General features: G+C 33.4%; 11 protein-coding genes across 21 annotated transcripts; 6 read left to right on the top strand and 5 right to left on the bottom strand.

The window, feature by feature from the left end:
* Positions 1 to 31,705: 31,705 nt before the first annotated feature.
* On the top strand, positions 31,706 to 34,369 carry LOC120262317 (probable trehalose-phosphate phosphatase 6). The gene is made up of 11 exons (XM_039270405.1): positions 31,706 to 32,112; positions 32,216 to 32,356; positions 32,457 to 32,528; positions 32,606 to 32,704; positions 32,828 to 32,881; positions 32,978 to 33,079; positions 33,164 to 33,241; positions 33,366 to 33,435; positions 33,549 to 33,619; positions 33,726 to 33,818; positions 33,994 to 34,369. Exons 1-11 carry the CDS (start codon positions 31,837 to 31,839, stop codon positions 34,087 to 34,089), a joined length of 1,152 nt encoding a protein of 383 aa, XP_039126339.1. The 5' UTR covers positions 31,706 to 31,836; the 3' UTR covers positions 34,090 to 34,369.
* Positions 34,370 to 47,705: 13,336 nt separating this feature from the next.
* On the top strand, positions 47,706 to 48,661 carry LOC120261698 (PLAT domain-containing protein 3-like). Its single transcript, XM_039269680.1, has 2 exons — positions 47,706 to 47,815; positions 47,971 to 48,661. The coding sequence occupies exons 1-2, from the start codon at positions 47,756 to 47,758 to the stop codon at positions 48,457 to 48,459; spliced, it is 549 nt and encodes a 182-aa protein (XP_039125614.1). The 5' UTR covers positions 47,706 to 47,755; the 3' UTR covers positions 48,460 to 48,661.
* Positions 48,662 to 56,708: 8,047 nt separating this feature from the next.
* LOC120261606 (PLAT domain-containing protein 2-like) lies at positions 56,709 to 57,521 on the top strand. Its single transcript, XM_039269554.1, has 2 exons — positions 56,709 to 56,828; positions 56,907 to 57,521. Exons 1-2 carry the CDS (start codon positions 56,769 to 56,771, stop codon positions 57,414 to 57,416), a joined length of 570 nt encoding a protein of 189 aa, XP_039125488.1. The 5' UTR covers positions 56,709 to 56,768; the 3' UTR covers positions 57,417 to 57,521.
* Positions 57,522 to 60,846: 3,325 nt separating this feature from the next.
* On the top strand, positions 60,847 to 61,783 carry LOC120261152 (PLAT domain-containing protein 3-like). Its single transcript, XM_039268897.1, has 2 exons — positions 60,847 to 61,020; positions 61,140 to 61,783. The coding sequence occupies exons 1-2, from the start codon at positions 60,937 to 60,939 to the stop codon at positions 61,662 to 61,664; spliced, it is 609 nt and encodes a 202-aa protein (XP_039124831.1). The 5' UTR covers positions 60,847 to 60,936; the 3' UTR covers positions 61,665 to 61,783.
* A 2,794-nt stretch (positions 61,784 to 64,577) lies between these two features.
* Positions 64,578 to 66,384, bottom strand: LOC120261151 (ethylene-responsive transcription factor RAP2-4-like). The gene has a single exon (XM_039268896.1). It carries the CDS (start codon positions 65,838 to 65,840, stop codon positions 64,896 to 64,898), a length of 945 nt encoding a protein of 314 aa, XP_039124830.1. The 5' UTR covers positions 65,841 to 66,384; the 3' UTR covers positions 64,578 to 64,895.
* A 6,093-nt stretch (positions 66,385 to 72,477) lies between these two features.
* LOC120262462 lies at positions 72,478 to 76,698 on the top strand. 3 transcript variants are annotated; one of them, XM_039270578.1, is made up of 6 exons: positions 72,478 to 72,582; positions 73,257 to 74,172; positions 74,328 to 74,381; positions 74,548 to 74,732; positions 76,294 to 76,317; positions 76,439 to 76,698. In XM_039270578.1, the coding sequence occupies exons 2-6, from the start codon at positions 73,299 to 73,301 to the stop codon at positions 76,472 to 76,474; spliced, it is 1,173 nt and encodes a 390-aa protein (XP_039126512.1). In that variant the 5' UTR covers positions 72,478 to 72,582; positions 73,257 to 73,298; the 3' UTR covers positions 76,475 to 76,698. The 3 variants fall into 3 exon arrangements, with proteins under 3 accessions (XP_039126512.1, XP_039126510.1, XP_039126511.1); XM_039270576.1 differs by having other exon boundaries at positions 76,395 to 76,698; XM_039270577.1 differs by lacking the exon at positions 76,294 to 76,317 and having other exon boundaries at positions 76,395 to 76,698.
* Positions 76,699 to 78,877: 2,179 nt separating this feature from the next.
* On the bottom strand, positions 78,878 to 82,665 carry LOC120261468 (protein ALTERED PHOSPHATE STARVATION RESPONSE 1). 8 transcript variants are annotated; one of them, XM_039269377.1, is made up of 7 exons: positions 82,603 to 82,660; positions 82,356 to 82,442; positions 80,884 to 81,983; positions 80,683 to 80,757; positions 80,365 to 80,579; positions 79,954 to 80,177; positions 78,878 to 79,838 (listed from the first exon to the last, which is right to left on the bottom strand). In XM_039269377.1, exons 3-7 carry the CDS (start codon positions 81,848 to 81,850, stop codon positions 79,166 to 79,168), a joined length of 2,154 nt encoding a protein of 717 aa, XP_039125311.1. In that variant the 5' UTR covers positions 81,851 to 81,983; positions 82,356 to 82,442; positions 82,603 to 82,660; the 3' UTR covers positions 78,878 to 79,165. The 8 variants fall into 8 exon arrangements, with proteins under 8 accessions (XP_039125311.1, XP_039125313.1, XP_039125308.1 ...); XM_039269379.1 differs by having other exon boundaries at positions 80,884 to 81,974; XM_039269374.1 differs by having other exon boundaries at positions 82,111 to 82,665.
* Positions 82,666 to 83,999: 1,334 nt separating this feature from the next.
* On the bottom strand, positions 84,000 to 86,390 carry LOC120260256 (type I inositol polyphosphate 5-phosphatase 5-like). The gene is made up of 9 exons (XM_039267700.1): positions 86,337 to 86,390; positions 86,127 to 86,220; positions 85,951 to 86,022; positions 85,777 to 85,864; positions 85,579 to 85,683; positions 84,955 to 85,477; positions 84,678 to 84,871; positions 84,468 to 84,576; positions 84,000 to 84,374 (listed from the first exon to the last, which is right to left on the bottom strand). Exons 1-9 carry the CDS (start codon positions 86,388 to 86,390, stop codon positions 84,000 to 84,002), a joined length of 1,614 nt encoding a protein of 537 aa, XP_039123634.1.
* Positions 86,391 to 87,051: 661 nt separating this feature from the next.
* Positions 87,052 to 90,884, bottom strand: LOC120262372 (2,3-bisphosphoglycerate-dependent phosphoglycerate mutase 2). The gene is made up of 8 exons (XM_039270468.1): positions 90,684 to 90,884; positions 89,701 to 89,972; positions 89,218 to 89,441; positions 88,990 to 89,108; positions 88,726 to 88,882; positions 87,798 to 87,899; positions 87,568 to 87,687; positions 87,052 to 87,367 (listed from the first exon to the last, which is right to left on the bottom strand). Exons 2-8 carry the CDS (start codon positions 89,969 to 89,971, stop codon positions 87,323 to 87,325), a joined length of 1,038 nt encoding a protein of 345 aa, XP_039126402.1. The 5' UTR covers position 89,972; positions 90,684 to 90,884; the 3' UTR covers positions 87,052 to 87,322.
* A 1,322-nt stretch (positions 90,885 to 92,206) lies between these two features.
* Positions 92,207 to 102,627, bottom strand: LOC120261080 (cyclin-T1-3-like). 2 transcript variants are annotated; one of them, XM_039268757.1, is made up of 7 exons: positions 102,506 to 102,627; positions 97,109 to 97,337; positions 96,456 to 96,537; positions 94,571 to 94,705; positions 94,181 to 94,356; positions 93,926 to 94,077; positions 92,207 to 93,835 (listed from the first exon to the last, which is right to left on the bottom strand). In XM_039268757.1, exons 2-7 carry the CDS (start codon positions 97,303 to 97,305, stop codon positions 92,730 to 92,732), a joined length of 1,848 nt encoding a protein of 615 aa, XP_039124691.1. In that variant the 5' UTR covers positions 97,306 to 97,337; positions 102,506 to 102,627; the 3' UTR covers positions 92,207 to 92,729. The 2 variants fall into 2 exon arrangements, with proteins under 2 accessions (XP_039124691.1, XP_039124692.1); XM_039268758.1 differs by lacking the exon at positions 102,506 to 102,627 and adding an exon at positions 100,932 to 100,976.
* Positions 102,628 to 108,015: 5,388 nt separating this feature from the next.
* LOC120262484 (FCS-Like Zinc finger 5-like) lies at positions 108,016 to 109,803 on the top strand. Its single transcript, XM_039270610.1, has 2 exons — positions 108,016 to 108,450; positions 109,406 to 109,803. Exons 1-2 carry the CDS (start codon positions 108,149 to 108,151, stop codon positions 109,563 to 109,565), a joined length of 462 nt encoding a protein of 153 aa, XP_039126544.1. The 5' UTR covers positions 108,016 to 108,148; the 3' UTR covers positions 109,566 to 109,803.
* Positions 109,804 to 110,039: the final 236 nt, after the last annotated feature.

Below are 110,039 nucleotides of genomic sequence, written 5' to 3'. Positions count from 1 at the left end.
CACTCTCTTAATCCTTATGGTTTGAAGGAGACAGAACCAAAGATTTGAGACCTTGTATTGTTTGTGTGGAGAGATGTACATAGAAATTTAGCAAGGAAGCTAGTGAAAGAGTGATTTATAATTACTAATATACCTTTGTAAAATAGAAATTAGTCTCATTAATATATACATTAATGAATTGTACGTCCAAACATTAAGAAATAACTTTGTTTTTGGACATGTAAGATGTTTACAGTGCTTATATCCTCTAAGCAAAAATTTGAAGATGGTGGGATCTCACATATATATACCATACTTAGAATATATTTTATTATACCATATCCTGCATCATCATTTATAATCATGACAAGCATATATAGATGATTTTTCTGTTAGTGTTCATATGGATTTGATTAATCATAGAAGACCGAGATTTTATCATACCATATTCTCCATTACAATTAATTATATTCATGACAGTTAAATTTAGATGATTTTTTGGTGTAAATGAATTTGAATAATAAATAAAGACTGAGATTTTATTAGATAATATTATCCTACATCCCCATTATAATCATGGCAAATCTAGATGATTTTTTTGTTAGTGTTGGTGGATTTTATTAATAAATAAATTATATATATCTGATAAAATTAACAAATTATTACTTTAACTAATGTTGTGAGAATAAATTAATCATTTAGCCACTCACTTGGCGTGAGAAAAGTTGTCATCTAATTTGTCTAATTAGAAAATGGCAGAAACAAAGATTTTATTATGAATATCCCACATCAAAATTTATAATCATGACAATTAAAATTAGATGGTTTTTTTTTTAAAGTGTAAGTGGATTTGAATGTTATAAATGTTAATGAAATATTAATATGCCTGAAATAAGTGATGTGTCTAGGCATTTATTCATCTTATCATTAATGATACTGATGATAATCTAACATTTTCATCTTTTACATCCAAATATTAAAATAATTACAATGCATTGTCATACCCCTTTACTTTTGCTCCCACTTAAACCCACGTCCACTTATGCGTTAGATTTTTATTTTTTTAATGGGTTAATGTTGTCGTGAATGCTTCATGAGAAACACTAGAAGTGCATTGTTTTTTTTTCTTGGACAAAAGGACCAATAAGATGAAATATATATAGGAATGAAATTTTGCTTTAATTTTATTCAAAAAGAAAAAATTGCTTTAATTAAAAAAACATATTATTTCATAAAGATTTTCCAAAATATCGCTTCATTATTTTAATAAAGAATCTTCATTGCCTGTCTGTCTTATTATGGGTGTTAAAATCCTCATAAAACTCTTTGTGGCACTCATACAAACAACATAGGAATAAAGTAGGAATAAACATACATTAGAACACACACACAGACACAGATTGCTCTAATTACTTAAAGTGGAACAAATATTATGCGTAAGGTTGGAAAGCAAATGAACCTAAAACATTCTATATATGTTGTAGCATAACTTATGAGAAACTAATTTATAAGAATTTCTAAATTTAATATGCCAATCCATTAATTAAACCAATCACTATAAAAGCGCGTCGTGTTCAAAAATAAAAATAATATATTAAAATTAAGCTAATTAACTGGCTGAACAAATTGTTAAATTGATAAAACACTTAGTTTCAAAATAATACACGCTAAATTATAAGAGAAGGAAAGTAAAGTTTAAAAAAAAAATGATGTTTATATATATATATATATATATATGGCAATCTCAATGAGCCTGCGCCATCACCTTTCACAAAGACTCGAGTTAAAAGATCCAGTGCAAATAGGTCAAGAGACTTTTGGCAAAAATGATGTACAGATGAAAATATATGTTTTTGATAACCATGAATAATTTTATTGTGAATAATTAAAATTAGTGACCATAATTGTTTAGCAAGTCACGGAATCAGGCAACTATTTTCTCCGTAAAAATACCTTTGATCACTAATATGAAATATTAATTCCTACTTTAGTCGTAGACACAACAAGATAGAGAGTTTTTGTGGACATGAGCAAATATTGATTATTTTGATTAATTAGGTTATTAAGAAATTATATTAATGTTTATCCATATACAATTTTATTCTATATCAACTTTTTTGTTCTTAATTATTATTGTCTTTCCATATATACTTTTAATAGATGAGATTCCTAAATGGATTTAATAGATTAACATATTTAAATTTTGAGCCCAATAAATATATGTAATAAGTCAGGTTATTTAATATCCATTAATAGCACATATATACAGGAAGAACATAATAATTGCACATTTAAAAACCATCAATAGAAGGAAAACAAAATAATAATTACATATTTAAGATGTTATTTAAGAACTTCTATGTAAAAATAATATATAAGTATGTCTCAATGCCATAAAATTTTATGAAGCCATGGGATCATCATGATGAAGTTTTTGTTGCAATCTATTTTAGTATTTGTCTTCTATTTAGTACCGAATATGGGACGTGGGAGCCAATTTGATTCTTCGAGGAAAATTCCTTTCAAAACTATTAAAGTAAATATATATATTTAAATTACCCAAACAAAAACCATGAAGGTAAATACATTCCCCAATTTGTTGTTTTTATATAATATAATTTTTTTAGTGCAAATTTTCTTTCTAATTCATTTTAACTAATTGCAATATAAAAATCCATCAATAAAAAAAACAAAGACAAAAAATAAAACAAAACAGAGTTCTGCAATGTTTTAAGGTTACTTTGGTAATATTAGTTATTTCTTCAATATTTTAGAAATTGAAAGAACATACACTACTATGGTTTTTATTATTATTTCTTGATTTTATTTATATTTTAATTAATATTAATTTATATTTGATTTATGTTACTATAATTTGTTTGATATTAGATTGACAAATATGATCATTTTATTTCTCAGGACAAGTATGAAGAGATATTTCACTGTACTAATATGTATGAACAACCTGCTTTAATTTTGATCATCCTCTTCTTAAAAACATACCATTCAGGTTAAAGTATATGCATCTTTTTTTAATATTAATATATTTATATATAATCTTTCAAAAGTTAATTAGGTTATTGATATGATGGAAGGATTTTCTCGCATTGAAGACATTGATATTAATAGTTCATGTTTTTTTAATTGAATATAATACGTTTATGTTATTTTTAGGGAAAATTACTGTTCAACCCTCGTAATTTTCAAAACTTCCCAAAAACCCCCTCCAACTTTTGCACACCCCGGACAGCCCTCCGTTATATTTTACATTCCTTTTAACCCCCCGCCGGTAAGTTGAAGTGGGTCCACGATATGAAATTTCTTTTTTGCCCTTGCAAAAGGTGGGAAAAATGGCGCCCAATCATAACTTTCTTTATGCATAGTTTTTCAATTTTTTTTTTTTTGCCTCCTGCTTGCTTTTTCTCAAACAAAGTTTAGAAGGCTCATATCTTGTTCTTCTTGTTCTTGTTGTTCTTCTTCTTCTTCTTCTTTTTCTTCTTCTCATTTGGTGTATTCAATTTTAGCTCTTCCGATTAAATTATGGAGAGTTTTTGTGCTATTGCTAGATACAACGGGGAGGGACGAGTGCTAATGTTTGTGTTCTACGTTGTACAGGTCCAAGTTGATGCGCATATTATGCAACGGCCGTGAGCATTCGAAGGTAGAGATACTTGTTGAGGAACGGACGAAATCGCAGACGAGAAGGCAACCTGGGCGTCCTAGACGAAAGAGGATCGAGTCGTAAACGTCCGGGGTCCGCGAGGTGCGTTGTAGCCATTGCCACGCCTCTAGTCACAATCGTAGATCGTGCAATGAATATGTTGTCGAGTAGGCATTGTGTATTGTGTATATAGTTCTGTTTATTATGTAACTATGGAACTTAATGTTTAACTTTATATATTACCGTTTAACTATATTAGTCTCTGCTTTAACTTTTTTATGTTTCCGCTTTAAACTACATTAGAATCCGTTTAACATATACACCGCGACTGTGGCAGCGGTTCCCCAAGCGTAATTAATACACACTCGGATCCCCAAGCGTTTCTCTGTTTAACTTTCTATGTTTCCGTTTAAACTACATTAGTATCTGTTTAACATATACACAATATCATCCAACAAGAACAGAACCTCAAAACGAAACAGAATGAATTTAATTGAATTTAGATACATGTACATTTACATTGACAAAATTTGTCATGTTCTTCGGAAAAAATGAATTGAATTTAAACTGGTTTACATTTGAAACTATTACACCTATACAATGACTATGACCCCGCTTGCGTACACTCCCCTCTGGTTCGTTTTACACAGTAAAACGGAGTTTAAACAATTACATTGATATTTACACAATGAACTATATACTTAAACAATGAAAGTGTATGTTAAACAATGAATCTGGATTATTAAAGAAAGAATCGTGTATACAAATATAGAAAGAATGACTAAGAACCCGCTATGAGACTCCTCCGGGCTCGTGATGCCTGCCGCCTCCCTCCCTAAGTATGCGGGAAACATACCTTAATCGCAGATAAGGGACGTCAGTCTGCGGTACCCGTAGCTTCTCACCGGCGAGTAACTGCTCGATAAACCGCATGACATAGACGCTGCAGTCGACACTTCCTTTTTTCTGTCGTGGGGCTTCAGTGTCGTGAACAAGCGGGTACTTTGTGGTCGCCGACTCGCCCAACTCCATGTCGATACAGAGGTCGAATAGGTTCCGCTGTCGAGATATACAAGTTCATATTGGAATGCCGATTATTTACCGAACACTATTACACAAACACAAATTATTAAAGCACTTACCATTTCTAGCGCGTTTTTATCGTATTCTTCGCTTTGGCATGAAGAATAATGCTTGTATTCTTGTTTTTCATTGTCAAGGACGACGACATGGAAGTGGCCACTCATAATTATCGGGAGGATGACGATGTCCACTTCATGCAAGTTGCGCGCGGCATCTCCAATCATAGCCATCGTGGATTCATGTGCGTCGTCGCCCTGCTTTGACATGAACAAGGCCAGTGGCCGTGTGATGGAGGCGCGCCTCTTATAACGATATGGCACTACGCTCATCGTCTTTTGCAAGATACATACGAATGCGTCCATCACATCGTCTGTGACCATCTCCTTCCCCTCGAGCAGGTCGAATAGATTGGCCCGTGTGGTGTCGACGAGTCATTCTTCCACACGACAGTCGTTTGTGGTTGAGCGGAACAAAGACATGTAAACAATGTTGTAAGTATAAAATTAAAGCGTTAAAGTATAAACTTTAAATTCTATATTGAATGTTTTAAAGCGATAACGGTAATATTTAAAGGGTATCACTTATAAGTTAAATGTTATCGTCAGAATTTTTAAAGCGTTAACGCTCCTACTTAAATGGTAACTAAAAGCAGTTTAAACAATATCATAAAAAAACTTCAAACTTACTTGTCCATAGGGCGGTTGAGGAAGATCCTTATCAACTCCTCGCTCAGTACTTATTGAGGCGCGATTGGCAACGTATTTTTTTCTTCGAATGAAGACTTTCCGAAGTTCTTCTACTTTTTATTGAGCTTCCCTTTAATGGGGGCACGACGGCAGCATCAACGGGAGACACTTCCTTACATGCTTCTTGTTCTTGTGGGATTGTGTCCGCCTCGATGCGGCAGCGGTCACCGTTGGTTCCACCGTGAATTCCACGCAGCGAGCATCAATGCGAGACACAACGTTGTCTGGTTGTTCTTCTTCATGGATTGTGTCCATCTTTGATGCCAAGATCGTCAGCGCCCGGTTCCCACCAGTATGCATGATGTCGTCAACAACAGAGTCGACGATCTTTTTCCACCGCTGCAAACTCGGGCGCCATCTTCAATCTCCTCCACCGTGATGGGCATGTCATCAACGTTAACAACATCGACCGCCCGATGGTGCTGCTGCCGATGGTGCTTTCGCTATTATTTCATCGTCGACCCGCAGCGGGTGGAGACGGAGGCATTATTGTTTTCCTCTTTTTGCAAGCTTCTTGAATGAGGCCGTCTTGAAGGGTCACCCCGATGATGTCCTCGTCGTCGAACTCCGACGCGTATCCGTCCCGGGTGCTTCATTTGTTTGAAGGGAAGGCGCAGTCGATTGTGACTGTGACCGGCCTTCCAATGCCTCCACCCGAGCGACAAGCCGAGGGAACTCGGTCATCAAAAATGCAGAGCCTCGCATGAGAGTTGCGATGACATCCTCGCCCTAGTGCCGGCGGGAGCCGCCACGTTCGGGGGGGCCGACACGGTCGGGGGAAGCCACGGTCGGGCGGGGTGGGGGAGGGCTTCTCCGGCCTCGACGAATGCGTTTTGGCCTGGAAGCAGGAGAACGGCGTCCAGCGCGCAAGGAAGAGGTTGCCCTTTCATCTTGCCTTTGAGCAAGCGGTTCCGGAGCAATAGCATCCGACCGAGCGGTTGGCCGAACAAATACTTCTTCATCGACGATTCACGGAACCATCTCAGGAAACTAGCATGTGTAAAGCAAACAATCTTAGCGAAATTATTTAGTTTAAACAATTAAAACTATATTTACACATGTAACTCAGTATATTTAAACGTTATAACCTATTGTGTTAAAGCAGATGAAACAAACAAATTAAACATTAAACTAAAAAGTTTTAAGCGGTAGTTGAACAAAGTTAAGCGGTAAGTTATAATGTTAAAGCGATAGATGAATAAAGTTAAGCGGTAAATGATATGGTTAAAGCGTTAACGCTCTGAGTTAAACAAAAATATTTTTTTGAATTATTACCTCTTTTCCTTCGAGAGATGACAAACTCGTCTCTATCGTCAGCTTGCTTCCGTAAGTATTTTTCACCGTAGTACGAGCATCCTTGGGATCTTCGAAACGGACTTTTCTTTCCGGTTCCGGTCGACTCATAAAACCGAGATGTTAAGCGCTCACTGCAACCCTTAACATACCCGGTGTTGGTCTTCTTCCCCAGCGCATCTAGATTGCACTCGGGTAGCGGCTTGTGGTATGTCCTCCATAAGCCACTTGTGCGTCGCTTGCGCCCATGCGTAGCGCCCCATTCCAGGTAGATCATCGACATAATCAACGATCCGGTTAGGAACCGGCAGGGAGGTATTTGGGAAGAGGATTGTACCCGGGGAGGTACACCATCGATGGTTTGGCAAAATTCTCCTTTTCTCCCCTCCGTCCCAACGAGTTCGTTTGAAGAGTGCTCCCGATGGAGTCTCGTCGTCTCTCGATCGTCTTCGATAAATACCTCTCTTGAAAGTCGACCGTGTTTTCTTCTTCGAAACACGATCGCCTCCCCATCGCAACGCAGCCAAGAACGATTGCCCACATCTTCGAGGGCTCGAAAGTCGGCATGCTTTCCCGATCCTCGAATTTATTGAGTGCGGTTATCGTATCTCCGCAACGAGAGTCAAGAAGGGCCCGCTCTTGGTATACTGACTTCCAACTCGATGAAATGCTCGTGAACGGTGTCCTTCGGATGATCTCCCGATGTCGAGGATCATGTGAACTTTCAATTCGACCCACGGTCTCCACTACGGGTGTCAAGTAGCATCGCCCATTAACTAGATTGACCGCCATAATCACAAGCTCGCGACAATAACAGACACATTGTTAGCGGAAATGTAATTTGTTAAACGGTTAACACTCGGGTTCTTAAACACTAATATCATTTTTTTAAGCGATGACGTACACTATTAGCAGAGATACAAATAATTAAACGGAGACGAACTAACTTAAGCGGTAAAAGCTCATTGTTTTAAAGCGGAGACCTCATTTTTACAATCGCAACCATATCAATCGAAAGGGTAAACGTAGATTATAAACATTACACAAAAGCACAACAATCGGAAAAACCATTTCGATCGTATACATGCAGACGAAAATGTAAAAACAAAACAAAAAAACCCTAGCCGAGACATCTCCCTGCAGACTAACAAAAACCCCGACCCGATTAATCCCCTCGAAAGCTTCAATGTCTTCCAACAAAAAAACAAAATCACAAACCAAAACCGAAAAAAATGTCTCTTCAGAATCGTTGTACCCAGATTCAAATTTGGATCTAGGATTTTTTCTCTTATTTTTACGTGAATGCATTAGGGTAAAATGGTCATTTTGCATTAATAGATTTTTCTTTGGATTGCACGAGTTGGTTATGTGCGAAAAATTCACGCCAAAAACAGGGGGCAATTCGGTCATTTGGATTTTGTTTCCATTCTTGAGTTAGAGGGGCAATAGAGTAATTTAGAAAATGATAAAAAAACATTGTAATGACCCATTACTATAGTTAAACTAGCCTCGTTCTCGTAGTTTTTTTGCGACCCGAGACTATTGATTACGATCGGCATCGTAGCACCCGATCTTTATAGCTGACCCAGATCTTGTTGAAGTGTACTGTAGAAACCCGACACTGTAGCAACCCGAGAATTAATATCCAAATCTTTTCTCTTCCTTCTTCTTTCCTTCTCCTTCTTTGTTTCTCCATGCCGGCCGAACCCTTAAAAAAAAAATCCCTAACTATTTCCGGCGACCAATTCCGGCGAACCAACACCAAAAATTTATTCCCCACATCCTCTTGAGTAAGGTAAGAGCCTTTATCCAAGTTTTTACCATGTATTTCTTCCGTATTTTCATTGTATTCTTTGTTTAGAAACCTAGACCAAAACCTTAGATTTTTCAAGATTTGTGGGAGTTTTTGAGCTTAAAATGAAGCCCTTGATGTTGTCAATTGTTATTCATGAGAATTGTGGCAAAATTTCATCGTTTGATGTTGTAAAATGAGAGAAAACCATTTGTAAGGTTCGGGTTTTACTGTAGCATTCCCGACGTTACTGTAGCACCGAAAAACTTTGGCCTTTTATTGTATTTCTTTGATCCAAATTGAAGCTTTTCATTCATTGAACTTATTGGAACTAGGTTTACTCCATTCACGAGGTCGTTTGAGTCCAAAATGACAATGTTTTTGCCCTAAAACCCTAAGGTTTCAGTATTAGATATGTATAAATATATTTGCATGCATTTTCTTTTAGCTATCATTCTTGTGTTCATTAGTATTTGGATTCCACTGCTTGTATCTAGGTGGCGAAGCACCTCCAAAGGGAAGGAAACCGCTAATCGATGTCATGGCGTCTCCATACGAGGCAACATGTCTTGTGAGTGGGTTATGTTGAATGCACAATTCTAATTGAATATCGAAAATATTTTTAATTGTTTTTCTGAAATGATTTTTCATGGCTTTTATCATGTTTTTAAATCACTATTTCATGGATGAGAAGAAAGCATAGATGACCGCTAGAAACTATGTTTTATTTGGAATGACTTGTGGTTTACTCTACGAAAAAAATCATGAGAACGCTTACTAAGGACATACATGTTTGGTGGATGAATGGAAATTGTTGATTATTACAATGAGTTCATTAAGCTTATGTGTTATAAGTGAAATTGATTATGTATGTTCAAAGGATGATTTAATCTCCCTAATGATGCATAATTTCGAAGTTTTTGAGGCATGATGTGATAAACATGGTACATGGAACTCGATGAAGTCTTGAATGCTAAGGTATATGACTACACTAGTATATTGGAATTGGAATAACTTGTGGAACCTTATATATGATTTTTGGCTAGTCGGTGAAATTTATACTAATATATTCTTTGTAATATCTGAGAACCATGGGTGACATAATTACACTTATGTAGTAGGATTCTCACAAATTGATGAGGTTTGTTCTTGTGAGCATAGTGTAGGGTGCTTAATTGTAGTTTGATCATATCGGGATATATATATATATATATATATATATATATATATATATATCGGGTGGATGCCAATGATTATGATTATTATTCTAAATGGAATTTATTTAGAAGGTTGATGATGAATAGCTTGAGCTATATATGTGACAAGTGTTGAATTGCGAAGACTGAATATTCCTGTGAATTTTTAATAATAGTTTGATTTAATACATCCTTAGAGGAGATAGTCAACTTGTGAGTATTTTGACAATGAAATTATTATAGATGAAGTAAATATTAATGTTGAGGTAGTGGCACTATGATAAGGATTTAAGACATTGTTGAGTATAAGAGAGGCTCGAATAGTAAAGGCTTGTGAAAGTAAATACCTAATGATGTGTAAAGTAGGATTTAATCAATGTATATTGGTAGGTGTAAATATATGTGATGAGATGAACATATTTTTCATGACTTGTAAAAGTATTTAGAGGTTGTGATAGACTAGACCTTGGGGATTAATCTTGTATTTGGAGGAAAACTTAGTGAGTGAAGAAAGAGAAAGCTAGAATGATCCTAAGTAACTTGAGGTTTAACTAGAACAAAAAGCTATGCTTGTTTTGATGCCTTTTATTGTATTTCAAAACTTAATGTTTCTTTTTCTACATCTGTTGGCATCAACTTTTTAGAAATGGTTTGTAAAACCTTTCACTTGTATAAAGCATGCTTTTTGATAATTATGGTTATGAAAAACAAAAAGGGTTTTTATTTACGAATGACATGTTCTTCTAGATTGTGGATATTATAATGCGTTTAATATTGATGGTTTTTATTGTCTAAAAGCAATGCTTAGAGCTTCGCATATTATTGGGTTATTCTTGGCATTTGGACGGAAATGTTTTTGAATGTATTGGCACATCGGGATTGGAATACTTTTTTTGAAAGTTTACATGCATTGCTATGTTTTGGCTTTTGGATTTGTGGAAATAATGTTTATTCCCGATATGTGAATGCTTGTCTCGGATAAGGACCACGTGGCATGAGTGATTCGATTGTATTATTGCTACTGACTATATGTTGGTTTGGATGGTGACGGGCTGAGGCCCGACTATCTGCGATAGTGGGTCCCAACGGGCCAGCCTTTAGAGGTGGCGTTGTGGACACGGGTATTGATTTGTCGGATCGGTGGGAGCGTAGAGCCCACGATTGGATGATACATCGGGATCCCGGGGTCACCACACGGGACGGTGGGCCAACGTCAAAGGTGCGAAGACCTTGACGGCTCTCAACTTAGTCGCGACGGCGGCTAATGTTGGAGAGAGTGTTTTTAGGCCATTGCTTATTGATCGAGAATTTTTATTTGTTTAAGTTGGTATTTCTACTCATTTTGGGAACTTATATCCAAGTATTTGTTTTATACATGTTAAGGTTTTTGTCGATGCTCGTGAGAACCTATGTTTTTGGTTTTAAATACCAAGGTTTCTTATATTACACTTTCATTGTGTGGAAATTGTGAAGCGTTCGATCTACTTATGTTATTGTAAAAATGTGTTTATTGTATTTCATCGATTTGTTTTGATATTACATTAGATTTGTGCTAACCCATTCACTGAGTGACTATGGTTACTCACCCCCCTCCTCTCTTCCAGGTTTTAGTGGTTTTTGGTCGTCATAGCGAGGCGAAGTGCTTGGCAATTTGTATCCCGAGTCGGGTTGTTTGTTTACTCTTAATCGGGGTTGCATTGTATGAGTGCGAGTGGATCCACTAGTGTTATTAACTACGTAAATGTGATTTGTATATCTTTCACTTTACTATTGATTCTTCGAGTGAAAGTTTTTGTTTTTGGTACCTTTATTATTGCGGTGTTGTTTAGCGGGGAGTTTGTGAGCCTTGCGATGACTCGAGGGTTGAGTGATGTGTGTCCCTCCTCGGGATCGTCAGCGCGGTTGTCACGTGGCGGGCCCGCGGGTCGGGGACGTGACAATTTTATTAGTATCGAGTCATTGGTTATCTCGATAATCATATTTTTATTCTTGTCTTTGATTGTCTCTTGTAATCGCTAGTGGATCCAGTTAGAGTCAAGCATATAGCATAGACGCATGTTGAAACTTGGTTTAAGTATTGTTTGGGTGATCTATTCAGTTGATGTTGCCAGCACAATGCCTGGTTATGCGTCTTTGGGCAGTTGCTCCTGCTTATCTAGAGTCGAGGTCAAGTGGAAATTTCGAGGACGAAATTTCTTTAAGGAGGGTAGAGTGTTGTACCCAGTCCAAATTTGGATCTAGGATTTTTTTCTCTTATTTTTACGTGAATGCATTAGGGTAAAATGGTCATTTTGCATTAATAGATTTTTCTTTGGATTGCACGAGTTGGTTATGTGCGAAAAATTCGCCAAAAAGCAGGGGCAATTCGGTCATTTTGGATTTTGTTTCCATTCTTGAGTTAGAGGGCAATAGAGTAATTTAGAAAATGATAAAAAAACATTGTAACGACCCATTACTATAGTTAAACTAGCACTGTTCCCTGTAGTTTTTTTGCACTCGAGCACTATTGATTACATGCGCTGCATGTAGCACCCCGATCATCGTAGCGACCCAGATCTTGTTGAAGTGTACTGTAGAAACCCGACACTGTAGCAACCCGAGAATTAATATCCAAATCTTTTTCTCTTCCTTCTTCTTTCCTTCTCCTTCTTTGTTTCTCCATGCCGGCCGAACCCTTAAAAAATCTATAACTATTTCCGGCGACCAATTCCGGCGAACCAACACCAAAAATTTATTCCCCACATCCTCTTGAGTAAGGTAAGAGCCTTTATCCAAGTTTTTTTACCATGTATTTCTTCCGTATTTTTCATTGTATTCTTTGTTTAGAAACCTAGACCAAAACCTTAGATTTTTCAAGATTTGTGGGAGTTTTTGAGCTTAAAATGAAGCCCTTGATGTTGTCAATTGTTATTCATGAGAATTGTGGCAAAAATTTCATCGTTTGATGTTGTAAAATGAGGAAAACCATTTGTAAGGTTCGGGTTTCTTTCGTAGCATTCCAGCGTTCTTGTAGCACCGAAAAAAACTTTGGCCTTTTTATTGTATTTCTTTGATCCAAATTGAAGCTTTTCATTCATTGAACTTATTGGAACTAGGTTTACTCCATTCTGAGGTCGTTTGAGTCCAAAATGACAATGTTTTGCCCTAAAACCCTAAGGTTTCGTATTAGATATGTATAAATATATTTGCATGCATTTTCTTTTAGCTATCATTCTTGTGTTCATTAGTATTTGGATTCCCTGCTTGTATCTAGGTGGCGAAGCACCTCGAAAGGGAAGGAAACCGCCAATCGATGTCGTGGCGTCTCCATACGAGGCAACATGTCTTGTGAGTGGGTTATGTTGAATGCACAATTCTAATTGAATATCGAAAATATTTTAATTGTTTTTCTGAAAATGATTTTTCATGGCTTTATCATGTTTTTAAATCACTATTTCATGGATGAGAAGAAAGCATAGATGACCGCTAGAAACTATGTTTTATTTGGAATGACTTGTGGTTTACTCTCTGAAAAAAATCATGAGAACGCTTACTAAGGACATACATGTTTGGTGGATGAATGGAAATTGTTGATTATTACAATGAGTTCATTAAGCTTATGTGTTATAAGTGAAATTGATTATGTATGTTCAAAGGATGATTTAATCTCCCTAATGATGCATAATTTCTGAAGTTTTGAGGCATGATGTGATAAACATGGTACATGGAACCTGATGAAGTCTTGAATGCTAAGGTATATGACTACACTAGTATATTGGAATTGGAATAACTTGTGGAACCTTATATATGATTTTGGCTAGTCAGTGAAATTTATACTAATATATTCTTTGTAATATCTGAGAACCATGGGTGACATAATTACACTTATGTAGTAGGATTCTCACAAATTGATGAGGTTTGTTCTTGTGAGCATAGTGTAGGGTGCTTAATTGTAGTTTGATCATATCGGGATATATATATATATATATATATATATATATATATATATATCGGGTGGATGCCAATGATTATGATTATTATTCTAAATGGAATTTATTTAGAAGGTTGATGATGAATAGCTTGAGCTATATATGTGACAAGTGTTGAATTGCGAAGACTGAATATTCCCCGTGAATTTTTTTAATAATAGTTTGATTTAATACATCCTTAGAGGAGATAGTCAACTTGTGAGTATTTTGACAATGAAATTATTATAGATGAAGTAAATATTAATGTTGAGGTAGTGGCACTATGATAAGGATTTAAGACATTGTTGAGTATAAGAGAGGCTCGAATAGTAAAGGCTTGTGAAAGTAAATACCTAATGATGTGTAAAGTAGGATTTAATCAATGTATATTGGTAGGTGTAAATATATGTGATGAGATGAACATATTTTCATGACTTGTAAAGTATTTAGAGGTTGTGATAGACTAGACCTTGGGGATTAATCTTGTATTTGGAGGAAAACTTAGTGAGCTGAAGAAAGAGAAAGCTAGAATGATCCTAAGTAACTTGAGGTTTAACTAGAACAAAAGCTATGCTTGTTTTGATGCCTTTTATTGTATTTCAAAACTTAATGTTTCTTTTCTACACTGTTGGCATCAACTTTTAGAAATGGTTTGTAAAACCTTTCACTTGTATAAGCATGCTTTTGATAATTATGGTTATGAAAACAAAAGGGTTTTTATTTCTGAATGACATGTTCTTCTAGATTGTGGATATTATAATGCGTTTAATATTGACTGGTTTTATTGTCTAAAGCAATGCTTCAGAGCTTCGCATATTATTGGGTTATTCTTGGCATTTGGACAGAAATGTTTTTGAATGTATTGGCACATCGGGATTGGAATACTTTTTGAAAGTTTACATGCATTGCTATGTTTTGGCTTTGGATTTGTGGAAATAATGTTTATTCCCGATATGTGAATGCTTGTCCTGGATAAGGACCCTGTGGCATGAGTGATTCAGATTGTATTATTGCTACAGCTATATGTTGGTTTGGATGGTGACGGCGGGCTAAGGCCCGACTACTGCAGTAGTGGGTCCCAACGGGCCAGCCTTTAGAGGTGGCGTTGTGGACCTGGGTATTGATTTGTCCAGATCAGGTGGGAGCGTAGAGCCCTGATTGGATGATACATCGGGATCCCGGGGTCACCACACGGGACCGGTGGGCCAACGTCAAAGGTGCGAAGACCTTGACGGCTCTCAACTTAGTCGCGACGGCGGCTAATGTTGGAGAGAGTGTTTTTAGGCCATTGCTTATTGATCGAGAATTTTATTTGTTTAAGTTGGTATTTCTACTCATTTTGGGAACTTATATCCAAGTATTTGTTTTATACATGTTAAGGTTTTGTCGATGCTCGTGAGAACCTATGTTTTGGTTTTAAATACCAAGGTTTCTTATATTACACTTTCATTGTGTGGAAATTGTGAAGCGTTTCAGTCTACTTATGTTATTGTAAAATGTGTTTATTGTATTTCATCGATTTGTTTTGATATTCTGTTAGATTTGTGCTAACCCATTCACTGAGTGACTATGGTTACTCACCCCCTCCTCTCTTCCAGGTTTTAGTGGTTTTGGTCGTCATAGCGAGGCGAAGTGCTTGGCAATTTGTATCCCGAGTCAGGTTGTTTGTTTACTCTTAATCAGGTTGCATTGTATGAGTGCAGTGGATCCACTAGTGTTATTAACTCTGTAAATGTGATTTGTATATCTTTCACTTTACTATTGATTCTTCGAGTGAAAGTTTTGTTTTTGGTACCTTTATTATTGCGGTGTTGTTTAGCAGGAGTTTGTGAGCCTTGCGATGACTCGAGGGTTGAGTGATGTGTGTCCCTCCTCGGGATCGTCGCGGCGGTTGTCACGTGGCGGGCCCGCGGGTCGGGACGTGACAGTAACAGAATAGTTAACAAAAAACCATAATGAATACCTTAGACTGCAAAGTGACGAAATGCCGAATACTTGCACGGGACTTCTTCTTCGAGACGCCGGTGGAAAGGGAAGAGTGCCGGTGGGAAGAGAAGAGCTGGAGACGCGAGTTGAGCTGGAGTCGCGAGTTGAGAGAAGACAAGCAGCTGTAATGCCTAAGAAAAACCCACCCACTTCCTCTCACACCGCCGAAATGGGTGCAGCCACGACTTCCCGTGCAAGGGCATTTTCGTCCATAAAATTTTAAATACACTCCGTTTAATGCCGTTACGTACTTTGGGGGTTTCAAAATCATGGAGTTGAAAAGGAAGGGGTTTTTGGGCATTCCGAAACTATGGGGGTTTGTTTGGCAATTTGGCAAAGTTGTAGGGTTTTTTTGACAATTTCCACTTATTTTTATTATTTGTTATTATTTATATTGAGCTATAAACATATAAGTTAATGACACTTAAAAGCTTATCGTAATGATGACCATGATCATTATTTTTATTTATAGTTTTTTTATTCATGAGTTTTCAAGATTATAACATTTTGTGTGGTTTATTTTTTTTTATTTTTTTTTTTTGAATAAAGTGGATAAATCACAGATTTATTAAAAAAAGAGAGACGAGCCCTACATTTTGTGTGGTTTACTCATATTTAGATATCTTATTTAAATCCATATTTCTTGCCATTCATATGCAGACGAGCCCTATATTTCCAAAAGAAATTGTTAATGAAGTTCCAAAGAATAGGAGATTGTTCAAAATTGGTATAAATACAACATGCCCAAATAGAACAGTTCTCATATAACATCATCCACAAAGAGGTTCTCATATAACATCATCCACAAAGAGGTTCTCAAATTAGGGCTTCAATTGCTTTAATTTCGAAAGCTCCACATACAGATTCACCAGAAACCCATGTAAGTAATTAAATCTAGTTTTTTAAGAGTGATTCTCTACATGTAACAATTCTAAGAAATAATATATATTAAGATCAAATACCATTGAGATATTTATTTAAAAAACAAACTTCTAATTTAATTTTTAAAAAAATCAAATCATGGAATTAGTATATGTTTTCTACTCGAAGAATTATCCTTAAACCACATTAATAATAATAATAATAATAATAATAATAATAATAATAATAATAGAAGAGTTGAAATTAATGATGGTTTTGAATTTTTGATATTTTAGAAGTTGTAACTATTTTCATTTAGGTTAATTTTTGGGATATGAACTAGTACTTATATTCTTAATTTTTCTTATGGATCGATACCCTGCTTTCACACATACTTTACTACTTGATTGCCCATACGGTTGCGTACCTTATTATCCATGAAAACTATATATATCCATTTTAGTTCATTATGTTCAATATTTGCTAATGATTGTGAAATATAATATAAACCCAATTTTTGTACTTTTCTAACTAGCGGTGGTCAAAAACAAGTTGCTATAAGTTACTTTCCCTGATTTTATCTAAGCAAAGAGTGTGATTCTTTCATTTCTTTGTATGATATTCCACAGGGGAAAATATGTTTTGAAACTCACTGTTATAGGTAGGCATAACTCAAACCAAAATTTTTGTTAAATTTATTCATATTTAGCTATTATTTTTTTAAAAAAAATATAGATAATTCACGTGTTAAGTGGACATATATAGGGAGCGTAACCACAAATTCAATAACACATGTGCCCTACGCAAGGTGAGGTTTAAATTAACTTCGTCAATGAGACACAACTTTACTATATAAAAAAAAACTCAATATTAATAAAGCAAATAGTAATAAATAATTTATCAATTTGATAAAATGATATTGATACCACAAGAGATTTATGAATTTTATATAATTTTAACGATTAACTCAAATAGATTTTGTACATTTGACATGATTAATTTTTAAAATTAAGTATTTTTATATTATCTAATATTGTGATATGAAATTAAAATTGTTAATTTTATGCTAAATACTAAAAAAATTGTATATAAATATTAAAAAATAACTTTTAAAAAAATTTTATGCTAAATACAAGAGATAGATAAAAACTGTTTAAATTATAAAATATTTAAGTTAAAAAATGATCAACTTTAAATAGGATGTTTTTTCTCTCCACAACCACTGCGCTACGCAGTATATTGTCACACATGTGGCAATATTGTTACTCATTGTTTTCAGGATGCAGGTGTTGTTCATATATTATTTAAATACTATTTGGTGAATATTTGATAAAATAGTTATATTCCTCCTCTCCAAAATTATATAATAAAAAAAAATTATTAGCTTAGTATAATTTTTGTAAATCTTCTATGTATGCATGCGGTGAATTTCATTGCCTCATGTGACATTTGATCGAGTTAATAAGTTCTTAAATGGTCGATAAACCATTGTAACCAATAGACTTCCATACCTATCTATCTCTCAACAAATTTTTAAATATGGATCGGAGCATTTCTCGCCTATCATTAACTTAATTACTCTCTACAAACCTCAAACTAAAAGGATTCATTAATGCTTTTAAATTACGATAACAAATATTAAATTTTTAGCCACATAAGTATTCATTTTAGATAAAAAATGATGAAACACAAATTGTTGAGGGGGATCATTTACATAAGTTATAATTTCCTAAAAAATGGGACAAATAGCTTGCAAGATTTTTTTTTCCTCCCAATTTCTTTTTAATTCTACACTGCCCTGTTACATGGCAATGTTAATATTGCTAATCATGCATGTATTGTAGGTGGTGTAAAATCCTAATTGCTGCCAAGGGAATCATGTTAATTACTGTGCCACAGGATCGATGACACGCTAGATCTTAGCGGAACGTGATCTGAGTGAGCATATATGCTCCTATAAAGTGAAAGTGTATTAATTAAATATGTTTCATTAGCTCATAATTAGCTAGTTTCTATTAAGGAATAGATCTGCTTAAACAGGGTCTTTTTTTTGTGTCTCCTTAACTCAACTGGAAAGCATACAAGCCAAGAAGAATCATTGTTTGATTTTTATTTTATTAAATGTTCTCTTGTCCTCCTTCAATCATTTTTATTTATTCATTTAACTAAACTATATTTATTTATAAATTAAATAGTTAAAATTAGTTAGTAATCTAGGATTTATAAAAATTATATTAAATTTTCTAAAACTATCTTTATATAAAATATATTAAAAAAATATGTAGTTGAATATATATAATTTATTAGATATTGTATGTAGAAGTATATTAAATATAAAAAGTAAATTTTGAAAAATAAAATTTAATGCTTCATAAATTTTCTAAATGGATAAATAAAAAAGACGAAAAAAAACTCTAAAATGAAATAAACAAAAAACCGAAGAGAGTATTTAACAGTAATGCCATTTTAATTAATTTGGAACTTAATCATATTTTGGGCGCTTGGATTTTGAGTTTTATCTATTGTTTGTTGTTTTCTTCTATAAACCCCTTCACTTTAAACTTGTTAGTTAATTGCGACCTTCACATCAGAGTTAATCGTGTTTTTAATTTGCGAAAGCGCAGAGTAAATTTCTCATAGAACCATTGATGCTCAACTTAGAGTTCTTTGGCTATAAATAAACTTTAGTCAAAATCTATAATAAGATTAAAAAGAAAGTTAAGTAGTTAAATGAGAGCAAGTTATCCTCATAATAATTTATGAGGATAACTTAGGCCCATTTAATTAATACCATTTTATTTGTTGGATATTGTGCAGCATGAACATAAGGAAAAATAAAATCTTAGTCATGTAGTATTAAATAGAAGGTGAAAATAAATAAAATATAATATAATATAATTTCCATTTAATAAAATGAAAATGAGCCAAATTCAATTTGAAAGACAAAATTACTTATAAACCCATAATCGGGGCATAACCTAGTGATCATGCCTACCATGTCTTGCATTGAGAGGTCTTAAGTTCAAGTCCCTCAACTAGTAATGCCTAAAATTTAGAATTTCTAGTAAAATTTCTGGTATGTCTATAGCCAGTATAATTGGCGCACCTCACCTCTGTATATATTTGTCCCTTGACTAATAGCGCTTATTGCCTTTGTCAATATATATATATATACAAACCAATTAATGCATTTATCCTTTAATGCAACTGCAAAATCAGGAAGAATAGGGTTGTATTTAAAATAATTTTTATAATTTTAAAAACCAGGTTTGTTAGTTTGTCTCACACCCAAGGTTTGGGCAACTTTTTAAATTTATATAAAAATATATAAAAATCCCCTGATTAGTCCTAACACACAAATATTAATCTCAAGCATCACTAAATAAAATAAATAAATATATATATATATATAAATTACGGGGAAGTACCCAAAAATGCCTGGAAAGTTTGTATAATCCCATTTAATCCCCCAAAGTATTGAGTTTCCTCATAGGTCCCTCATTTTTCTTTTATTTACTTTTCAGCCCATTAGCAGCTGACGGAGTAAACGGAGGTGTTAAAATTCTTGTGAAATTACGCTAATACCCTTGAGAGAAATCGTTTGAGAAATTGCCCATCATTTCGAAATGACATCAATTTTTTCCTTGGGAACAGCTGGCAAGGACAGTTGGCGTGTGGAGTCATTGGGATATGGATTGAAACCAAGTTTGGATATTATTATTATTATTATTATTATTATTATCTTGTTAAAAATTGAATTTGAAACATTGATTTTTTATTTATTTTGAAGATAATAAATTTAAATATTTTTTTTTTCTAAATTTATAGTATTTTAATTTTGTTTAAAGATTAAGGTAGTTTTAAATAATATTTAATTATTATTTTATAAGTAATTAATGGAATTGTTTTTAAGTTGGTTAATAAAACTTATTTTATTTTATAAGAATACAAATCCCTTTTAATAATCTATTCCAATTTCTTTACTTCTGTCTTGTTATGCTGCCTTGTTATTTTTTTTTGTTATAATTTTTTATTAATGAAATTATGATTTATTCAACTTCATAAAAAAAATTCATTGCATATCTAATTATACCTTATTAAAAAAAATACAAAAAATATATTAAGTTTTTTTACAATTTTGAAGAATTATTGAATTTGTAAATTTGGTTTTAGTTTTTTATAATTTTGAAAAATTGGTCCATGCAATATATATATACATATTTACTAATTGTTTAAATTAAACTTTTCTTAATTTTACTAGTGTGTTATATACATGATGGAAGAGACAATGGTAGACTTAAACGCCGAACCTAAGATAAATCTATAGGGTTCTGACATCAGTACGTAATGTAAACATTAACATTACAAGAACTTCAGTATCTATATTATTTGTCATTTTTTTTGTTGTTTATAAGTGACTAATATTGTTGTTTGTAATTACAAAATCAGTCGTAAATTTGAAATGCACTCAACAAATGATGCACATCAAATGGAATGTCAAACAGAAAAATATGGAGAATACACATGAAACATAAATAATACACACCAAATAAAAATAATATATACACAGGAAACAAAACTACTACACACTCAATAGAAATAATACACACGAAATGAAATTACTACACAAGATGAAAACAATACACAGGAAAGAAAATTAAAACACAAGTACACAATCAACTACATAACAACATCAAAACATACACAGTTCGTGACATTTTAAGTGTGCACGTGAAAGGGTGCGCCATTACCCTAATCATCTCGTTCTATGAGATGTCGAACAGTGTGAAAAAACTATGATTCGGATAGTCACCTTATATAATGTGTTACGGGGAGACCAGTTTCATAAAGGCGGCGTCTATATGCTCGCTATTGAAATCACTCAAAGGAAAACAAGGAAGTGTGTCATCTTTCTAATTTTGTGTAATGAGTTGTTTCATGTGTATTGCAATAGTTTAATGTGTATAATACCCAATATCTGTTTAATATATAAGCTTCATGTGTAGATTCCTTGCTTCCTGTGTATATTTCTAGCATCCTGTGTAGAATCCTTGCTTCTTGTGTATAAAATGTAATTAACGTGTATATTATAGATTAATTGTGTATGATATGCTGACGACATTATATTTGTTGTGTGTTTGCTTGCTTTGTAGTTCTTCGAACTTGTGTCACAAAGAGAATTGTTGACAGTTAGGCTTGTGACTCTATTCGCTTCCTTCTAGGACGTCCTGGCCGTTTCTTTGATATTGGTGGCCGAAGTCATAGTTGACGGTTGTCGTCAGATGGTTTGTCACTGTCAGGAACAGGGGATGTTGGATTTGCATACGTACACCCGACGATACCATTCCACTGTGAAGTAATCATCAACATAAGAATGGACATTCTTGTCTATTTGCATAATCATCAACATAAGAATCAACATAAGATGAAGAAGAACAACAACAAGAAAAGGAAGAAGAAGATGCCGAAGATGAAGAAGAAGAAGAACAACAACAACAACAACAGGAGTAACAGCAGCTTACGTATAAATACCTTCACTCCAACCTGCTAACTAAACAATGTGGGAGACGAAGTTGAAGCTTCGGCAACCAGATCAAGATAAACAAGCACAACTTCAAAAACAATGGCAACGTTGAGAATGAGTGAAATATCATCTTTTCTCTGACAAGGAAGCTTCATTGGAATATTTGGTCATACTTTACATTAAATGTGATGTGACTTGGAGGGAAACTTTTTGTTTTATTTTATTTTTTCATCTCACATGGTTATATAGGCATTTGAGTCATTTTACCTCCACTTAACTGATGGAACTAACAGCAAGGGCTGAAGAGAACATGGCTAAAAAAAAGAGGGATCTAATGGGAAACGAAATTGTGAGAGGAACTGCAGTGGAAGTTTGAAACAATACAGGGACTTTTAGGTAATTTTCCCTATATATTATCTATACAAGTCTTTAAAAAAAACTATTAAAATAAGGGGCCAAATAAAGACTAGTGGAAAAGTATAGTTTTTTTTATCCAAATGAATGTGCATGTGGAAATACAAAACTTTGATTTTAATTAAAGAAAAATTATAATGGAGAATCCAAACCAGGAACCCTAATCTTATGGCAAGTTGGACAAATATCTTCTCCACGAAAATAATTCCTTCATCGTAACATCTTTGACCAACAACTTGCATGGAAAAAGAACATCTTTTCCCCCACATGGATTTCATATATACTTAATTTGGGTTTGAGACTCCTTCCATTTGATTACTTACAAGTCATATACAACCATCTTGCAAAGTTCCACTACCTTTGCATGTGAAAGTCTATGTATAAGTTCAAAGAGGTAAATAAAGTAATACTAATTATGATCACCATTAAACAATTATATATGTAAGCATGCGTGATATGATATTCTAAAGGAAGATGGAAGTTTCGTGGTTGGTCTAGCTCCATGCCTATGGAAATCTCTACCAAATGCTTTGCATGCCAAAGATCTCTGGTCATACAAGGAACAATCTTCCTTTCCGACATGGAATATATATAAGAATAAAGCAGCAGTGCATGTAGCCGACCATAGATCCCTTGTTTGAAATTTCTTATTGGAGTTAATTAATTTTCTACTTGTAAACCGCCAAGAGAGAAAGAGGAACAAATTAAGAGAGCATGAGAATAACGTATAACATTCTTCTTATGAGATTTGATGTCTGAATAGACTATGTATAGTAAGAGGAAGCTTGCATGCTTGCCAATTGTGAGGTTTGAATTCAATGTGTAGAACTAAAGTTGAAGAAATATTCACAAGTAATCATAATGTCATGAGAGTTTTTAAGATCACTGATTTTGAGGGGATTCTTTTTGGAGGAATGTCACACAGAGAAAGAGCATATTTAAAATAAATGCTATTCTTTGAGAAAATCTAGTGGTTCTTGATTTCTCTGCCTTAGCTTTTTTTTGTTTTTTTCAACTTCTTTGTTTTTGTGGATATTCTTAAGGGTGAATAATGTTTAAAGATTCCCATGATCCTTACATAAGAACACAATCTTTTCTTTTGAAGAAAAATAAAACTAGAATATATCCTTGAATTGATTGATAATTTCAGCACATTGTTTCTCAACCTTTGGTTATATGTATACATATTTTAGTAATCATATGATTAATTTATTTCCTTCGAATATGTAGTTAGTTATTACTTGAATATGAGAAACTCTTCAACTAATTACTTGTAGCGTCACTAGTTTCTTTTCTTCAAATTCAAAACTAGTTTTTTTATAGAGAAATTTAAACTTGCAAGAAAGTAATTTAGCTGCTGTATTAGTTAAATAAAAGACATTATAAACTTAATTATTCTTTAGAAGAAGAATAAGCAAATCTTAATTAATTACAATTGCATGTTTCTTGCCAACCTTCCTACCAGTCCTCTCTTAAGTTGTCTTATTCTCGGCCTTCTAGCATGAAATTAATATTACGTCCCTATTATCAGCTTGAAAATTAAATATAACAAGTGATTAGGAAACAATGACTGAAATTTGATTACATGTAACTCATATTCCGGGTGCTATATTACATGCTAATCATTATACATAAGACATGAAGTTTGTCTTTTCATGCAAATCTAAAAAGGAAAATAAGATTTTTGGTGCATCCTTATATATTATAAAATACAGCACGCCGACCTTTATAGCTAAAAGCCAAAGCTAAAAATGAGCCGCAAACAATAATAAAGAGCTACATAACAACTCAGCAACAGCTGTTCGTTGCACACATGTTCTCATGAAAATCTTTCTTTTCTATCACATCACATAATACATATGTATGTATGCAACATGTATACAAGTATTTGTATGGTAAAGAGTTTATATGCAAAACCCTCAAAGTAAACTGAATGTATTCTTTGCTACCTAGAAACTATATCTGATTTTGTTCGGTTAAATAGTCAGCTTCTTTTTGGATCAAATCATTCACCAAGTTGAGCACGATAAAGTTAATTTGCTTGTTCTTGTTTCTTGTTCTTCTTCATCTTATAGTACTAAAGAGATTAAAAATGGTGCATGGTGGATGATATTGGATCCAAATCAATTGATGGGTGACAAGATGGAACCTCCTGACAAGTTGCCGAGTGGAACTCCACTAAAAATACTAACTGTTTTCAGTTGAGAGATGGTTGATAAAAAGATTCATCAATGATAAAAAGAGAGAACACAAGATAACGATAATGGAGAGCTAGCTAAGAGAAAGAAAAGATTACACATGGGATGTGGATTGATGCTTTAAAGAGTACCCACGCATGCCATGAGAGAACTCTGATTTCATTCATTGGATTTGATATAATATTTTGCAAGATAAGGCATAGGTTAATTGTTTGGTGCATGCTAAGGATATCTTTTTGTCTTTACTTTTTTTATTATTTATTTATTTATAAGAGAGAGAGAGAGAGAGAGAGAGAGAGAGAGAGAGAGAGAGACCCAAAGCTAAAGAAGCCTTGATGCATTCATAGTGTTACATTGCAGAGAAGAAGTTAAAAGTGGCTTATTTAGGATGAGGTAGGCTCCACTAATTACTTAACTAATTAAGCAAAGAGACATTCTATCTGATTCATTTCCACATAAGGTGACTGTCCCACATCCTCTCACTAGCTTACCTTTGTAATCCATTTTAATTTGTTGATCTCTCTTACTTTCCTCAATCTCACTTACACCTTAATTTCTCTCATATTCTTTAATCACACCTTTAACTAACTAAATGCTACATTGCTTATAATGATCAATAATTGTTATTTTGATCACAACTTGCCATTTAAAGATGATGTACATATATATATATATATATATAAAACTTAGAAGTTTCTTACTTGTTAGAATAAATCAACATTAATTACCCATTAATGTTTCATTAGGGTTTAGTAAGTGATTCCATTGGGGAGGAACTCTTAAATAAAATCTAAGAAAGAGATGTTGTTGATCTTATTCCAAGTCGCCATCTACTTTTAAATAGAGTGTGAGAGAGTTTGTTCTGCCTTTTGATATCTTTAATGGAGGTGGGGCTTATATGGGAGGTGTAATGCACTTACAGAGAGATATGTTAAGGGAGGAAGAGAAGAAAGGTGACCAGAAGGGACCAAGTCAAGTCAGCTATCCATTGCTACAGTATACCACGTGGCATAAAAACAAAACTGTGTGGGTCCCCGCTAAGCCGGTTAGATTCCAAACTCTAGGCCCACATCAAGTTAATAATCAACCCAAAAAAAAAAGTTGACTGAATCTTTGTGTATACATTTATATACACTTGGAATTGGTACAGCAATTTAATAATATATATATATATATAAGTGAGAAGGTTGTAATATATATTTATGAATTATACAATGATCTTGTTGTGGAAAAAAAAATTAAATATATTTGTAGTTATGATAATTTTATGTGTTATTGTGCAAAGCACTCACATATAAGTGATCATAAGTTGTATTTTAAAAAAAAAATACTTTTTTATTTTTGAAAATTATTAAGTGAATTTAAAAAATTTAGATGGTTTTTTTATAAAAAAAACTTGATGATATATTTATACATAAAATGTTATTTAAATTATAAAACCGAAGGCAAAGACAGTAGGACACTTCCACCATAAATATGGGAAAATTTGCTTATTGCATATGATGAACAATAAATTTTCCAAAAAAAAAACCATATAATTTAATTAAATTTAATAACATGTTGTTTGCTTAAGTTTAATTTTATTCAAAATTTAGGCTTATTTTTACTATTTTAATAATTAAATATCATAATCTAGTGTCAAACATAAAGTTGGAAAATAGAGAAAAAAGTAAAAGTGTCGGCAATAACGCGGGTCTTTAACACTACCTCTTAATTAAAGCTTTGTCGGCAAATTTTATATATATATATATATATTCATGCACTTCAAAGAGAATTATTTGTTTACTTTCATGTTCATTATAGAGACTAAAATAATCTTCAAGCAATATTTCTCACTTTGATATGGAACATGTGAATAATATGCATAATTCATTGGATCCACAATCATTGATTTGCTACCATAAATTTATCTTTAGAAAAGCATCATTTCGTTTACTCTAATATCAAATCAACTGGATGCTACTGAAGGAGGAATACTTAAGTTCAAATCCAAACAAAAGAAATAGGATATTAGGGCTTCAAAATTTGAGTTCTAATTGGTATTAAAGAGTTGATTAAAATTAAAAACAAAATTAAATGTACTCTCCAATGCTTTTCAAGGGACTTGTCTCATCTTAGAATAAAATTCTTTAATCTAAATTCAATTAAATTAATCAAACAAATATTTGCCTCTTATTTTCAAATTTATAAATCACCACATTGCTTGAACTACTTCTCCAAAGTTCTAATCATAGTTACCAATAAGTTAAATTTGCGTATTAATCCCTATGTAATAAGATTTTTAAAAATAAAAAATAGAATTGAAAAAAATCAAGGGGACCAAGTCCTAATGTCATCCAATAGACATGAAAGAGATTTTTCAAAATAAGGGCTAGTTAAATATATCAAATTAAATGATGGTTACTTCGGGTCGATGTCTGTCAAGTTTTTGGGGCCTCCAGAACATTTATTAATCTCTTTTCATTTGTCACATTCTGTGAGCTATACCCATGTTTGTACATTTTTTAATAAATAAAAAGTATCCCTTTTTTCAATAAACAGTTTACAAGTAATTCATTATCAAAGACAAATTATTATTGTACAAAACCCTAACACAGGGAATCTCCAAACAATAAAGGGTTGTGTGGTTCATAAACCACATCTTAGAGTAATAAAATAAAATAAATAAAAAAAGAGTTTTGAATCTCCATTTCCAAGCACAAGATAGCTGAAGAAAACACATCAGAAAAGGATCTTGATTCTAAAATGAAAGAGAAGTGCAACCACACAAGTTCCATCTAGCTAGGGTTTTGATGTGATATGGGATACTATCTCACATGAATGGTTACAAGTTCAAATGAAAGTACCATGCCTTTTTCTTTCTCTACTTCTTAGATTCTTAATTATGTGTTACTAGTCAAGCCTAACTTTCTCCAGAACTTTTCATTAGTAAACCCTAAACAACATCATTAATAAATAAATATATAGAAGATTTCCCAGTCAAACATAGCAATGCAACTAGTCACTTATGAACTTTCTAATGAATTCACAATTTCTTAAAATCAACTTTTATGACTCTGAATAAAATAATTTATATACAAATATAATACGACTATTTTAATTGACAAGTAAAATTTGGACATGTCATTAATTATATTAAAGATGGGAATTTAATAAAAAAAGAAAGAAAGAAATAGAAGGTGGTGGGAGAGGGAGGACCAATCAAAATTGAATGAAAGTGGTAGTTAATTCAGTTGAGATGGACTGGATTGTGACCCATTTGAATGTAATCCGTGTCCCACTATTATTGGACCAGGAAAATATGGTCCCGTTTGCCTTGAGATGGACATCATGATCCAACGGATGATAATGCCATTAAACATCATGATAAAGATTGAGCCATCAGTGCTAAGCTTATTCCGGACACTCCACGCACGCAGCTCTCCATCTGTTTTCAAGAATCCAGTCGGCCACTCACGTGTGACTACCCACAACCCACGCATGTGAGAGCTCAAACAAAATATAGATCTATATATGTTTTTTTTTTTTAATACAATATGTGTACTTCTAAAACCCAAATTTCCTAGTCTACTCTTGTGAAGTTTCTCATTAATTATATATATATATATATTATTAACATAATTTTTATATTTTGAATCATAACTTGTTGAGAAAAAAATTGTATTTATATTTAACAACCTAGGTCAACTCTAGGTGTGTACGTCTAAGAATGTAGAGTAATTTTTTAATTTAATGAAAGTATTTATGTAAAAAATGCATTTTATTTTAATTTTCATAGGTAACTAAAAATGAAATTCTTAGTTTGAGCTAGTGATCTCTAAAAACCATGGGGTCTTAACTTATGTCCAAATCAAACATGTCGAATCCAATGTTTTTTAACGAATATATTATTGTAGATAGAGATGTGATCTGAAGAGGCATGATTAATGCGCAACTCTTGGTATCAGAAGAAGATTTCTAAACAAATTAAACAAGTAATTAAGTATTATGATATGATGCAAATGTGCCTGATTTGGAAGGAACTAAATAATTAATTAAGTTGTATTCTTATTATATGTATTACTCAACTCCGATGATGGCAAGGTAAGGGGATTAGATTAATTAATTTTCCAAGATTCTCATGATCCTGTTTCTAGAAAGGCTCATAAGATGCATATCATATAAATTGAATTCATTCTTACATAAAGGCCTAAAAGTCAGGGAAGCAGGTAATTTATATATATATGTATATGTTTTGAATATTTGTTTAAACCAAATAAAATGAATATGCATGTCCCTTTTGCTTCTTGGGTAGGTCTTATTCACGGTCAAACATTTTGTTTTCATGAAAGTCTTTTTCAACTTTTTTATTTGATTCTCCAAATTGTATATAAAATTGTAAATGCATTGCTTTATATTTCAATTTTTTTTTTTAATTTCAACTTTATCCTTTAAGATTAGTTTTTTTGTTTAAAGAGATACATGCAAAAATGGAATAAGGTGTTATAGTTAATGCTATAATCATGAAACTCAAATATATATATATATATATATAGGGAATCGATGATATCTAAAGGAATTGCACTTTAAGAGCTGTATAGAATGATATTATTAAGGAAGGCTATAACCCTAACTACAAAAAGTATTAGAAAGGCACTTCAGAGATTGCTAGATTGCCTATCACCACTATGAACCAAAAAGCAAATGTGGAGATTAATATTATTCCAAGTACACTCGCACTATAAGCACACTAAAAAGCAAAATGTTTTCATTGAGTAAATATATACATATATACAACTATATGGAAGTCCACGTGAACGGTTCCACAAATTATTTCTTCTGTAGGATCATTGCAAGCAAGTTATTCTTCTAACCTTTCAGGTGATGGAAAGGCAATCATCAACGCATGGTATTTCAAAGACTACTTTTAGTGCTATATTGTGACTATATATCAATATATAAATGTTGTATCTTACTGAAGACATATTGTTTTAATTGATTATTTCAGTGAAAATGTCTCATTGTATTTTGTTTTATGTAATGTTGCATGTAAAAGTTAGCCTAGCCTATCTATTAAAGTTGGTTTATGAATGAATGAGTTTAATAAGATTTGTTAGTTTTTAAAGGTTTATATAGTCCTCTCTTCATTATCTCATCTAATATATCATAACCTTAATTATGCATTTATATATAGCAGACAAGTGAAGAATGATTCATCAGCCTTCTGTTCTAATAAAAAAAAAAATATATGATGTGGTATGAAAGGTTGTCTATATATATAAATAAATAAATAACTATAAGAAATATATATATATATATTAATAAAAATAAGAAGATATTTCTGTTCATCTTCAACTAAATTGGCAATTAATTAGACGCAACTCTTATTGAAGTTCATATATATCACACACACAAAAACAAGCTTTGAATATGTTTAGAAAAATCAGTTATAAAGTCAAAATACAACAACTAAGTCACAGTGTATCTCCACCAACCTCCAACTACAAGAAAAAGAAATCCAGAAGGTGCCACAGGAAAAAAAGCAAGAAAGAAAGGTGGAAGCCCTTGTCTTTCCCCATGTGTCCTATAGACTTTGCAAAGGAGCAGCCCCTCCCTTAAGTCCCATCTCTTCACATTTCAACTGTCTTTCATTTCATCAAGACATCTCTCACAAGTCACAGTAACAACAGAAGAAGATGATACCTCTACAGTGCAATTAAAAGAAATAAAAAAGACACATGCATGTACCCATTCAGAGCCAAAGCATGGGAGAACAGATGGCTGCATGCAAGTACTTTGAGTTCAGATGAAAGACCAGTTCTCAGGTGTCCTGTTTCTTTGAACCAATTACCCTAAAGAGAATTAACTTAAATAATAAAAAAATAACAATTATAGACTTCATGCACTGAAGGCTGAGGTAAATGAAGAAAAAGTACTAGTAGTTTATAACTTTTTAATATACAATCAAACAAACACTAACGTACAACAGTGTTGGTAGGAATCTGCTAATTAAAAGGGGTTTGAAACTTTGAAGTCCTCCATGAGAACACAAGAAACCCTAACCAAAGGTAAGTTTCTCCACAAGTTCCCTTTGGGTGTCGTGTACCTGCATGCACCAGTCCTAGTCATCCTGGTTTGTTTGATTAACTAGGAAACTCATCACTTTCCAACAAAAAAAAAAAAACACATCACTCTTTAATTAAACTAATTAATCACCAGAAGCTTGTTTAATTAAGTCTTCCCGGGCAGTTTCTAACCACTTGTTTGATTAAAGGGTATCCCATTCCAAGAGGCGTTATTAATTCCTTATATAAAAGTATAACACCTTTCAAAACTTATTTTTAATAATTTAAACCCCACGAAAAAGACATTAGAAAGAAAACATTTGATATGAAATTTCTCTACAACAAATAATTGTTTCGGTTACTTAGTTTATCATTGGAGACTTATTTTTTTGGTCATATATCTAATATTCAACAATTGACTTGTTTGGTATGTTATTTTGATTATTTTTTAAATATAAAATTATATATTATTAATAATTATTAATAATAATGTATGATAAAATAGGGAGAGAAAAAAAAAACATTTAATTGGTAAGAAAAATTGAAGAAATAAAAGAAAAATTAAAATTTTAACAAAAAGAAAGGGGGAAACGGATTCCCCTTCCTGAAGGGAATCACCGAATCAGTCAGTCACGGCCTCACGGGCCTCACTCGTCTCCAACGAAACCGGTTTTAATTTTCTTTAAGAATCCAAGCGACGAATCCGTGGGTGGCCTTTTACGTGGAGACACGTGTAAAGGGCCCACGTGGTTCGGCCCATCTAATGACACATGGGAATCATCCGAGCTGGCAAAGGTTGCTGATGCTCCAAACGTTGAAAACGGCGGCACGTGTCCTCCACTGGTGGGCCTCGTTTCCCTTTAGAGCCCAGGCCCACTGGGCCCCACGCGTTTCCCCTCCGTTTCACGCACTTGCCTTCCAACGACCCAGACTCTATTTAAGTCCCCCGCGTTGTTTCATTCCTCATCGACTCCATCGCAAACCAAAACAGAGTGCTTCTCTGTTTCGCGTTTACTTCTTCTTCTTCTTCTTCTTCTTCTTCTGCTGTTTGGCATCCATTCCTCTTCTTTTCTACTTGCTCTTCTTCGTGTTTGGATTGTGGAGGAGTGGAGATGACGAAGAAGAATGTGGTGGTGCCGGAGGCGGTGGCCATAGCGGTGGCAGCGCCGCATGGTTCAGCACCGCTTTTCCCTTACCCACCGCCAAGAGCCAGTGGAGGCGGAGCCGCTGGAGGCTTTGGCATAGGCAGGATGCTGCTGACACAACTGGAGCTTGGGGGAAGGATCAACGCTTGGGTTGAGTCCATGAAGGCATCTTCTCCTACCCATGCCAAGGCTGCGGCCACACTCGCCGCCTTTCCTTCCACTGAGAGCTCTAGTTCTTGGATTGTGAGTATTTTTTTTTTTTTTAATTTTTTAATTAAAAAGTTGGGATTTTTAGAGCTTGTGTGGTTGGAAATAATGAGATGAGTCTTGGGTGTTGCTTGATTAGGTGAAACATCCTTCCGCCCTTGAGGTTTTTGATGAAATCATTAGTCAATCTAAGGGGAAACAGATAGTGATGTTCTTGGACTATGATGGGACTCTTTCCCCCATCGTTGATGATCCTGACCGTGCTTTCATGTCTGACGCTGTGTGTTCTCTGAACTTTGTGTTAGCTTTTAGTTTTTGCTTTTCCATGGCTTTGATTGTATGAGTGCTAAAGATCAGTGCTTTGTGTGTTTATGTTGCAGATGAGAGCAGCAGTGAGGAACGTTGCTAGGTACTTCCCTACAGCGATTGTGAGTGGACGGTGCCGTGACAAGGTACATTAGCATTTGCTTGCTGTTCTTATGCTGTGAAAATGGGATGTTTTCTTATAGTTTGTTTGATCTTTACTTAGGTGTATGACTTTGTGAGATTAGCTGAGTTATACTATGCCGGAAGCCATGGCATGGACATCAAAGGTCCTGTCAAAGGACCACGCTATACCAAAGCTAAGGTTGGTTTTCTTCTCAGAACATCAACCTCACTTCATTCAATTTATTTTTATTTTTTTAATATATATATATATATATCTGTTTTTTCATCTACTTATCCTTCTATTCCTTCTTGTGGTCGCTAGGCCAAAGCAGTTCTCTTTCAACCAGCTAGTGAGTTCCTCCCAATGATAGATGAGGTTTGTTTGGTCTCCTTCAATCTTAGCTTTGGCTTATTTTGAGACTCTTCCTTTACGGAATTAATATTAAAGTTTTGATCTTTATCCGGGTTATAGATTTATAAAGCATTGCTGGAGAAAACCAAATCTATACCTGGAGCCAAAGTGGAAAACAATAAGTTTTGTGTCTCTGTTCACTACCGTTGTGTGGAGGAGCAGGTAAAGAAACAGAGATCTTTTGAAACCCTGTAATCTATTCTGTTAAGTATCACCAATCCTTATTCTTTGTTAACTGCTCCTCAGAAATGGGTGCCATTGGCTGAACAAGTGAAGGCAGTGATCAAAGAGTACCCCAAGTTGCGGATAACTCAAGGAAGAAAGGTGAGACAGTGGCCAAGTTCATTGTCTTCAATGAATTTTCTTCAGTTCATTGTCTTTAATGAATTTTCTTCTCTTTCTTGTATATGAGTTTTTTGAGTGAGGATCTCTGCTTCTTGACCAACAGGTGTTGGAAATCCGCCCTACTATTAAATGGGACAAGGGGAAGGCCCTGGAGTTCTTGCTAGAGTCTCTAGGTGAGCAGAGTCATTGCATGATCAGCTTATTAGACTATATATTAATTAATTTACGTTGCACAAGTGAATTTTCGATTTGATACTTATTTGTTTATCGATATATATTTGTGTAGGATTTGCCAACTGCAACAACGTATTGCCAGTCTATATAGGCGATGATCGCACAGATGAAGATGCATTCAAGGTATAATAACTATCTAGTTTCTTCGTAGTTTCACAGAGAAAGTATAATGATGTATAAAACCCCCCCTCTAATTTTATCCATCATATCGTATTTTGTGTTGTTTTAGGTGTTAAGAGAAAGAGGACAAGGTTTTGGTATTCTTGTCTCAAAGATCCCAAAGGAGACAAATGCCTCCTATTCTCTCGAAGAGCCCTCTGAGGCAAGTCTTGATAACAACTGCTCTGCCATTTGGTTCAATTGCTTTTGTGATATTATTATCATCAACTTCATTGCAAAAGGACCACATGATAATACCACCTTCTATGTAACTATCACTAATATTGTTAGCAAGTGCCAAGTTGCTAAAATTTTGATTCCTTGATTTGTTTGTTTAGGTGATGGACTTTTTGCATCGCCTTGTCGATTGGAAGCGCGCCTCACTTAAAGCTCGGTCGAGGAGTGTAGGAAGTATCCGAACCTCCAATCCTTGATATCTGATGAAGTTTGTGAGGGGGAATGGATCATTATATGGCTATCTATTCTCTCTTGATTAGGAAGGAAATCCCACAAAGATGGAGCCTTTTGTACTTTGCTCTAATCTTTGTTTTTCTTCTACCCTTTTTTGGGGGTCCTCTCATGAGCTTTGGATGCTTTCAAAAACACTAGCTTCCTTGCTCCTTTAGAACTTGCTCACTCTTGTAATTAATCACCTTCTATGTAAAATCAAAAAAGAAGAATAACAATTTTTTGTTATGTTTTTTTTCTATCCAATCAAGTGTATTTACTTGCTCCAATTCACTCTGTGATTGAATATTACATTGTTTCTGTTTTGCCACACAAATTTCTGAAACAAAAGTCACTTTATAAATTTATTTATTTGTTTATTCCCGCTTTTGTAAAAGTTATTTACTTCCTCTAATTGACTCTTGATTGAATGATACAATGTTTCAACTTATATCTGCAGAAATTTTTCTCAGACAAAGTAACTTTCTGAATTTCTGCAGAAAAAAATGAAAGAAAAGATAAGAAAACATCTGTAGTGGCACTTTAAAACCCTTTTGCTGGAAGGATTAGTAGTTTATCTAATCATATGATTGATGATTGAGCTTTTCCTTTCACCAACTTCACCAAGAAACACTATCAGATAGAGATATTTATCTCTTAATTAAAAACATTGATGAAATATTAAACTCAGATATTAATTAATGATCACAATCAAGTCACACTCACATCCACCAATGACCAACCTGATTCCATTTCTATTTTCTACACAAAAGTTAAGAGCTTCACCCTCTTTGCTCCCCCCATCCCCACAGACCTCACTGTCCTTAGATTAATAGCAATGTTCTTGAGATCTCAACTCAATTGTTCAACTAAAACCAAACCACCAGAACTATTATTTATTTATTTGTTTATTTATTCATGTATGTATTACTGTTGTTATTATTGTTATTATTTTAATGAAAACTTAGAACATAATTGTGTAGTTCCTTGGATCTCAATCAGCTCCACAAGAAAAGAGAACTGGAATCTCACCATTAGCAAAGCCTTTATTTATTTATTGATGGCCATTGGGGGATATCCTTTTAGGTAGGCCAATGGAAGGGAACACCCACTAGGTGTAAAGGAATCTCCATTGGTTGGGAATGGAGTTGGATTCCACTTCAGTGTCCACTCCATTTCATTCCATCATTGGCCTGCCTAAACTTGTGATAAATTTTCCACACAAAGAAAAAAAAAAAAAGAAAGAAACCTTCAAACTTTGAAACTTAATATTCAAAGCATAAGCATTCTAGATTTGCTGCATTGTATATACATGTTTGAAAGAGAATCTTGGGTAATAAAAAAAAATATACATACATAAGAGTCTTGCCTTGATAGTTCATACATGTCGTCGATAAAGAGTACAAGAGACTCACATGCTGGTTTGAGATTGAGATGGGTGGCAATGGAGCAAATATTTAAGAAAGCTGTCATAGAATGGTCCTGCATTGCTACGTGTTGTTAATAGATTTTCCGGCCGGGGTCCTCGGCAGAAGAACAGGAAGGAAAGATAGAAAGTATTGTATAAGAAATTGGTGTTTGAAGGTGAATCATATGTTGTTCCATCTTCTTTTCACATGGCACTACATGTGCCCCTGTGTTGCATGCCCACCAACCTTCCATTACATTATATATGGCACACATTTGAAAAATGATCCTGCCACCAATGGAAATGGAGTTCATGTCTTCTTTGATTCTCTTCTTGTTCTTCTTCTTCTTCTTCTTTTACTGCTTTTACACTCATTCATGCATGAAACTGAATGGTCTTCAATCAAACATGGTGAGCTTTGAATTAGGCATAAATGCTACTCATGATATTTCATTCAACATAGCAATAATTTTGTGCTCCAATTTAAACCAATAGAAAATTTCAACAAGTAACTACAATAATAATACTAATGTTTTAAAAATATGATGATTAGGTTTGGCAGAAAGGCTTATTCCGGACTAGGCCTCTGTCTTGTGATTTATTTTAGAATAATCAGTAATGCTGCATATATATATTCAAACTGAAATAAATTTTGTGAGAAGGATCTTGGTCAAACAAAAATCATATTCCAAATTAAATTATGCCCTGAAGAAGCAAAAGTGATTTAAATAACTCCTATATTTGTCTAAATCATATTTTATCCTCATACCAAAGTGGACCAAGTATACCATTGATTTAAGTTTGTGGTTTATAAACTTTTTCTCCAAAAAAAATAAAAATAAAAAAACACCTAAGTATACTATTGGACTAAAATTACAAATTTGTTAGGTTAGAATACTGTATATTATCTTATTAAAAGTTTCATAGTTTGTTATCACTACCTAGATTTTATGTAAGAGAGATTTATTACAAATAATAATTTAGTTTTTCCATCCAACTATGTATGCACATATGTACATAAATAGGTAGGTAGGTATCTGTGCATGTATGTGTCTGTGTATTGCGATAAAGTTTTGAGAAAATGATCTGACCTAGTCTGATAAATTGGGCCCAATGTTATCATATTATCAATGGGCCGCTGGCTGACAAATTGGGCCCAATGTGGGTTTGGAGTTCGAGAGAGTTAGAAGTGGGAACTTTGTTGTCTTTCTTAATCTTATTCAAAAACTAAAAAGTTGTCACATATACCTTTATAAATTTTTAAACTGTTTTGAGTAATTTAAAACGTGATCCTATATGAAAATATTAATTGTGGAAATATAAAAACTTTTTTTATCAACCATTTCCATTCATATGGAATGCTTGTTAGAGCTCATTAGAGATAAAATTGATACAGATTACTCAATTTCACATCATAATTACTTTATTAATTAATTAGAACATTTATGTTTATTATGTCTCAATTTTTCCTTCACCGGGTTTGTGATCATTCCTAATTATTTTATCACACACATTCATCAATAAAGTCATGATTTATTTGATTTTCAGTGACTAGCTATGTTTTTTGCCCAACAAATGTGAACAAATTACATCAAGACATGCACCAATGTGGAATTCATCCCTCAACATACATGTGCTCTCACTTTGGGTGAGCTGAGGTTTTAAATCTACCCCTCAGGAAAACATGAATGTTCTATAAAAAAAAAAAAGTGTTATATTATTAGATCAAGAGGTGATTAGCATTCTTATTTATTTTATCACACACATGTTCGTTATCAACAGTCATCATGTTTATTTGATGGCGAGTGAACAGCAATGCTTCCTGTCCAACATGCCATCATTGCAAATGCACATGTTATTGTTATTAGGAGAGAATGGTTTTTTAGGGTGTGCTTAGATAGAGGTAATAAATACTATTGAATGTGAATTATTATCAATAATAATTTATACCCATGTTTGACTACATAGCTGTTAGGAATGAAATGTGTAAGTAATGAATAGTAATTCTGTAAAGGCATATGTATATGACCAAATTTGGGGAGAATGGCATTGTTTAGGAAGGAATGAATAGAATGACTTTTAAAATGACGCTTTTTCTACTTTGAATATTTAATTAAATAAAAACTTATAAAATAAATAATTAACTATAATAATTAAATTAAATAATAATTAAAATAAAAAAAAATATTATATATATATATAATTATAATAATAAAAGTAAAATGATATTTTTACCCTAAAGAAGATTTAATTAAATTAAATTTTACTTTTCGTTTGTATATATTTTGTTAAATAAAAGTTATTGATTAAAATTATGAATTATAATAATTAAAGTGTGGTAACACTTTCTCTTATTGAGATTTAAGTATATAAAAATCAATTATTTAAATAATTAATTAAAATAATTATAACTAGTAATAATTAAAATGAGATATTTAATTTTAATATTTAATTATAATAATATTTATAATATTTTTAAAATAAAAAATTATTTATCATAAATTATATATAATTGGATTTATGCGTATCAATCAAGGCCTAACTCTATTGCTCTTTAGGTGCAACCTAATCTTCTAAATTATGTGAAAATGCCCATGGGCCATATTGATGGGTCAGAGCTCAGCACTCCATTAGTTTGTCTTTTTTTTTTCCAAAAAGCTGAAGCTAAAAAAGATATAAAATAAGAAAAAGGAGTTAAAAAAAGAAAGCTACATCTGCGAGCACAAGTTTTCAAGCCAGTGAGGGCGGTTGCGTCCTTGTGAAAACAGAGAAAAATGAGGGTTTAGAAGACCGAAATCAGTAAGAGAGTCTGCAAGAGTGTTTGAATCACGGTCAATAAGCTCGAACGAGAGGTGGGGGAAGTGATTAAGACCGTCTTGCATCTGTTGGAGTTTCAGCTTAAAGAGCCAAGCAACTAGTTTTTGAAAGTTATTAATCATTTGAGTTATTCCTGGGAAGTCACAGAGAAGTCTGGTAGGAAGCCATCCATTGGAGATGCAAAGGCTTAGAGCTTGAATGATGGCCTCCATCTCAGCAAAGGATTGGAGAGTCGACACTGCCACCACTGACTCCTGCAATCAAAATTTTGTTGAAGTTAGAGATGATAACATACCCTAATCTACACTCATGAGAAGTTCTGATCCAGGAGGCATCAGTGTGGACAGTGATGATAGGGTAAGTGGTTCTGGGTTTAGAGAACTCCCTAAATTTTCTAGTTGTTGCAAGATCAAAATCTAAGCAGTAGGACCAAGCTCTATCTAAAATGGTATTTAGATGTGGTCTCCAGTTATTGAAGATAGCACTCCATTAGGATTAGTGGTGAGCTTGGCTTGATATCTTCACTATAACCACAAGCCTTTACAACTAGATATATATATATATATATATACATTATAATATAAGCTTTTACAGTCATGTCTAACCTAAATTAGAAAATTTCCCTCATTTTTGGGAAAAAGAGCGGGGCGAACCCACTAGAGACCCCAGGGACGTGCACTGAGCCCCCGGTGGAACAGTGGGAGGCCAGGGCGCCATGTGAGCACTCGGTGTCACGTCCCCGACCCGCGGGCCCGCCACGTGACAACCGCCGCGACGATCCCGAGGAGGGACACACACCACTCAACCCTCGAGTCATCGCAAGGCTCACAAACTCCTGCTAAACAACACCGCAATAATAAAAGGTACCAAAAACAAAAACTTTCACCGAAAAAAATCAATAGTAAAAAGTGAAAGATATACAAATCACATTTACGGAGTTAATAACACTAGTGGATCCACTCGCACTCATACAATGCAACCCGATTAAGAGTAAACAAACAACCTCGACTCGGGATACAAATTGCCAAGCACTTCGCCTCGCTATGACGACCAAAACCACTAAAAACCCGAAGAGAGGAGGGGAGTGAGTAACCATAGTCACTCGGTGAATGGGTTAGCACAAATCTAATGTAATATCAAAACAAATCGAGGAAATTCCAATAAACACATTCTACAATAACATAAATGAACTGGAACGTTCACATTTGCAACATAATGAAAAATACAGGGATATGAAACCTTGGTATTTAGAAACCAAAAACATAAATTCTCACGAGTATAGACAAAAACATCAACATGTATAAAAACAAATGCTTGGATATAATTTCCCAAAATAAGTAGAAGAACCAACTTAAATAAATAAAATCCTCGATAATCACAAATCCTCAATTCTGCATGATACATGTTCGAAAAGCATTAAGATATCAAACATGTTATGTGAAAGATCACACTTCGAATATACCAATTGCAAGAAAATAAAATTTTCCTCAAATATTGAAATTTCATCTCGATCAAATAAACAATGGCCTAAAAACACTCTCTCTAACTTTAGCCGCCGTCACGACTAAGTTGAGAGCCGTCAAGGTCTTCGCACCCTTGACGTTGGCCCACCGGTCCCGTGTGGTGACCCCGGGATCCCGATGTATCATCCAATCGTGGCTCTACGCTCCCACCGATCCCGGACAAATCAACACCCTGTGTCCACAACGCCACCTCTAAAGGTCGGCCCGCTGGGACCCACTATCGCAGAGTCGGGCCTTAGCCCGTCACCATCCAAACCAACATATAGCAGTAGCAATAATACAATCAATCACTCATGTCACAAGGTCCTTATTCGTGACAAGCATTCACATATCGGAATAAACATTATTTCCACAAATCCAAAGCCAAAGCATAGTAATGCATGTAAACTTTCAAAAAGTATTCCAATCCCGATGTGCAATACATTCAAAAACATTTCGTCCAAATGCCAAGAATAACACAATAATATGCGAAGCTCGAAGCATTGCTTTTAGACAATAAAAACCAGTCAATATTAAACGCATTATAATATCCACAATCTAGAAGAACATGCCATTCGAAAATAAAAACCCTTTTTGTTTTTCATAACCATAAATATCAAAAAGCATGCTTTATACAAGTGAAAGGTTTTTACAAACCATTTCTAAAAGTTGATGCCAACGATGTAGAAAAAGAAACATTAAGTTTTTGAAATACAATAAAAAGGCATCAAAACAAGCATAGCTTTTTGTTCTAGTTAAACCTCAAGTTACTTAGGATCATTCTAGCTTTCTCTTTCTTGACTCACTAAGTTTTTCCTCCAAATACAAGATTAATCCCCAAGGTCTAGTCTATCACAACCTCTAAATACTTTTACAAGTCATGAAAAATATGTTCATCTCATCACATATATTTACACCTACCAATATACATTGATTAAATCCTACTTTTACACATCATTAGGTATTTACTTTTCACAAGCCTTTACTATTCGAGCCTCTCTTATACTCAACAATGTCTTAGATCCTTATCATAGTGCCACTACCTCAACATTAATATTTACTTCATCTATAATAATTTCATTGTCAAAAATACTCACAAGTTGACTATCTCCTCTAAGGATGTATTAAATCAAACTATTATTAAAAAAATTCACGGGGAATATTCGGGTCTTTTGCAATTCAACACTTGTCACATATATAGCTCAAGCTATTCATCATCAACCTTCTAAATAAATTCCATTTAGAATAATAATCATAATCATTGGCATCCACCCGATATATATATATATATATACATATGTATATCCCGATATGATCAAACTACAATTAAGCACCCTACACTATGCTCACAAGAACAAACCTCATCAATTTGTGAGAATCCTACTACATAAGTGTAATTATGTCACCCATGGTTCTCGGATATTACAAAAGAATATATTAGCATAAATCTCACCGACTAGCCAAAAATCATATATAAGGTTCCACAAGTTATTCCAATTCCAATATACTAGTGTAGTCATATACCTTAGCATTCAAGACTTCATCGAGTTCCATGTACCATGTTTATCACATCATGCCTCAAAAACTTCGAAATTATGCATCATTAGGGAGATTAAATCATCCATTGAACATACATAATCAATTTTTACTTATAACCCATAAGCTCCATGAACTTGTTGTAATAATCAGCAATTTCCATTCATCCACCAAGCATGTATATCCTCAAGTTCAATCTCAACTAACGCAAGTACAACATTAACAAGCTTTCTCATGATTTTTTTCGGAGAGTAAAACCACAAGTCATTTTAAATAAAACCATAGTCTCTAGTAGTCATCTACACTTTCTTTTTCTCCTATAGCCAGTGATTTGAAAAACATGATAAAAGCCATGGAAATCATTTCGAAAAAAACAAATAAAATATTTTCGATACTCAATTAGAATTGTGCACTCAACATAACCCACTCACGTAACATGTTGCCTCGCGTGAGACGCCATGACATCGATTAGCGGTTTCCTTCCCTTGGAGGATGCTTCGCCACCTAGATACAAGCAGGGGAATCCAAATACTAATGAACACAAGAATGATCGCTAAAAGAAAATGCATGCAAATGCATTTATACATGTCTAATACTGAAACCTTAGGGTTTTAGGGCAAAAACATTGTCATTTTGGACCCAAACGACCTCGTAATGAAGTAAACCTAGTTCCAATAAGTTCAATGAATGAAAAAGCTTCAATTTGGATCAAAGAAATACAATAAAAGGCCAAAAGTTTTTCCGGTGCTACGAGTAACATCGGGAATGCTACGATAGAAAACCCGAACCTTACAAATGGTTTTTCTCTCATTTTACAACATCAAACGATGAAATTTTTGACACAATTCTCATGAATAACAATTGACAACATCAAGGGCTTCATTTTTAAGCCCAAAAAAACTTCCACAAATCATGAAAAAAATCTAGGGTTTTTGGTCTAGGTTTATAAATAATGAATACAATGAAAATACGGAAGAAATACATACTAAAAAAACTCGGATAAAAGGCTCTTACCTTACTCAAGAGGATGTGGGGAGTAAATTTTTTTGGTGTTGGTTCGCGGAATTGGTCGCCGGAAATAGTTAGGGATTTTTTTAAGGGTTCGCCGGCATGGAGAAGCAAAGAAGGAGAAGGAAAGAAGAAGGAAGAGAAGAATTTGGATATTAATTCTCGGGTTGCTACGATTGTCGGGTTGCTACAGTACACTTCAACAAGATCTGGGTCACTACGATGTCGAGTGCTACTGATGTCGAGCGAGAATCAATAGTGTTGGGACTGCAAAACTACGAGGAACAGAGCTAGTTTAACTACGATGAATGGGTTGCTACAATGTTTTTTTATTCTTTTCTAAATTACTCTATTGCCCTCTAACACAAGAATGGAAACAAAATCCAAATGACCCGAATTGCCCCCTATTTATGGCAGAATTTTCGCACATAATCAACTGTGCAATCCAGTAAAAATCTATTAATGCAAAATGACCATTTTACCCTAATGCATTCACAAAAATAAGAGAAAATCCTAGGTCCAAATTTGGACTGGGTACAACAACTGGAACCACCCGTACACAACCACTATTCACAACTCCCAAAAATGTGCCCTCAGCCAAAAATCGAACTCTCACCACTCGGTGAGAGCTCTATCGGCGACCCATGTACCAATAGACCCGAAGGTCGTTGGTAAAATTTCCCTCATTTTATGTCGAAGGTTTTGTAATTTTGGTGGTTTTGAATTATGCATATTTATTTGTAACATAAATTCAGATGAAAAGTTTCATTTGTTGCAAAACAAAGAAATACAATATATATATATATATATATATTCAGTTTATACTAGCAACAAACATGATAATTGGCCATGGTTTGCATATGTAGGTAGATGCCTATGCATAATGCAATAATTATAATTTTCTAATTATTAAATTTGGTTTTAATGTTACCCTGTTATATATAGAATATAGTATATGATGTGTAAATTTTTTTTTTCTAAAAAGTGGATAAACCACTTCAATTAAATCAGAAAGAGTCAAAAACTATAACGCTCCACCCAAACTGAGGTGGAGTAAAAGAGAGCAACAAACCACTTGTTGTAGTACAAGCATCTCAAAATCTAAATAACGATAAATAAATAAATAAATGAGGAACAAAGGCCTCCTCACAGCCAGCAACAGAGAAAAAAGACTAGTCCGTCTGTGAAGCTGACGCCTCCTCAGCCATTGAGCCACTGTATCCACATCTGAGCGGGGCCCAAGAACTCCAAACTTCGGCGAACACTCCCCATGGCCTCTTCAAGCTTCCTTTTTGTATCCTCTGCACTGTTTGAAAATCAAGAAAAGAGCAATCGATCAATTTTGATAATAAGAGCATGCACAGGAACAACAATGGCATTAAAAATTAAATTATTTCTAACAAGCCAAACAGTCCATACAAGAGTTTCACTGTAGCTCTTTGTGTGGCTATTTAATTTTAATTTTTGAGTCATAACATTTCTTTTATATATATTCTTATCACACGCATATATATCTAGACACTTCTTGCTTTCTAAATTGTAAGTATCTAAATAAAGGAACAAATTTTTTCTGATAATATAATTTAATTTCCTATATGGCAAACCGCGGATTTATTTATTATGAAGTCAATTTATAAATGTTCAAGCTTACTACTAATAAATATGTATATTATCAAAACATTTATATATATATATATATATTCATACTTCTCCCTTGTAAATCAAAAAGGATTGTTTGTATAGAAATTTATTATACTTCCGTAATTATAAAGTTTGTCACATGTATAACTAAATTATAAAATATTTTTTCTTGTTTTTTTTTGAAATAATATCTTTTACACAAATACATCTTTAAAACATTAGTGAAGAAATCACATAAATTTACAAAGATGTAGATAATAATTCGTGCATTCATTCTTTTAATTCAAAAATAAAATAATTTAATTGAAAAACAATAATTTCTGTTTTAAGAAACATGGATACATTTCACATCTATTGAACTCATGTATTCTTGTTGTGTTGTACTATTATTGTTCTTTCTGTGTTTGTTCATATTTCACTTAATATTTCAAGAGTATTGTCTATGACGTACTCTCTCAGCTTTTTCCAATAAATATTATTTATTTATTTTATTAAAATAAATATAAAAAACAAAACAACACTACAAGAAAACATGGGCATTAGAGACGGAATGTTTCCAACGGAATTTTTCCGTTGGTGAAAGTCAATATCACCAACGGATTTTGTGACGGAATTCAAACGAAAAAGATTTTATAATTTAAAATATATTAGTGACGGAAACTCATATTATCACCAACGGAATATTCCATTGATGATAGTTTCTGTTGAAAATTCCGTTGGAAAAACATAGAAACGAAATTTTAGGGTATTACTAACGGAATTCGATAGTATCACCAACGGAATTCAATACAATCACCAACGGAATTTTGTAGTATCACCAACGGAATTCTATACTATTATTAACGGAATTTTGTATTATCACCAACGGAATTCTCTACCATCACCAACGGAATTTTATAGTATCACCAACGGAAGTTTGTAGTATCACCAACGGAATTCTATACTATTATTAACGGAATTTTGTATTATCACCAACGAAATTCTCTACCATCACCAACGGAATTTTATAGTATCACCAACGGAATTTTGTGTTATTACCAACGGAATTTTATATTATCACCAACCGAATTTTTATTATCACCAACAGAATTTTGTATTATCACTAACAAAATTCAATACTATCACCAACCGAATTTGTATTATCACCAACTTAATTCAATATTAATACCAACGGAATTTTGTAGTATCACCAAGAAATTCTAACATTAGTGATTAAACTAATATTTAAACACATTCAAGGATGGAATTCCGTGGGTGATAAAGACTATTAGACGGAATTCCGTTGGAAATAAACACTTTCAGTGACGTAAATTCCATTGGTGATAAAACCTTTAGTGACGGAAATTCCGTTGGTAATAAATATTTTCAGTGACTGAATTTTCGTTGGTAATGAATGCTTTCGGTGATGAATAATTCCGTTGGTAATAAACACCTTCAGGGACGGAATTTCCGTTACTAATAAACATCTTCAGGAACGGAAAATTCCGTTGGTAATAGTTTAATATCACCAACGGAATTAATTTTTCCAACGGAATAGCATTAGCCACTTGCTTTTCAGCGACGGAAATGTCCAACGGAATATTCCGTTGGTAAAAATTATCACCAACGAAATTTTACCTATTAGTGACGGAATTTTCCGTCTCTGATGCCCATGTTTTCTTGTAGTGCAAGACATGAAATCAGATGTTCACCACTAGTGGATGGGAGCAACTAAACACAAAACACATCTCTAAAATATTAGTGAAGAAATCACATAAATTTGTAAAAATGTTGATAATAATTCATGCATTCATTCTTTTTTATTATTTTTAAAATTTAAAAACATATATTTAATAAAAAGACAATCCAAACTAATAATTGATTTCATTACTTTTTATTTTTATTTCAATTTCTTATGACAATTTCTTTTATTTTAAATGTACACACACGTCTATTATATTTTAATAAATTTCTGCCTTAGATAAGCTAGATATTTATATCTCCTGGCATGTTCACTTGCCAGAAAATAGGGGAAAGTGAAGAAGTAGGGGAAGTGATATCACTTTCAATATTTCTGATGTTTATTTGTTTGTGAGAATAAAATAGGAGAATTTAAGTGTTTGATGGAGTTTTATGAATTTCAAAAAGACTATGAAAGTGAAAGAAAGTAAGTTTTTATAAATTGATTCTCTTCTCTCATGATTTTAGTACAAAAAAAGTGTTAAAATGAGTTTAGCTTAAAATTCACTTTATAATAAATGAACACGTAAATTAGACCGTTGTACTTTCTCTCACTTCATTCCAAATCAACATGCCTAAATATCAACCGAAATTTTCACATTATTTTCTTAATTCATAATTAAAGAGTATTAATATTATCACAGACATACTGTTTATCTGTCACATTAAACACTATCTAGGGCGTGTGACTGCTCTTGGCTGAAGTTAAGTATATATATATATATATATCCCAATTGCTTATTCGTTGTCGCATTTCCATTGGCTGATTGGCTTCGGGACCTTCTGTTAAGTTCCATAAATGCGTCGGAAACTCATGTTTTAACTTTTAAGCCGTTGTTTGTTGAAGTGTTTTTAATTTATTGCATCGACAATGAAGGTGGAGACCGTGTGGTTGATTCATATGAATAAATTTCCTGTTTATTGTTTCTTTATTAATACATATGTAAATTATTTGTCTTTAAAAATAAATTTTATTTTTGAGGTAAACTTCATTGAGATTTTAAAAAAAAAAATTTGAAATTTTAAAATTTATTTTTATCATAATATTTTAAATTTGAGTTGTTTTTTAAAAGTTAATACAAAACTTTATGGTTTTAAACCTAAGCATTGTCTGATTGTCTGTAATTAAAATTACATGTAACTTCAATTACAATATAAGTGAAAATATTATATTTTAATTTACATCACTGTTGTTTGCTTTATTGTAACTTGAAATTCTGTATTTTAATTTATATCACTGTTGTTTAATTTGTTATAACTGAAAATACAATATTTCAATTTACATCACAATAATTTGGTTTATTATAATTGAAAATACTGTATTTATTTTTTATTTGTTTGGTTTAATATAAGTTTAAAGGTATAGTTACCATGTAAGTGAGATGGTGAGATTAGCCCCATTATCTACTATTATTATTATCATTTGTTTGATTTTTCACATGTATATATATAATTTTAAAATATACATGTTTAAATTCTTAAATTTTTTTCAAAAATATTTTAAAGTTAAACATGGTTTTTCACAGATAGGTCTCTTTAAAAAGTATGATTTTTTTTTTTTTAAGTTGGGAGGGTCATAACTTTCAATACATTTGTTGGATAAAGTTAAATATAAATTTGCCATTTTAGATTGGTAAAAAAAATTATTGATAATAACCATTGGCATTAGAAAAGTCTTACGAAGTATTTAATTAATGGGAAACTAATTAAATAAATGAAATCAAATATTTTCTATTAACAATATCATATTTAATGTAAACAAATATTTAAAAAAATTAAAAAATTATAATTTTTTTTAACTAATATTAGGGTCACCAATAACATGACTCTGATAATTGGTAATTAACAAATTGGAAAAGCAAAATTAGTCGCTACAATGACCGCCATGTGCGCCCACCCCAACCATACACACATGAACACATTAATGCAATCCCAGCTTATTTTCACTATATAACAACCCTTCATTCGAACCCATGCATTCACCCAAGCCAAACAAAGCACAATAGACACAACTACAACAACATGTTTCCAAGAGCCATCCCTCTGATCCTTCTCATCCTCTGCATCATCTCCTCCTTCACAGTTACGTTGTTCTCTCTCTCCCTCTCTTTCTTAATTTGTCACATATATATGCGTATCATGTCATGCATTTTCTAGTTCTCTTTGTTTATATATATTAATTCTCTAACCCTATATATATATATATATATGCATGAATGCATTAATATTGTTTTCAGGAAAGTCGTGTGCACAACGAGACTATTAACAAAATCAACCGTGATGATGCGTGCGTGTACACACTGTACGTCCAAACGGGACAGAAGGTGGCAGCAGGCACAGACTCAAATATTAACCTGACACTCAGCGGAGATCATGGCCATGGAGTCGCCATCCACAACCTGAAAGCTTGGGGTGGCCTCATGGGTTCCAAACATGACTACTTCGAGGCTGGCAATCTGGACATTTTCAGTGGCCGTGCACCTTGCCTTCCCGCAACTCCCTGCAAGATTAGACTTACCACCGATGGCACCGGCAGCTTCCCCGCCTGGTACTGTGACTATGTTGAGGTTACTACTACTCGCCCTGGAAGCCTTTGTGCCAAAACAAACTTCTCCGTCGGGCAGTGGCTCAACATCTTTACGCTCTATACTGCCAACGTTGACTACTGTTCTAAGACGGAGGATGGTAATCGCTTGCCGGCGGCACCACTCCTGCTTCCGGCATGAGTGTGCCTGTTGTTTAACTACCACTTTGGTTGGCCACATTGCATGTGCTGTACTAAGTATAAGTAATTGTCATGTACTCTTGTTTTTGTTCGCGTGGACTGTACTTTTGTTTGTGATGTACTACTACTCTCTTGTATGAGCGAGAGATTGATGTGCTTTCTTCATATTCTCGAATAAATGTGGCTTATCTATTTTATTAAAATATTTTATAAATAAATTTTTTTAAAAAAAATAAGACATAATTGAATGGAACAGCTAAACTCGAATGCATCTCTAAAATATTAGTGAAGTGAAGATATCACATAAATTTATAAAAATGTTGATAATGATTCGTGCATTTATTCTTTTGAAATAATAAAATAAAATAATTTAATTGAAGAACTATAATTTTTTTGTTTTTAGAAATACATATAAGTGAATTCATGTATTTTTGTTGTGTCATACTACTGTTATTTTTTTTTCACACTTCACTCGGTATCTCTGTGCTTTTGTTTGTGATATACTCCCTCTTTTTTTTTTTAATAAATTTAATTTATTTTTTATTAAAAAAATAAAACAAGACATCCAAATTCCGCCCGTGGATCCCGCAACTAAGCACAAACACATCTCTAAAATATTAGTGAACAAATCCCATAAACTTTTTATTTCGATTCTTTATGATGATTTCTTTTTTACTTTAATTTGAACTATACATATATCTTTTACATTTTAATAAATTTCTATCTAAGATAAGCTAGATATCTATGTCTTTTGCATATCTAAACTAAATGTGTAGATTTATATCATAATAATAATATGATATGTAGATTTTTTTAAGGTAAAATCATTAAATTTATGATGAAAAATTAACCCCATAAAAATTCTTATAAATAAGGTATCATTCTAGATTGAGCACGCAATAATCTATATGTGATTAGTATAATAATTACACGTTGATTAGATATCCGTGTATGTATGTTAAATTTAATTTGTTTTGTTTTAACTCATGAGAATAAACTATTAGTTTATATATATATATATAATATGAGTTTAGTGGATGTGGCCCTAATGTCCTCGTGGGAGGTTGAAGTATTGATTGGCCTTGTGCTACAGTTACAATTATATATATATATATATATGTGGCCCTCTTGTCCTCGTGGGAGGTTGAAGTATTGATTGGCCTTATGCTACAGTTACAATTATATATATATATATATATTAATTCATGATATTGTTTCGGTGATTAAGTGGATTCTTTTATAAATCATGCATCCTCATGGATTTCAATAGATTATTAAATTTAGTTTAAGTAAATTTATCTTTATGATTACCAAGATTAAAGTTGAAGAGCACAATTAATCATTTACATTAATTTAAATTTTACTTTGATTTTGAATTAAGATAACATTCGGATTTCGCTTTAATTATTGAGGTTTATTATAATGAAATTAATTTTTGCTCGTGATTATAAAGTTGTTTTAATAATCATTAGAAAAATAACAACTTAGAGTTGGTTTATATGCTTTCTTGGGTATTTTCTGCAATTGGTAGAATCAGCATTATCACTAAAATGATCTCTGTTGTGGAAACTTTTTGTTTGTGGATAACCATGTGTTAGTGCATGCTTATTCTTATACAGACAACACATCTGCCCAAAGAAAGACTGTTGTCTGGCAGAGATTTGTTTGCACATGTGGTAATAAGTTGTTTATAGTTATAAAGTGTCTATTGTTAGTATTTAGTCGGGCCAAAAGAAGACTTTATACTTGACTGGATTTATTATAAAAACTTGATTATTGTAACAAGTTAAAAACTAGTGAATTGAATCTCTGTCCAAAGACTAGATTTGATGTCACTCGATTAACTTGAAGATGGGTTGTTGTTGTTATTTGTATGTTTTCATTATTAGATCTCTAGTTAATTAACTGTGAGCTAATTATTGATTATTGCTCTTTGTATAGTTGCCATCATGAGTGTTAATAATATGTTTGCTATACTCAATGGCATTCCCATGCTTGATGACACAAATTTTAAGGTTTGAAAAAAATATAAAGTAACACTCTTTTTGGGATGTATGGATCTAAACTATACGTTAATGGAACAATGTCCTATACTTTTGATAGATCAAAGCTCCATTCATGACAAAAGAGTCTTTGAGAGGTGGGAACGGTCTAACCGTATCGGTCTAATGATCATGAAGAATATAATCCCGAAGGTTTTTCAGGACACTATGTCTGAGTGAAAAGATAACTAGCAATTCCTCGACACCTTGGAAAAGCTCTTCGTAAGAAGTGATAAGACGGAGACAAGTGCTACGACCCTGAGGAAACTAGTCTTTATGAGGTATAAGGGTGAGGAATATACGGGAGTAATTCTCGATATGTGTCATCTAGCTGAGAAATTAAAGGGTTTAAAAATTAAGCTACCAAAGAAGATAAAGTACGTTCAGAGTGGTTCTGTGAATATTGAGCTTATAGAGATAAACTCCATTATTGTGAATCCACGTGCATTAGCGCCTATAGTTTTCAACAAGCATGTTGCTTATATGGTTGTCATTAGTAAAGATACTTTGATTAGTTGGAGTTTATATTTAGTTAACTTAATATTTGTATTGATGTCATGACATTATTTTTAACAGATTTTATGAAATTTCTAGATTATTCATTGTTTTACTCTGAACTATGATCTCATAAAGTTTTTAAAGTTGGACCAGTTGGAAATAGATAAACGTAGATCACAATGGCTTGTAATTTCCATACTACGCATCCACACTTGATCTATGTCGTTAGTTAAGTCGATATATGTGATCATTGTGGGTTTAGTTGCATCAAATATTGTGGGTTTAGTTGCATTATACTGACAACGACTGCCCCTTTGTTCCATGTATAAATGAGGTTGATGGATGAGATTGATTTAGATAATTTTTCAGTTGTGATCACATTTTGGTTGTTGATGGTAATTTATATATAATTTTTGAATTCCCGAGGGTGCATGATTGTATGGTCCAAGTGGAAGATTGTTGGGTTTTGGAGCACACATCATGTAAGGATTCAAGGATATATGTGCACAAGTTGTGCAGACGTACACAAATAATATTTATGATTGTGTATATCTTATCATATTTAATTTTGAATGGACGTAATTGTGATGATCTAGTTAAAGTTTGGATATAGTCCTAATTATATAAACTAGATGAGTGGATTTACATAATAATAATAATAATAATAATAATAATAATATGGTGTAGAATTTCTAAGAGCAAAATCATCAAGTTTATAATGAGCAGAATTGTAATTAGCCTCATAAAGATTATTATAAATAGTGTGTGATCCATGACTGAGCACACAACAATCTGAGATTCAGAATTAGGGTTCTCATCTCTCATTTCTGCGTATGATCAGTTAAAAGAACCACAAGGCCCAATCATTTTTATCATTATTAATGGATTCAAGTGCAGAACTTACCGCTAAATTTACGTTATTCCCAAATAATTTTCAATTAAAAAAAAGATCTTAACTTTTTATAAAGATTATCTAATTGTGAAATCCATCAAGTTCAATCAATCAGCACAGCACATCCAAGAGGGGAAATGAGAACATCCCCCGACCACCTGGCACACTCCTTAAGAGTGGTGTCTGGATACCACTAGACAGTCAAAATGAGGTATTCCTGTCATTTTGAATAATCGAGTCCAAACTGAGATTGAAAGCCAGCCTGCAATTAAGAATATTTTTCCAGAAGAAGGATTGCATCCTAGGTAAAAAACGGAGCAAGGAGGACAAATCTTCATTTCCAGGTAGTTAAAAGCAATCACTTCTGACCAACAGTTTTTGTACCCGAGGCATTCTTCCACCACCATTTGTCCAAGAAAACATAATTAAAATCTTTTAAGTTAGGTAGTGTTTGTTTTGAGGGTTTTTGAGTTACATGTAACTTGAGTTACCAGGTTTTCTAAAATCCAGTGTTTGGTTCACAGGATTTCAAAAACCAATGTAACTCATATTACATCCAATGAGGGATTTGGTTTTACGGCCAAATTGGGCGTAAAACCAAATCCGTTATTTTTAAATTTCTTCAAATGCATAACTTGTGACCTATATGTGACCAATTAAAGAAAAACAAATATGATTAAATATTTATGAATATTTTGGTGGAGTGAAAAATTATAAAATTTAATAATAATTTTAATAATTACTTTGATAATTAATTTAATAATAAAATTAAGAGTTAAAATGATCAATGCGATAATTAAAATCATTAATAACATGCTAAAAATATATGAAAAGTTCAAAACACTTTTTTATTGGGTTAAAAATTAAATTTAAAAAATATAAAATATAATAAAATAAATAAATAAATAAATATACTAATAAATTTAATAAATAATTTAATATTAAAATTAATAGTTAAATTAATTAATACAGTACTTAAAATCATAAAAATATTTATAATGTAAAAAAATTCTAGTTTCAAATTTATAAATATCTTTTATCAAATACAAAATCATATAATATAGCATCTACAGTACATTTAACCAAACACTAGATTTGACTGCACTGTATTATAAAATTCATGAATTTTTAGTTACATTGTAACTAAAAATCCACTGTATTTACAGTTACACTGAACCAAATACCACCTAAGTTAAGCTTTCCCCAGCCACTCTAAGCTTTGGACTTGCAAAAGTGGGACCAAGCCACGAGCCTCTTTGAGTCACAGTGTTTGTCTGGCCCATTAAATCTTTCAAGGTAAGGAATGGAGCAAGGAGCATTATGTCCTTTATTAATAATTAAACAGTATTAATATTATGACAGTGACATATTTTTTTTATTATTATTATTTCAATTTCTTCTGTTCCTCCGCGGTGCACCGTGCACATCATTTGGGTCACAGTTATCCGTCACATTAAACACCATCTCGAGTTCATTGTGACTGAAATTAAGTATATATATCTCAAGTACTTAATTGTCACACTCCTATTAGATGATTAGCTCTGAGACCATCGGCTAAAGTCAATAAATGCCCTCCCTGGGTAGGAAGTTTTCTGCTTTGACTTTTAAGCCGTTGTTTGTTTGTTAGTGTATTTTTATTACATCGACAATGAAGGCGGGAACCGTGTGGTTGATTCATGTGAATAATTTCCTGTTTTAACGCTATTATTATTATTATTATTATTATTTAATTAATATATAAATTAGTTGTCTTTAAAAACAAATTTTATTCTCAAGCTAAACTTCATTCAAACTTTTTTTGTAATAAATACGGCTAAATTATATATGGACAAACAGTGCAACTTTAATTTTTGCAGTGTGAAGAAAATAAAATATCAAGTCGTACAACTCTCTTATTGTAAAGGTGATATAACAAAAAGAAACATTGACCTTAAATTTAAATTTAATATTTGTATATATATTTATATTTAAATAAATAATTAAATATGAGTTATTCATTCATTCATTGAATGATAAAATAATTACAAGCAAAGGAGATACACAATATACATACAAATTAATTTCAATTTAATTGATATTACTAAGCTTGATTGAAAAAATTTTCATCTGTAAATATAATTTGCAAATCCTCATTAAGTTCCATATAATTTAGAGGAAGGGATTTGAACACTGGATCTTTAATTTAAAAGAGAGATAAATTTCAATTGCAAACGTAGTTGTATGTATCCATGCTTGTGAACCACATTGAGATAAATAGAAGTGTATTATTATTAAAATTTTTACTATATTTTAATTATTTCAAACTAATTAAATACTTGACCGAATTCAAGCCTTAAATTAAAAAAAAAAAAAAAAATGTTATGAATAAACCACATATTAGGGATGTATGCATGCATGGAGATACTATTTTTATACACTTATGTCTTTTCTTTGCATGAGCTAAAAATTGAACTCATTTTCTCAATAAAATATGAGCATTTTATGTAAACACTCCGTGCTTGAAACCCAAGTGGTTCATGACTTTAAAATCTATTTAAAAAAATAGGGAAAAAAACAATTGGAGTTACCTTCAATGCAAGATCCCTTCAATGCTATCCAATACATATTTAGATGTTTGACATATGTCATATATGGTTTCAATGACTACAATTCAAATTTCACTAAAATATTTTCTAATACATTATTTCATATTTTGGGCTTGAATTTAATTTGGTCTCTTTTTTTGTTTTTATGATTTATAAATCTAGTGCCAAAACTCATATACAAATTTCTATCTAAATATTAATTTTTCTTATGCAAAAACAAATTTTATCGTCGTAACAATTGTTTGTTTATGTTTTTATTTATTTTTATTTAGATTTTTAAAAATAAACTCTATTATCTTCTACAATAATTACAACAATTTTTTATTTTTTTAAATGCAAAATTTTTATCATCTTTTCTTTATATATATATATTCATATTATCAATTGATATGGTCATGTGGACTCTGAATGTGTCTTATTCAGGGGATGGACTTTATAATAAATAAAATATGTTTATTTACTAGTGGGTTTGGCCTTGTGTCATTTAAAAAAAAAACTATTTATTTTAGTAAAAATAAATTAAAAACATAGCAGAATGTATAATCCAATTAGACGTAATTCATGCTTGAACTCGTTATATTAACTAAACTTCTTAAGAACCACTAGACTAAAGAATCATGCTCCTTATATTCAAACTGAAATAAGTTTTGGGAGAAAGATGTTGGTTAAACAAAAATTAAATTTCAAATTATGCCCTGCAGAAGCCAAATTGATTTAAATAACTCCTTCTATATTTATATGAATTATATTAGATCCTTGTACCAAAGTGTACTAAATAGACTATTAATTTAAGTTGATGATTTATCTTTTTTTTACACAATAAAATAAAACCCAAGTACACCATTGAACTAAGATTACAAATTTGTTGTGCCAGAATACGCATACGTTATTTGCTTTTTATTTAGTTAAGTCTAACTTAGTCATTTCATTTTAAGTTTATCTTATTAATATTTCGTAGTTTGTAATCACTACCAAGATTTTATGTAAAAGAGATTTATTACAGATAATAATTTAGTTTTTCCATCCAATGTATGTACGCATTTACTGCATTCAATAAAGTTGCCAAATTTGATCCAGTTTAGTCTGACGAATTGGGCCCAATATTATCATATCGTCAATAGGCCGATGACTCACAAATTGGGCCCAATGTGGGCTTGGATTAGGAGAGAGTTGGAACTTTGTTGTTTTTCTTATATACCCCTACTCAAAAATTTAAAAATTGCCCATATATGTCCCCATATATATGATGTTGTTGTTATTTTATATTGTGGTTAGGAGACACTTGTCAAGCTGGGATAAGGAAAAATCAGGGAATAACCTAGTTCTGGAATCAAGCGAGATGACTTCATATACCATTGTAAATTGTTAAACTGTTATGAGTATGCTATATGAAAATATTAATTGTGACAATATAAATATTTATCAAATCTATTATGATAAAAGAACCAATTGGAAAACAATATACATTGATAGGCATTAATTACTAAAAAATGGAATTATATATTTATTCCCTACCTACAATAACAGAAAATTTCTATTTAAATAAATTAAAAACTAATTCCACAAACTCTAAAATAACAACGAGTGATAATAAGCAAAATAATAACAATGATGATGATGACCACGATGACAATTCACAAATTTATATTAAAAATTAAAAATTCAAGGAAATCAATGAATGGAAAAAATAAAGATAATTTCATTATGTTAAAAATCGAGTATATCAATAATAATTTTACTTTATTACAGCTATTTCATTAGAATAAAACTCTAAAATTTATCTAAATGAATCATAGATCAATTGTATTTCAAATTGATATTGACTAAGTTTGGAGTTTGTTCTAACTCTATTATTCTCTTGATACAATTTAATTTTTTAAGTTCTCTGAATATATCCATATTATTGAGGCAGAGACTCTGCACCCTAATAAGATCAGCTGTGAGCCTAATTTGATTCCTGAACTGCAACCATGGGCCTTGCCAACAACAACAACAAAAAACAGGAAAAAAAAAAACTTGTGATTTTAGAAATTATATAAATTATAATGTGAGCTTCTACACAACCGTAATTAGGGTCACCACTAACACTCTGACAGACAGAGACTCTTATAATTGATAATCAACAAATTGGAAAAAGCAAAATGAGTCGCTACAATCACTGCCCAGTGCCCACCCAACCCCACAATGGCACATTCACCCCATCCCAGCTTAATTTTTCTCTATATAACAACCCTTCATTCCAACCCAATTAATCTCTCACCCACAAACAAACAACAATAACAACAACAACAACATGTTCCCAAGGGCCATCCCTCTGCTCCTTCTCATCCTCTCCTTCATCCCCTCCTTCATAGTTAATTTGTTCTCTTTCTCTCTAGTATTCTTGTTTATCAATTCTCTAACCATAAATATATGCATTGTTACTTTTCAGGAAAGTGGGGAGCACAACAACAAGATGATAAACAAAATCAAGAGTAATGGTGACGATGAGTATGAGTGTGTGTACACAGTGTACGTCCAAACAGGAACCAAGGTGGGAGCAGGCACAGACTCAGTGATCAGCCTAACACTCACCCAAAAAGATGGACATGGAGTCCTCATCAAGAACCTGGAAGCTTGGGGTGGTATCATGGGTTCCAATCATGACTACTTTGAGGCGGGTAATCTTGACATTTTCAGTGGCCGTGGACCTTGTCTTTCATCAACTACTCCTTGCCGGATGAACCTCACCTCCGATGGCACCGGCAGCTTCCCTGACTGGTACTGCAACTACGTTGAGGTTACTACTACTCGCCCACGTGGCCTTTGTGCCCAAAGACTCTTCTCCGTTGGGCAGTGGCTCAACGCCGGCAAACCCTTTGCTGTCAGAGACTACTGCTCCTCTGAGCCGGAGGATGGTAACCGCTGGCCGGCGGCGCCACGCCGGAATATTGCAGCATGAGTGTGTTTTGCTTTTTAATGCCCACTTTGGTTGGGCACCGTGCAGTCACTGCAGTGTGTTGTACTAATTAAGTATGAGAAATAAATTTGCATCCATGAAATGATATCTTTGAGAGTAAAAAAAAAAAATGGTGCAAAGTGAAAATATATTCATTTTAAACTCCAAATTATTTAAGGGCTTTTTGGTGAGGGGCCTAACATAGTATAACTCATCCATTATATGAGGAGTAGATGGCCAACAAATTTATTTATTTTCAAAAATAAAATAAAATAAAAAGAATTTAATTTGTAAATTATAATTTTTGTCTTAGAAATATGAATAAATTTTATTTCTAGTACATTTATGTACTCCTGTTGTGCTTTACTTTTGTTGTTTTTCTATATTTGTCTGTGATGCAATTGCTTAATACGGTTTATTTATATATTTTTTAAAAGTAAATTTTTTTAAAAAAAAGCACACACACACACACAAAATTAGACCTTAGACAAAATGGGAGCAATTAAACACAAACATATCTCTAAAATAATAGTGAAGAAATCGATAATAATTCATGGTTATTGATTTTAAAATTAAAAAAATACATAATTTTTTATTTCATGATCTTTTATTTTTATTATAATTATTTATTTTTATATTAACTATATACACATCTATTACGTTTTAAGAAATTTCTGTCTAAAATGAGGCAGATATTTATATATCTTCTCCATTTTATTTCAATCAGAATTTTGGCATTATTTTCTTTATTAATAATTAAAGAGTAATAAAATTATGGCAGTCGCATCTTTGGTCATTTTAACATATTTGTATTATTATTTTAAATATTTTTTTCTGTTCCACCTCGTTCCACGAGTCATAGTGATAAGCTGTCTCACTTTTCTCGTGTACAATGTGTCTAACTTTCTTGACTAAAATTAAGTATATTTATCTCAAAATCTTATCCGTTGTCGCACTCCCATTGGCTTAATGGGCTCTGGGCCCATAAGCTAAATGCCATAAATGCCCTCCTTAATCAGAAAGTCATCTCTTTTCATATTAACTCTGAATCACGTTGCTATATTTTCAGTGTACATGCGGCACATTTTAACTGTTGTTTGTCAAAATTGTATTGATGGTTGATGTTGATGTGAAGGTGGGAAGGGAACCGTGGGGTTAATACAAATGAATAAAATTCCTGTTTTAATGATATGATTTTTATTATTTTTTTATTAATTAATATGTAAATTATTTGTGTTTTTGAATGATAAGTTTTATTCACAAGCTAAATTTGGTTTTTTTTTTTAAATATTGCTTTTTTTTAAATTAATTACTAAAATAGGTATTTTTAGAATTATTTACCAAATTAGGCATTTTTATTTTTTTAATATTAAATTTTAAATTTTTTTAATAGTTGTGGGTTCCACTGGTTTTTTAATATTAAAATTTTATTTTTTTTAAAAATCGGCAGGTCCCACTAGTTTTTTAATATTAAAATTTATTTTTTTAAAACTGAGATGGGTCATAGTAGTTTTTTTTAAATTAAAAACAATTTTACACTAAAACCCTTATCATTTCATAAAATGTTTTACAACTAGTTTTATTCCCACTTCTACTTTCACTAATCCTAACAGATAAAAATTATGGGTAATATTCGGTTAAAAATTTAAAAGATAAAAATTATTGTGGTTAAAATTTTTTATATACATTAGAATTAAAATTATCTCCAATAATACATAAAAATTAAAATTATCTCCAATATTTATGGATCTTTCATACAATATTGCTTGTGTATTTTCACAAAAGAAAAACTTGGGACGGTTTATATAGGCCCACTCAACGAATGGATGGTTATGATGAATTTGACCCGATGGCTCTTATGAATGGGGTAGGTGACACTGCCACCAATAATTCGATCCATCAATCCCCGATAATACTCTCCACCCTACTCTAACAATTACATCTTTTACTATGAGATAATTTTTTTAGGCTCCACCCTAACAAAATGGATGGTTATGATGAATTAGATCTAATAGCTCTTGTGAATGGGGTAGGTGCCACCAATAATTCATCCCATCAACCTCCCAATAATACTTTACACCAATCCTAACAATTACATCTTTGATTATTCTAATATTGGAGATAATTTTTAATTTTTTTATGTATTATTGGAGATAATTTTTAATTTTTTTATGTATAAAAAAATTTTTAACCACAACAATTTTTTTATCTTTTTAAATTTTTTTAACCGAATATTACCCATAATTTTTTTATCTCATTAGGATTAGTGAAAGTAGAAGTGGGAATAAAAACTAGTTGTAAAAAAATTATATGAAATGATAAGGGTTTTAGTAGTAAAATTATTTTTTTAATTTAAAAAAAACTAGTAGGACCCATCTCAGTTTTAAAAAAAATAAATTTTAATATTAAAAAACTAGTAGGACCTGCCGATTTTTTAAAAAAAATAAAATTTTAATATTAAAAAACCAGTGGAACCCACAACTATTAAAAAAATTTAAAATTTAATATTAAAAAAATAAAAATGCCTAATTTGGTAAATAATTCTAAAAATACCTATTTTAGTAATTAATTTAAAAAAAAGCAATATTTTAAAAAAAAAGCCGCTAAATTTCATTCAGAGTTTTTTTAATTATTTTTATTATATTATTTTAAAATTTTGATTTATTTTTAAAAATTAAATGCAAAACTCTGTTAATATGGTTTATATAGTGATAAAAAATAGTCAAAATAAAGACCAAGTTTGAAAAAGACTGACAAAAGATTTTTGAGAAAGATGAATAAACGAGATATAGTCAAACTATGAAACTTCAACTTTGTGTTGTCAAAAAAAAACGCTCATATAACTCTTTTATTGTAGAGGTAATATAACAATAAAAAAAACATTGACTTTAATTTTTAATTTAATATTTGTATATTTAATAATTACATAAATAATTAAATATGAGTTATTCATTCATTAATTCATTGAATGCTAAATAATTACAAGAGAAGGAGAATCACCTTCTATATAGAAATTTAAATTTAATTGATATTATTAAACTCGATTGAAAAATACTGAGATAAATAGAAATGTATTATCATTAAAAAAAATATATTATATTATAATTATTTAACCCAAACACTTAAACTAATTCAAAACCAATATTCAAAAGTTTTCTTTTTTGCTTTTAACCCACACACGGACATGGAAATACTATTTTTATATGTTGTGTCCCCATCTGATATGAGTTGAGTTTTAATTTTTTTTTTTTTTTATGGGGCAAAAATATTCAATGCAGGCCCAGTGCTAAATCAGTCGGTCCATGGCTTCAGAAATTTATTATAAAAAAAAATATAAAGGGAGAAAAACACAGCTGGACCTAATAAATCTCATTAAATAGAATCCATCCCTGAGAGACACCACACCAAACCCTTCTTGAAAATACCAAGAATATCCCACATTCATTCAACCCAAACAATAATTTAAAGCTCCCCACCCCCAACAACACATCAAAACAAAGAAAAACAAACCCAAAAAATTAAGATGATCCCAAAAGTCCCCTACCACATCCTCCTCCTCATCATCCTCATCTCCACCACCACCTCCGCCATTCCAACACTCATTAAGGTAACTCTTTCTTCTCTTTTTATCATCCTCCAAAACCCATATATATATATATATATATTTCATTTAGATTTAGATTTAGATTTAGATTTATATTTATAATAATAATTAGCAAATGACAGGAAATCAATGTTAACAATGAGAGCAAGCAAAGAGAACTAGTCACAGACTCAGACTATGACTGTGTCTACATGATCTACATCCGAACAGGATCCATCTGGAAAGGTGGCACGGACTCAGTGATCAGCCTAACACTCATCGGATCGGACGGCTCAGGAGTGGCCATCACGGACATAGAAGCCTGGGGTGGGTTGATGGGAAAAGATCATGATTACTTTGAGAGGGGCAATCTGGACATTTTCAGTGGAAGAGGTCCATGCCTCTCGTCGCCGGTGTGCTGGATGAACCTCTCGTCGGACGGAACCGGCCCACACCATGGCTGGTACTGTAACTACGTGGAAGTCACTACGACTGGGCCACATGTGCCGTGTGAGCAACAGCTCTTCACTGTGGAGCAGTGGCTTGCAAGGGATGCTTCTCCTTACCAGCTCTATGCCACCAGAGACAACTGTGCTGCGCCGGAAGCGGCGGCCGATGATCGGCTTGAGCCGCGCTCACGCCATGCACCGCGCCGGGTTGCTGTTTGAGATTTGCAATTTGGCTGTTTTTGGATTAAAATAAAAATGTATGTGTGGTGGTGTCTGGTTTGGTGGTTGGACTTTTGTATGTTTGTTTTATAATAAGATGTGTCTATTTTCTATGGTAATTTTTTTTTTTTTGGGTATTTATTTTAGTATAAATAAATTAAAAAAATCTAGAAGAATGTATAATCCAATTAGACATGATTTTTGTTTTTAACTCGTGATATTATATTTTTTGCCAACGTTTTTCTCACTATTGCCACTCTCTAATGTGGAATCGTAGAATTAAACCAAAAGTGACACTATTAGAATTGAATTGAAACTGTTAAAATGATTCCTGCCTTAAAACGAAATTTTAAGGTTTTGATTAATGTTTTTATGACTTAAAAGCTAAAACCTAATCACCGATTTTCGTTCTATTGTTATTCTTTTAAAATTATATATATATTATTATATATTTTAATTAATTGGAACTGAATTATTTAGAACCAAACTGGAATCGGAATCGTATTAGAACAAAAACTAGAACTTTAAGGCTACAGTTTGGCTCAAATTCTAAAGTTTATAAAATCAAAACTGTCGGTTTTAAACTAGAATTTAATCGTGGTCAGGTCTACCACTCGTACTCACACAAACAGCAAAAATATGTATTAAAGTATTAATTTCATATTTTAGAAGGCAGTGTTCGATGTTGTTTTTAAAAAATAATAATTAATTTATAAAAAATTACTAAAAATATATAAAAGAGAGAAATATTGAAATTCATATTTGTTGCCAATTGTCAATATATATTATATATATATTGGAAATTTTGAATATAAAGTTGAGATTTTGGTTAATTAGATGTTTTATCATATTTTTATCAATATATATATTTTTTGTTTATTTCATAAATTTAGATTGAAACAATGTTATATTTATTTGGTTGATCAAAGATTCATAGCTGGCATGGTCCAATAATATAGCACCTTGGAGGGCCCAAACAAGATACAGCCCAACAGTTCGGTTGTTCTAGATTTTTTTTTTAATAATTGAGTTGAAATTTAGGATAAGTTTTTATTTTAACTTATAATAATTTTATATGTCACATGTTTTACGTTCAAATTTTTTATTCTGTATTTGGTGACCAAATGCCTGCCAATTTCTTGACTTGGACTAGTCAACACTTCAAAATACCAGTGATGATTCATTGATCCATATCAGCCAATTGATCTACTGTGCTTATATTGGCATGAGCTCTGTTTCTAAAGGTGTTGGTTTGCTTGGAATAGATCATTCACATGCAATAATGATATTTTATAAATAATTTATTAATAATATATTTCATAGGAAAATTCCTTTATTTATTTATTTATTTTTATTTTATTTTTTTTGTCCTTAAGATGAGCACAAATTTTAATAGTTAAGTCTTTTTAGAAAAGACTAAAGAGTCACTAAAATCATGAATTTTTGTTTATATGTATATATATATATCTTATTTGGTTGATTTGATTTACTCATGTGTTTGTTGTGTTGGAAATTGGAACACACCAAAACACTAGTAATTTAGTGTTATTGAATATATAAACAGCAATTCACACAGTAACATAAATAGCCCCTTTTCATTTGTCTTCTGATGTGCCGGTGGGATTTGGCTTGTTTTACATTTGTTTGGAGGATGCAAATAAAGTTGGATAGTCCAAGTTGGATAGCCACTGTTACAGTTGAACAATTCAGATTGGATAGCCACTGTTTATAAGAAGTTGTACTATTTATCACACATGGCATTGGGTGTCAAGTCCTTGGATTTCTTATCTTAGGACATTAGTAACTCATATATTTAAATATATACTAATTCATTTTATTCAGTTAATCAATTTAATTAGTTTGTGTTACGTGAATTGGTTGAGAAATATCTGCTAATTGAATAGGTGTTATTCGTGTCTGCAATTATTGTTCTTTGATTGCTGCTTTTGAATTGATGGTATTTTCTTTTTTTTTTAAATAAAAATAAAAAATTATCAGAGTCATTTTCCATCTTTTATTTTTATTATAAATATCAGATATTTCAAATAGTTAAGCAAGCAGATGAAATAATGATAAGTACTTATGTATTTTTTAGAATTCAAATTAAAACTATAAGACCCTCACATGGAGTTGGGACCAACCAGTATAACCACTTATTTATCTGTGATTGGCAATCAATTGCACAATTCAATAAGTTTGAATTTAAACATATTGATTATTACACTTCTAGGGCATACAATCCAACTAAATTTTCTTTTTATTTGATTTTGTTCATCCTACTACAAATGATTTTTATTTTATTCAATTTTGAAATTACAATCTAATATTCTTATTCTAGAAATTTATGGTCAATTAAGACTCAAACTAGGAAAACTTTCTAGAAAGAAATTGAATAACAACAGAACCAAACAAGAAAGAGGTTCAATAGTTCAAACTAATCCCATTAAATTAAACAAAATAAAAAAATCACTGTTTATCTAATCAATTATTAAACCAACTTAAAAAAAGAAAAAGCTCATACAAGTCTAATAAGCACTCTAGTCTAGCAGATTCCAAAGCAAAAAATCTCTCTCATTCATTCATCACTGACAGCTCTTTCAGAGCCCACTTCATATCTGACATTATGAATATGTTCTCCTTCCAACACCCACTTGCCACCCACTTTTCCCTTCTTTTTCTATAACTTCCCTTTTCTTTTTAATTAAGCATTTAATCTAAATAATTACTAATTAATTAACCATTAATGTCACCCCATGCCACCCACTAGTTTATCACCTTCCCCAATCTGATTGGCCAAGAGTTGCCTACCTTGCAAGTAACTGCAAAGTGTGTGTGTGTGTGTGGTTTTTTTTTTTTCTGACAAAATTGAATTGATCAAACAGCAGAAAAAAACAAGAACAGATATATACCAACTTTACAAATCTGAAATACAAACATTGATTGATAATAATAGTAATAATAATAATAATGAAGGAGGAATTCATCCTGGTTATTGCCAAGAAAAAACCAGCAAACCAGGAGGAGATAGATCTCCACTACATACAAGACATTATTACAATACAATTTTACAGTAAAATACAAACACAAACAGACTGAAGGAACCAAGAACAAGGACACTAAAAACTACAACTTTTTTTTTTTTTTTTCTTTTTGTTTTCTATGATCTTCATGACAGAGTGCAAATGTCTAAAAATCCATTTGCAAAACTATTGAAGATCAAAGAGAATGTTTTTAAGAGAGAATGGCATCCCAATCAATCTCCCAAGATGGGTATTTTCTGAGATGAAAGCTCTCAGATTCATCCCAAGGTACTTCGGTGAAGTCTAAGCTCTGCATCTCGGAAGCAGGGGAAGAGCCGGAGGAAGAGGAGCAGAAGTCGGCGTCAGCCTCCGATGAGGTTTCTGATTTGTTATCAGGAGGTGGAGGAGAAGAGGGCTTGGGAGGTGATGAAGTGGTTGCCGCCATGGATTGGCAGATGGCTTGGAGCTTGGCGTTGACGGAAGTGGGGAGAGGAGAGGTGGCAGAGGAGTGGCGGAGATGAGGGAAGTTGAGCCGAGCGAAGTCGCCGCGGAGCTTGAAAGCGGCTTGGTCGTAAGCCATGGCGGCTTCTTCGGCGGTGTCGAAGGTGCCGAGCCAGAGCCGGGTGCGGTTCTTGGGGAGACGGATCTCAGCAACCCATTTACCCCAGTGGCGCTGGCGTACGCCGCGGTAGAGTTTGGTTGGTTTGGCTGGAATCGCCGGGGAGCTCGAGTGCTTCATTGGCTGAGCTCTTGGGCGGAGGAAGTTCATGGAGTTGAAACCATGGTTCAGCTGATACTGGTGCTGCTGCTGCTGGTATTGGATTTGAGCTTGGATTTGTTGGATTTGGAATGGATTAAGAGGGGTGATGAATTCATGATGGGATGATTGGGGATGAGATAGAGTGGAGAAGGTAGTGAAAAAGTTGGGATTTTGATAAGGGTAAGAAGAAGAAGAAGATGATGATGATGAAGAGAGGGGATAAGAAGAAGAAAGAGGGGAAGGAGAAGAGGTAGAAGAAGAAGAAGAAGATAGATCTAGAGGAGAAGAAGGGGAAGCACTCTTGATAAAAGGCTCAAGTGCTTGCATAAGCTCCTCCTCCAAAGGATCAGTAGAGAAGCTTGGCCAGCTATTTAACATATCTATAGCTGTAGCCATGGATGCAAAGAGGAAGAAGTAGAAGATAAAACCCACGAAAAAAGATGGGATTTTTAAAGAAGAAGAAGAAGAAGAAAGGATAAAGATCTACCACCAAGTTCTTATCAAAACCAAAGAACAGGCAGCTTCTTTTGAAACTAAAAACTAAAAAAAAACCTTAAAAATTAGAAGAACAAGAACAAAAGTAGCTTCTGGATAGAGAAAAACAAATCCAGGTAGCTAAGAGACCAAGAAGCAAAAACCCAGAAAATATCCAAAAAAAACAAAAGATCTGGATCTCTGTTCTGAAACCTGTAGCTCTCTAAGAACAACCTCTTCAAGCTTGCTTTTTTTATCCAAAAAAGGAAAGCCTAAAACTCGATTTTCACAAGAGACAGTTTGCAGAAAAAGATTCAAACAAAAAGAAAAAGAAGAAGAGATTAGAGAAGAAAAAAAACTAAAATTTTTGTGAAAGTTCAAGGGATCACTCAAGCTCACCGATGGTGGAGGGTTAAGGCCTTTTGGTGGTGGTGGTGGAGGTGGTGGTGGTGGTGGTTTTAGTGGTCTCTCTGAGGAAGAAGATGATCTAATGAAGCTGTTTATATAGGCCTTCCATCTCTGACTAATCTTCTTCTTAACAGCTGTGATTAGTGTGCTAATTAATTACAGATCTCTGATTTACTATTAGACATTCGTAAGACACTGACCAATAGATGTTCACCACGTGTCCTTTACGTAAATGGCAGGTGCGGGGTAGTGACCGGCATGTGTGGATTCTTCGACAGGTGTTCGGCTGTGATTCGTTGTTGGGTATTGTTGACTCTCTGTATTGCCGGTTTCCCGTCCACTGGCGCTTGAGATCTAGTAAGGGTTGTGGTGTTTCTCTCTATTCAGCTTCGGCTTGGCTTGGCTTGGCTTGGCTTGGCTTTTGGCTTAGCTTGAAATAATAATACTTAATTGGGAGTTTATTATTTGTACGATGCACACTAAGTTGAGTTTATTAGAATGATTTAATTGAATAAATAAATGTACAATTTTGGCAACATTGTATTTGTTAATCTTATCTTGTAAGTGTCCTGTATTTTGGGTCTTAGTGATGGACAAGCACTTGTTGATATGAAATAAATGTAAAGAAAAGGAGTGGGTGAAATAAAACCTTCATTGAATGAGACCTAACTGTGTCCGATTCAATGAGCTTATTATTCAAGCATAGTGATGTTTGCCCTTTTTTTAAAAAAAAAAAGAATTAATTTGATTAATAATTGATTACTCCACCCATTGATTAAAATACATTTAATAAATAAGAGCTCATCACTGCCACAACTTTTAGTTTTTTTTTCAGTCAACCTCAAACACCATACCGATAAAAACCAAAGAATTTCATCATAAGTTCTTTGTGATAATGAATTTTTTTTACATCAATTGTTTAAATAATATCACATATTTATATATTAGCAATGGAGGGTAACATTGACATCATTGTGTTGTGATGAGAAAATTAACTTGTTTAAACAATTTCAAGTAAGACAAAAATTAAAAGGGTGTAACATTGCCATCATTAACTGTAGTCAATATAAAAACTGTTTATTGTGCTTTGATAAGAAAATTAAAATATTTCAACAATCAAGTAGGACAAAATTTTGAAGGGGTTTGGTTAAAAATCCTTTTTTTTTCTTTCTTGTGTTTCATTATTAATGTTTTGATTGGTTTAACTAAACAACAACTTCAATGTAGATCTCAACAATTTTTTTCATTTTTATTTTTATTGAAAATAATTTAAATTGTCACTATAAAATATTTAAATTTATTAGGTGAGCTTCATCAAGTAAATATGTATATATAAAAAAAAAAACGTCCTTCACCTCCCACCAATTATTGATAAGAGTTGACCAAAATGATCAAAACATACTTCAAAATTTAGAACTCTTTCATATATTATTATTAATACCAAATAATTCATTTCGTTTTCAACTTGCGTACAAAAAGCCATTTATTATTATTTTTTTAGCTTACGTAGAGTGATGCAAGTCATACGTGAGTGCACATGCACAGCACATGCAGCCGCCAACAAGCCGATCAAGCCGATTATCCATTAAATAAATAAATATATATATTAAAAAAAAAAACAAAGATAAGGTTTGTAAGCACGAACAATGAAGAAAGTTCAAATCAGAGAGACAAAAGAGACTAACCATGGTTAAGAGTTTACTTAACCCAAGATGATGATGTGGTTAAGCATGCGAGTGAGGACAAGGACTCGTCCATTGCGGCGCGTGGGAAGGACTTGGATTCTACGTAAACTAATCCCACTTTCCACGCTTACATGATTCCTTTCCCCTAATCTTATCCCTTAATATTTTTTAATCACTTTAATTAAGCCTTAATTGGAAGTTATATCAGTTAAAGCAGAGTTTAATGGCAATTAAGTTAATTCAATTCATGGCCTTTTGTTTTTCCTCAAGATGTGACTGGCTTGTGTCAGAAATGCCTATAAATATATGCCAAATTCTATAAATATTTATGTCCTCATTTTAAATGGAATATAAGATTTATTCTTTAATTTTTTTGAAAAAAGTATCCTAAATATTAGATCTGATTGATTTTATAATTTGAGATTGGTTCAAAATGTAAGTAAAACACAAGATGGCCAGGGATTACTTATTTTAAATTTGATACACTGATAGTGAGTATAATTATTTTTTTAAAATAAAAATTTAAAGATAATCCAATATATAAAACACGTTTTTGAGTGACCATAATTTGTTTAGTTGATTATTGATTATGATTTATTGGTTTTAAGAAAAATCTAGCAGGTTCAATATAACCGGCAGAGAAAAGTATGGGCCGCGTGATGTCGGCTCGGACCCACACGCACCCAAGAATAAGTCCATGCGGTATGTGAGACCATTAATGAGCGCGAATCGGGTGCGTCGGTTAACCTGACCACAGTTAAGAACTGAACTAGAGTCAAGTCATTAAGTCAAAAGTCAAAAGAAAATGGACCCCAGTAAATAGTATTCATCTTCCTTCATTTGCACGTATGGGTCCCCCATTCAGTGGGAATTGTTTTTTAACCGTTGGATGAGCATCGGACGATGGATGTGATTGATGACGTGGACACGTGGGTGCATTCAATGCGTGGTTGAGTTCGTGGAATCTACAGCGCGTTCATACTAACTTTGACCAAAATTTCAAGAAATAAAAAAAGGTTTTTATATGATATATATATATATATTTATTTATTTATATTTGGGTCCATTCTTTGTACTCCGCTGAATTAAAAGGAATGCTAGCTTTTAGGTGGAATTAGGTTCTATGATTTAATTTCCCTCTTATTACAATGGGTGGAGTAAATTAAATCATCCCACCAAGTTTGTCAAAATTTAAAGGGGGGGGGGGACTTTATTATGCATTAATTTCTTAAAATAGATATTTTTTTTAGTTTTCATTCATGCTTCTTTAGATAAATGACCACTTGAGTAGGACTTTATTTCCTCTACATCTATAAATTAAATGATGTTTTTATTCCACCTTTCCTCCTTTTGCTTCTCAAATTTGATTCTTTTCAAACTCTAGTGTTTGGTTCTTGTTGCTTTGTTGTAATAAGCTACTAAATAATAGGGAAAGGATAGACTTTTTTTGAGGTTATCTTTAATTATACTTCAATGAACTAAAGTTTCCACACCCGTGCAAGTATGATTTTAGGCTGTCTTTCATTACAATTTTAGTCAATTAATGTTTTCACCGATAGAAACGTTTTTTTTTTTTAATATATAATCAAGATAGAAGTTTTTTTTTTACTTTTTAGTTACTGTCTTACTAAGTAATGTCTTAAAAAGCTAGAGTTATAGGATTCACACATCATGTGCATTCTATAAATAAATTTAATATGTTAAATTAATATTTATTAAGTTAAAATCAATCATATTTGCACACACCATCATTAGCCGAACAATCGAATATTTAATCTTTCATTCAAGAAATCGATAATTTGATTCTTCCAATATATTATTGAGGTATAGTAATAAAAAAAAAATTCCATACTCTAGCTAGTATTTGGATATAATTGAATATTAATTTTTAAGTTTGTTGTAAAATAATACATACAAAATAATTGTATTGCAAGTTGCAATGCAATGGTCTATACATAAGAGAACTTGATTGAGGGTGGGTTTTATATTATATCAATGTGACATTAGTTTTATTTATACTTTTATATTCACAAACGCACACACATATATCCATATAGAAAGAGAGGGATAGACTATAGTGATTAGTGAATGAAGTGCGCCATGAACGTAGCTGACTGCCATGAGCATGGCTGCATGGGAGCGTGTCCTGTGTTGAAGAATAATGCATGCATGACTAGTTCTTGCCTTGAAGTTTCCTCTGTCTTTTGTTTTCAGTTTTTAACACCACGTACTTTGTGTTTGCCAATACCCTAGCACATGCACGTTCTCACTTCTTCCCATGCATACAACTCTTAAATATATCTTATATTTTATGTAATATTTATACTCTTCTGAATTCTATCTCTTCCAATTAGCCCATTTCACTGTTCCTTTATTATTTTATCAACTTATTACGTGTGGGCGGTGTGGCAGTTTTAAATGTTAATTTTTTTCTTTAAAACATAAGAGAATATGTTCTTTTGATGTGCGTCTTGTAATTACTTGATATATATAGAACATGTTTAAGCGCATGGCTTATTTTGATAGAGATTTGTTTTTGAATAAATTTGATAGAGATATTTGGTAAGAGTTTCAAACCAAACGCTTGTAAATTGTAATCACGTGAGAGATAGTAGTTTGCAATTTCATTGTACTTTGTGATGATCAATTAATATATATTTTTTTAAGAGAGTCTTGTGTAAACTTATTTGTATTTAGAAAGGTTAATAATTTTTTTTCTCAAAAAAAATAAAAAATAAAAAATAAAATAAAGGTTGAAAAGTTGGCTTTAGGTGTGAGAATGAGACGTGAATAAGTCCCACGAATTTATTTATATTAAAAAATAAAAAAAGAAAAAGATAAGAAAGCAAAATTTTAAAAATTCTCTTTTCAAAATGTGTTTAGTAAGGGAGAAAAATTGAAGGAAGATGGTCAAACTATATAAGTATAAAATCACATAATATTTTTTTTCAATGATCGCTCTATAACAGAAAAGTACTCATAAGAATTTCAAGTAAATATAAATATTTTTTAATCAAATATATAAATTCATTCACCGCAAACCCTATATGAGAAAAGTACTCGTAAGAATTTTATATGAATATAAATATTTTTTAATCAAATTTCAAGTAAATATAAACATCTTTTAATCAAATATATAAATTCATTCGCCGCAAACTCTATATGAGAAAAGTACTCATAAGAATTTCATATGAATATAAACATTTTTTAATCAAATATATAAATTCATTCACCGCAAACAATTAATTCATCCCATCTCCGATAATTAATTTAAATATCTCTTATATATATTAAACAATAGAAGAAAGTTATGTTGCAATTTATCTTTGGAGTATTGATAAAAAGCTATCACATGAATGACAATGGATGAGATGGCAAGCTTTGTCACCATTTCTTTTGAACCATAAATCACATGATGACTTGCCATCCCTTTTTGCTACAAAACCAGTATTTCTTCACGTTGTAGATTACTCTTTGCTATGAGATTCTCATGTTAGTCTTCCTTTTTTTCCATAATATTTTCCATTTTGCACTCATTTCATTTTCATCATTCAAACAGAAGATAAGACTCCAAAGTCATCTTTGCTACTAGTTAATATTCATGTTATGTTATTATTAATAATATCATTATCATCATTAAAAACAAATATAAGAAATGAAACGGCAAGAGAGCGAAATGAAATTACTCATATACTCATGCAAAGGTGCATACTTATATGGACAGCCCTATAATTAAATACCCATTTTTGAGTTAGAGCTTATGAAAAATATCAGCACACAAATCATAACTAAAGAAAAGAGAAATTTAGAAAAAAAAACGATCATCTTAGTTTCAAATTATGAAAAGATACATAACAAACTAAGGCAACATAAATTTTAAAGGGTACTCCATACAAATAAGTGATCAATAAACGTCCCTCATTTAAGAGAAATTAGGGACATGCAAAAACGTAAAGCAACATCAATAATTATACTTGTTCTTATTTTGCACAGACTTTTGAGTTTGATCTCATGATTTTCCCAAAAAAACACACTATAAAAAAAACTTGGTGCCAATATATAGGTCAAGATGTTGTTGATAAATATACTTGCAAATACATGTTATTTCATATATTAATTTTAAATCTACTGTCACATCTGATAACTCATACAAAATTTAAAGGGTTAGGTGGGCAATTAGCGAAATATATGATTCACCAATATACTCAAATTTAAACCTTTTTAGGGTATATACGCAATTACACAATATCCTAAAATAGAAAAAAAGTAAACTTGGGCCGCTGCAGTCCAGTTTAAAAGCCCGGCCCAAAAAAAGCAGCTGTTCAAACTCTTTAGCCGCGTAATTATCCCGGCATCTGAAAAGGCTCTCGCCACGTGGCATTATGTAATCAATCCCGAAGCAAATAAACGGTGGATATTTCGTAACGGAACGCCCCGTGAAACATAAATGAAACGAGAAGCGCGCGATCACGTCCCTTCTAAAGATAATATTTCCCTCCCAAAACCCTCGCTCCCCCGCTCTCGCCCCTTCCCCAAAACCCCGATTCTCGTCGTTCATCTTCAATCTGGAGGTTAGTATCCAAGATTCGATCGATTTTTTTCATCTATTGCTCTTCTCTTATGTGTAATTTTTGTATTTTGAGCGAATCTTGATCCGTTCGTGAATGAAATCGGAGTGAGTGAAACCCTAGAGTGGAATTCGTGCTAATAGTTGTCATTTTTCTTTGAGATTTTCTCGCTTTCTTTCAGATCGCGTTTGGGTGAAGTGTTTGTATGTGCATTGACTGAAAATTAAACCATTCCTTGGTTTTCTTGGTCGTGTTTTCTGGAAAATTTCTCATCTTTGTTTTTCTTGTGTCTCAAAGGGGTTACTTGCAGTTTTGATGTGATTTTGAACTTCGTTTTCTTTAGCAAGCCGTATGGTTTGGATATTTTACAAAAGTTATTTTATTTTTGGTGATCTGTGGGTGTTTATTGATTGTCTGCTTTGAAACTTGTTGGCTTACCAACAGATTGCGTCTATGGGAAGTGGTTGTGATGTACATTAATGAAAAGATGTCTTTTTTTTTTTGGTTTGCTGAGCTTGGCTTGTTTGAAAATGGCTTTCTTTTTACTCTTTGAACTAGGTTTTTAGTTTTCTTTTCAGTAATTTATTAAGCTTGTTTGAGACTTCAAGAAACTATCTTGAATTTCGTTTTCTTGATGTGTGTTGTTGTCATAATTGAAATGTGTGCTTTCTTGGCAGGTAAATCTTGTGTTTCTGGTTGAGTTGTGTCTTTAAGGACTGATGACCGAGGGCAATAAACGACATGTTTTGGGTGATTTAACCAACAAACGGAAGAGGCCTCCCCAGATAGTCTTAGATAAATTTGAAAACCAGTACAAATTTGGTAGGTTGGGAGAAATGGATGCAATAGGTGCCACTTCTGGGAGTTGCAGCCAAGTAGAGAAGGAAATTTTGACCAAAGGAAAGGAGAAAGTTGGTAGTATGCTGGCAAACCATAGAATTGCTGAGAATGTAGGCAGGAAATTTTCCCTTTTCTTTAATTCTTCTAAGAACCATGGACCTCTGTTTCCGCAGACTATGAAAGAGAATTTAAGCTTGGATCTGTCACAGTCTAGTAAGGTGTCTGAAGATGCCCCTTGTTCGTTAACTCCTGAGTTGTTGCCTGGGAGAAGTGGTAATGCAGCACATACTGGCAAGTCTAGTTATAGCTGTTTTTCTCATGGATGTTTGCATGATCAACACAATAAATCAGAAGATTCTTCACCTCTTTCAGAAGACTACTCACAAAAATCTGAAGAACTCCAAGAGGACTATGAAACAGATAATGCTGATTTTTCCAAACATGCCATGAAGAACTTAAGGGAGGACATGAAGTCTTTCCCTTTGAATCATACTGATTCTGATCTCAGTCAAATGAAGGTGCATGGTGTTGTTGAGGATGATGACGAGGATGATGATGAGGATGATGAGCTTTTGACCCAGGATTTGCTGGGAAAATCTTTTTCAAGGAGTTGCTTAAGGCCATCTGAATTTGATGCAGGAAACTTAGCAGGGCTCAATGATGTGCATGACACATCTAACATTGATGCTGTTGTCAAAGTTCAAGATAATATAGGGTTTGAAAATAGTTGTTCGTGTTCGTTCTGTTTGAAAGGTATTTAACTGTTCTAGTTCTCCTTTATAATACGCGGTTTAATCCATTTTTTGGCATCCATGACAGATTATAGGCAGTTTGAATTGTTGTTATGGATTTAATGTGGATATGAAATTCTTTCACTTAAATGTGTCTTTTATTTGCTATGTCCATAGCTGCTTATATGTGGATGGATCTTCATTATCAGGATGCGAGAGGCCGACTTTCTGGTAAGCCAACCTCTGGAAATTCTGGACTTTTTATTCTGTTTAATGATTAGTGCCCAAGATTTGTATGATAATGCAGATATGAAACAAATAACCTTGTGCCCTTTGTTGTCTATTTGTCATTTTATAGGGGTTTGGTGAGTTGTGACATTATACTTTTTTTTTTCAGCTCTGAAGAAAAGCAGGAGATATGCAAAATCTATAGATCAAAGATTTCCCAGTCATGACTTCATTGCCAAACTAGATCAAGATAACTCTGATTTGTCCAATAAACTGGAGTTTGATCTCATGCAACATTGGAGATCACTGTTTGTTCACACAGAGAACATCCTTACTGTTGAAAGTACACAGATTGTGAGTGAAAGTTTACCATTCTTTTCTTCTTGTCTTTTGTCTTCTAATATGATAGCCTTTGATTGATGGATATATACTAAATAAGCAATCTAGGGTATGCATTTGGCTGGATATCAGAATCTTTAGGATCAGCTTCTCCATAATTGTAGCACACATTTAAATAATTTTGCTTGTTCTGACATCTAATGTTGCTGATTCTGATTGTTGTTTTAGGGATTCTACATATTTTACCTAGTATTTGGGCAATTTATTTATTTATTTATTTTTAAATCTTCAAGATGTGCTTGATGTTTGGTATCTCTTAGATGTTAATCTTTATGCTGAAGCACTAGTCTGTTAATGTTTTATCGATCACATTTGCCCCTTGAGAGCTATTAAACTAATTGTATTTTATTGGCTTTTTCAGCATGCATTGTGTTTTCTTTTTTCACAATTCTTTTGTTAATTCATATTCTCTCTTTGTAAGTATATATATATATATATATATATATAGTTTGGATGTAACCAAAGGATGTTGAAAAGCTAGGATCACGTGATGACAACATTAACTAGACAACTATTATATTAAAATAGTTGCAGTAATATCTTTAATCTAATTCAGATTGCAACTTGGTTGTGTTTGAACATTTTTGCTGCTATACCGAATCCCCTCATACTCCACTGGACACCCTTGTCAGAGATATCTTTCTCCAGCTGCATCTCTGTTTGAGAGCCCTCTTGAGTCTTGACAAGCACTAGGCTTCTTCCTATTGGTTTCATTTTTCAAACATTGCTTCCTGTAGCTGCAATGTTGCTTATGCTTAAAATAGATTGTCAATTGAGATAGAACCTTGTTCTCCTATGCTATCACAAGTCACATGATGTATAACCTTATCCTGTGACATCCTAAAATTTTTGATAAAACATTCTTAGATTTTATGTCTTACCCATGTAGTTTTCATTGGGATATTGATGGTACCTTTATAATGTGGAATATTTGTAAGATTACAGTGGTCCATTTCCAGTTGTGCCAAATATATGATCTTTATTATCTGATGCTGGTTAGTATACTTGTGCTTTGACATGGTAAATTTATCTCTTAGATGCCAAACTTCTATTCCTTGGTGTATGCGGCTGCCATCATTCATATAATGAGATCTCTTTCGGTTATTTAATCAGTATTTGATGTTCCCAGTATAAACTTTAGAGTCTGAAGAAGCCCATTGCTACTACCTTGGATCTTTTGCTGCATCTTAATAAAAATGTCTTCAATTGTGAGCTATTTTTATCTTTAGTTTTTTTTATGGAAGAGGTTATTTTGGTTTTTAATTGAAATTCATCCACACAGAGTCATAAAGATACTATGTCTTTGAGTAATTTAGGAAAACTTCAGGCTATCATAGACTTTAATATGGTACTCAATCATGAGACAATTTCCAGAAAAACTTTCTGAAAGAAATATTTAAACTTCGTTTTATAAGGAAATTCTTTGTATCACGTTTCATGATGTTCCTGTTTTTGTTTTCATGTTTCTTTAATTAATGCTTTTCTATTTATTTATTTTCTTTTTTTACTATTCCAGAGTGCCAACATTCAGACATATGATGTAAGTTAAGAGTTCACTTCCTGTGGAAATTATGCTTATCAATTTCTCTAAACTATGTTTTCTGTGTATCACACCAGCAAGCCAGTCTTCTGAAGTTAAAAGATCTGAAGGAAAAATGCAGGAAAGATCTCGAAATGGTCAGCGTTGCTTCAGATAGAAAGTAGAATATATACTTCAGTTATGAGTGGCCTAGTGAATATTTGTCCTCCAGATGTAAGTTTAAATGTTTGAAGTGTGCTGAGTGAGCCAAGAAGCAAAGGTGGCCTTCACGACTGTCATTTCCAGATTGTACTTGCATTTGTTTGTCCTTCGCTACCAGTTACTTAAAGTCGGCAATGGTCGCTGCCAAGATTCAGGAATGGCCAATTCTGGCATCAATTATGACCTAAAAATTATATGCTATTTACTGATTTGCAGATATTTGCAGGGGTTAATGTAACTTCCAGTGTTCGTCTAAACTATATTGGGTGCTAGATATTGTAATCTATATATTGTAATTTTTTTTTTCATTCAGTTTGGAAGTAGCATGTTGATGGCAGAGGTTCCGTTTTGATGTGTGTGTTTTTTCTTTTTTTAAGTATTACACACATGTATTATATGTGTATATATGAGTTATGTTATATATATATTTATGATATGAGGCTTTTATATGCCACCCTCTAAAAAATAGTGAAGATTTTTCAGATATTATTTAGTATTTCTGAAATTTTATTTTATTTTTGTTATTCCCGTAGTAAATTTTGATGTTTTAATTTGGGTAATTTTTAGCTAATTTCTAGATTACTATAAAATGTAATGTATTTTAAAGTTATTTTAATAAAACTCCATGATTTACCTATTGAAATCAATTATTTGTTTACTATTTAATATTATAAAATATAAAGGATAACAGTTATTGTAAAAAATAATTTATTCCATATTAAAATATTAACAAATATTCAAAATAAATAATATTTGAAGATTCAAAAAGGTACATAATTACGCTATGTTGAGGTTGACAAATTTTAAAAACCTCCTATATTTATTTACATGCAGACAAGAAAGGACATTTGTGAAAGACAAAACCGCCGCAGTTGACTAGCAAAGACGTGAAGGTGTTTCCGTCATCCAGCTTGTTGTAAATATCACTTGTTACTCATGCTGGGGCTTCTCAGCTGAGCTCAGCCCTCTCTGCCAACGATTTGAGGTCTCTCTTTGATCTAGTTTTGCTTTGGCTACTATTAATAGTTGCTAATTTTTTTAAGATGATGATGTTTAACTGTTTGATGTTTGTTCCCTTTACAGGTTGTTCATTTTTCATTACGGGAACTTGACCGGTTGAGAAACCACTGAACTTTTGCTTGATAAAAAGTTCAGCTTTGTGGTGTTATATTGAAGAATAAAAAGTTCTTTCTTGAATTTTGGGTTGATTTAAGATAGTTATTTTGCGTCATTAATTCTAGCAATGTGACCTAATTATTTGTTGCTAGTATGATTTATGTTCATTGGTTGTATGACTTGCGTCTGCTTAGTGAAATATTCATATGTTTTTAATGGATGAATAGAGTTATTAATTTCTACTACAGATGTTTTCTTGATGTTTGAATTCATATAATGCAATGGAGATTTTGGAACAGTAATGCTCTTTGTCAATAATGAATGAAGATGATGGTATTAACTTTGCTAATTTGCTGATGCATAGGCACGGTTGTATTTATTATACAAGGATCACTTCACTGGTCTTCTTATCTTCAGCTATTTTTTCCATGATGCAAAATTAAGTGTTTTTTGGGACATTTTTTTTTATATGAATATCAACCAACATGATATGGCAAAGCTTAGATTATTTACTTTTTTTGGTTCTTAATAGAGTAACGTAGGAGGAGGAAAAAATTCATACCGGCTGATCCCAAAATAGTTGAGACTGATGTCTTGTTGTTGTTGTTACTGCTTGTAAATTCAGATTGATAAAAATGGCAAGGAAACTAATGCTATGTTTGACATGGATGGGGCAATAATCAAAACCCATTTCTTTGTGTCTGTTTAATAATAGAATTCAGTCTATGGTTGACTTGGTATCCAATTTGATATCTTGTCTGTTCTTAAGGAATGGCATTACGTTGTTGTTACTGCATAGCGTTTCCCAGCTGATATTTAGGAATGTCAGAGAATGTTGTCAGACCTTTTTACTCAAGAGTTAAAGAATTTTTGACATGGAGAGACAATTATGTAGTTGAGCGTTAGATTTTAGTTAGAAAGCTTGTTGGTTGTCATGGCCAACTTATGAACATTTAATAATATTTTCCCACTCCTTTTTGTTTGAAGTCCATATTTTTCTCAAATGCTTAGAATGAGATTGTGAAATAGGTCTATTCATACCTCAAAAAGGTGGGCTACTTCCCTGAGAAGATCACCTTCATGCCTACCTCTGGTTTCATAGGTGACAACATGATCAGGTGATATGCAAACCTGGAAGATGTCTACAAAATTGGTGGCATTGGTACTGTCCAACGTGTTGAGCCAGAATCCTCAAGCCTGGCAGTTGTGTAGACAGTTATTACCCTCTGTTTTTAATCTATAATAATGCCTTGTGTAAGGCAAGACATACAATTCAACAATCTTCAACATGATAACAGTTTGTAAAAATCCTTCTGATGTTTTGTTGGTAGAAAAACCTGGCATTCAGATAATAAACACTATTTGCCAAGAAAGAAATCTTACATGTATTTATATATTTTAATATCTGAAAAGAACAATCTGAAAGGAATTCACTCATTGATGAGAATTTACAAAGCCACTACTACAAAAGGTTGGTCTCTCAACAATCAAAACCCATCTCATTTATATAAATATATATATAATCATTCCTTCACCTGATTCTTCCATTACTGTATGCGATTCGGGCACTCTCTGTTCCCTTCTTCACCTCATCATACACCTTCAGTGAGGCCTCAGCAAACTTTGTCAGCCGATCAAACATCCTCGTCAAGCTTGTCTGCATTGCACCCAAGTTAGAACTCTTCCCCTGTTTCTTCTCCTCTTCTTTGCCGTCTTTCTTTTCTGCTAATTCCACTGCATTTTGCACCTCTTCAGGTATTGTATCAACTGGTTTCTCTTCTGTTTTATGCTCATAACAAGCATGTGCATGCAATTCCCATCTCAAGTCCTCGATAGAGCTGCAAAGCTCATCGGAAGGAAGAAAATTGATTCCGCTTAACCAATCATGACACAGAACAAATATTGGTGGTGCAAGAAATTGATAAGGGGAGAATGGCACTTTCCTTCCCCTGCGCCGTTCTTGTGGTTGTAGAATACATTTCTGAAGCCAGGAGTTGAGTGCCTCAACATAGGATTTATGAGCTGAGACCCAATTTGCAAAACTAGAGCCAAAGCAATCTATTTCGCCGCGAAGGTTTGTCAGTGCTTGCCTGTGGGGTTCACTTTGTGGTCCTATTGCTGAGCTCTTGGCATGATAGGCTAGTGAGATTGTGATGTATTGTGAGTGATGACATTCAAGCATTGATCTCCACATGCGGATAAACCTGCAAGAGCCATACAATGTAAAAATTTGAAATGTTTATTTGCTAAAAGTGGTTTTATTCCGCAATTGGTACATCAGGAAGTTGTATTCTGCTCAAATGAAATGAATGATCATACCCTTGGATGAGTTCGAATAGTTGTGGTTGCAGCTCTTCATCCCTCAACTTCTCAATTCTCTTAGATATTGAGTCAACTGCATGAAGGGCTACTCTTAGTCGGGAATGTAGATCTTTGACGATTGCTCTGGTTTTGTCAATTGCTTGGGCATTCATATCTTTTGCACATTGGTGTCTGAGCTGAATGCATTTCTGGTCATAAGCCTTCCTGATGGTCTCGCTAGCCTAAAGGAGTCAAAAATAACAGAAAAGAGTCATCAAAAGCTTGATAATCATCAGAAGTGGAGTCTTCAAGTACTTGCAATATTTTTCTTACTCAACCGTGATACTTAAAGAGTTGGAAAAATAAAAAATCGACATAATTCAAGAAACAAGCAGCATATTAAAGTATGCAAGGTTCACAACAAGATACCTTCACTTCATCCCAAAGCTTTCTCTCCCAGGCATACAATCTATCCAATGTTGAAGAATGACTTCCCGATATCATGGAAAATTCTTCAATAAAATCACTACCTTTTTCACTATGGTCATCTTTTGATGCTGCGGTCAGGGGATTTTTGGATGACGATGACCTTGATGAGATTGAGCGGTTCCATGTCATAATCTTTGTTACATGCTGAGCAGATTCTATAGACAAGGACAGAAAGAAAGAAACTGATTCTATTGATCCAAATCATTCTTATGCAAAGTTGATAGATTCAACTATTATGAAAGACTGAAACCATCATACCATGCTCTGAGTCATCATCTGTTCTGCAACAGCCAGGATGGAGAACTGAGAGAAACAGTGAAACAGAAGATTTTCCTGATGATCCAAGAGAAATATTAAGTGCACTGAACGAACATTTTAATCAAATCTATCACAGAAAAATTCAAAGGTACATATATATATATATATATATATCAAAACTTCAGATACTGAATGATTCACCTGTAGTACAGGATAAAACACCAAGCTGAATCTTGCTGGTCTCAAGCATCCTTGAGACCTCATTTCCAGCTTCAGCTGCCCGTAGAAACCGATGCTCAATGTCCTTTATACTTGACAGGAAATCTTTAGCCCTGTGAGTAATAAACTCCGAAGGGTCCTCCATTTCTGTGCAAATTTCCTTCTCCAAATCAGCCTTCGCACCTTTTATCTCTGAAGAAGCAATTCTAGTCAATACTTCAGAAGATCCATTAGAATTACCACGTTCTAACTTCTGCACTCGCTCCCCGCCATTGATAGAACGTGAATTAGCCAATGCATTTCTACCACCAAAATCATCGTTCAACACTGAGGAGGCAAACTTATCTACATCTCTTTGAGAAGATTTCACCTCATCCTCAAACAAAGGAGCCATTACCTCTTCCTTGAACTCTCTCAAACCTGTCCACCTACTAAAGTTCAAGTTTGGACTACTTTCACCATTAACCAAACCAACATTCTCTATAACATCAGTAGGATCAAAGTAGTCCCAAGAGGATCCCGGAGGTGGCGGAGGAGGAGGTGGCATGGGGAAGTCCATGTGTTCATCTCCAGCAAACTTATCAAAGGTTGGATTAATAGTCACCGTCACTGCATTACTCCTTGTAGCTCTAACATAACTCAAATTGGACAACCGTGGTGATAATGGTGAACCAACATGCTCAGGAATGCGGGATGGAGATGGTGATGCATAAGATGAATGAGAAGGACTCTTGTCTGGTTCAGAGGTTGACAATGAGGACTCTATCAAGATCTCTGCCTCTGCAAATCGTCTTAGAGCACTTCCTACATTGCGAAGAGATTGAATGTATGCCAAATGAGCAGCAGATAATGCATACCTCGCATCAACTGCTAGCTTGATGTATCTTGTGCGCTCTTTGCAAAGAACTAAAGGTTCATTCTTCTCTGGTTTTGATCCAGAAGAACCCATGATACTCTTTAGAAAAGCTCCAGAGCTTCTCAAGAATCAGAATGAACACTAATGGCAAACCATTCAGACATATCTACTCATCAGATCCAAACAATGCAGTAAAAATCAGTCCCTTCTCTTCAGTCTGAAACCCCTAATCAAGAAAAGCTGAGAACTTTAGTTGATAAATCCAACAAAAACATTCCTTTTTTTTTTCTCACCTCCCACAAAAAAAAGCACAAAAAAATACTCGGAAAATTTTCTCTCCAACCAGCATTTACCCGATTCCACAAGAATCCAACGACTAAAAGCCTAGAAGCTCAGCAAGAAACCAAAACCCCACTTGCTCTCCAACATCACCAAACCCTAATAACTATCAGAAGCTCACTCACACCTTTCCCCCAAACCCTATTTTTCAACCCTGTGTTCTGCAAAAACCCAAAGTAAAGACGCCACCTTTTCGAACCCCACAGTCCCAAAATTCCCAAAAACGCTCAAAACACACATCAAAACCCACTTCCCATACCTCTCTCAAACAATGGCAATGCGTGAGGCGACCCCTTGGAGTTACGATTCGGAAGTGCGCCTCCACGATGGAACTCTCCTTTCCACTCTATAAAACCCCACGACGCGTTGCAAGAAAGAGACAAATGTGAAAAAGATAGGAATCTCAAAGAATTTTAGACCCACAGCAACGTGGGGAGAGAGAAAATGAGAAAACGAGGGAAAGAGAAAGAGAAAGAGAAAGAGAAAGAGAAAGAGAGAGAGAAAACCTCGAGCTACGTGAAGTCCAATTCCAGGAAAAGCAAGGAGAACCCCGGAAAAGAGAACTCCATCTCTCTCTCTCTCTCTCCAGAGAGCTCTATTAATAAAGCTTTTCTTCATGCCTCTAATGGCGGTTTAGAAAGAGAAAGACATAAAAAGTGACCATAAAATGGAACCGACCAATAGAATGCACCCCATGAGAAGCAATGGGACCCACGATTCTCTGAAGGGATTAACCATCGGCAGTGTTGCTACTCAATGCCACCCGAAACATGTCATTCATTAAATTTGGATTGAAAGTGTGGTTAATCCGTTATTAATGATGGATGTTCTAATGATTGAATAGAAGGAATATATTTATGGATGATAACATATGGTTGAAATCCCAATAAATACATTTATTAAAAATAAAATAAAAATTAGAGTTTTCATGGAATTGGTGACTTGTTCTATGGTCCATTGATGGTGCCTAGACTGATATTGTAGTACAAAAAACTTTGGTTAACATTCTGTGACTAAAATACCCCTGCTTTCTAACATCTCTCTCTCTCTGTCTCTCAAATATTTGTACTGTTTTTATGGGGAAGTGGGTCACCTCCTCCACTTGTCAAAAGGGCCAAATGGAAGTTCTTTCTTCCAGGTGAGGCTATCATGGTCATTCCACTATATAAATAATAGCTCAATTATTATTAATTATAACACCATCGAAGAAATTTTTTTTTTAAATAAAAATAGCCCCAACTTCCTTAATTCTCTCACCACCAATTCTTGATGAACCGACGAACCTGAAAAAACGCCTAATCACTAACTTGTCTCAATATTTTTCCTGGTGGATGATTTACTTTTGTTAATCATCTTTTAGGTTGCATGTACCCTAATTGGTCCCTCTACTTTTTTTTTCTCTTCCTTTTTTATCTCTCTACTCAGAAATGTTTCTGACCAGTCTCTTTACTTTTGAAAATGTGCTCACCTAATTAGAAAATGCTCTCAACTAGTCATTCTATTTTTAAAAATGACATAGTGGGTCATTTTTAAAAATAGAAGGACTAGTTTGGAGCATTTATAACTAAGTGGGCATATTTTCAAAAGTAAAAAAACTAATCGGGAGCATTTCTGAGTAGAGGGACCAAAAGAGAAAAGAGAGAAAAATACAAGGACTATTTTAGTGATTATACCTTTCACCTCTGATGGATTATGAATGTATTTTTTCCTTATATTATTAGTTCGTTTTATGTTTTTTTTGTTATGTGACTCTAGTATGTTTTCCAATCAAACAGTGATTTATACATATTGATAATGAAATAATACATAATAATTATTTAAAACAACAAAGAAATAGATATCCACAAACATTATAATTAATTAAATTAAATTAAAATTAATTATAATACAAAGCATATATGAATCAGAACTCATAGAAGCTATGTCTTTGTGGAATAGCGTCATCAAAATGGCACCTTGCACCAACCACACCGGAATAGCCTTTCCTCACTCTCCCATTAACATTATTAGTCTTGTCCACCTGAGCCATGAACACTGCACACACTGGCCTGTGATCCGAGAACCTTGATTCACCTCTTATGTATTGCACCTCCTCAATCCCATCTCCATACCATAATATCCGATCACACCACGCCGGTGTTCGCCTTTTTTTCTTCGACTTCACCGTCTCTCCGGCGTAAGAGTCTGAGTTATGTGAGTACTTGTAAGTAGGAGCAAAGTATATCTTCCCTTCCTTCCATCCATTAAACACTCTTCCTGCATCCCTCTCTATTCTCAACTGTCACACAATTCAACAAAATTATTTATCCATTCCAAATTTTCAATCAACATGCTTCATAACTAACCAATGTTTATATATATATACACACACCTGATCTTTCTCCAAGAGTGCTTCCCAGTCATGATCTTCAAGCAATGTTCTTGTCTCATCATAGCTTAGAGCTACTCTGTAGTTCAAATCTCCAAGCCATATTACTCGGCTGTATTGCATTCATGGATGCATTAGTATCTATTTTTATATATATATATATATGTACTCTTTTGTGTGAGTGTATGGTTTGGGTTTAAATTAGTAACATACTCATGATCAAGAATTTTCTCAGGGAATCTTCTGCATGAACACTTGTATGTTTTAGGGAACTGAGTGTTCTTGAGGATTTCGGCGACATCTGAATTCCTCCTTAGCTCATCACCTTCCTTCTCGCCGGAAGCCAAGTGGCTGCAGACGAAGCAAAAGCTTGTCCTGTGTACCAACATGCTCATGGCAATGCAACCCTGCATGCAGTGACCATAGTCAGGTGAATTAGGGTTTTGGTGTGATTCTTTATAGCTATTAGGGTTAGGGTTAGGGTTCTTACCTTATTGCCTAGGCAACCCATAATGCCTCTTCCAGTTGTCGATGATCGGAGATGACTAACATAAGGGACAAGCTCCGTCTTCACCCACACCGACAAGAAAATGCCGACCATTTGCTTACTTGATATAAGTGAGTAAGGCATTTGGTATTGAGATTCAGACATGCAAAAAGCCGGAAAAGAATCATCGTCAGAGCTTGAATCAGTCCTCCGCAAGAAGTCTCTGAGTTCTCTTCCACGACGAACACTCGATGCCTCCGAAGAGTAGTTGCAGGACTTCACTGCAGCACCGTCGGAACGGTAATTCTTGCTAAGGACCTTAAGTGAAGGTTTTTGGAAGAAGAGTAGGCCTGATTTGGAGTCCTTGGTGCTGTGTTTTGATCCACCATTTGATGAGTCTTCTTTAGATGTTTGATCTCTTGGTTTGTTGATTGCTTGGCTTATGATGCCAAGCCATTTTACTGCAGGTTCATTGTCTTCAATTACTAGCACATTGCCTGCATTTAAAGGAACTATTTCCTGAAACCTGATGAACATCCAAAACAAACTCCAAATTATTTTAAATCATACATATATTTACACACACATTTCACTCATATGATAGTTTTTTTTTTTGTGGTCAATTACCCTAAAACATAGATGTCAGGAGAGCCTTCAACTTGTAAGAAATCTTCAAGGTTAAGCTCATTGTGTGGAGCTCTTCCTCCTACATTCCATGTCCCTACATATATTCTGCAAGTTTCATCGATATCGTATTAGATATAGTAGTCTCTCATCAGTTAACTAAATTTTGAACACCTTATATATATGTATGTATATATATACCTTAACTCATGAACTTCGAACAACTTTCTTACAGGTTTGTCTAAACTACACAAGTTTAGGCTTTCAATTCTTGCACTCTGATGCCTGTCTGAAGAGAAACAAAAACAAAATGAATAAAAGCTTTCCAGTTTAAGCATGATTTGTATATATATATATATATATATATAGACACACCTGAAAAGCTTTTCCGAACAATGGGAGAAGAATCCAAGAAGTTCCTTCTTGCCATCAATCTCCTTTCCACATCTATTTCAATTCAAGAAATTAAATTCAAACACATAAATAAATATATAGATGAGATCTATCATAAACTGAAGATTAATAGAGATTGAGAAAACAGAGAATAATACCATTAGAAACTACAAAATCCCTTGTTTGGAATATATCATCGTCGGTGCTTCTGCCATTCTTGCCTTTCTTGCTGAATATGTTTGTAATAATGGACTAGAAAAGAACAAAGAAATAAAGAAAGAAGAGAATGAATGCAATAGTTTGACATGCTCTGCATTGTTACAGAAAAAGTAGTAACAAAATTACATAAGCACATGATTAATAAATACCTTCTTCTTCTTGTCACCTTTGTTAGAATCTTCAGAATTTCTGCATTTTGTCATTGTGGGAGGAGTATCCAAATTTGACATGCATGCATTCAAGGATGAAGGAGTCTCCAGTTAAGAACAGAAAATCTCATGGTTTTCATGTTGTACAGAGGAAAGAAGAAGGATAAGATGATGATGATGATGAAGAAGAAGAAGAAGAAGAAGAAGAGCAAGAGAATTGGGAGATGGAGAGAAGGATTGGATTAATGGAGAAAATTTTCTGTTTTCTGTTTTCTGTTGCATTGTAAATTGTTTTACATTGTGTTGTTATCTGCTGTCAAAGAAAAACAATTAACTCCTTTTGGGATCCAAAAACATTCATTAACGAGAGAAACGGAAGACCAAGTCTTCTCTTTTAAATTGTTCTTTCTCAAGGTTTCCCCGGGAATTGAGGAGAGGAAAAACCGGTGTGGAAGTTGGAAAACGTTGGACTGACTTTCCTATTAATTCCCATTAGTTCTGAAATCAATGAATGAGATTCATAAAATTCAACATCATTCTCATGTTTAGAATTAATTAAATTAATTAAACCGAGAGAACCACTTTTTTAGTTTTTTCTTCTTGGCTGTAATTTTTTTTTTTAAAGTTTTTTTTATGTCATGTTATCATCTTTGAACTTTAATTCACAGACTGGAAATAAATTGAAGAACAGAAACCATGACAAGAAGTGAAGATGTGGATAAAATACAAACTCTGTTTTCATTAACTTCTTCATCACAATGTTGAACAAGAATTAACATTCAAAATGTAAAATTACAGGTCTCGACAATATCTTTGTCGATCAAGTGATTGAAGTGTGGTTGACAGATACAAAAAAGAACAAGACAGTCTCTCATACATAATGACTGGATCATATATTGTATGTCGTGAATGTTTCATCAAAGAAGATTCACACAAATTAGCAAAAATGGAGGTCTTCTGTAATCAAAGGCTACCGGTTCATAGCATCAGTGAAGCATCTCATCTAGCTTCTGTCGGTAGAGAGCGAGTTTCTGCATAATATGAAGCAGAAGATCAATCAGCCACTACCCATAAAAGTGACATAATTGTGGTGACCACACTTAATGTGACTTTCATACATTACGAAGGTGTAAAATTCAGCTTGTAAAGTACAGGATACCATCAAATCTATGTTGCTATTTTGTGAATAAACAACAGTAAAAGGTTATAACAGACTGAAGATTTTACATACCCGGGTATAGGCATAAACTCCAGCTTCAGAAGGCGCAACGGGGCTTCCTCTACGGATGAACTTTCCTTCTTTGAATATGTAAAGCATAGGAATGCCAGTTGACAGCTCAAGGCTAATCACCTGTAAGAAAATTAGTTTTGCATCTTAAATAGAAACATTACATGGAATTCAGCGATTTTCAAAGAACTATGTATGAGTTCATTAAGTGACACAGTTCATGGAAATATCACCTCCTGAGAAGTCAACCTGTCAAGATACATAATTATAGACCTCAGTGAATTTCCATGGGCAGCAATCATTATGTTCTTTCCCGTCAAAAGATCAGGTTGAATCTGCCACCATAATAATAACAATACTGATAAATATAACTGTAAGTAGCCCAAATAATACATGGGATACCAGGGTAGTTACAGTGAGGTAAAATGTCATGTTGTAAGTTTATGTAAATAATTCAAAGAAACAGTGAACTTTCTATCAGCACATGTCATTTTGAAAATATCATTCAGATGCCTGATTTATGAAAATGTCAATCCTAATGACAGATGAACAGAGCACACAAGCTAAAATTGTAGAAATTCAATATACATACATGACATTCTTTGTGCCTAACCAATTGATCATAATACAGTGACTTCTATGAACCAACTCATGAAGGGCCAGAGAGTTTGGTGATTGCAAGGGAAAAATCACCTTTAGTGCCGAGAACCATTAGAAGAAAATATTCAGGTGAGACTAGTTTAAGATAAAGATTATGAGCAAATATCGAGAAAGTTCTGACCCAGGGAAATTATTTTCTGGTAACAGAGAGTGCCCTATATTCATTGTAGGAGGAAAAGAAACCAAAAAGTACAAGTCCTCTAATAAAGATTAACTTTCACACATGTAGTTTATAATTTTCAAAAAGCATCTCACCAACTATGGCATGTTGGCATCAGCTAGATTTTGCTAGATACCTGACAAGTGGAATATAATTCTTTTCTTTGCCATTAATGGCATGATTTTTGGTATATGAAATAATTATAATCAACCTTCTTTTACTAAGAAATTTTAAGGGACATGAATAAAATAAATTAGATAGAGAAAAAGGTCACATGGTGCTGCATGATAAAGAAAACAACTAATTCTTAGTTATACAGAGTGTTTATAGAGTAATCTCACTTGCTCTTTAAAATAGGCCACAGCTCTTTCAGCACACATTTCTAGACTTTCTCCATTGGGAGGAGGAATATCATAGCTACGGCGCCACTCATGGACTTTCTCTTTTCCAAATCTATCAGCTGTTTCCTGTTTGTTGAGACCTTGCAGTTCACCATACCTAAAAGAAATGCCGCAGCATGACGGAAGAGAGAATAAGAAACATTCAAGAAAGATGGATTGCTATGCAAGTAACAATATTCAACATGAAGCAGTCAAGCTATTTACATTCTTTCATTCAGTTGCCAAGCAGTTATGACTGGGATAGATTGTTTCATCGTATCTCCACTGTATATCTGACTCCATGTCTTGGCCTGTTGACTCTCATTGTGCATGATAATAGGAACCTGAAAACCAACAATAGTAAAAACAAGGAACAAAAATAATTTAATATCTGGTTATATGGGGATTTTCTATCTATTCATTATTGGAACAAAGCAGATTCAGAAAAGAAACCTTCTTCCGTCGATGCTGGGTCATGGCAAGCATAGCAGTCATCTGAGCACGAATCAGTGCAGATGTATAGATAATGTCGACAGGTATATTGCTTATACGTTTTCCTGCTTCAATTGCTTCCTCCACACCCTTTTGGGTCAAGGGAACATCAACACATCCTGTAAACAGATTTTTCTCATTCCACAAGGACTCACCATGGCGAATTAATATAAGTGCAGTTTCATCTGCAATGAGCACAAATATACAGTTAGATATTTATTTGAAGAACAATTCAGTTTCTAGAACAAAATATGTAACCTAAAATGGCACATACTTATGGAAAAGCAAGTTAACTCAGGAGCTTAGAATCTCATATAGATTAATTACCAATAATTCTTGCAATTTGTCAACCAGGAAAATTTCAGTATATCCCAAAATTATGTTGACTTTGTAATTTAAACTCACGAGAACAGGGGAAGCTGAAACAAAATGTGCAGGACTTACTGGTCTTTTTCTGAGAATCACTTGAGTTTTGGTTTGATGGTGCCTGAACTGGATCAGCAACTGATGAATGAGAGGCTAATGCATGAACCATTCTCAACTTACAGCTACCAGAGCTGCAATTCCCTCTTTTAAGCAGCCTCATGTCTAGGCCAAAATCCTTGGAAACCATTTTCACAGAGAAAGTACTAATGCCATTTTGAGAACCAGGGCTACTATCCCAGCCAAGGAATTTAACAGTACCAAGGGCATGTTGAAATGTAGAAGCAGCCATTCTGTAATAACAGTAACATAAAAAATCATTTTCTAAACAGATATGAATAAATGGTAAATCGGTATCTTAGTGTGATAATTTCCCCAACAACATAGGGATATAAACAAAGATATTATTCTAAATGATCCACACAAAGAATTCAATGAGTGAGATGGAAATAAAATAACAAGACAAGCAGCAAACACAACTCTTTATATACATTTCCCTTGATTTGGATGAATTCTAACAAACCACATTAAAGAAAAGCAATGCATACAGTAATGATTTATAAAAGCAACAACAAGAAGGTGGCGAGCATATCTCGAAGCTAAAAAGGCAAATAATTTAATAATAAACAAGAAGCCCATACAAACGTCCTAACTGCTACAATCCGATTAAAAAAAAAAACCTCAAGAGAAAAGAGAGAAAACAGAACCAATCCCAATCAAAGCTGGATCAAGAACCCATCTTTCAACTATGATCTTCCCCTATATTCTACATCAAAATCAAAGAACATCATAAATCAAACCAATCCCAATCTCCATGATGACAAAAAACAGGACACCAAACAAAATCCCAAATGCTAATTACAAATTAAACATAAACACAGAATTAAAAACACAAACAACACCAATTATGCACTCTCATACATGAAAACTTAAAACAAGCAAAAAGATCCAAACTTTGGAGCAAAGAAACCTAGCTGAAGCGCAAAGGATGCCAAAGAGCTCACCTTTTATAACCAAAAGAAACAAAAGGGATCTCAACCAGGATGATCACATAGAAACACAAGGAGGAATCTCTGGATTGTAGAATGGATCGCCAAGGTGGTGAGAAAACCGAAGAAAGGTTGGCGTGGAGAAGGAGAAGGCGAACGTGAGAGTCTATATAGGAAGAGGAGACAAATGGAGTTCTGGGAGGCGTCGCTAAACTCGGCGGAGAAGCACGGAGGGGTTGGTGGAGAATTTTATACTATAGACACGCGGACAAAGGGTCTCTTCTTTTTCAACCGTTCATTTTGCCTCTAGATCCGCATTGCATGCAGATCCCAAGACACACTTACGGTGGATGTGTGTCACTGTGAACTAGGGGGGTGTTTAAGAATTTTTAAAAATTTAAATTCATTAATTTTTCTCTCATTAAAAAATCGATTTTATTTTGTAATTTATTGGATTATTTTTGTGTCAAAAAATAAAAATGAGATAAATACTATAAACATTTTTTTTTAAATTTTTATAAAACATACTTCTCGAGTGATAAAATAAATAAATAAATAAATAAATACACAAAAGTATAGTTGAGAAGTTGTTAGTTGAATTAAGGAGAACAAGGCAAGGATGCTCCTCGCTCTTCCACCAACCCTCAAAGAAGGACCAATTTCCAAACAGCTCTTCAAGTTCTTAAACAGCCAACCAAACAAACAGCCAACCAACCAACCAAACAACTAAAACATGTGTAGATTGTGGTCTCATTTGACCAAACTTTTCAGGCTCTAAAAATCTTCATCTCCCTCTCATTGACAATAGTACTTAAATTTTCAAGCGTTGATTCGGTTTTTAAGTTTTTCACATGTGAATGTCAAGGAACGAGTGGTCTCACTGTACTTCAATTATGCATTCAAATGCTTGTTAGGATTTGATTGGTTGGAATTCAAACCAAAAGACCAAATTAGGTGGGACTCTTCAGTTTTCCATTTTGAATGTTGTTGATCTGTTCTGCTTCATTAACTTGTGAACTTTGAGAACTTGCATGAAGGGAAGTAGGTACAATGGAATGAATATCCACTCTTGTGATTCTTGGCACCTTGGAATAACTAAAATGAATCATACTACAAAATAGTACTTATTTCTACTCAAAAACAATAACTAACATTCTTACAGAAGAAGATATAAACCAAAACTTTGATGAACAGAGAAGATCAACCAACCAACCCAACCGATAAGTGATATGAGACGATCTCATTCGATATATAAAGAATAGATATTCGGATATTCCCTTGCATACGCCTAGAGTAATGGCTCACAATTGTAAAAATCTCCATTCAGTGAAAAGCACCACCAACAGCATACCATTTTATAACTTGTAGCAGGCAAACAATTCAGGATGCAACAAACTAATTTCCAAACATTTAAAGGCTAATGTTATGTACTGAATACAACAATTAAATTGATGCAATTGTGATTATCAAAACAAAGCATCACACTTAAAAAATTCGAAATTGTCAACTAGTGCATTTCCAGCCACATAAATTAGAAATGACTCAACAACAAAATTGTAAACATTAACAGGAGTTATGGACAAAGTGTCTACATAGAAGACCACCTAAACAGTAACTAGAAAATTGGACAAGGATGCCAGACAAGTCTCACATATAAAATTCGCTAAAATTGCTTATAAACTCAAATACACAGTACTTTAAGCCTATTCCTAACATTATGTCCAAGGCTGATTTAAATGGCATTTTTTGGGGGGTGGGATGGGGGTCAATCTTATACATGCATAAATACAACAACAGATTGCTTTTTCACGATGATGACCGCATAAAAAAAAAAAACATTCCCTAGAAAATTTACTGTAAAGTAAACCTGAAAATCTAAAGACACGGCCCATCCCAGATATGGGTGTAACTGGGCCGTAGAAGATGTCAAGAGGTGCTTCTCATTTGCCTCAACATATTTAATGAAATGTACCATTTGAATCTAAAGTCACACAAGCAGAACATAAAAGGCGGCTTCATACCAGGCCCCAGATTTTGAAGGAACAAATTCAGCAGGTGCAGTCATACATGACTCTCACGTCTGAACCTTTTATGATCTCTATCAGTATTTTCCATCCATGTTCTCCCAGCTGGTTCTCTCAATTGATGAGGCATGTCATGTGGTCGTTTGCCTTCAAAAGGTTTTCCTGCATTGGCAGCCCTCTCACTATTATTCAATGACTTGAGAGAAGAAGGTAATTCATGTTCATCAAGAGAAGATAGCTCCCCTTCCTCTGCATTAAGGTGCTCTTGTTCAATATAACGATTTGGAGTGGCTCTTCTATCTTCAGAATCAGAATATTTTGAGCTATTCTTCCCATTCAGTGATTGCTGCTCTGATAAGTTTCTTTTGTCCCTAGTGCTACCTTGCTCCATGCCAAAATTCTGATTTTTAGATTGTTGGCTATTCAGGGGCTTTGGCCATCCTTGCCTTTTCTCCTGCTTTTTCTCATCTTCAACTGCCAACTCAATCCCATTTTCAATCTCTCTTTCAATGAGATCATCCTCATTCATTAAGTCAGACTTGACAGAAACATCATTTCGGAGCTTCCTCCTTTTTTCAAGAGCAGCCTTGTACTTATCTTTATCGATTTTTGAAAGAGCATCTAGGGGGCTCTGAGTTTTTGAAGCCGAAGCTTCATCCTTCTGTTCCCTTGACTCAAGGGCTTCACTGGCCTCATTTGTTGCAGTATCTCGAAAATGCCTCTCTGCCCGGGTTGAAGCGTCTGTAGTGTTCTCCCTGCTGCGGAAATGTGGTTCCACTTCATCATGCATGCTATCCTTCACTTCATTTCCGATGGTACGATCCCAAGCCCCATTCTTAGTATCAATTTTTCCATCTTCATTGCTTTGATTTTGTGAACTTCTCTGAGGCAATGTCCTGTGATCAGAGGATGCTTGAGGCACACCTGGCCTCCCAGTTTGTGGAACTTGGGTTCCTTGCTTCACATTAACCATCTCGCTAGCATGTGAACGTCCATTTGAAGATACAGGATTATCATTCAAGGTAGAGCTATTCATAGCAGGATGATTAGCCCCACCACTGGTGCTTCCCTCAACTTCATTTGCATGTGAAGACTGCAAGGGCCGATTTTGTTCATACAGTTCCAACATTTGGTTGCTGACATCTGTAAATTAACCAAATTCCAGGCACATGAGCATGATTATTTATGTACATTCATAAGAACCATCTTTACTGCACAAAGAATAGATTGAACCTTCCAATTGCCGTGGTGTGACATCAAATTCTTGCCACCAAAACTTCTCCCCGTCAGATGGCAGCTTCACTTTAAGAAACTTGGCAGCAAGAAAGATGGCACCCGCCGCTATGTGGTGGGGCTTGAACTGCAAGCAGAGCGATGTCCGCAGCCTGCAAACCCCTTCTAAATGTGTGAAGAAATATAAAATGACAAAGCCAATGTAATCTTATGCCATAGCTGTCTTGAAAAATAGTTGCAGAAGATTTAACATACCCGTCATTCACAAAATTCCATGCAACTTGAGCAAGAGCATTCTGCGCAACCTTGAATTTTTTTATCGCCTCTACCAGGGGTTTATAAGGGTGGTGCACGTTAAGATCAAATCCAAGTGTGGCGAGAACAACCCTTTCTCCCAGTAGTATCAACTCTTTCTGTTGTTCATATACTTCCTACAAAAGGGTAATAAGACTTGTTGTAGCCTTCGAAGTTTGGCAAGTATCTAATATATATATATATATATTAAGAGATAAAGAGTGGGGGAGGGATGGAATTTGGACTAAATTATAAGAGAGGACAAAATGACAATTTTTACCATATTCATCAGCCTTTATCATGGTTTGCAACAAGGTTCTTAATCAATAAACCCACAACAAGTATGAGTACCTTCTGCTTAATTCTCTGGACAGCCGATGCATCTTTTTTATGTATAATTTCATAAGAGACAAGAATGACATCCTTTAACGGACGAGGAGTTTCTTCAACTTTCCCAGCAAGAAACATGCACACTGTTGCAATGGTCTGTAAGATAGATGCACAAGTTACATGAGAATGAGGGTAACCAATCAAATGCTAATCTTTCATCATTCAATAGGCTAAAAACTGACAAAAAGTAGTAAGCTAATTCACTCAAAGTAGAACCACTATTTCAACAACAAGAAGCTACACTTATAGCAGAATCAAAACAAGTAACACAGCTTGAAACCAAACCAAAATGTTAAAGAAGCAACAATTCCCAATAGTCAATGCTACCCAAAAGCAACAACAAAAACCAATCAACTGCTTCATCTTGAAAGCAGAAAAAAAATAATTACTCAAGGAAGAGATCAAAGAAAGATGTGGAAGTTCATCTGACCATTTTCTTGACCAAAATCAATTAATTGTAGCACAGCCATCAACTCTTGCACAAAACATTTACATACAAATAAGAGAATTTGATAAAACTGCCCATAGACAAGTTTGACTTAATAAACACAGTTGACATATCATCGTTCGTTCATCACCAAGAAATAAGTTGGGAGGGCCAACACGATCAGACAAAGCAACGAAATGATCTTGAAATACCAACTAAAAGAATAAGGTTGCCAAACATGAAAACAAGCATAGGTTGAAGGCCTGGCAACTGTAACATAACGAACTTAAAAAAAACATACTTGCCACTTGGGATGATCTTGTAACAGACAAGTTCCCCAAAATGCATAGCTTTGAAAGCCTTTCTGTTTATATCCTATTGTGTTATTTAGTCCTTTTCCATATCTAATAATTCTTCTAGAATAATTCTCTCGCCCTTTAATCTTATTTTCCTTGTTTAAAAGGCAGATGCTGGTGTCAAATACATAACCAATCTAAATCCCTATTCATATCATTTATATCTTGCTAGACTCAGAACTAACGATCACATCCTCAATCAACATCCGTCTACCTTGCCCTAATTCAAATGCAACATGTGTAGCCTTGGCTAAATTCTAAAAAAGAACATGGTCAGAAAAAAAAAACTCGAAGACAGTGAAAATTTGCATGTTTGGGTCTTCATAGAGTTAGGTCTATTTTTTAAAATAATAGCAATAATAATGATGAAGTGAGCTAGACTTCCAAGGGTTCATAGAAAGGTTCCATGATGAAACAAACAAGAAAAGGACTCTGTAGCAAACAGAAAAATAAGGCCAAGAAAAAGGAAAAACAAGGGAGGATGACGACCAGCATGAATGATGCCAAAAAAAAGGGGGAAGAACCAATAGTGGCTCGTCCGCATTTCTAAAAGAATTGGTGAAATAATAATTTCTGATTTTAGATCTGTAGTTCCACATGGGCTGCTAGCTGTGGCAATCTGAACAAGAGGATACAAGAAGAACAAAACAGAAGACTAATAGAAGAGCTTAATTTAATACCTAGTCAAATTTATATTCATGATTAGTCAGCAGTCGCACACAATCGGTAAATTCCATTACACATGCACATCCATCCCATCTACTGCTTGTATAGAAACCATTTCAAAAGGCACAGAACAGTCAACATCTTCAGTAGAAGATAATCACATTCTTAATGCCATATGCATTACTTGCAACATTCAGAAATATTGACGGTCCAATAAAAAGTATAGTCTCCAGATCACCATCCCTCAAATCATCAGAATAAATAAAAAGTACTGTATCAGGGAATATGATGACATTTTGATGAGAACAAAACAAAACTGAATCAATGGCAACCACAAGTTTGCTTAGTATGCAATTTGGAACAAGTAAATAAGACATGTGACAGCTTAGATGCTCACCCTTCTATCATTCTTGGCATGAGACTGCCGAAGAAAAAAACGATGACAAAATACTATCGCTGTAGCTATTGTCACCTGAGGTCTGCAATATGTGTAGTTTATGTCAGTGATATAAAAAGGCATCACAAGAGGAGAGAGGTCCTCATAATGCAACAGTATGCAGTACTGCAAAATGCAAGGTAATCATTATAGCAAAACTATAGACAACTCATCAATAAGCAGTAAACAATTTTGACAATCCATTCCGGTTAGTGTATTAAAGTCTGATTTCAGCCACAGAGAGAGACTCTTGGATTTAGGTTAGCACAACAAGACCACATATACATAATCACTCCCTAGATACCCAAACTTTTACATGGTATTCTTACGATGTGTCCACAACATACTATGCAGTCAATGCATAGCACAAGAAATAAATAACTAATAACAGAACACATCTTCAAGACATAAATTATCTGGATTCTATATTACGCATATTCCTTTTATATCATGCCACAAACTTTACACCAAAATTGTAATCCACAACAGAATAAAATTTCATAATAATGTCAACTATTGCAATCTCCCATTATTCAAATACACTGCTCTCAATCACAGGTTAAATGCCACTCAACTAATTCATGATAATCGGAAAGAAGTAAGAGTGGGCTTACACTTTCAATCTCATGCCTAAGTCCTGCAAAAATGTGCAATAAGATTTCCGGAGATATGTCTCTTTCTTCAGATCAATGCCATCTTTTCTAGAAGAAGAATTTTCCTCAATTTCCTTCCGAGAGAAATACCACCTAGACCCAAAGTCATCGAGGTCCATATCATGATGTGAGGAATCCCCAGGTAGCACCGTGGCCATGTGGACCTTTTAATCTTCCTGACCAGCTTACACTAAAAGACTTATGTAGTCAAATAAACAGATATAATATTAAATTTAAGAAAATCTGCATACATAATTGACTGGTGTTAATGACAAGATTCTTTCTCAAGCAGGTTCGGATAAAAGCACTTCAAAATCTTGAGTACAACTTAAAAAAAAAATTAAAGTATAGTGCTTTTGCAGAAAAAGTCGGTTCCATTAAAAGAGCACAAAAATTAATTGTTCAGCTAAACCTATAGAAGATCAGGTACTTAAGTCTTTGTCCTGATGAAGTAGATAATAACAAACAGGTTCAACTTGTTAGAATTTGTGTGTTATGAATACCATTGATGAAAACAATCAACTACATCTAGCATAGAAGCTAAATGTTTCTTGCACTACATAACCATGACTAAAAAGCAAATGCTAAGTAATGAGCTTGTGACCCACGATTATCAAGAAATAACACCATCTTGTATAGCAACCATACAATGCCTATGTAATGATTAACAAGGTAAACATTCACATTGTCCAGTATACGAATGCATCCACCTCATGTTATGCATCAAAACGCATAATTATATACGCTCATATCAAACAACCAATGCCATAACTTTGGTAAATAAATAATTCCATAGAAATAAGTGGTAGGAATTTTATTCTACAGAGGTTACTTTTGTAAGGAGGAAAAGAGATGAGGTTCAATAAAAAAAATCAGGGTCGCTCAAACACACAATCTATTTTACACACAAACAAATTGATAGATCATATGACTTGCATTATTCAATGGACAAATCTGACCAAATTCCATACATAAGAAACAATTTAAGTAATGTGTACTGAGATATCAAGCTGTCATACTCCTTGAACCTAATAAATTGATTGATGAAATCTTAGTTCCCAAAGATTTTCCATTGGTGTTAAAAGGGCCCCCATAAGAATCCTAGTAGTTCCTAACATGAATCTTTTGGCAATTCCATGCACAAGCACATAGAAACAAAAAAAAGGCACCCAAGGATACTGTAATTCAAATTAATAAATAAAAACAAGATTCCATGAGAACCTAGGCAAAATAAAGACATTTATTATACCATCTGTACCAACTCAAATGGTACTTTACAGTTTATTACTCACAGTTTCTCCCCATAAATGATTACAGCACAAAGCAGACAATAAGTTCCCATTTACTTCAAGCAGCATTACTATTATTGTCGTTTTGCCAATGTTCACAATCTTAAATTGCATGAACCTCATGTTTACACCACAAGTGATGAGAAAATTTGACAGGCAGTTTCATGATCCAACCTATCTTATCACTTTTAATCTTCATTGATCAATGTCTTTGTTATGTCAAAAATCCTAACCTTAACTCTATTCCCCTCATCTAGATCTCTTAAAGTTGAGTGTGTCATGATTTCATCCATATGATATGTTGTAGTGAAATAATTATTCATAATAACCAACAGTATAAGAAAGCAAGCTGTTAATCAATGAATCAAAAACTAGGAAATGGCAAAGAACTACTTGAGATAACAGTCAATGTAAATCTTAAAAGAAATGATTTGCAAGTAATTTTTTTTAAATGACCATAGCCAGCATATTTTTATCCACTTAAATTATATTATCTTACATACAACCTCCAAAACTATCAAAATGCCTTCCTAAACACCTCAAATGATTCAAGTGAGTAGTGATGGCAGCAGTAATAATTATGTTAGATATCTTCTAATAATGTGCAAAATAAGTATCAATAATGATTATTTCAAATAGCATGCAGGGCACTAGAGCTACATTAGATAATCCTGATTACTTAGGTTTGCCCAAATTTTGTAAAAAATTGATCAGAACGAAGGATTCCTATATATAATGAATCACTTAACCACACTCAACTCTCAAAAAGATGGATTTATTCAATATCTCCCAAAAGGCAGCAATTTCCAACAAATTGTACTCAAGAATCAAGGCATTCCATTCCTTCAAAACAAAGCACTCCAACAATAACCCCAACAAATGATTTTCTCATTTCAAACCCTTCTACCAGCAGTTCAGCAGCTTCAGCCTGCATCCATTTGAATATCTTCATCTTCATTACATTCACCTTATCCACTATACCAATTTCATTTCCACACAATTCATCCACATTACATCAAATAATTATCCATCAACAAAAGCCAATCTAGGAGAACCAACAATATGACTAAGCGCAAAAATATAAATCATGGTTGAAATGTTACATAAAAGTATTAGTAAGAGCAAATGTAACAAGGAGAACTCCTAAAAACCACATGCTAATTGAAATGAGGCTGTCAACCCTTTAGATCCACAGAAAACCTAATCAGATCAAATCCCTAATCCTCATTGAAAAAGCATTACACAACTATGAACACGCCTAGATTCTGCTCAAATTGAAAAGAAACAAATAGTCAAATTTTGCCCAAAAAATTACCACAAACATGCAAATTAGAAAATAAGAGAAGACATTTCAAATCAAATCAACCAATCAAAATATGGATAGATAGACCGATTGATACATAGAGGCAGACGGATGGGTAGGTAGATAGATGCACAAGCGTGCATACACACAGCGAGAGCAAGAGCAAGCGAGAGAGACCTTAGGTGGCGGCGTCTCTGTGCCCTTGTCACAAACAAGGGAGCACCAGGGAGAGAGTAAGAAAGGGGCAAAATAAACCCTAGGGCAACACTTCTTTAGTTAAAGACCAAAAATAATAAAATGCATTGATTTGGTTAATGATCTCAAGGCATCTTTGACAGCTGAGATTCTACCAGGCTTCCTCTTCAAGTCGGCAGTGCAAACACCGGCTTTACTACCTATGCGCGTGAAGCATATCAAATACAAATATTGGCCTAAATTTTACGTGTTCTTATTCTACTTTTTCATTAAGGAAAATAAACAAATAGTCCCAAAAATATAGATTCAAGAATTCAATAACATGCCTACACAAGCCCATTTATGATAAATTTCAGTAAAATGACACAAAACATAGGGCCTAATCCAAAATTTAGGGACTATTTTACAGGGTCTTAAGTCATGAAAACTAAAATCTTTCAACTATAAAGCTCTGAGCAGAAGTTTCTTTATATAAATGCCTGAAATTTGTAATACAGGACTTGAATTCTTATATTGTTGCTGAAAAGCAGGGTACTGATACATAATAATTAAATTTGCATGAACTATATATAAACACTTATTATATTGTGGGTTATAAAGATTGAATTATGACTTCGGTTTGTGTTTATCAATTTAATCTCACTTATAGGGTCTAAGTAACATGTGAGTTTTGATATTGTAAGTAATTTTCTTATGCTGTTTAAATACATTGTTACATCAATGTATACAATTTGTGCTCCATACAACATGTTTGTTTATGATCCAAAATTTGCCATAAATTATGACCCCTTTGGGCACAATCCTCTCAAAACATATCATCTTCTAAACATCTTTCTTCAAATCTAGAACACATTCTTAGATCTCAATTATACGTTCATATAAAGGATTTTTGAATAAGAAAACATATAAGTGGTGTGTATTGAGACATCAAGCTGTAAAAATGCAACTTGGACCTAAAAAATTGACTGATGAAATATATAATTCCCAAAGTTTTTACCTTGGTGTTAAAGGTCCTCAGGGTTAAAAGACTTCCACGAGAACCCTAGTTGTTCCAAGCATGAACTTTTGGTGATTCCATGCACATGCATGTAGAAACAAAAAAAGAAGGTTCGGCTATCGTAATTTAAATGCAAAATTAAAAAAAAACTTGATTCCATGAGAACCTAAGCAAAATAAAAAAGTCCTTTATTACACCATCAACTTAAATTGTACTTTACAGTTTATCACTCAAAATTCTCTCTTTCTAATGATTATGAGTTAATACATAAAGCAAGCACATCAGTATCATTTACTTCCTGGTAACATTACTATTCTGGTCTTTTTGCCAAAAAATCAAGAATCTTAAATAGCATGAATGTCACATTTAGATTTCAAGTAACAAGGACAAAATCATATAAATAGTTTCAAGGTCCAACTACGCCTGTCACTTTTAATATTCTTCACTGAAAGTCTTCATAGTCTATGTCAAAAATGCCAAACTATATTCCCTTTATCTACATCTCTTTAAATTGGGCAAGTCATGATTCATATGATACTAAGTAGCACACTAATCATTCATCATAGATGATAATATAAGAGAAACAACCTACTAACAGAGTCAACATAGACTACAAAGGACATGATTTGCAAATAATCTTTTTTTCTAAAGATGACACCATAGTCATGCATACCTCTTATAATGTGTGAATTGAGTAACAACAGTGATTGCTTTCAAAGTTATTTCAAATAGCACGCAAGACTCTAAAGCTACATTAGATTGTCCTGATTACTTAGGTTTTCCAGCACTTCTAGAAGATTGGTCAGAAGAAGGATTCATAATGAAATATAGAATCAATTAATTGACCTCACTGACTCTTGAACAAAAGGGTTAATCCAAATCCTCTCATACCAAAACGCAATGATTATTAGTAAATCATACTCAGGACAGTTTCCCTCCTTTGAAACAGAGCACTTCAAACAGTAACCCAAACAGAGAAGCTTCTCATTTCAAACCCTTCCACCATGGTTTCAGCTAGCATCCACCTAAACCTCTTTGTCTTCATTCATCAAAATAATCACCTCATCCACTACACAATTCAATTTCCACACAATTCATCCACATTACATCAAATAATTACCCATCATCAAAATCCAACCTAGGAGGATCAGCACTAACTAAGCGGGGAAGAAGAAAATCATGATCAAATTGTTAAAAATATATACTTCGTAAGAGTAAACGTATCAACAACGAAGAAAACTCCTCTATCCTCCCACGAATCACTCACTACCGAAGTTCATATCCATTAAGTATATTAAAAATAAAATCCCTAACGACCAAACACTAATCATGAAGAGAACCCTAGATTCCGCTCAAATCCCCAATCACCACCCATCTAAAAAAACCCTAGATTTTGCTCAAATTGAAAAAAAAAAATCTAAATTTAAGCCAAAATCACAGAAATCTCCGCATTAAAAACAATTGAAGACATCCCAAACCAAATCATCCAATCCAAATATAGATAGATAGATCGATATATAGCTTGATTCATAGATAAAGAGACATGGATAAGTAGATAGAGATTACAATCCTACCTTCTATGCCTCCGGCTGCGTCGTCTCCGAGCGCCCTCGTCCCAAACGCGAGAGAGAGAGAGAGAGAGAGAGAGAGAGAGAGGAAGGGGCCAAAAGGAACCCGGGATGCGAGGCTTCGAGAGTTGGAGGCGAAATAGAATAGAATAATACTCAATGATGTATTTATGATCTCGAGGCACTTTTGCGGTTCAGGATTCCTAATGAAGCCGGCGGTAGAAACATGGGCTTATAGGCCATCCATTAGGCCCATTACATGCAACGAGTATGGGCCTGAATTCTGGATATTATTCGAATTATTTTCAGAGATCAACCTTCAAATTAGTTCCTAAAAAAAATAAATTAAATAATTAAATTATTATTTTAATTGTGTAAATAGCATGTTAGCATCAGCATATTGCTACTAAAGTTCTCACTACAATGACACTCAACTGTTCAAAAGTTTGCTTTTGTGAAAGTCATGAAATGAGTCTCATGTGTTTTGCTGAAAAGCTGCTGAGTGATACACACTACTTTTAATCTTACATGAGCTATCTAGTGCTTTGGTGGGGACTGTTAAAGACTGGTCTGCAATTTGAGATTGTGTTTTATAATGATTTGGTATTGCATGTGATTTGTTTATGTTACTTGCTTATGATTTAATCCATTGTTACATCTTTTAATGTCTTACTGAATGTGTTGTGACATTGATTGGATCATGATAGTCTTAGCATGAATTCCGAAGAATTGCCTCTTTTGATTCTGCTGCTTAACTGTGAGTCTCGATACTTCGGTATGTGTCGGTTTTTTTCCAATGCTAAGTAAGTAGATAACTCGATGTAATCATGAGAATTAAGGCCAAGATTTGAATGAATAAGGTGTTCATCTTACTATAGTCTATAGTTACACATTCATTAGTTGGTTTTTTTATCTTGCTGAATTTTTTTAGCTTTATTTCTTATGCTAGTGAAGAACATTGTTTAATGGAGTTTGAATGCAGAATGATAATAACATGATATATGTTTCCTCTCTATTCTGTTTCCTGAATTGATGCCTAGATGAATTAATTCTTCAGCGTGTTTAATTAGAAGTTTCGTTGAATGCATTATGAAGTATAAACAGAGAAGTAGGTGCTCAGAACAGTACATGGTTTAGCAAAACAAATAATTCAGCAATCTATTAACTGTTTGATTGAATGTATGACTCTTGTCCCATGTTGCTCCCATTGAGACCGTACAAAAAAACAACATGTTCTATCATTATTTAACTCTCTCAAAGTCCCAAAAAACAACAAGAGTTGCTGGCTAATGCTTGCCATTCTTGTTACTTTTTATTATTTTTTAAAAATTTTGGGATAGTTATGTGAAGGATATTTTTGATTCTGAAAGACAAATGTGAGCTTAAAGTTGATGCATGGTGAGTGGGATATGAGTCATAAGTGTGGCCCTTTTTTGGTATTTTGTTTTCTCTTGGTAGGACCATAATGAGCTCATTGTGCATCTGCCATCTCCTCCTTAACTTTCTAAAGCACAAGCAAAGAGCACATAAGATCAAAACTAGTGGCTAGAGGGACTTGTCCCTGAGCTGTAATTCCTATAAATGAAACTCTAAAACAAAAAAAAATTAAAAGATAGAGAGAATGGAATGAATTCTGCCACTAGACATTGAGTGAGTGAGTGAGTGAGTGAGAGAGAGAGAGAGTTGAAATTGAGTGCATGAATGAATTGAGAGGTTCTAAATGCTCTTGTCTCTCTTCTCTACCTCAAGTGGGGAACACCATGAAAATGTAAAGCAAGATATGAAGAATAAAGTTTGGGGCTACTGAATTTCTCAGGATATGGATTGAGATTCCTTTGAATTGAATTGGAAGAGATTTTTTTACTTTTTTTTTATTTTATTAACTGAAAAATCTACTTTTTACTGACCATGATCAATTGTTTGTTTCTTTGTGAAGTCATCTTCTGTGTTTCTGTGTGTTCTTTACTTGAAATGAAGTTAAAATTTATGAGACTATCAGTTCATGGCATTAAACTCCATGTCCTCTGCTCAGAAATCCAGCTCATCTTTGATTCCTTGATTTTGTTAGTCTTCATCATTGTACTGTTTTTTTTTTTTTCCAAATCAAGATAAATAGCATTATTCATTTACTGCATTCAGTTAGTTCTTCTCTGATATTTTTACTGCAACTTTTTAATGCTGTCTCTAACAACTGTTTATACTTTATATATATACATGAACTCCTGCATAATGTAAATATATATATATATATATCATCAATTTTCCTTTGTTTCAAATTGGTTGCAATATCTACACTTGCTAAGTTAGCATTATACGTGATAGCGTATCCAAGGATTTTAATCATTTTATTAAACAAAAAAAAACTATTTTTATTATATATAATGAATTTACATGTTTTAGTTGCTAAATTTGAAATTTTAAGGATCAGTAGTGAAATAAATCCAAACTATAAATGATAAATAATTAAAAAAAAAAAGTCTTTATGTTACTTGAAATTTGACATTTTTTTTACTACACAAGTTTCATCACTTTCATGTGGCTGCTGACATTAAATATGTCAAACACAATCTAATGCTAATTTGTTCAAAGTTTAACAAATAAATAGACAGAATTGTTTTCTAGTGCAATACTGTATTTATTTATTTATTTATTTGGGAATAAAATTCCAATTCTCAGTGTATGTGTGGTCGTTGTGTTAGAAACCGAGAGACCATGTCATTTAAATGTAATGGGATTAAATTAGTTTTTTTGCTATTTTTGTTATATTTTTTATTTTATATTTGCAGCACATTTCTCACAATTCAACTTTTTGAATTTTCAACTAACACAACTTCTCTAGTGTTTGGTTAGGATAGAAAGAGTGTGAGATTAAGAGATTTTTTTTTCTAATATTGGGTTAAATGTTTAATTAGAAGATAAATATTGTGAGGTTAATATATATATATATATATATATTTTAAAAAAATGTTGTTCTAGAAAGAAATTAAATTTAAGCTTAACAATATTGACTTAAACCAATAATATAAAAATTAAATATTTTCTAAAAAAATAAAAAAATTAATTTCTAATTTATAACAAATAAATTTATTTAAATAATTAAATTATTTCTCCCTATTTGGCTAGAGAAGAGTAATTGCTATCCCAAACAAAAACATGATGTTAATCGTATATTTATCTCATTGTATATATAAAAAAAAATCTGCATTATTATTAAAGCATACAACTTCGTGCAAAACATGATTAATTAATAGCATGCTTATTTCAATAATATGAATAATTAAGACAAGTAAAATACTAAGGAAGAGACCAAGAGAACAAAGCTGAGTAAGCGTGGGGCCCTTCACCAAGTGAGATTAAAGAAGTAGTTGCTCATTGGCTGGCAAGCTTTCCATTTTTGCTCTTTTTTTTAAAAAAAAATAATTTATAATAAAAAAATAAAGATAAATTATAAATAATTTATATATAAACAAAAGGACAGCAGTGGACCGGAGCCCAATAATGGATACCAGCCACGAATTATTGCTGGCAGTGGGCCCACGCATGCCCTGACTCACACGCTCGGGTCCCTTCACCGGCTATCACCAGTTTCCTTACAAGAATTTACTATTTATAAAATAAAAAAAAAAAGAAAAACTAACTCAAAATACAATGTAGGGAAAATTATTTTTTTGCACGTAAATAGTCCATTTGATATTTGAATTTTTCATATAATTTTTTTTTTCAGTAAACTTCTTTTTTCGTGAGTTTAATTTATCTTAAAATATTTATTTTTTATTTAATAATTATAATTTTTATTTAACATTACATGTTTATGTATAACCATATAGGCTTTCATTTAATATATATTTTTTTTAATTTAATATCATATTTTTCCATTTAATATTATGTGTTTTTAATTAAAAGATAATGATCATTTCTGTTAACGTTACCTTTTTTTACGTCATAGGTATTTAAAAATAAGTTTTCAGAAAAAAAAACGAATGTTTTTTTTTGGAATACCTAAATTTGAGAGGACCAAGTGTGCATAAAAAAAATTTCCAAAGTGTTTTTGACAATTACCAGTACAATATATTTTAATATAAAATTATATTAAAATACATAATAACAAGTTAAAAATTATTAGTAATAATAATTTCACTTGCTTGATACATTAAGAATTACTACAAATTATTATATATACATATAATTTTTTTTACAGAGTTGACAAACCATTATTTATACTATTCACCATACTTGTATAGGACTCTTATTTACTTTTAAATTTAAGGTCATTGTTTATTTTGCTTTTTAAAAAAAAAAATTTGAATGATTTATATTTACATAAATACGGTATTGATAGGTACTCCAAGAAAGAATGATAACCTAAATTGTTGGGCTATTTAGAATCATTTATAAACATTTAATACCTATGTATTTTATAGTAATTTTATAAGAAAGTCTATTTTCACTTTTGTAAGTTTCTCCTTATTTTTCTCCAACTATATAAATTTTTTAAAAAAAATACAATTAATAAATAAAAATAAAAAAATTATAATTTATAAGTAAAATGAATTGGTGGAAGAGAAGGTAAGGGGGGCCCAGTAATGGCAATGCGTGTACCCTCATCTGCACATAAGGCCATTGATGATGGTCCAGCCCAACTTTGTCCCCTAACCAAAACATCACTCCAAATTGCCCTCTCCTGGTCCCCTACCCTCACGGTGCGTTTACCCCCCCATGCACCCTCACCCTCCTCGCCACGTGTACTCACTTAATTCATCGAAACCAGGCCCCACATTTATTTATTTATTTTTTTAAAAAAATATCTTCTATAAAAATACTATATTATTATACTCTAATTATATCGTATTAAATATGGATGTGTACCAAATCAATACATATACAGATGCCTTTACATCTTTAAAGAAATTAATTTAAATTATTATTTTCTAATAATTAATGATTACTTACTTAATGGAGGGGGGTTTGTATTATAGTACACGCCAACAATTACAAGTTTTGTAGGTGCTTTTATGGAAAAAGAAAGCCCAATGGAATAATCCGGGCCCACACTATGTTCTCCTATCGCTCTCGTGACAACTCGGATCTGGGCCCACCACGGGACCCAACAGTCATGATTCCTCAAGGCCCACTTTCTAAAGCGCGATACCATTGGGCCCTCATCTTGAGCCTTTGGGTCTACCACTGGTTGAAGATCAACCGTTCGATTTAAAATCTACCGATGGATTAGGCTTTGGGCCTTGGCCCGAGGTTGGCGGTTACTGAGGTTCACCGGTAGTTGCCGGTGACCAGCCACTATCCACCGGCTATGCCCGTGCTAAACCGTCCACGGAGTGTGGAAAATCATTGGATACTGTACAACAAAAAAACCATTTATTTCAATTTCAAAAAAATAAAATGTATAAAAAAAACAAAAAAAGAAATATGATGACGTGTACGTCACGGATGAAGAGCTTGAAATGAACGGCTAAGATCTTCTCTTCTCTCCCTTATAGCTCTGTCTCTCCCCTTCGTCTCTCTACTCTCTTCTTTCTCTTCTCTTTTGGCTGAGAGTTTCAGAGCTCCACCGCCATTGCTGATCTTGAGCTCCTCCTTCTGCTTGGGTTCTTATAGCATCGGAGAAGCAAGTAAAAAGGAGGGAAACAAAGCATGTTGCTTGGAAAGAGACCTCGGCCTCCGATGCGGCGGACGACGAGTATGACCGAGTTCATCCCTGATGTTGGAGTCATTGAAACGACAAAGCCTCAGGCTGAGCAAAACCAGAGAACGGCTGCGCCGGTGGATGTCCCCGAGTGGCTTACCTCGAGGTATGTGGCGGCGGTGGCCACGCCCAGAGCCGGGCACCGGAGGAATTCTGCGGATTTCTCTGTTGTTGATACTGCGCCTTTTCTCAAGGCTTGTGGTCTTTGCAAGCGTAGGCTTGGGCCTGGTAGAGATATCTTCATGTATAGGTACTAACTTATTCTCTTCTCCGTATTAATTAAGAAAGCAAGTGTCTTTTTTCTTTTTCTTTTTTTTTCTGGTTTTTTTAAGTGATTTTTGCGGTAAAAAAATGGGATTTTGAGTTTGGAGGTGTTAAAAGATCGGATTTTTAGCTTTTGTTTACGTTTGTTTACTCTGATAAATTGAATGATTAATTCGATCTTCATGTATAGATGTTGTGCCCTTTATGTATATATATATGTATTCTTAGAGAGAGAGAGAGAAGAAGAAGAAGAAGAAGAAGAAGAAAGGTTGACTCTATTTTCATTTACTTGTTATTAAAGAAGAAAAAAAGAGAAGGATCTATTTTAGATGAATATTTTTATCTTTTTTGTTATTTTGCTTGTCTGTTTAAAGATTCAGAAGGATAAAGTATTTTGCTGCATCAACTCTATTCATTCTGTGATGAAAAAAAGGAGATAGTTTTAGTTCTATGACAGCTATTGTTTGATGAATATGAACTTCTTTTCTTACTTCTTAGTGTTCAAAGTGACTGCTTTCTCATGGATCTATGGATCCTCTCACGATTTATGTCAAACACGTAACTCATGATGATGTGTCACAGGTCTTATATTTGTTCTAGTTCTTGTGGAATCTAAGCAACACTATATATATTACTATGCATTCTTAACATTTTATTGTGTTATATAATGAAGAGCCTTTCTAGATCCGAGAAAACCATATGCAAATCAGTTCATTGTACCAGTTTATTCTTATCATTCTTCTGAAGTTTTCAATATTCAACCTCTTGATCAACAAGCAAATATTCTTGTTCTGCAATTCAATGTCACTAACAAGTTGAAGAAAACCTTTAATTTGGATTGATTAAACGTTACTTAGAAGCATGTTCATATTAAAAATTAAAAAAATATATATATGTATATAAGTTATTTGCTGATCTTCATTTCTCATCTAAATTTTCAGGGGTGAGATGGCCTTCTGCAGTCTGGAATGCAGGCAACAGCAGATGAACTATGATGAACGGAAAGAAAAGTGCTCATTGTCATCGATGAAGAAAGACACTCCGTCGGTGTCCACCGGAACTGATTCCTCTGGCAGTGGTGAAACTGTTGCAGCAGCTTGAAAATCAAGGGAGTAGAGATCTTCTCCGACGTCATTTAAACAAGACCGAAGAAGCACTATATATATTATTTGTAAGGCCTGAATGCAAGCCACAATAGACTTTACAGCATCAATGAAGATTAGCAATCAGAATTATGTAATGCAAGCTTGATGCTTCTCTACTTCCTTATCCTATCCTTTTTGTTCTTGATGATGAGAAGAAATGAGAAGAATTGCAAGATGTGATGATACTTTAAACACTTTGTTTTGCATTTTAATTTATTCAAGAATGAACAAACAAAAATGTTGCAGCAAAATTACTGCATTGAAGAACAAATCAATCAATATTGTCAATAAGAAAATTCAACATGTGTCTGTCTTCAAGCAAAATTGAGAAGTTAAAAAATGATGAAAGATTGTGTCCACATGAACATTTATATTGAATTATATATACATATATATATATATATAATGAAGTAAAAGTTCTGCTGTGCTG

The sequence above is a fragment of the Dioscorea cayenensis genome, chromosome 5, assembly GCF_009730915.1.
Source record: "Dioscorea cayenensis subsp. rotundata cultivar TDr96_F1 chromosome 5, TDr96_F1_v2_PseudoChromosome.rev07_lg8_w22 25.fasta, whole genome shotgun sequence".
Taxonomy (NCBI): Eukaryota; Viridiplantae; Streptophyta; class Magnoliopsida; order Dioscoreales; family Dioscoreaceae; genus Dioscorea; species Dioscorea cayenensis.
Note: the sequence above shows the minus strand (reverse complement) of the source record. Positions and strands in the feature narration are given on the sequence as shown.

What these genes read in the sequence shown, in the direction of transcription:
- LOC120260256 (XM_039267700.1), bottom strand. Translation starts at nt 86,390, where the DNA reads ATGACAAAATGCAGAAATTCTGAAGATTCTAACAAAGGTGACAAGAAG. An exon ending in TGTTCGGAAAAGCTTTTCAG is followed by an intron (nt 85,865 to 85,950) that starts GTGTGTCTATAT and finishes GTTTCTCTTCAG; the next exon opens with ACAGGCATCAGAGTGCAAGA. An exon ending in CACTCTTGGAGAAAGATCAG is followed by an intron (nt 84,375 to 84,467) that starts GTGTGTGTATAT and finishes ATTGTGTGACAG; the next exon opens with TTGAGAATAGAGAGGGATGC.
- LOC120261698 (XM_039269680.1), top strand. Translation starts at nt 47,756, where the DNA reads ATGTTTCCAAGAGCCATCCCTCTGATCCTTCTCATCCTCTGCATCATC. An exon ending in GCATCATCTCCTCCTTCACA is followed by an intron (nt 47,816 to 47,970) that starts GTTACGTTGTTC and finishes TATTGTTTTCAG; the next exon opens with GAAAGTCGTGTGCACAACGA.
- LOC120262462 (XM_039270576.1), top strand. Translation starts at nt 73,299, where the DNA reads ATGACCGAGGGCAATAAACGACATGTTTTGGGTGATTTAACCAACAAA. An exon ending in GTGTTCGTTCTGTTTGAAAG is followed by an intron (nt 74,173 to 74,327) that starts GTATTTAACTGT and finishes CTATGTCCATAG; the next exon opens with CTGCTTATATGTGGATGGAT. An exon ending in CCAACATTCAGACATATGAT is followed by an intron (nt 76,318 to 76,394) that starts GTAAGTTAAGAG and finishes GTATCACACCAG; the next exon opens with CAAGCCAGTCTTCTGAAGTT.
- LOC120262484 (XM_039270610.1), top strand. Translation starts at nt 108,149, where the DNA reads ATGTTGCTTGGAAAGAGACCTCGGCCTCCGATGCGGCGGACGACGAGT. An exon ending in AGAGATATCTTCATGTATAG is followed by an intron (nt 108,451 to 109,405) that starts GTACTAACTTAT and finishes CTAAATTTTCAG; the next exon opens with GGGTGAGATGGCCTTCTGCA.
- LOC120261606 (XM_039269554.1), top strand. Translation starts at nt 56,769, where the DNA reads ATGTTCCCAAGGGCCATCCCTCTGCTCCTTCTCATCCTCTCCTTCATC. An exon ending in CCTTCATCCCCTCCTTCATA is followed by an intron (nt 56,829 to 56,906) that starts GTTAATTTGTTC and finishes GTTACTTTTCAG; the next exon opens with GAAAGTGGGGAGCACAACAA.
- LOC120261152 (XM_039268897.1), top strand. Translation starts at nt 60,937, where the DNA reads ATGATCCCAAAAGTCCCCTACCACATCCTCCTCCTCATCATCCTCATC. An exon ending in CCATTCCAACACTCATTAAG is followed by an intron (nt 61,021 to 61,139) that starts GTAACTCTTTCT and finishes AGCAAATGACAG; the next exon opens with GAAATCAATGTTAACAATGA.
- LOC120262372 (XM_039270468.1), bottom strand. Translation starts at nt 89,971, where the DNA reads ATGGCTGCTTCTACATTTCAACATGCCCTTGGTACTGTTAAATTCCTT. An exon ending in TGGCCTATTTTAAAGAGCAA is followed by an intron (nt 87,900 to 88,725) that starts GTGAGATTACTC and finishes TTATGGTGGCAG; the next exon opens with ATTCAACCTGATCTTTTGAC. An exon ending in ACAGGTTGACTTCTCAGGAG is followed by an intron (nt 87,688 to 87,797) that starts GTGATATTTCCA and finishes ATTTTCTTACAG; the next exon opens with GTGATTAGCCTTGAGCTGTC.
- LOC120262317 (XM_039270405.1), top strand. Translation starts at nt 31,837, where the DNA reads ATGACGAAGAAGAATGTGGTGGTGCCGGAGGCGGTGGCCATAGCGGTG. An exon ending in GTGCTTTCATGTCTGACGCT is followed by an intron (nt 32,357 to 32,456) that starts GTGTGTTCTCTG and finishes TTTATGTTGCAG; the next exon opens with ATGAGAGCAGCAGTGAGGAA. An exon ending in GGATAACTCAAGGAAGAAAG is followed by an intron (nt 33,242 to 33,365) that starts GTGAGACAGTGG and finishes CTTGACCAACAG; the next exon opens with GTGTTGGAAATCCGCCCTAC.
- LOC120261080 (XM_039268757.1), bottom strand. Translation starts at nt 97,305, where the DNA reads ATGGCCACGGTGCTACCTGGGGATTCCTCACATCATGATATGGACCTC. An exon ending in ATGCCAAGAATGATAGAAGG is followed by an intron (nt 94,706 to 96,455) that starts GTGAGCATCTAA and finishes TCTATCTTACAG; the next exon opens with ACCATTGCAACAGTGTGCAT. An exon ending in TGGAATTTTGTGAATGACGG is followed by an intron (nt 94,078 to 94,180) that starts GTATGTTAAATC and finishes AGGGGTTTGCAG; the next exon opens with GCTGCGGACATCGCTCTGCT.
- LOC120261151 (XM_039268896.1), bottom strand. Translation starts at nt 65,840, where the DNA reads ATGGCTACAGCTATAGATATGTTAAATAGCTGGCCAAGCTTCTCTACT.
- LOC120261468 (XM_039269372.1), bottom strand. Translation starts at nt 81,850, where the DNA reads ATGGGTTCTTCTGGATCAAAACCAGAGAAGAATGAACCTTTAGTTCTT. An exon ending in TGTTTTATCCTGTACTACAG is followed by an intron (nt 80,758 to 80,883) that starts GTGAATCATTCA and finishes TTGGATCATCAG; the next exon opens with GAAAATCTTCTGTTTCACTG. An exon ending in CTATTCGAACTCATCCAAGG is followed by an intron (nt 79,839 to 79,953) that starts GTATGATCATTC and finishes TGGCTCTTGCAG; the next exon opens with GTTTATCCGCATGTGGAGAT.